Source organism: Grampus griseus, assembly GCF_964374135.1.
Source record: "Grampus griseus genome assembly, chromosome: 10".
In the NCBI taxonomy this organism is placed as follows: domain Eukaryota; kingdom Metazoa; phylum Chordata; class Mammalia; order Artiodactyla; family Delphinidae; genus Grampus; species Grampus griseus.
This window is the reverse complement of record NC_139004.1, coordinates 95,975,310-96,118,579: the sequence shown is the minus strand read 5'-3', so window position 1 is coordinate 96,118,579 and position 143,270 is coordinate 95,975,310. Positions and strand designations below refer to the sequence as shown.

The 143,270-nt window shown below is 48.7% G+C and overlaps 1 protein-coding gene across 1 annotated transcript; it reads right to left on the bottom strand.

Annotated features, from left to right (window-relative positions):
- Nucleotides 1-41,016: 41,016 nt before the first annotated feature.
- Nucleotides 41,017-98,835, bottom strand: LMCD1 (LIM and cysteine rich domains 1). The gene is made up of 6 exons (XM_082662847.1): nt 98,663-98,835; nt 69,934-70,022; nt 63,052-63,307; nt 56,353-56,682; nt 43,320-43,535; nt 41,017-41,679 (listed from the first exon to the last, which is right to left on the bottom strand). The coding sequence occupies exons 1-6, from the start codon at nt 98,702-98,704 to the stop codon at nt 41,521-41,523; spliced, it is 1,092 nt and encodes a 363-aa protein (XP_082518973.1). The 5' UTR covers nt 98,705-98,835; the 3' UTR covers nt 41,017-41,520.
- Between the last annotated feature and the right edge of the window lie 44,435 nt (nt 98,836-143,270).

Here is a 143,270-nt window from a genome sequence, read left to right as displayed (position 1 = left end):
CGCTCATGCGGGGCACAGGCGCATGCACTGGTCCCTGATTTGCCTTGTCTCGGCCTCCGCTGGACCGCCGGCTGGGTTTTTGCTTGTCACTGCCTTTCGTGAGAGTGGTGCGTGTCAGTGATGACCGCCAAGCATGACCCAAGGGCTAGGAGGAGGTGCCACACGTTGATTTAACACAAAAGATACCGGATTTTCATTCCAGTCTGGCCTCTGTCAGCTGTGTGGCCCTGGACGAGTCGTTCAGGCCCCTCTGGGGCTTCAGTTTTCATCGTGTACTTTGGAGAGTTGCATCTGATCCCAGTTTTCCTTTTAAAATGTCACCTTTTCTCCCGCAAATCTGTGGGACCCAGATACACAAACCCGGCTCACAGATCAAGTGGGGCTGCTTTGGTTGGTGAGGGGGGCCCAGCGGCCTCCCGGGAACCTGCCCCCTCCTCGCCTCCAACCTCCGGCGTCTGGGAGCCCACGGGACACGGCCAGGCAAGCCTCTCGCTCCTGTTCTGGGAGGTGGGCTGCATCTCTAACAGACCACAGGCCAATCCTGAGAAATTTCTCTGTCTTTTTTTTTTTTCCTTCAAAGAATTAAACCTTTGACCTGAGCTTATGTTCTGACTGTATATTCCTCAGAGTGAAACATGCGTAGAGGAAGGCACCATAGAATGTTCTGTCTAGCGGTGCTCTAAGCAGTTGATAATTTTCCTGTACTTTGGAGCAGAATGGCCCTGGGGCGTTCAGACTTGGGGTCCCCTCCCTCTAGCCTGGTCCCCAAGCTGTAGGAGTGTGTTGCTACTTGTCTTTATGTCTTCAAGTCTGGGGCATATCTTTGCTTTTTCCCCATCAGCTGATGGAATTGGGATTTCCTGCTAAAAGAAAGATGGGACCTGGACATGGGGAGCTCATCTTTGAGGCCAGAATAAGTCACTGTCATTTTAGTGACCATCTGTTTTTGTCCCACGATCAGAAAATCTGGCAGAACTTTAAGGGGGCTGGGACACAGGATGGGGCGATACAGGGTGGCACAAAGCCACACAGTGTGGTCTCCGTGGTCACGGCCTGGGGTTCACAGCTTGCAGCTCACTCGTGCTTGCCCAGAGGCCTCCATCTGTAAGACGGGAGTACTGACCATTAGGGCTGTGGGGAGACTAAGTGAATAGTGTGCAGGGTATGCATGGCACACGAGTTCTCAAGGGATTTGGGCTGTTAGTAGTATGAGGGGATCCAGGGAGAGGCGCATGTTGGGAGGAAGAGATTAGACCCTTAGCATTGGGGGTAGAGCACAAGGAGGGTGCTGTAAACTGAATGTTCCCCCCAAATTCATATGTTGAAATCCTAACCCCCTAATGTGATGGTATTTGGAGGTGGGGCCTTGGGGAGATGCTTAGGTCATGAGGGCAGAGCTGCCATTTATGGGATCAGTGCCCTTATCAAAGAGACCCCAGGGAGCTCCCTTGTCACGAGAGGTTAAAGCTAGAAGATGGCTGTTTCTGAACTAAGAAGCAGACCCTCACCACACGCCGACTTGCTGGCCCTTTGGTCTTGGACTTCCAGTCTTTAGAGCTGTGAGACATGCATTTCTTTTGTTTGTAAGCCACCCTGTCTATGATACTCTGTTCTAGCAACCCACACAAACTCAGAAGGTGTCTAAGCACAGAGTCTGAGGTGGTGTGATATCAGGCAGTGTTTTCCAAAAGCCATCTGCAGTCAGGTCCAAAAGTATCTGGACCTGACTGCACTTAGTGTCACCTAGAAAGTTTGTCGAAAATGCAGATTCCCAGTCCCTGCCCTAGGTATTTGGGGTTTTAGTGGCTGAGATTCTGTAGTTTTACCCAGTGTCCCAAGATGATTCTTACAAATGGCTAGAACAGGAAATTGACATTTGGAGTCAAAAAACAGCTTTGGAATCAGAACTTGGAGCCTGAAATTTCAGTTCTTAGCTCACCGTGGGTTGACCTTCTCTAAACCTGTTTCTTCATCTGTGAAGTGGGGAGAATCCCTGTCCTACTTCCCTTGCAGGGTTGTTTGAAGACTCATATAAGACAGGGAATGGGAAAGAGCTTTGCAGACTACAGCACTGCACACGTATGTTTCATGGTAGGAGTGGGAAAGACAACCTCCACGGTTTCCAAGGCTTCCTGCTGCCTTCGACTCTCTCCACCAGGGTGCCACAGGTGCACACACATGAAACCTCAGAGCGGTTCTCCTGCACGCGGGAGGAGCGCCTTATCCGGTAAAATCAGAACCCTGTGAGGGCCTCTCACTCTCAGCAGTCCTTGGGCTATCGGGTCATCTCAGGGGACTCAGGGTGGCTCCAGGAAGTTTCTTTAGAGGTGTATTTAGTATATCTTCCATTATTCATTGGTTGCAGTTAAAACTGCTTTATCCTTCCAAAAAGACACCATGGAAATCAATAGTGACGTTTAGGAAGGCAGACTTGAGATGCCGGACTGGAAGTTAGGACTTCAGGTCAACACATTAGCTCTCGAATCTAAGGGACAGGGCAAGCAGAGGTGGATCAGGCCCTGATCTCGCCTTGAGGACCCTCGGTGTTCAAAATGATGGTGAACGTTTCGGGAGTACCGCCCACGTGTCAGATGCTCTCTGGGCTCCTGACGTGTCGTCTGATGTCAGTACTGCAAGGGAAGTATGAACCGGACCTCCACTTGAGAGAGGAACGACTAAGGCCCAGAGGAGTTAAGTCAGAGTCCCACATCGAGGGGAGAAGCAGGGATTTGGACATTTGGACGGGGGCAGTCTGGCTCCAGAGCCCATGCTCTGTCTGGTTTGGTGGGGGAGGGAGATGTGACCGTGACTTAGCAATAAGCATGATGGGAGACTCATGCCTTTGTCACTCCTTGTCCCCAGGCCTGCTGCTGACGGCTTCCTGAGCTAGACAGTGGGGCTCTCATCTTGTGAAGGAAGGTAGCTCGGTGACTAGCTGCCCACCTTCACCCCCCTCTCTGGGTGCCGGGTAGCCCTTCAGTCTGATCCTTGCCCTCCCTGTGGCGCTGCGGGTTCCTGCAAGAGATCAGAAGGAGAGAGACGCTACTTCTTGCTTGTTGTTGTTTTTTTTTTGATGTGGACCATTTTTTAAAGTCTTTATGGAATTTGTTGCAATGTTGCTTCTGTTTTATGTTTTGGTGTTTTGGCCACGAGGCATGTGGGATCTTAGCTCCCTGATCAGCGATCGAACCCACACCCCCTGCATTGGAAGGTGAAGTCTTAACCACTGGACCACCAGAGAAGTCCCATTCGTTTTTTTTTTTTTTTCGGCAGCCCCCAGGTACCTGGTAGAAATCCAAGCCTCTCACCTTAGGGGCTTGTGGCCAGTCATCGCAGTTCCATGCAGGAGACCCAGCCCAGTGTCTCAACCTTGTTATACTGACAGAACTGTTGTCTCTTCCCACCTCAGTCATATTACAAAGCTCCGTGAGATTCGTCTAATCTAGCCTTGGGAGGTGCTGTGACCCCTCCCAGTTCCTGTTTCGCTTTTTTACTGATTGCAACCGGGAGTAATTATGGCAAATATAAGACTTTACTAAGCTTATCATGTGCTGCTGTAACCATTTTATACGTGTTAGACCCTAAATCTTCTCAACAGTTCTAGGAAGGAGGGAGCTTTTTTTTCTTTATCATGATTAATGTAATCCTCCAACACTTTCTATTGATTATTTAAGGTATTCCTAAACTGTACTGTTTGTTTAGGAAAACCAGTCCCCTTGTTCAAAGCCTTAACTCTAACTTTATTATTATTATTGTTGAAGTATAGTTGACTGACTTCAGAAATAAGTTGATTACTTATTGTTGAAGTATGGTTGTGTTAGTTTCAGGTGTATAGCAAAGTGATTCAGTTATACCTATATACATATATCTGTTCTTTGTCAGATTCTACTCTATTGTAGGATATTACAAGATGTTGAGTAGAGTTCCCTGTGCTATACAACAGGTCCTTGTTGTTTATTTTATGTACAGTAGTGTGTATCTGTTAACCCCAAACTCCTAGTTTATCCGTACCCCCCTTTCCCCTTTAGTAACCATAAGTTTGTTTTCCGTGTCTGAGTCTATTTCCGTTTTGTAAATAAGTTCATTTGCATCATTTTTTAAGATTCCACATATAAGTGATATTATATGATATTTATCTTTCTCCGTCTAATTTACTTCACGTAGTATGATCATCTCTAGGTCCATGCATGTTGCTGCAAATGGCATTATTTCGTTCTTTTTTATGGCTGACTAATATTCCATCGTATATATGTACCATGTCTTCTTTATCCATTCATCTGTTCATGGACATTTAGGTTGCTTCCATGTGTTGTTTAAGTGTAAACAGTGCTGCTGTGAACATTAGGGTGCATGTATATTTTCGAATTAGAGTTTTTGTCTTTTCTGGATATACACCCAGCAGTGGGATTGCTGGGTCATATGGTAGCTCTATTTTTAGTTTTTTAAGGAACTTCCGTACTATTCTCCATAGTGGCTGTACCAATTTACATTCCTACCAACAGTGTAGGACGGTTCCCTTTTCTCTACAAGGAGGGACTTTTTTTTTATCCCCATCTTACAGGTGAGCAGACTGAGGCACAGAGAGTTTAAATCACTCTCCCAAAGTCACAGAGCACGGGCGTAGAGCCAGGCTATCTTTTGATCCTGGGTACACATGCAGTGTGCCGGTGTAGCTGGTATGCTTCTGTGTGGGTGTGAGAAGGGGCGAGCCCCCGGCACTCCTGGGGATAAATGTGCAAAGCAGCCAATGCGACAGCAGGCTCCCCGTCTAGGGCCCGCCCTCGGCTGGGTGGGCAGAGCAGCCCGGGGGTGACTGGGGGCAGCTGCTGAGTGGAAGTGAGTTGTTCTTCTTGGGTAGAGGTTTGGGCCCCAAGTTTCTCCAGGTGGGTTGGTTCCAGGTCACCTCTTCAGCTACACAGGAACGGCTTCATTTTGGAACGCACATAAGGGTCCTGTCTGTGGCTTCCTGTTGGTGTCATTGTCCCGGGCGAGGTGGCTGACAGAGCCCCGTGTCATCCTTCTCTTGCCCATCATTCTCGGGACTAGAATTACTTAGGTATCAGACAGTATATGATAGCTGTAGCACACACGCTCACAATGTACATATGATACATTGGAGAACCAGCCCTGCATCTGAGTGAATCCCAGCTGTGCCGTGCTTGGCCCTGTGACCTTGGCTTATCAATGCCTGTGAACTCAGCCTGTCCAGCTACAGGATGGGGAGTTAATTAGTTCCTACTCCTCCTAGAGCCACTGGGGGAACTAGAGGTAGGAATTGCCTGGAAAGCCCTTAGAATGGGGCCTAGTGCATGGTGAGTGCTCAGTAACGAGTACTGTCATCAGTCCAGCATCAGCGATTGTCGTTATTACTACCGTTACATCTGGGAGCGTTGCTGTGGGCCGTAGGTGAGACAGTGCCTGGCCCAGAGCAAGTGCTTATTAAAGGGTAGGTACTACTCTTTTTCTGTTACTGTGTTTTACTGAATTCTTTTGTCTTCATTTGGTCCTCACTCTAGATCTGAGGGAAAGCTGGAATTCTTTTTCTCACTTGAAAAATGTTGAAACAGATGCAGAGAAACCCAAAATGTCTTGTTCCAGGTTTCCTAAAGAGTAAGGGTCACAGTCACATCTAAAATTCACAGTACTCAGACTCAGAATCCTTCGTCCCTCCTCCCAACCGCCATGCATTCCTACTTTGGGATAAAGCATTGACGGCTCCTTCAAGGGGCCCTCCTGTTAGGCGGGAAAGAACGTTTTAAATCATATGAGCTACCAACTGCCTATTTACAAAACGTTTTTCTTTCTGCCGTCTCAGTCTGATTCACTTTTTAGTCCTCTGAAGCCCATTTACTTTAAGACCCATTTCAAAAATGAGAAAACAGGTTCACAGAGGTTGAGCTTCCTGCCTGCAGTCATGTGGCAGGTCGGACTGGGGCCAGGTCTTCTGGTTTCTAGTTCCCTTGTGTGGATTTGAAGGGAGCTCCTTTAAGCCCAGAGGAGGCTTGGGACTTCCCTGGTGGTCCGGAGGTTAAGACTCCCCGCTTCCGCTGCAGGGGGCGCGGGTTCGATCCCTGGTCGGGGAACTAAGATCCCATATGCCGCACAGCACGGCCACAAAAACAAAAGGCTTGCGTGTTCCAAGAAGCTCCTGCCTCCGTGGAGCATGGTGCTTCCTTCCCCGTCTTTGCCTCCCTGGCCACCCTGGCCGCTCCAATTGCCCGTGAGGTCACTGCCTCTGATTCTAGCTCTGTCCCCTCTTGTAACTGATGACTCCTGGTGAGCCAGCCATGACCTAGAGCCCAGACTCGCCTCACTTCTCAGGGCACAGACCCCTTTGGACATCCCCAGCCTCGTTTCCTGGTGTCTGACCCCCGACCATCCCTGGGTCCAGCTTCCATGCTCTCGTCCCGGAGCCCCCAGCTTGCTGTCACCTGTCCACCGTGTGGCTGAGCTCAGACTCGTGCCCATCACGTCCCACTGCCTGTAGATCAAGGCAGGATACCCAGAGATGAAAGAGGACGGTGCGCAGAGGACAGCTGTCACTTAGAGACAGAATGAGGTCAAGCTGGGCTGCAGAGCCAGTGTGGCGTGGCGCTGGGCAGGTGGCTCCGGGGCTGTGTCTCCTGGTGGGTGCCAGGGAATCTAGATTCTTGCAGGGGGCAGACCAGATCTGATGATACCAGCATGAAACTCCTTTCAGCTCCAAGCACCTGCTTATTTTTCTCGTTCCTCCAGCTTGTCTCGGAGAGGACTTTCTCAAAGACAGATCCACTGAGCCTGCTTGGCGTTGCCCTGGGGTGTATAGCTGGAGACGCAGCAAATGATCCGTGAAGGGATGGGATCTGTATCGACAGACACATGTTTATCCAGATCAATTAGGGAAAATACGTTTTGCAACGCTCCCCAGATAAGGCTTTGCAGCGAATAAGGAGTTTGAGCTGTGCAGCGCGAATGACAGAAACGTGAAATGAGACGAGAAGATAGTTTGCCAGGTTGCCTCCTGAGGAGAGCGCTGTATGGTCGGGAAGACAGGCGTGGTGACCCCTTGGACCAGAGGGCAGGATGCTCTCTAAACTGCTCTGCATGATGAAGGAGGGAGGGGTTTGCAGCTGGGGAGGGAGTGACTGGTTTACAAAGCTGGCCACCAGGTGGAGGAAGGGCAGGAGAGAGGGAGAGAAATAGCGTTGCTGAGGTGAGAGGGGCCTAAGGAACGTAGACTGCCAGGTGGGGAACTTCCCAAGGGAAGCTCAGGGTGTGCTGGCTGACGTGAGCCTTCCCTGTGAACACACACGCTGCCGTTAGAAATCATTAAGAAATCTCCTAATGCTTGGTGGGCAGCATCTCTTCTCTTTGCTCCCCTCGCCCCGGGAGGCCAGCCTGCATGGGCTCCTTGCCCTCTGGCTTCCTTTGGGTTTGGCCAACAGGGAGGTTTGGGTTCGGCCAGTGGGGCGTCCCCAGTTACATCTGGTCAGGGCATCAGGGGGAAGGAGGAGAGCGATGAGGGGGGATATTTGTTTTCCTACATCCTCATCACCTTGGGTGGGCTGTTGCTAATGACAGAGAAGCACATGGTCCCTGGGGGTGTCTTTGCACCCTGCCCACACCGTTGTAAAATTTCCCTCAATTAAACATTCCCTAAATGATCCTAATTTGAGCATGCTGGCTGTTTCCTGCCGGGACTCTGGCCAACACACATGGGGTGAGTGCATTTCTCTTGGAGGTTTGTAAAGGGATGGCTTCTGCATCCCAGGCAAGAGGCTGACGCAGGAGTTCACTAGATGAAGGAAGAGCTGACTTGGGTTACAGCAAACACATTCAGAAGCTCTCCGGGGATCTGCTGGCATCCTGGCTGCCCCTCGCGGCCATGGTCACTTGGAAATGTGAGTCACAGAACATCAGAGTGGCTCCGGGAGGTCACGAGGCTGGGACCCCTTGGGCCATCATGGAGTGGTCCTCCTTTGACGAAGGCTGGGAACAGCCAGGATCTTAAGACACAGAGGGTGGGGAATTGAGATGAGCTGGGTGTAGTCATTTCACTGATGTGGAAACTGAGGCTCTAAGTGGTTCAAGGTTATATGTCAAGTAGAAGACAGCATTGAAGGCGCTGGAGTGAAAACGGGGCCTGGCCCAAGGTCAGAGGAGATGTCAGACGAAAATTCAGAATGGGGCCGCTGGGAGTTCCCTGGAGGTCCAGCGGTGAGAGCCCGGGTTTGATCCCTGGTCAGGAAACGAAGATCCCACAAGGTATGGCCAAAAGAACAAAACAAAAAAAACCAAAATAAAAAACCCACCCAGAATGGAGCCCCAGGTAAGGGAGGGGCAGAGCCAGGGCGTTTACAGGGCTTGCAGGGCAGAGCAGCTCAGAGGGCTCTGCGGTGCTGAGACTGAGAAGATGTTCCTCCCTTTTTCTGATTATAAAAGCAATTCAGATTCATTACAGGCCATTTGAAAAGCACAGCATAAAATAGAAACCATCCAGGATCTTACTCCTGGGCATACCGTAGTTACTATTTTATTTCCTTAGAGGCTTTTTTCTTCCACAGAGTAGTTGTTCTGTTCTTATAACTTTGCATTCTTCTTCTTTCTCCTGGTGTTATGAGCAAACATGATAGATAAACATGATTTTTTAAGCTTTCAAAAATTTTAAATGTCATATAAATTGACAAAATTTGTTTATGTAACTCTTCCTGTGACAGGAGGCATCTAATTTTTTTCTTTCCTAATTTTTATTTTCCTGTTATTGTAGATATATATATGATATCTATATATGCACATATATAATATATATTGTTCAATATATAATATATGTTGGATATAAAATATATATTGAATATATAATATATATTGAATATGTAGTATGTATTGTTCAGTACACATATATATGCGCGTGGCCTTTGATGCCGTAATTCCACTTTTAAATTCTGAATGAAGGAAATAATCAGATAAACACAAAGTTTGTGTGCAGCATTGTAGGTCGTTTCTGAAGTCTCCTGGTATGCTGATGTCATGCCTTGCAGAGGAGCTGTACTAGCCCCATTTCAACTGCCTGTCAGCCAGGAGGGTGCAGGTCTCAAGGTGACTTTGCCTATGGGGAATTTGGTACAACCTCTCCTCAGGGCCTGGCCCCGCCCCCAGGCCCCAGCCCCGCCTCCCCCAGGTCCCACCTCCATAGGTCTTGAAGGGGAGCCAAATGCCTGTCGTGAGGTGCGGTGGGTGAGAGCTGCTCTGCTTCCAAGAGTAATACGTATCCATTTTCTACTTTCCAGATGTTTCTTCTCTCTGGGGCCAATTCCATGGCTCCCTGGAAAGTGATATGATGACCTTGGGCTTGAGCCCAAAGAACACAGGAGATTTTTGGCAGGTTGAGAGTGGGTTGGTGCCAATCCACTTAGAACAAAAAACACTGTATGTTGTGCTCACGTGGCAGAACGTGTCTGCACCTGCCTCCCATGGGCTCGGGCATACCAGGAGACTGAGGGGGCAGCCAATCCCCATGGCGGAGAAGCAGCGGGATGTGTTGTAGAAAGAATTCATGGGTGGGAGTTTTATGAGAGAGCAGGCACGCACTGGCTGCGGAATCAGGACACCTGGGCTGTAGAGACCGTTGGTGCAAAATCAGTGGTCACGTCAAAAGCAGGTATTTGAGACTTTCTGAGTCTCGGTTTCCTCACCTGTGTGGGTTAGTGCTGGAAGGTTTTCTAGGGCCTTTTCCATCGAGTGCACATACACTCATGCACGCATGTGTGCGAGCACACACGCGTCCAAAATATATGTTCTAAAAAAAAAAAGAAAACATATGTTCTGTTGTATAATCCACTTGCTGGATAGTAGCTAGATCCCAGCTCACTCACCTGTAATTTTCAGCTTCCTCCTGCTGCCCTGGTGCTGTAGATGCACTTGGTGGATTCTTAGTAGCCGCTATGGAAACCTAGGGCCACCTTTCCCCTGAACAAAGCCCTCTTCCTGTGAGTGCCCGCCGTGGCCCCATCGTTTCTCTTGGCTGGGTAGAGTTCATTTTAATGAACTCTAGAGTTTATTTAATTTTAATCAAATGAGTTTATTTTACTATTTTAACAGTAACTCAAAATACAAGTGAGAAAGTTGATTCTCAGAGCTTGTGTTTGAATTTATCCAGGGTTTATGCAATTACACTCCATTACTTTTCCCTCTGAGCACCGGCAACTTGGAGTTGCTGGATGTGGCCATCTTACAGATGTGGAAACTGAGGCTGAGAGAGGGGACGTGTCTAGCCCAAGAATGCCCACCCAGTGAGTGGTGGAGCCAGGACTAACGTGTAAATCTCTAGGTTCCAGGCTGGCGCTTTACTTATCTTACCTGTGAATGTTTTCTGGGAGTCCTTACAACTCAGAAGCAGATGGGAGTAGTGAGGAGGGGGCTACGTGTGGTTCAGAGCCTCATCCACTAGGGGCTTTTGAAGCAATTCCAAATCGGGCTAAAAACCAATGATGTTCACCAAGCAGCCTGCCCTATTCATTCTCTTATTCTCTCATTCATTTATCCATCCAGCAAACGTGAGATGAGTGCTTATTTTCTCTTTGGCCCCGTGCTTAACAAGTGAGCTACCTCGTGTCTTTCTGATACATTCCCTGCCCTTGCCTTTCTTCCTTTCTTAAATTACCCAGAATCTTTGTATCACTTGCTATCAAGGAGCTGCAATAGGTGCAGGGGGTTTATACCATCTAGTGGTGAAACAGCTTTGGAAGGTTTTAGGCAGGGGAGTCTCTGGGGCAGATTTGAGTGTTATATAGGTCAGGCTGGTGCCCAACAGTGGATGGCTTGGTTCCTGTGGGGATAGGGGTGGGAGATAGGAGGCAGGTAGATTGGTTAGATAGTTTTGATGACCAGAAAAGAAATGCTAAAGGCCTAAGCTAGGTCAGTGGTTGATTGCATTAAAGGCAGGAATTTGTCACGGTTAAGAGCTTGGTCTCTGATGGCAAACCTGGGTTCAAATCCTGACTCCACCACTTACTTGGTGTGTAAACATGGGCGAGTCCCTTAACCTCTCCAAGTCTGTTTCATTATCTCTAAGATAGGCTGGATGCGATCATCTCTGCTTGTGGAGTGCTGGGAGGATTTACTGAGATAAGTGCCTGGCTCTTAGGAAGCATTCAGTAGATGCCATCCATTGCTGACGGTGATGCTAGTGAAGAGGTGATGGTGATAATGATGGTGATAACAGGAATGGGGATGGCAAGTGGGGTTTGAAAGAAAAGTCAGGGACGACTCCTGGAGTTGTAGGCCTGGCGACCGAGAAAATAAAACCCAAATAGAATATATTCAGATGGTTCTATGCTTTTGTAGAATTTGAAAAGTTGGCTGTGGGATATCTTAACCCCAGTCAGTGAAGATGCCTTCCCTGTCCTCTCTGATCTCTGCACACTGTCCCTTGTGTTGGATGGAGGTGGGGCAGCTGCTGGAGGGGCCCGTGCAAACTTCATTAGCTCCATGTTAATTCTGTCTGTTTCTTCACACTTTGCAGAACACCTGAATTATATTTGCTGAACATTTCTTTGCCTTGTCTTACGGTTGTGCATGGGACGCCAGCATCATTTCCATACATGGAAAGCGGCTGCAGAATTAGACATGATGAAAATCAAAGTTGTTCTATCTTAGCTAGATCTTGTTGTCTGCAAGGACCCCAAACCTGAGGTTTGCTCTCTGTTTGTTAAAAGGGAAATTAGCTATTCTTAGAATTAAAGGCTTACTGGCAGCAAAGTGAGACTTTTCCTTGCAGTAACCAGCATGATTTGGAGAGAACTGACGACGAGAACGGTAAATCTCCTGCTGTGTGAGCCAGTGTCATTTCATGCTGGGTCTGTGGACCACCCAGAGCCATCCCTGAGCTGCCAGTGGAATTCACCCTACACCAGGGACAGTCCTGTCCTGAAGTCAGGCTGTCCTATCACCACACCACACGGCTGCATGATTCAGGACCTCTGGAAATTGACATTGACAGGTGGATGCAGGTAAAAATAAGCTCAGGATTAATCAGCGTGGCCTGCCGGCCTGGCTTCCTCAAGCAGGCAAAGGGAGGCATCATCACACAAGCCTTCTATTTAGAGAAGGCATCTGAGCAACTGGGTTTGGGTGGGCCGGGCTCTGTGGAGGGGTTGCTGGAATCTCCATATCAGGCTTGCTGGTGACGTCGCTGGAGCCAGGGTACAATAGCCCTGCTCCGAGACCACCACGGAGCGATTAAAGGGACGGGAGACCCGCCACATCTTCTAGCAGCTTCCCCAGAGGTACTCCCTTCCCATGAAGGAGGCTGAAACCAGCACCTTGGTCTCCTGGAAAAGAGAAGTGAGGATGAACGACGCTTTGGCCGTGTCTTTAATGAGCGCTTTTCTCAATTCCCGTCCTGCTCAATCGGAATGTGCTCACATGCCTTCCAGAAAGACTAATAAGCGCTAACATAATCACGGACCCCAAAATTGACCTTTGCACAATATTTGCATCCTTTACAGATTCTCTTTCTAGGCTGTGACATTAGCGGTGATGCTCAAAATATTGGCAACATCTCCTTTCTAAATCTTTAATTAGAATAAATTCCAAACATATCCAAGAGTAGAGAGAATGGTAAGTATAATGAGCCCCTTGCACCCGACACCTGATCTCAGCAATTATTAACGCAGGGCCAGTCTCGTTTCTTCTCTTACCACCTCCCTCCTTCTGTTAATCCCACTGGGTTATTTGGAAGGAAATCCTAGAATTGTGTTATTTCATCCACAGATACTTCTGAATGTACAATATTAGACGGAACCATATGCAATCGCTAATCGGCAAACATATTTCTGTATAGTTGGTTTGCTTGAGTGAGGATTTGAACGTGGTCCTTCATGTTGCTTCTTCTCCTCCCACCACGTGTCGTGTCTCCATCCTTTTTCTCATGTCCCCCAGGTTTATAGTCATTCCAAGATGGGAATTTGGGAAGGAGGTAGATTTGTCTTTGGAACCCCCAAGCTCTTCTGGGGGTTATCTGCTCTGCGGGCTTCCCACCCACCTCCTTTACCTGCTTAGGAACTTTGATTCCCAGCAAATTCTGATCCCCTGAAAAAGAAGAGGATCCAGGGATGAGAGAGCCAGTGGATTGCTTGGTAGAAGGGCCTTCTTGGTACTTCTGGGCCTAGTGGGGCTGACAGTTCTGTTTAAGAATTGACTGAGGCCTCGGCACTGCTCTGTGACCCTCGCCAAGTTACTTAACCTCTCTGGACTTTAGTTGCCTCAAATGTGGCAAGAGAGAATATCTGTTCACTGGTTATTCCTTTCTTTTCCTACTGTTAGACTCGAGTCACTGTAGCAGAATGCCTAGCACGTAGGGAGTGCTCACTCATCCGCTGGGTGAGTGGGTCAGATGCCCAAGACGCGCCAGTCCTGCCCCGCTTCAGGATGTTTCTCATCCTACTCCTGGCTGTGGGGCATCTCCCATATCTGACTTTGCTTGGCTGATTGAGGAGAAAACAACTGCATACAACAGTGGAGGGAGAAGAGGTAGGCAGGGATGTTGGAGGCCACGTCCCCAGTGTCCTTGACTGGACGTCCCCTTCCTGGGTGACAGCCTGTATCCCAGCACTCAGCTCTATTTCGGTTGCTGTTTGGCATGGGTCGCCTTACAGGGTCCTGGGCTCTCGGGGACAAAAGGCCAAAATCCGCTACAAGAATGGTAATTTGAGGACCCTTGGCGCCTTGCCCCTGGGGCTTCGGTGTTCTTGGGACAAGTCAGTGCTGATATCATGGACTTAATTACTTTCTAGAGCACGTAGGGCCCTTGTCTCTGGTCTCCAGCCGGTGTGAGGCCCCAGGGAGCCTAATTTAGGAAAAGGAATCAGTGGGATGGCAGCTGTTGAAAGTGCTTGGCTCCTGCCTTTAGCCAGGGAATTTAAGGGAAAGGCCTTTGGAGACATGCCGCTCAAGAGAGAGGTCTTCCCTCCCGAGGTCTCCCAGGAAAGGCTCAACTCGGAGATGAAAGGTCCCACAGAGGTCATCTTGGCTGGCCAGTACCCTTCCCAACACCCCTAAGGAGGTGGTCATTCTTCTTGTACTTGATTACTTCCAATGACGGGCAACTCATTCTCTCTGGAGACAACTTGAAGTGCTAGACAGCACCAACCTGACTTCTGACAGGCCAGTTTGCCTTGATGCCACTTCCGTTGCCCTGGTTTCACCCTGTGGAGCCACAGGGAACCCACTAAAGTCCCTCTTCATTGTGACAGCCCTTCAGATACTGGAAAGCTGCTCTCCTGTCCCCTCTGAGCTGCTTCTCCAGGCTAAACATAGCTCTTGCTGCCATCGCTCGTATGACATGACTTCAGTCCACCCCACTGTCCTCATCATTTTCCTGTGGATGGGTACCAGCTCTTTGCTGTCCTTCTGAAAGCGTGAGGCCCTGGAGGCACTGCTCGGAGCAGAGAGAAGCCGGGCACTTCCTTTATTCCGACTCTCGCGTAGCTACGGCCACAGCCCTGCTTGGCAGACACCCCGGCTCTGGACACACAGCGCAACCCCCATGCCTTTCTCACACACGCTGCTGCTGTCAAGTGCTCCGCCCCCTGTGGGATTTGGGCAGCTGCATTTCGGGGCCCAAGTACAGGGCTCCCGAGCATCTGTCCCATTAAAGTTTCGCCTTGTTGGATTCATTCTCTTCAGGCTGTCTGGATATTTTTGGGTCCTAATTCTCTTGAGGTTGGCAGCCCCTCTCAGCTCTGTGCTGTCCATGCCGTGGATGAGCACGCGGCTGTGCTCGCCCGGTGGCTGAGAAACACGATCTGTGGGGCTGGGCACGTGCGTCCCTGTCAGACTCTGGTGAAGCCATCATTCAGCGCCCTTTTGCTGGGTGGTCATTCAGCACCTTACAGGCCGGACATCACGTAGCTCCCGTTTCTTCACTCACCCACGGGTGCTTGGGGAAGCCGGGCTGTGAACCAGGTAGTCTGTGTATGCATAACCCCCACCAAAGTGACTTGTCGTTGTGTTAAAGCAGGGAGGGGGTCGTCCTGTGCACGGTTAGCTGTGCTATTCCTGGTAGCCCTCGCCATCTGTCTGGAGGACCAGGTCTTCAGGTGGCCCTGGAACCCAGAGGGAGGCAAGCTCGACACAGCCGCCGCCTGCGTGGGTCCTGGGGCCTGAGGTCACCAGGAATGGCTGGGTCAGGGGTGACAGATGCAGGGAAAAGGGAGCCTCCTGCCTACAGGTCTGTTCACGTGTGGAACCTTTTCCAGGGGTTGGACTCAGTGGTTTTATAACTAGAGTGACTGTAGGTCTCACATTTCTCGGGTTTATTTTTTCTTGCTCCTTCCCTCCTTTTCCGCTTTCCCTGACTTCCTTTCCTTTTTCTCCTTTCTTTCAGTGCCCCCATCCCCAGCGCCCCCAGCACAGTTTGTCTCTGTACTCGCCATCACCCAAGATGCCTCTGTCCTCCAGGTTGCAGGCCATTGGGTGAGGCACATGTCAGTCACCAGCATCCATGACCCGGTGCGAGGCGGGCCCAAGGTGTCACAGGATGCTACGGGAACGCGGGGTTTCTGGGTAATCCCAGTGTCTGAAGTTCTGTCCCGTGGTCTTCGTAAACCGTTGAACTCTCCCTGGAAGCATCACACTTTGGTGTCCAAATGACACCCTCCTAGATTGACTTCACACTTGAAGGAGAATAAAATTCATCTGTTAGACTCTGAGCTTGTTTTTTGGTTTGGAAAATGTGTCCCTGTAATAGGTGACCTTAAAGTCAGCCCAGGTCATTTTGGGATTCAGAATGCTTTTGAATTTGGGAACAAAGCCTGATAAACTATAGGTCGCTGTGACAAATTGGAACCAGGACCTCCTAGGTTGCTAGGAGCCTGGGAGAGCCAGGAACTCTTAGGACCTTCTGGAAAGAATACAGATTCTCACATCAGTCTTGGGTTTGTATCGTGGCTCTTCCTTTCACTGTGTGACCTTGAGCCTCTTAACCTCTCTGAGCCTCAGTTTTCCACATCTGTAAAATGGGGGTAGTACTTTGCAGTATTAACTGTGAGGATTAATTGAGTTAGTGCAGTTTCTGGTATATAGCAGACATTGTATTTATAACTTCACTCTTATGCCTCTAATAACACTGTGAGCTCTTTCAGAAAATCTGACTCTTCTAAAAAGAAAACAAAATGTTGGAGAACATGAATAGTATAGATCCCATAGGGTGCTTGAATTACGGTTTCAAAGTGATTTCTGATTTGTGTTTTTTATGCAGGTAACTGTAAATTGGCCTTTCTTTGCTCTTAGGTTTTGTTAGAGTCTTTTCAGAGGGGAAAGTACAACTGCCTCTCAAAAGAAAAATGCAGGCCTTGCCTTTGTTTGGGACAGCTGGACACCACGGAGCAGAGGTCTGGGAGTTTGTCCTGATGACAGCGACAGGTGGGCCAGGGCTTGCCCTGACCTGTGCTATGAGATTGGGGGAAATCAGGGCGCCCCTGGGGTGCTGAGCTAGAAGAGCTTTTGCATGGCTAGGACAAGAGGACAGATCAGTGTCACGGAGTGCCACACAGGAGGGACTTGGGGTTTTGCCATTGACTTCTCCTGGGCTCCTGTCTAGGGTTTGGGGTGGAGGAGTATCAAAGTGGGGACTTCCTCGTGCTCCTCTGACCTTCACCTCCCTCCTCCGTTTTCAAGGCCAAGATCTGAGTTCCATGTTCTCCATCCCAGCCACCATCCCCACTTATCTCCTCCCAGGACTCAGCGCAGCCTGGCTGCCAGTTCGCCGGAGGTCAAACGGACCCTTGTCTGAGGGTCATTACTCTCCTGGAGTCACCTCCTTCCTTCCCCTTGCTCCTGGGTCCCGGCGTGCACCATTTTATTAGCATTTCCCAACTCCGAATTCCATGACACGGTCAGCCCATGCCATTCCTCACTGGGCCAAGGCAGCAGATTTCATCCTATTTATAGGATGAGGCACTTCAGACCTGGCAGCCACAATGGACTTTGTTTTCTTTCCTCTCTTTTCTTTATTCTCTGAGGTTTTAAAAGTAACTATTCTCACAAGTGATATGCAAATATATTCTCACCAGAAAAGATTTTAAAGATAGAGAGATGCAGAAAGAAAACAGAGTGAAATATTTAGGTTGCACTTCCTTCTATTCTGACTGTGCACAGTCTGTAAGTTTCCTTCCAGTCTTTCTTCTAGGCATTTATATACATATCTGTGTAAGTACAAGCAAATACATGTGTGTATATGTAGTCAGGAGTTTCGCCTTGCCCCAGGGGAGGTCTGACCTTTACCCTCGGCTCCTGGGAGGCGATCTTTGTTTGCCTGGGTCAGCCAGACAGTAACAGTGTGATTTAGGGTGGGGCTGGCCATTCCAGAAAGACCAACAAGGTGATTTAGGGTGGGTAGGTCGTTCTACCAGTTGACCTGAAGATTAGACCAACCACGGGGCAGTCAATCAATTAATCAATCAGGTCTAATGGCGCCACAGTGAGCGTCCTCAACTCTGAGGCTTGGGTGAGCTTCCCTTGCTGGTGACCCTCTGCATGTCGTCCCATGTCAACGTCGGGCGAATGAACTGCCCATGACCCCGTGCAAAGGGGGCAGTGGAAGCTCCACGTTTGGCATTTCTCATGGGCTCTGCCTTACGCACTTCCTCTCCTGGCTGATTTCAGTCTGTATTTTTCCTTGTAGGAAACCATACCTGTGAGTCTAAGAGCTTTCATGAGTTCTGTGGGTTCTAGCAAAGTGTTGAACCTGAGGGTTTCGGGAACCACTCCGAGTTGGCAGCTGGTGTCAGAAGTGAAGGTGGTCTTGGGGACAGTGCCCTCTAACTCTATATTTGACTTACACTCATCGCAGTGTGTGAATTTACATGTATGTGTGTGTGTTGAAAAGTGCATAATTGGGAATTCTCTTCATAGTTCTGGGACTTGAATCCTTTCATCTTTCATATGCTAGGAGACCTTCTTTAAGGCTCCTGTGTCTTACTTAATGTGTAAACTGGGGTTAATAGCAGCACAGGCATCCATAGGGCTGCTCTGATGAGCAGATGAATATTTGTAAAGCTCTTAGGACAGTGACTGCCGTGGAGTTAGAGCTACATAAGTGACGATGATGGTGATCATGATGATTTCCACATCAGATCATTGAAATCTAGCTTATTGCTTTTATCAACTGATGAAAGGATGTCACTTCTGTTAGTTCCCTCTGGGCTTCCCACAAAGAGAGTAGTAGGTTGGGGGCTGGACTGCTTTACGGGAAAGTAGTCGTTTTGCATGACAAGGTCGGGTGAATTAGCCAGCGGGTCTCGAACAAGTATTGATCAAACACTGATCATCTATTGAGCAAACATTAATTTGCCCACTCTATGTGCAGAGGCCCTGCCCTGATAACTGTGAGGTCATAAGAATAGTGTATTAGGGGAAGAACGAGGAGAAGAGAGTGACCCTCCATGGGAACTTTGACTAAGCGTCACACACTGTCAATCCCTGATTTCATTTTATCCTCACGACACCCTAGGAGGAAAATGTTATGACCCCCATTATCCAGTGAGAGTTTCAGATTAAGAAATGGACCCATGTTGACACAGCCAGAATATGGCAGGGATAGAACTGAAGCCCAGGTATGTCTTGTGTCAAAGCCTGTTCACTTTGAGCTGTGTTTCACTGCTAGATAAGCCATGGACCTGGCCCTGAAAGAGCTCATTGTTTCTTTGGAGGAGGGGTGGGAGAGGGGGGAGACATGAGACAGTTAAAGAATGCCCAAACTTGGGGAAGCAAGGTCCCACTTCTAAAGTTGCCTTGTCACTCAGCATGTCATTGGACTGCTTAGAACAACTCTGACCTAGGCAAGCATTATGATTCCCATTTACAGATGAGAAGACTGAGGCCCAAAGGGCTAAGCACCTTGCAGCTGAAACATTTCATAAGAACTTGCAGTTGAGTCTGCCTGCTGTGTCATGTGGGGGTAATAATATTGTGAATGACCATCTCTGTGACCGGGAAGGTCATGCTCCTTCAGGGAGGGGGCTCTTGTTCAGCCCCAGGACCTCTCCCGCTGTCCCTGGAAGGCGGTCTGCATCTTCTTTGACTCCCAGCTCCTTTCTCCTCTGGTCTAGCTGCTCAAGCCCTCAGGACCCTGAAAGTAGATTCCTCTGGGCTCTTGGTAATGGAGCATTCCAAAATTGAACCCAAATTAAAAATAAAAGCCTTAATTAGGTTCCTTTGCAGCTTTATCTGACGACAAATAAATAGCTGCCTCTGGAGGGTTTCCTTCGTTTTTTCCAGGCATGATTCATTGTCAGATATACACATCCTCAAGATACAGTAGAAAACTAATGAGAATTTAATCTCTGCTGAACAGAGTAGGAAAAACCCAAGTTGAAAGCAAGGATGGCCACAGGGCAGCCAGTGAGTGAGTTAGAATGCTTCTCTACATGACCTGAGTGTGGGCTTCGAAACAGGGGCTGAGCTCTGAACTGCTAAAATAAGGTCCTGAGTGACATTGGCGTTCAGTTTTCTATGTGAACTTCAGTTCATGAGACACCCCATAGACTCTCCCCGCCCTGTGGAGGGGGCCTCCGAGGGCAGGCGGGGTACAAGCGCCACGGCCTTTGCAAGGATACCAACCGTTCCTCCCTCTGGCACAGCTGCTGCCGGCAGAAAGGTGTCCTGATCTCTCCTGGATTTTTCCTCTTTGGAATCACAGGTAGACCTGGGACAGATGTGATCACCCTCTCAGGCTCTTGTCCTGAGAACCACAGGATTGCTGGGATTTGGGGAATTATTCAGGAAACTTCCGCTCTGAGCAAAACAATTAATTTGCCCATTCATCCAGCTTCTTTAAATTGGGTACCTGCTACGTCCCCATCCAAGGTGCCAGCAACTGGGAGCACAATCAGGAACACAACAGATGCAGACCTCCCAGGCAGCTTGCGTTCTCTTTCATCATGACAAAGGATTGCACAGCCACAGTCTCAGCAAGGACGCTGAGGATGCAGGGGTTGGTTACTCCCAGCTTCCAGATGAGGAAACAGGCTGGGGAGAAAGCAGAGTGACTTGCTGACAATCACAAACCAGTGTCGGAACCAGGTCCTCCAAGTCACAGCTTTTTCTAAACCCTGAACTTCTCAGCCAATAAACTGTGCAAACTTCGGGGAAGTTTATTTAATGTTTCAAAACCTGAGTTTTCCCTCCGATAAGGGGGATGAGAGAATATGTTCTGCAGAGTTGCTGAGATGGGTTTAATGAGGTAGCTGGATATTAATAGATAGACGTCTATCTGTAGAAAGAGAGACAGTAGACAACGATATGCTTAAAGCCCTTGACATACTGCTGAGAACGTAAGACTAACCACCAATGGGCTTCCCTGGTGGCGCAGTGGTTGAGAGTCCGCCTGCCGATGCAGGGGACACGGGTTCGTGCCCTGGTCCGGGAAGATCCCACATGCCGCAGAGCGGCTGGGCCCGTGAGCCATGGCCGCTGAGCCTGCGCGTCCAGAGCCTGTGCTCCGCAACAGGAGAGGCCACAACAGTGAGAGGCCCGCGTACCGCAAAAAAAAAAAAAAAAGAATAACCACCATTACAGTAATAATACTAGCTAATAGTTATTAAGTGTTTCCTATGTTTCGGTCAAGTTCCACTAGTATCTCCGTTTTACAGCTGAGAAAAACTAAGTGTAAGGAAGTGGGGTCACTTGCCTAAAGTTACACGGTTTATAAGGTGATAGAGCAAGGATTTAAGATTTATAATACAGGTATATTATATATGTATCTCCATCACCTCCTTCCCCTCTTATTTGTTCAATGGAAAGAAAAGGCAGGGCTTCCCTGGTGGCGCAGTGGTTGAGAGTCCGCCTGCCGATGCAGGGGACACGGGTTCGTGCCCCGGTCCGGGAAGATCCCACATGCCGCGGAGCGGCTGGACCCGTGAGCCATGGCCGCTGAGCCTGCACGTCCGGAGCCTGTGCTCCACAAGGGGAGCAACGGGAGAGGCCACAACAGTGAGAGGCCCGCGTACCGTAAAAAAAAAAAAAAAAAGAAAAGAAAAGGCAGTTATTTTGGAACCACCAGAGGAAAGGATACAAACTTTCCTCAAATAATTTTTAATACCCATAGACTTTCCAGGGCTCGTGTAGGCTCCCGAAGGAAGACTGAGGCCTGTTTTCTTATCTGTTCCATGGGGACTATTGTAATTCTCTCAAGGTGGTTTTGAATATGAAGTGAAAATGCCTTGCCCCGGAAGTGCTGTCCACGCTTTGTATGTCTTTGCATGTCCAGCTCCCAGGACCACGACGTTTTGTGTTCTAAGTGGGTAACGATACCATTTGACACAGAGAGAAATCATTCTTCTGAGTCTACAGCCCAAAAGATGATACCTTACTGGGGCAAAGGGACACCCAGCTGGCCACCCTGGGAAAGTTCAAGTAAACTATTTAAATTAAATAAAGTAGATCACCCGAGGTTATTGATGCCCCCACTAGTCAAACGGAAGACCTGGCTTTTTTTTTTTTTTTTTTTTTTGCGGTACGCGGGCCTCTCACTGTTGTGGCCTCTCCCGTTGCGGAGCACAGCCTCCGGACGCGCAGGCTCAGCGGCCATGGCTCACGGGCCCAGCCGCTCCGCAGCATGTGGGATCTTCCCGGACCAGGGCATGAACCCGTGTCCCCTGCATCGGCAGGCGGACTCTCAACCACTGCGCCACCAGGGAAGCCCATTTTAACCATTTTTAAGTGTACAATTCAGTGAATGTGCAACATTTACAGTGTTGTACAGCTATCGTGACTATCCATTTCCAGAACTTTTTCATCGTCTCAAACAAAATCTCTGTAACCGTTCCGTACTAACTCCCTATTCCCCCTGCCCTCAGCCCCCGTTAACCTCTATTCTACTTTCTGTCTCTATGAATTTGACTATTTTGGGTACCTCATATAAGCGAAATCACATAATATTTGTCCTTCTGTGTCTGGTTTATTAGTGTAATGTTTTCAAGGTTCATCCATGCTGCTGCATTGGTATCTCTCCTCCCCGCACCTGCTAAAATTCATAAGCTGAAGTCCTGACCCTCAGTACCTCAGAATATAACGACATTTGGAGAGTGGGTCTTTACAGAGGTACTTAAGTTGAAATGAGGTCATGTGGATGGGCCCTGATCCAGTATGACTGGTGTCCTGACCAGAAGAAGGAATTTGGACACAGACGTGGACAGACGGAAGACCATATAAAGACACAGGGAGAAGAGGACCACCAAAAAGCCAAGGAGACCCTTTCCTCACAGCCCTCAGCAAGAACAAACTCTACCAGCACCTTGATCTTGGACTTCTAGCCTCCAGCACGGAAGAAAATAAATTTCTGTTGTTTAAGCCACCCAGTCTGTGGTACTTCGTTACGACAGCTCTAGCAAACAGCATGTAATAGAAAGTCCTTCCCTTTTATGACTGAAAAATACTCCATTTGTGTATAGACCACGTTTTGTTTATCCATGTATCTGTTGATAGACACTGGGTCATTTCCATCCATTGGCTGTTGTGAATAATGCCACTTTCAATATTGGTGTACAGGTGTCTCCTTGAGTCTCAGCGTTTGATTCTTTTGGGTATATGCCCAGGAGGAGAATAGCTGGATTGTATGGTAATTCTATGCTTAGCTGTTTGAGAAACTGGCAAACTCTTTTTCTGCAGTGGCTGTGCTATTATACATTCCTGCCAGCAAAGCACAAGTTTTCTAATTTCTCTGCATCCTTGCCAACACTTGTTATTTTCCTTTTTTTTTTTTTTAAGATATGTTTCTTTTAAAATTCTTTGTTCCATCAGAGATGTTAAAATCAACAAGGACTTCCACTTCTGGGATGGCAGAGTAGGCTCCTAACAGGCTGATCCTCCCTCAGAGAACAACTATAAACTGAATAAAATACGTAACTATGGGCTTACCCGGTGGCGCAGTGGTTAAGAATCTGCCTGCCAATGCAGGGGACACAGGTTCGAACCCTGGTCCGGGAAGATCCCACATGCCACGGAGCAACTAAGCCCGTGTGCCACAACTACTGAACCTGTGCTCTAGAGCCCTCAAGCCACAACTCCTGAGGCCCACGTGCCTAGAGCCTGTGCTCCGCAACAAGAGAAGCCACCGCAGTGAGAGGCCCACGCACTGCAACGAGGAGTGGACCCCACTCGCCGCAGCTAGAGAAGGCCCGTGTGCAGCAACAAAGACCCAACGCAGCCAAAAATAAAATAAATAAAATAAATTTATTAAAAAGAAAAAGAAGAAAGGTCAGCCAGAGGAAAGCTGACTGTTTAAAAACAAAACAAAACATAACCAGGACCTCAAGCCTCTGGAAAGTGCACAAAGTAAGTAGATTTTGGAGAAAACTTGAAAGAAGGGACCCAACATTGAGTAGTTTCCAGTTTTTATGGCTTTAGCTTGAAGGTACGGTGCAGTCATGGTGAAATAAACAGTAGCTAAAACTCCAGTAGAAATCCTGCCATATCTCTGGGCTGGGAATCAGAGCTTGGTTCTGTGGGGCTACTGTGGCCACTGGAGAGTGACGGAGTCCTGGGCAGGAGAGAGCTGGAGGGGAGAACCCCTAAATTCTCCATATTCTCCAAAATGTCTCTGGCTGAACCTGAAAATACATGTGCAGGGCAGATGTAGGCAGCTTCCAGCTAAGGCTAAACAAGATCACCTGTGTTTTTATGTATTGGCAGTAAACAATTAGAAAATGAAATTTTTAGAAATTACAGTATCACCAACAATTTAGGAATAAATTTAACCAAAGATAGCCAAGACTTTTGTAATGGAAGACATCTGCAATAAGAGAATGAAGGAAGACCTGAATAGATGGAGTGGTATACCATATTCATGGATTGGGGTACTCAGTGTTGTTGAGATAATTTTTCCCAAATTGAGCAACATAGTCCCAATCAAAATCGCAGCAGGTACTTTTGTAGGAATTGATGAGCTGATTCTAAAGTTTATACGGAAATGCAAATGACCTAGCATCAACCAAAACAATTTTGGAAAAGAACAAAGTTGGGAAACTTCCTTTTCCTGGTCTGAAGACTTACTATATCAGAACAATCAAGACAGTGGTGTAGTATTGGTAAAGGGTAGACACATAGATCAGTGGAACAGAAGAGAGTCCAAAATAGACCTACATACATATGATAACTGATTTTCAACAAAGGTGCCTAAGCATTTGTGTTGGGAAAGAATGGTCTTTGCATTCTGTTGGCCAAAGCAGGTCCCAAGGCTAATCCAGGTTCAAGGAATAGGGAAACAGACTATATCTCTTGGTGGGAGGGCAGCACATGTGCATTGCAAGGAGTGTGGAGACAGGCAGACACAAAGGACTGGAATCCTTCATGATGAAGGATGGATGAAGATCCATCTTTAAGATTCATTGGGAGCACTCAGGAGATAACGCTGCCCATGCGAGTTTCAGGTCAAAGGCCACCTCCTCTGAGAAGCCTTCCCAGATGGCTCTACCTCAAGGTGACCCACAATTACCATTTATCACACTGCCTTGTTCAGCTCTTTCGTATCTCTTTTATAATCTTGTTCATTTGTTTCTTTGTTCATTGTCTGTCTTCCACATTAGGATACGATTATAGTTTAAGATGGCTTTGAAGAAAGCCAGAAGAATTGAGGCTGGAAAAGTAGCCAGAGGCTGGGCCACAGCGGGTTAGGATGCCCCAGTAAGGAGTTTAGATATGAAGTTGTAGAGAAACAGAGAATCAGAAGTTCACAGCAAGGGCGTGACCTGATACAATTGATATTTTCTAAAAGGTTCTTGTGACAAGGGCAATGGTGTAAAATTCTTCTTTGGGAGATGTCTCAAGGGAGGATTAGAGGGGGTGAAAACAGGGGCATCTGAGGCTGTGACAGTCTGAGTGAGGGTGGACAAAGGGTCAGTGGGAATGGGGAGGCGGGTCTCTGAGCTCTGATAAGACCAGACCTTCTGATTTTTCAACAGAATGTGGACATTTAAATGTTTTCTGTGGAATCTCACAAGTTTTCATTGTTGGCAGCTAAAAAATGCTTAAACTCTGTTGGTGGGGAGTGGGGCTGGGCTATGGCCTGAGTCCCATTGGACAGCCTCTCTGCCAAGCATAATATAGTCATGATTTCACAGGCGTAATTGTAGTTTAACTTGAACACCCGGAATCCAGGTCATTGCTCCGAATGGCTTGTGTGTGCAGCCCAAGATACGGCACTCAGGAGAGCAGGTCAGGAGGTGGGCGGGCGAGGAGCCAGAGGGGGCTGGGGGCCCTCAGGGGGGTGGAGGCCCAGCTCTTGGCCCTGACTGGAGGAACCTTGGATTCTAATACACGATGAATAGTCAAGGTACAGCTCTGCCACTTCTTCGCTTCAATGTCTTTCTCTGCAAAATGGGAATAGTAATCTGTCCTCAGAGCTGGTTGGTGGAGAAAACAAGGACATGTAATTACATATGTGGTGATGCCCACATGCCACACGCAGCTCTGTACCCCCTGCCTAAACAAATTCACTTAACAGTCACAGCGACTCTCTGAGGGCATTATTACCTATCCCTTTTCCCTATGAGGACGCACAGAGAAGTTAAGTAATTTGTCCGAGTCTACACAGCTAGAACGTGGCAGAACAGGATTCAACCCAGGCTTCGAGATCCATGCTCCCACCCACCGTACTATCCTCCCAGATGGGAATGTTCCTGGCACTTAGTCCGTCCTTATTATTCATTTATTCAACTGGTATTTCTCATGCGCCCGCTGTGGGGTGGGCAGTGCGCTAGGCTCTGGAGGTAGAGCGGTGGGCTGGGTGGGCATGGCTTCTGCCCTCGTGTGATCTTTGTGGCATGTTTGTTGAGTGCCAGGCTCTGTGTTTGGGGGTAGGAGACTGCATGAAAATGTAGGTTTCATTACTATTTTTGTAGGATGAGGCCAACAGATCAGGAGAGGATGGCCATTGAAAAGAGAGTTGGGGGACTTCCCTGGTGGTCCAGTGATAAAGAATCCGCCTTCCAATGCAGGGGACGCGGGTTCAATCCCTGGTTGGGGAGCTAAGATCCCGCACCCCGTGGGGCGACTAAGCCTGCACGCCACAACTACTGAGCTCGCACACCTCAACTGTAGAGCCTGCGCGCCACAAACTACAGAGCCCACGCACCGTGGAAACCCACGCGCCACAACTAGAGAGAAGCCTGTGCGCTGCAACGAAAGATCCCACATGCCTCAACGAAGATCCCATGTGCCACAACTAAGACCCGATGCAGCCAAAAATAAATAAATAAATAAATAAGTAAACAAATGATAAATCTTGAAAAAAAAAAGAAAATAGAGTTTGTTACTCATTCCCAAAAGGAGGGGGCACACCACGCCATGGGGGGCTAGGCAGGGGAGCGCCACATTCATCAGGAGGCGAAAGGAGAGAGGAGAAGGCGTGGGCAGGGTCCTTTACTGTGGTTTTCATGGGAAGGCACGGGAGGCAGGGTGAGTAAGCTCTGCTGCCGAGGGCTGGGTAGTTTGGATAATTTGGTAGGGCTCTGGGCTACAGGAGGGTTTTGTGAATAGCCAGCATCCTGAGTTGGACAAACAGGGTTTTCCTTTAGTTGGTGTAGAGGACTTTTTCCATCCCAGGGAGGGATACGGTGCAGAATGACCAGGGACGGGACTTCCCTGGTGGTCCAGTGGGTAAGACTGTGCTCCCGGGGCCTGGATTCGATTCCTGGTCAGGGAACTAGACTCTGCATGTATGCTGCAACTAAGAGTTCACATGCCGCAACTAAGAGTTCACATGCCACAACTAAGAGTTCACATGCCGCAACTAAGAGTCTGCATGCCGCCACTAAGAAGTCTGCATGTTGCAACTAAAAGATCCCGCATGCTGCAACGAAGATCCTGTGTGCCACAACTAAGACACGGAGCAGCCAAAATAAGAAAAAAAAAAAAAAAAAAGAATGACTGGGGATGGCCTCTCTGAAGAGCTGGCATCTGAGTCGATGCCCAATGGCAAGATGTGTGTGACGATCTGGGGAAGAAGGAGCATCCCCTTACACAGCAAGTGCAAAGGTCCTGAGGCTGTTACCTCTCAGTGCCATGGAGAGGCCTGTGTGGCTGGAGCGTAGTGAGTAAGGGAGGGAGTGGTGGGAGATGAGACTGGGGAGGTTGGCGGGCACCAGATCATCCAGGCCGTGACACGGGGACTGGACTTGATTCTACGGGAGACACCACAGGGCTGTGAGTAGGGAGGGACTTAGGCGTGTCAATCACCAGCTGTGGAGAATGGGTCATGGGGGGACAAGGGTACAGACCAGTTGGGAGGCGACAAGTGCCAGGTGCTACGCCGGACGATGAGGGTGCCCCAGGACAGGTCCTCCGGACTGAGTGGAGAACAGAGCACCAGGGAGCAGACCCGTACAAACCGGGGACAGAGACATCCCCCCACCCCGTGCTGGCTTGGTGAGCTTGTCTTTCTCACTGGGCCATGGGGTTCCCAAAGTGCTCAACTTTCTCTTCAACATTGCTCCCCTGCCGGGAAACCAGCAATGCTTCTTATAAAGTGGCCCCTTGCAGAGCCTTCTTGAGGGCTGGCAAAGCTGGGCTCTTCCCTGAGTGCCAGGGAAGAGCCCATGATGGAACGTCCTGGGCCCCAAGCTTCCCGCTCCACTGCCCTTGGAGTGAACTGTGAACAGAGTCCAGGAACCTGGGCCGGTGCCTTGATCTGGGCGGCTCAGCCGGGGTCGTGAGCCGTTTTTCTTGCCTCCTGTTAACACGTCCTCATTGGAGTACGAGGCTCAGAAGTGTTTGCCGGGCCAGCCAATATTTTAATGTGGATTCTGTGAGAATGGAGGTCATATTTGCCTCTCGGTTCATTGAACTGCAGTCAAAGTGGCTAACACAGGGTTTCTGTGAGCCCCTGGGGACCGGGCCAATGTGGATGAAACTAATTGGGGTGGTGGGATTTTGTTTACTTTTAAATTGAGAGCGGAGGACCAAATTGAACTGCAGGCAGAATATATGGGCAGAATTACAATAAAACAAGAAAAATGTGAGTGTGTTTAGGATCAATTCCTCCTTTGCTTGCCAACCTCAATTAAATTCTCTGACCTTTGGTCAAAAAATTACAAGGAAGACAACAAAAATAGTGGCAAACACATCCTTAATAATTGCTACTTGCTTCGCCGGTTATTAGCACTGCTTTTACAGAGGAGGTGAAAAATCTCAGGACCAGGAACCAGGAACACGGGCGTCCAGTCCCAGCTCTGCTACGTCCCAGTCGTGTGGTCCTGAGCGAGTCACAGTTGTCTTGGGGCTTCAGTTTCCTCATGTATAAAATCCCTACCACCCAAGTTATCACCTCTCCTGCTTTGCCAGCTCTCCACCAAGTGACCCTCGGCTTGTTCCATAACCTGTCTGAGCCAGAGTTTTATCATTTGCAAAAAGGAGATGAGTCACCCCTACTGCGGTGTAGGTAGAACATGTGTGAGGGTCGCCAGAAACAGTGTTTCTAGGCTGCGTTACGGTACAGTAACGCCTGCCTACTTGAACTGTCCTTACATTTTCCCCGGTGTAGTCTTCCTCAGCTCCACACTGGATATCTGGCAATGTTCAGTGACACAATCAAGGAAATAAACACAGTTGTTTCGAGCTTGCTTTTGCAAGAGCCACAGGGTGTGTCGGTTTGGGGGAAAACCGGGACTGAGCTAGTAGCCCTTGCTAACTATGTGAGGCCAGGAGCTGTGATCGTGTTTCACGTTTAGGACCCGTTGTCTCCTGATCGAGTCTGAGGTCGGTCAGACAGAAGGGGCGACCCCCAGGGTAGCTCCAGGTCCTTTTCGAGGCTAGCTCGCCTCCTGGCATGAGCATCGTGGGTGGGATGGGGCCCCAGTCCTCTACCTGCAAGACCCTGAAGCTGGCCGGGACCGGCTGCCCCAGGGCCAAAATGCTTCTCTACCTGCTTGGCTGGTTAAGAAAACCGAACACGTGGAAAGATCCCTCCGTTCCCCTCGTATCCATCACCACGCGGGCTGTCTGGACAGAGCTTGGGTGGTAGTTTTCGCTTGCAGCGTGTGACGAAAGGCTGAGCTTGACAGGACTTGAAGGGGAGTCGTGAACCTGACCTCTACAACCTGGGCCCAAGTTGCCAGCCTCGTTTCAGGCCATTGGACGTTTCGGAGTCCTCGCCCCCAGTGACACCCCTTTCCGCCCCTCTGATTTGAACCATGTGGTCAAATAAATGGTCTGTTCTGCCTTCTCTTCCCTCCCAACGTCCTTCCTTAAGGAACTTCCAGAAGGAGATGGATCTGGCTTCTGTTCCTGTCTCTCAGGGATGAGCCTTAGGGCACGATCTGGTCTAGAGCTCCCCCCCGCCCCCGCCCCCGGTTCCTGGGAGCCCTGGGGTCTGAGGGGAGGCCTCAGCTGTTGCCGTCAGTTTGATGCATAAGTGGATTGGGTGAGTCTCTGGCTGCCTGCCTGTAGCTCGTGCTACAGCCCTGCTTTAATTGATTTCATATACGAGGAAGCTGTATAAATATCACTGACATGAAGAGTTCGAAAAATGTTTGCACGTGCCTGAGTTAGCCCGTTAGGGGCTGCTGAGAGAATGTTCATCTCAAACCGGATCGGGAGAAAGCCAGTATTTCTTCTGAGAATGTCAGATAAGCAGACTGTGCGTGAATAGGGCTCTTTACGATTCACACACATCCTTCCTATCCTGTCTCCCATTTGGTCCACAGCAGTGCTGAGGCGTGGGCGTGAGGGACACTCAGCCCCACTTTGCAGGTGATACTGAGGTGAGAGAGCTCCCGTGACTTGCCAGGGCGCAGGAGAGCCCAGGGCTGAGCCCAGGCTTTCTGCTTTCTGGGCTGGTTCCCTGTTGTCCCCTATCTAAGAACCCCCAAGAAAGAGGGCCCTGGCTAGAAAAGGTCTAGGTTAAGGATGCTTGTGGGAATGCACCACCCCCAAATGAGCTGAAGGCCATGAAGAAGCAGCAGATGCAGGAAAAGCTGTGAAAACAGGGCGCAGAAGGACGTTTGGATTCACAAAGGAAACTTCTATTTGTAAAGGTAGCTCCCTGTCTCATCGTTTGAAGAGGAGGACTCTTAACAGCTGTGATTAATGGAGAACGCTTGGCCTTAAACCTGCCTAACAAACCCTCCTCAACAGCTCTAGTTCATTGGACTTGTCCTGGTTACCTTCCTGTAACTGCCCTGCCCCCATCCCCCAAAGCCCAAACCCCTCTGTTTTTGTTTTTGTTTTTGTTTTGCGGTACGCGCCGCTGTGGCCTCTCCCGCTGCGGAGCACAGTCTCCGGACGCGCAGGCTCAGCGGCCATGGCTCACGGACCCAGCCGCTCCGCGGCATGTGGGATCCTCCCGGACCGGGGCACGAACCCGCGTCCCCTGCATCGGCAGGCGGACTCCCAACCACTGCGCCACCAGGGAAGCCCCAAACCCCTCTGTTTTGTCTAAGATGCTCCATAAGCCTCATTCATCTGGCTGCCTTCTTGAGCCACAGTTTTCTTCGTGAACTCCTGGGCACAGGTATGAAATTAAAAGATTTTGTCCTCCTATTAATTTTTCTTTCATCAGTTTGATTGGTGGGCCCCAGCCAGTGAACCTAAGATGGGTAGAGGGGAAACGAATTCTTCCCTGCCCTACCCTAGTCTGCCAGCAGGGCCCAGATACCAGGCCAGCAGAGAGATGGGTGTAGAGTGGTGTCCTCGTCATCAGGAACCTCAGAAAGTTCCTCTCTGTATGTAGCAGCTGGGATTCACTCCTCCAATGGGTCATTTGGGGCTGGGGTAATAGTGTGAGTTCTGTTTCCTCTTCCTAAACCTTTTCCTGCAACACTGCAGCTAGAGTGTTTGCAGAAGGGAAGGAGAACCCAGATGTCTGGCCTCCAGATGTTATCTAATGCAAGTTCGTGTGCCTGACACACGTCGAGACCAAACCAACTGAAATGTCGGAGTTTGGAGCAGAGAAAGGTTTATTGCAGGGCCACGCAAGGGGTGGGGGGTGGCTCGTGCCCAGAAAAGCCCAAATCCCTGAAGGGTTTCAGCAAAGCGCTTTTAAAGGCAAGGTAAGGGAGGGGCGTGGTTGTTTGTTGCAGACTTCTTGGTGTTGGAATCCTTTGTTCTTGCAGCTGTCTACCTAGGTCGTAGGCCAGGTCGTGACGTTCCTGTAAATTTCCAATAAGACAAATGTTATCCTCTGTTCTGCAACTTTTTACCTCTATATGAATGGAAAAGTGTTATAACCTTAAAGGTCAGAGCCTTGAGCATGGGTTATCCTATATATTTCAGGCCATTTATATATATATATATATATATATATATAAAGGTTTTTCTATATATTTTATATATTTATATATATATTTTTCTATATATTTCAACATTCTTAACTGAAGCAAAAGCAATAGAGCACAAAGGTTAAAGTAAAAGAAACAGATGTAATAGGGAGTCAAATTTGTTCTTCCCTATTACAAAGTTACCAGGGAGGGGGGATGGCAACCCGTCTTCTACCCCGCCGACAGGAAGCCCGGCGCTGCACGCATTTCTAATAGGGTCCCTGGAATAATCATTCAGGTCACTGCACGGTTGCCCGCAGATGACTTAGCCTTTTGAATAAAAGCCATGTAATTTTAAAGAATTAGAGAAAATATCTGTGGTTCTTCATTATAAATGGAACAGATAAGGTTCACCTTTGCTCTCTTTCTAAAGACTATTCCTTTCCTCTTGGAAAGTTTCCTAGCACGGAGGATGTCACATGGTGTCATAAAACCTTTGGAAGTGGGTTTGCCTTTGGGATAGAAAGAAGTTTCCTAGAGTGAGCAGTGCCCCGACACCAGCGTGAGCTTCATCCCCAAGTCACTCTCCGTATGAAGCCGATGGCCGATTTTTAGGGCCAGGTGTGCATTCTCCTGCAGGATTCTCTCGCCAGACGTTAGAAGGCAGTCACAATTTGGGCAAAACCTGGAAGATCTCACCCTAACTGGCAGATGGACAGCGTCTCAACCACCGAACCGAAACAGACACGTTTACCCATCAGAAGGCACTTGACGCTCTGAATATGGAAGAAGCAATAAGAGTTAGAAGAAAAGCCGGCCTCCAAGGCCGTGGCGGGCTGCCAGGTACTTTCTGACTTCACACCAGTTCAGCGGACGCGTCTCTGGAGCCACGTAAACTGCTGTTCGTCCTTCCAACATGAGGTGTTTTCGCTTTAGGATGTGGGTGTTTCATCTAGAACATTTGGCATTTTCTTCCAGGTCCTTATTTTAACAATCTTTTGATTCTAAAAAATGCTTTCTTAAAAAAAATGTGAATATATAGATGCAATCATGGCCCATTCCCTCAGGCCCACACGCTCATTTGGAGCTTGTGATAATTCAGCCTGTACTGAACTGATTCCTTTTAGAGAAGTTACACCGGTCATATATGGTGGGAAAACCACTTTGGCGGAAGTGGGGCGTTGTGGTGGGTGGTGGCGGGGAGACGTGCAACTTCTGAAAGTGGACGACAATTTTCAGTCTCTGGTTCCACGTGAATCCCGTCCGGTTACCAAAGCCAGCCATGCGGTTTCTCCTAGATGGAAAAGCGCTGGTTGCCCTGACCTAGAACTCCGGCTTGTCACACTCTGTCGTGCTGTGACAGAAGCCAAAGAACACCATGTCTTAGAGCAGCGCCCTTGGAGGAAGATTTCCTTACGCGAGTTGTTTCCGGTTGATGTGATGTCACCTCACCTGTGGATTTCAGCTCACTGCACGTACCATTCACTCAAGTGACAACTTTGTAGGGGGCTGGAGGGCGAAACTCAACCACGGTGAACGTGCATCGTCCCTCCGAGATGAGTCCCCATTCTAGGAATGCCGTGTTTTCATTTCATGTGTACCTTGGAACCAAGGAAACAAGATAGTTAACCTCTACAGATTCACAGAGGACAGCACTTTACATTCACAACTCTGTGTGTGTGTGTATGTGGAGCAGGATGCTGAACTGTCTCTCTCCGCGGGTAGGTTTGTCATATTTGGGCATTCGCCAGGTCTCAGAGATGAGAAATAAGAAAAGGAAGTTTGCTGATGAACTTAAAATAAAAATACAAAATTAAAAACAACAGCAGAGAAAGCAAACCACTGTTTCCAAGAGTAGAGGAGATTCCAATTAAGCCATCTTCTTCCAAGGTCCGCTGTTGGGTAATAGAAGCCACAGCGATGATGAAAGCCAGTACTTACTGAGCACTTATTGTGTGCCAGGGGCTGTTCTAGGTCTTTTAACATGCATATGCCCACTTAATCCTCAGAACAGCCCTGTAAAGGAAATGATATTACTATCCCCATTTTATAAAGGAGAAACTTGGGAACAAAGCGAAATGACTTATCTAAGTGACACAATGGAGTTGGGTTTAGACTTGAGGTACCTAGCTCCCAAGCCCGTGCCGTCAGTGGCTGTGCTTGCGCTACCAGACGTGTAGGATCTATTTGGTGAGCAAGGGAGAAAGACCAGGCCCCCTACTGACCTATTTGCGAGGAGGCTGGGGAGACTTTGGGAAGGAACGGAAGCTGGGATTCTGCTGGGCTGCAGGCGTGTCTGAGTAGATGATGGTCTGTTACTGGTCGCTCTCCTCTGATAGATGTTGATGCCATGAGTGCAGAAACCGTGTCTCCTTTGTTCACTATTGTATTTCCCAGGCCTAGCACAGTGCCTGGGGCATAGGAGGCCCCGGGTAAAAGCATGGTGCATGAGTGAATCAAAGAATGAACCAGTGAATGAGTTTTGCCTGTTGTTTGGAAGACAAACGTGGAGTCTGACATAAGTACAGTCTGGTCAAGGGCCACATCAGGTACACAGTTGGTTGAGACTCTGAACATCTGGAGGAATCAGGAAGGGCTTCCTGGAAGAGGGAGCATTCCTGCTGAGCCTTGAAGTGGAGGTGGCTGAAGGGTGGCTTTTTGGGTAGGAACAAGCACTGAAAGCTCAGTGTTTACAAGCTCTGGCTTAAGATGTCACAGACACCTCCCCTGCAGAGGGGACCACACAGGCCACATATTGAACAAACACCTTCCTCCTTGGCCGGGGGCTCTGGCTGGAGCATATTCTTCTGTCCAGCTTTGGCACAGATGGTCTCTTTGCATTGGCCAAAGATGCCCGCCCACCCGCTGGCTCCTGCTTCCTCTCCCCTTATCAGCTGAAGATGAACTCCACAGAGCTCTCCTGTCAGACGATGCACAAACCATTCCCTTGTAGGGCAAAGGCTTGCAATTCCTTGCAACAATCTTGCATAATTTATATATTTGATTAAAACCCAGAACCTGTGCCAGCAGCCTGCATAATCTGGCATATTGGGATCATTAGCTGCTTGTGTCACTCTTCTATTTTAAAACTTGCCATATTTGAACTCCTGGAAGTACATCCTTCCCATTTATTAAACTTTTCCCATAAAGACCGTTTAGTAAGTCTCCATCATCTTTCATGTCATTAAAAAAAAAAGGTTCCAATAAAATCCTTTAGGGAATACCATTTTATGCAGACCTTTAAAAACATGTCTTTTCTTGCCAGTAATTTAAAAAAAATCAAGACAAACGAGAGTTTTAGTAGCATGATAATTAGTTCAAGATGAGTGTTGTGACTTGGCTTCCACCCTTGCTGTTTGCTGTGCTCCCCCGGGAGCCTGCATTCCCCAATCCCGGGATGGTCTTATCCTTAGATTCCTTGGCTTGGCTCTCTTCCAACTTCTCAAACTGCTCCTTCTCTGTGCTTTGCTCCTGTAGTTTTATCCATCCTGCCTCTCTTTGCCCAGAAGGATTTCCTTTGCCACCTGCAGTTCTAACAGGGACTCTCTTTTCTACAAGGGGCCTGATTTACGTGATTTGGGGGTGGCTGTCTATTCTTTTCTTTTTTTAATTAATTAATTTTTGGCTGCACTGGGTCTTCATTGCTGTGCGCAGGCTTTTCTCTAGTTGCGGTGTGCGGGCTTTTCCTTGCGGTGGCTTCTCTTGTTGAGGAGCACGGGCTCTAGGTGCGTGGGCTTCAATAGTTGTGGCACATGGGCTCAGTAGTTGTGGCTCGCGGGCTCTAGAGTGCAGGCTCAGTAGTTGGGGTGCACGGGCTTAGCTGCTCCATGGCATGTGGGATCTTCCCGGACCAGGGCTCAAACCTGTGTCCCCTGCAATGGCAGGTGGATTCTTAACCACTGCACCACCAGGGAAGCCCCAAGGGGTGACTGTCTTTTCAAATCCCTTCTCCTCCCCTCAGGGGTTGGCTGGTTGGCACGTGATCAAGGCACTGCCAGTCAGGGTACCCCGGCTGTCTGGGCACAATCATTGGTCGAGGGATAGGCACATGACCCATGTTGGGCCAATCAAAGTCGTTCCCAGAAAGCCCCAGAAAGAGACACTCCCCTTTCGTTGGGCTCACTGGCTCCGAGGGTGAATGTGACCTTTATTGGGTTCTGGGGGCTGCCATCTGCTACCATCTGGGCTGGTCTGCCTGAGGACGAAGCTGACATGGAGGAAAACAGAGGCGAGAGATGGAGAAAAGAAGCAGATTCTCAACGAGAACGTAGATTCTAGAATGTGGATTCCCTCCAGGTTCTTCTTTTCATTGTTGTTGTTTAAACTGGTTTGCATTGGACTTCCTTCCCTTGCAACAAGAGAGGCCTGGATAATATTTCTTCTGTCTGCAAGTCCAAATCCTTTCTGCTGTTTAAGAACCAAAGTTGTGGGACTTCCCTGGTGGTCCAGTGGTTGAGACTTCACCTTCCAATGCAGGGGGTGTGGGTTCGGGGAGCTAAGAACCCACATGCCTCGTGGCCAAAAAGCCAAAACATAAAACAGAAGCAACATTGTAACAAATTCAATAACGACTTTAAAAATGGTTCACAAAAAAAAATCTTAAAAAAAAGCACCAAAGTTGTCCCAAACTCAGACCAAAGAAACACGATATCTGATGCGTGCGGATTCTATTATCATAGGACCGAGGGAATTGGTCCAGGAGATCATTTTGCTTCAAACAAGTAGCATCTGAATGAACACAGATCATGGTTGAGAAGGAGCAAACACACTTCTTCCTTCAACATCGTCATCTCCAGGCTCAGCTCGTCAAAGGCATGGGTGGTCTGCACACATGCCGTGGCACCCTCTCCGCTTCCATGGAACTGTCTCATATGTGAAGCCAAACTTCTGGAGCCAAAGTCTCATAACCCAGTGAGTCAAGCCCTCATGTCACTATCGCCTGTGTCCTCCCCAGACAGATTTGTTGAAACATCCAGATGAAGCAGAGGGTGTAATGGCTTCAGAAATGTTTAATTCACTCGAGCTAAAATGTGAAACATCTTGGGTATTAGTCCCATCGTTTCTGGCTACAATGAATAAAACCTCACTAAAGGGAAACTATATGGTGAAGAAACGTATTACACAAGTAATAAATGTATAACGCAGCATAAAGAAGAAGGAAATTGTCTCAAGTAACAAGAAAGCCAGAACTAAGTTCACTGGCTTGAGGATATAACCAAGGATCTAGACACTGTTTGAGTCTCAGCTCCATCACTCTCAGCTTATTAGCTTGGTTCACTTGTGTCTTCAAGGTTCTAAGACGTACCAGCCTGACAGCACCCAGCTTAAGAAGACGAGACTCCTTGAGAAATGGCTGAATCCAAAACTGGGGCAGGAGAAGTATAAGATGAACTGAGAGTTCCTTGTGGTGTCACAATGTAAAATTATGTTCAAAGGATGGTGGGGACCTGTTAAAAGGACATAGCAGCCAGCTTGTAAAAGCTTTTCATTGGCCTAATTTGGGACAGTTTGAACATCAAAATAAATAATGGTGATAATAGATTATAAACAATTTAATAAAATAGAAATCCATCACTCCAAGCTGATGCAAAATATGAATTAATACATAAATAGGGAGAAAACAGAGCTTTTCCTTATAGTGGAAAGCGAAGCAATAAACATGGGGGGAGTGACTGAATTAGAGAAAACATCAACATTTGGCAGCTGTCATAGTAATAATTCAGCCAAGAAACCTCAGTGGATTCTGACAACCTATGGGTGGAATTTTGATGAGGAACCAGGATGTTAACATAGTCTCAAAGCACCTTCCCACAAAATGCTCATTAAACACCAAGGGAAAAGGAGTCACTTGACAATGGAAAAATTCGGTATCATCACGTGTTGAAAATTAATAGCAACACTAATGGAACAAATAAAAATCTTGTATTATCCGATAGCATCACTTGCATGGCCTTCCTGCCAAAAAAGCATAACCTGCATCTGATTATGAGGATATCAGACACAGCCAATTTGAGGGACATTCCACTTACTATGTGGCTTTTAATCTTTTAAGATGTTGAGATCATAACTGTCAAGGAAGGAACTAGAAACACTTCCCAATTGAAGAAAACTAAAGAGACAAGTTAACTAAACGCAGCGCATAATCCTGGAGTGGATCTTTTTTTTTTATAAAAGACCTTATTGGGACAACTGGTGAAATTATTATAAAAGACCTTATTGGGACAACTAGTGAAATTATTATAAAAGACCTTATTGGGACAACTGGTGAAATTATTATAAAAGACCTTATTGGGACAACTGGTGACGGGGATCTGAGGATCAGACTGGTAGAATGTTAGTCCCTGATTTTGATGGTGGTTTCATGGTTAGGTAGGAGAATGTCCTTGTTTGTAGGAATCACACACTGAAATATTGATGGGGTGATGGGGCATAGTGTCAGCAACACCCTCAAATGGTTCAAGAAGACAAGTTCTTTGTTGTGGCTTTTTTTCTAAGTTTGAAATAATATCAAAAGAAAAAGAAAGTAGGGCTGTTCCCTCCAGAGCAGCTCTTTTCATCAAGGAAGAGAATATTTCTAAGCAGCTCCCCAAAGGTGAAGCCCCGTTGGCCAGCCTTGAGTCACACGCTGTTTCCCCAGCTGCAGAAGAAGCTGGGAAAGTGAGTTTGTATCGCGGGAAGTGGGCTCTCCCCACAAAGAAGGAAATGGGGCGGAGGATGGCCGCACATAGGCAGCCAACGGCGTCTGCCTCATTCTGAAGTTTTCATAGTTGATTTAGGCCCTTTTGGAATCCAGTGCCATGAGCAACAGTGAATCCTCGAAGGGCCCCCGGCTGTTTATTCTATGATTTTGTTGCTAGGCATTATTCTAAGGATTGGAGACTAAAGATGAGAGTATTTTCTCAAGAAGTGCATGGGGGAGGCTTTCTCAAACTAATACTTATAGCACGGTAGAATCAGTGCCGTTATCGCCGTAAGCCTGGGGTATTTTGAGAGCACAGATGAAGGGCAAGGGCCCCTATGATACCCTTGTAGGGAGGGTGAGGCTGGAGAAGGGGAGTGGTGAGAATGGCAGCTGTGCTTCCTGCTGACATGGGGGATAAACCATGCGAGAATTAACGCCGTTACACTGTAGAGCGTATGTCTTTCCAGTTTTGGTGCGGCGTCCCGCTCAGTTATGGCAGCCCCATGGAAGAGGCAGTAATAGGGCACCGTGTGGGGAACTCCAGGCAAAGGGAACAGCCGGGGCGGCGGGCAGAGGTGGGGAAGGCTGGGTCCCATAGAGGAGCCTGCGTGCTATGCATTTGGCTTCTGGAAAGGGAGCAGTAAGCAAGGTGGGTTGGGGCCGGGAAAATTAAGAAACTTGATTGCAAACCTAAGAAGCTTTGACTTTCTCCCATGTGCGAACAGGGAGCCCCTGTTCTGTAGAGGAGAGTGCATGGCGAGGATGTGTTTCTGAAGGGTCCACCTGAGTAGTGTGTGGACAGGGTGAGTTCGTGGCAGGGAGACTCACCAGGAGATCGTTGTCAGTCTGGGCCGAAAATGTTCAAGGTGAAATACAACGTTGGGGATGGAAGGAAGAGGTGATGGGAGAGAAGACTGCACTGAGTGACCATCAGAGGGGAAGGGGGGTGTCAGAGAGGATTCGGTGTTCCAAGTGCAAGGTTGGTGTCATTAGTAGACACCAGGAAGGCAGGAGCACGTTCTGGGTGGCATCCACTGGGGTCTGTGGGGGACATTACTCCTGTCCACAGTGGTGTGGACAGAGGCACCAGGACAAAATCGATCAGGCATCACGCTGGGGTTTCAACAGAGGAGAGATCATGTATCCCGTAATCTCTCTGTCCCGCCATTACCAACCCCTGCTGAAAACTCTCGGAAGGCTCCCCGTTGCTCGTAGGACAGAAGCAGGTCTTTTCTGTTGCCCACAAAGCTGGAGACCCTCTTGTACCTCAGCATCCATCCTCCGTCTGTGGACCTGCCACACCCATCTTCCTTCAGTCCCATTCATGGTCACCACTGTATCTCCAACAGCAATAAGTAGATATTGAATAAACTGGTGCTGCTTCAGCCACAGGGTCTTTGCACATGCCATCCATGCATCCATCTTTAACCATCTTCCTTTCCCTCTTTGGCTACTCGGCGTCTACTGCCCTTTAGATCTCAGTTCAAGTGTCACTTTCCCAGGAGCACCTTTCCTGACATCCCTGATTAGGTCCAATCTCTTTCATTTGCTTTATAGAGACCCAATTCCCCACCCCCACCCCACCTTCATACCATCCATAGAAGCGGTAATTTTACATCAACTTGTGGGAATATTTGCCCGAGGTCCATCTCCTGCACAGACTGTAAAGTCCAGGGGCACTGTTCTTTCTGTGAGCACTGTACCCCCTGTACTCAGCATGCGCATTGGAATTCTGTAGTGCTCAGTGAATACTTGTGAATGAGTGCATGAGGGAATGAACAGGTACCTGTTCCATTGGCGCTTCAGGGAGGGCTGCTGAGAAGCAGGTTATGTTTCAGAAGCTCCTTCTAGGACAGGTAGAATTTCTGTAGAAGGAATGGGTCTTCAAGAACCGAGCACAGACCAGGGCAGTGGTGGCAGGGGAGAGAGTCTTGATCAAAAGGAGTTTCTGAATGTTTACGTGAAACAGGGAAGTCGAAATCTAGAGAAAGAAAGGGTTTTAAGACCAGAAGGACAGCTAAGCCAAGTGTTGGAAGGACTCACATGTCAGGATGAGGACTTGGTTGTTAAGTTGAGGGGCAACAGGGATCCTGGAAGGATGGGTCCGAAAGCTCCTCTTTGAGAAGGTGGACATGGCAGAGAAACACGGGGGCTGGAGAGATGAGCTGGAAGCAGAAAAACACCTGCGAATAGGGCAATGGCTTTCGTCCAGCTTGCAAACCACATGAATGGAGGTATTGTAGACGAGTTAGTGCGAGCAAAATGTGGGTGGTGAAATGAAAGAAACTGGGCAATAGATGGGCAGTTTAATAAAGAGAGGCCAGGACTTCCCTGGCGGTCCAGCGGTTAAGACTCCGCACTTCCAATGCAGAGGACGCGGGTTTGATCCCTGGTCGGGGAACTCATGGCATGACTAAAAAAAAAAAAAAAGGAAAGAGAGGCCGTGGTGATGAGACTGTGAGCTCCTAAGCCTCAGGTCTTTTTCACCTTTATATCCACAGTAGAAAAAGAAAGGTCTTTTTTTCTGAAATTGTGGGGAGGAAACGAATTTGGAGACTGTAAGTGCACAGAGAGGCCATAAAAGAGAGACAGCCTCACCTGAAGAGCTATTCTGTTCGGCTCATTCAGTGTTCCGTTGGCAACGTTTAAAAAAGGGAGCGATTTCTCTTAAAAGCCATATTTCTTCAGGTTGGCCTGCACTGGCCACCGTGTCCCATGTGGCGCCCATTGGTTGAGCTTAGGTGGCCCTGTTTGGTTGCTTTGAGTCCCCTGCCTGGTCTTCCACCCAAAGGGGCTCACTCGTCACCTGCCGGGACTTGGAGAACACCTGAGTTTCTGCTCCCTGGTTTTCAAGAGGCTGCTCTTAGGTGTCCCATGAAACACGACACGCTCGTTTCCATCAGTGCTCTGGGGGTACCCAGAACTGGGGGGATGGGAGTTCTGCCCCGAGACCCTTCAGTCCCCAAAGGAGTCTGATGAGACACAGTTGATGAAGAGGCACACCTACATTTCCAGTGCCTTCCGCTAGCACCGGCACTCAGGATCTTGGCGCAAAACGGATGCCGTGAAATGACTGCCAGGTGTAAATAATGAGATCAGGGCATGTGCGAACTTCGTAAAACTTTTATTGATATATTTATCATGCCAACATTTTTTTATTTAAGATTCAAATTCCATTTGAAAGGGAGGCAACAAACGAGCATCGGGATCCCAGGCTGCTCCTGGAGGAGCCCCCAGCTTCACGAGAAAGCACGCACATCCTCCAGCTGTGTGATTTGATCACTCAGAGTTGCATTCTGGGAAACTCCTCCTAGAGAGCCCGGGCAGGATGTGTTTCGTTGGTAGCTGGGAAACAACAACAGCAGCAAAAACAAAATAACTGCATCCTAAGACTTCTCAGAACATCTCCGGCTTTGAAGCTATTGACCCTCAAGGATCCCTCCCCACCCGATCTAGAATATGTGTGTGTATGTATATATCTCCACTGAAGAAAGATCACTGTTTTTGTTGCTTGCTGGCTGTCTCGCCAGACCCTTAGGATGGCCTTGGCACACATGGCTGTGCTTCTCGGTGGGATCCTGTGGATTCCAGCCGTGGGTGCACAGCCCTTCAGGAGCGTTTGGACTTGCTGCACGCTGGGCACAGAAGCTGAGCCCTGGAGATGATGTACGCCCGGCCGCCCAGCTGCTGCTCGCAGCCCTCGCAGACAAAGTGCTCCCGGTGCCAGGCCAGGTCTTCCACGCACTGGTAGTCCTCTGAGAATATTATCTGGGGAGGGGAGCAGAAGAATCGTTCAGCTCAGGTTTTGTCCCTAGTAGACAGGGCGTGGGAGACAAGCCGTAAGATGGTGGTCCCTCGTCCCCCATGCTTGTTTTGACCTTTCAGTGCCTCAGTGGAGAAATCTGACATAAATCTATGACAGTAAGTACAGTATTTGGCGAAGGTCATGGTTGCATCTTAGCTTCCGGGATCAAAAAAAAAAAAAAATCCTCCGCTATTGACAGGTTTTATGTATCTGACATCTATGATGCTGTCTGGGCCAAATCCAAAGCCCAGTTGCTTGGGCTTGGAATAAAGGAACATCTGTACAATCTGGTGAGGAACCAGAGAGCAGAACGGCATACTGGTTAAATGTGCTTTCTGATTTTGGGGTCAAACGGACCAGGTACGTGTTTTCACTTAACTACCAGCTGCATGACTTTGGGCAAATTACTCAACCTCCCTGTGCCTCAGTTTCCACATCTGTAGGATGGGGATATACATACTACCCGTCCCATGGGGTTTTATGAGGGCCGCGTGTGTTGCTACAGATGGAGTACTCGGAATGGCAACAGAGACAAAGTCAATGCTTTCTGATTATCGCTGACCTCTCTGAGCTGAACTTTTCTCAAATGTCAAATGGAGATAATGATTCTCTGTCCCTGAAAGACTGTTGTGAGATGTAACGGCACATCACATACAACGTCTGTAGCACGTTAGGATGAGGTGTTGTTACCGCGAGCGTACTGTTGATCTCACAGAAATGAGGTGGGTGGGACCAGGCCTGCTGACAGCCCTTTTCCTTCTGTAACATACTTGCCCACACAGGTATGAGGTAGGACGATTACAGGGTCTTAACTTCACACGGAGACCAACACGTGAAAAGTGGGAGGAGGCAGATGTTGGCTTAAAGTGAGGAAGACACTTCTAACCCTTGTATGTGCCACAGATGAAGGTAGTGAGTTTCTCGTCACCAAAGGCATGCAGGCGGTAGTTATTACTGTCATAGCCATTATTGTCACTCTTCATACACCTTAGAGTTTCTCTAGTCTAAACCCATGTTGGAGAGCTGAACCCCTTTCACAGCATCTCGTAACTGTCCGATTGTGTTATGTTACTGCTCCATGATTTTATTGTATCAGCTTGTATTACATGACCCTAAGACTCACAGCGGCTTCCACTTCTTAGTTACTCGGGCCCCATGCCAAGCATTTTCAGGCACGATCTCATTTATCCTCACAGCAATTCCATGGGATGGGCACTGTTACCCTCCCATGTAGTAAGTTATAAAACGGAAGCACAGGGGTTAGGGACACACACGCCTCACAGATGCGGAGCCCAGTTTGAATGTGGGTCATCTGCCTCCTGGCGGCAGCCCATAGTGTTCTTCTGAGCCCTTACTTAGTGCCAAGCCTTGTGCCAAGGATGAGACTTGACAGGTGCTTTGTGTCTGACCCATCCCAACAGGCCCGGGGGTGGGAACTAATTTCTGCCCCACTCTGCAGATGGGAAAACAGAGGCTGAGAGTGTGAAGGGGGATCTGAGCCTCAGTTTTCCTATCTGTGGATCACATCATCACGAAGCTACACTCCCCTGGGCCTCTGGGTCCCCTCCTGCAGTCTGGGGGTGCCCATCCCACTGGTCCTCACCTCGTCGCAGCCGGAGCACCGGGGCCGCAGGCTCTCGCAGTAATGACGACCACACCAGGGCGCCCCGTCCTTCCAGAAGTAGATGAGGTCCACCAGCGGCTCGGAGCACTTGGTGCACACGAAGCAGGCAGGATGCCACTGCTTGCTGTAGCCTGCCCTGTCCGAGTAGACCACAGGGCTGTCGGCGGGGGCCACCCCCTTGCAGAGCTCACAGACCTGGAAGGGTGGGGGAGGAGCCCCAGGACACAAGGTAGTCAGGAGTGCATCGTGACCTGGGTTCGAGTTTCAACTCCAGTCTCTTTACTTCCTGGGTGACCTTGAGCAGTTACTGTACCTCTCTGTTCCTCAGTTTTCTCATCTGCAAAGTGGGATAATAATAATACTGCCTACCTAGTAGGTAGTTGTGAGGACTCAGTAAAGTATCGGTTTGGCCATAAAGTTCATTTGGCTTTTTCTGTAAGATCTTATGGGCAAACCTGAATGAACTTTTTGGCCAACCCAGTATTTGTTTAGCACAGTCATTCTCACACTTTTTGCTCTCAAGACCCTTTAGACTCTTAAAAATTTTTGAGAAGCCCAAAGAGTTTTTGTTCATGTGGGTAATAGCTATTGATATTTACCATACAAGAAATTAGAACTGAGGAAAAAAATTAAATAACTATTAATTCATTAAAAAATAGTAAACCAACAGCATGTTAACATAAATATTTGTAATTAAAAATAACTAGATTTTCCAAAACAGAAAAATTGAGTCAGAGTGTGGCATTGGTTACATTTTTGCAAATCTCTCATGACTGGCTCAGTAGAGGATTTCTCGATTCTTATAACTGTTTTAGCTTTTTATCTTTTGCATCATGTGGTTTTCTCTGAAATAGATGAAAAAAAATCTGACCTTACACTGATTAGAAATTGAAAAAGGGAGGCAGGCATTTTAAATAGCCTTTCTAGATAAGTGTGGAGTATTTTTCTTTGCTATTCCATCAAAATTAGACAAGTGTTAGTTTCTCAAAGGTTAGTTAGTGTAGAGTATCAACCAACCTTTCATCCCGGTTACATTAAAACCCACCGGTCCACCTGGCACTTTGAATGGCTCTTTTACCTATGGAGGATTCATTTTTAATAAACTTAAAATTTTAGAACAGTTTTCGACGTACAGAAAAATTGTCGTCATAGTACAGAGAATTCTCGTATACCCCGCACCTGCTTTCCTCTGTTCTTAGCACCTTACGTTAATATGGTGTACTTGTCACAATCAGTTAACCAGTATTGATATGTTGTTATTAACCGAAGTCCAAACTTTATCCAGATGTGCTTAGATTCTACCTACTGTCCTTTTCCTCTTGTAGGACTGGATCCAGGATCCCACATTACAGGTAGCGATCATGTCTCCTTAGGCTCCTCTGGGCTGTGACAGTTTCTGAGACTTGCCTTGTTTTTCATAACCTTGGAGGAGTACCAGTCAGATATTTGGTAGACCGTCCCTCAGTTGGGATTTGCCTGATGTTATTATCATGACTGCACTGGGAGGAAGACCACAGAGCTAAACGGCCGTTCTCATCACGTCCTATCCAGACGACATCCTCCATCTGTAAAATCCAGTCGTTTTGGAGTTCTCACCTCCTCAGAACTCTGATGACGAGGATGATGCTGGCTGGCATCTCCCTGGAGCAGTTGTGTGTCCAGCTCAGGTGTCTTCCCTCCCGACTGACACCCTTACGGAAACCCGAGAGAGTTACTTGCCCTTCTAGACTTATCTCCCTTTTAAGGAGACCTATATTTCCCCCCAGACATGGCCAAAGCCAGGTTCACAGAGATTCAGTGATTGCTGGGTAGCAATAGCTGACGAAAGGCAAAGCTGGGATTTGAACACAGGCCAAGCCTGACCCCAAAGCCAAGGTTCTTTCTGCGCCACCGTGCGGCCGTTACATCAGAGTCAGCAAACTACCTGCCTCTGCCTGTTCTTGTAGGAACCATCAGCGTCGAATGGGTTTTACATCTGAACTCTAATTTAGTGAAATGTTTTCTCCCAAAAAAGAATTCCATTCTTCTCATAGTAGACCGGGGTTTTGGACTGAATGGTGCCCCTCCCCCAGTTAACATGTTGAAGCCCTGACCCCCAATGTGACTGTATTTGGAGATGGGGCCTTTAAGGAGTTAACTGAGGTTAAATGAGGTCATTAGGGTGGGGCCCTAATCAAATAGGACTGGCGTCCTTATAAGAAGAGAGACCAGAGATGGATGGCTGTCTCTTTCTCTTTCTGGGTGTACACACAGGGGAGGCCATGTCAGGGTACAGTGAGAAGGTGGCCCTCTGCAAGCTAGAAAGAGGGGTCTCACCAGAACCCAACCCTGCCAGCACCTTGATCTTGGACTTCTAGTCTCCAGAACTGGGAAAAAAATACATTTCTGTTGTTTAAGCCACCTGGCCTGCGATATTCTGTTATGGCAGCCTGAGCTAGCTAATACGGCCTGTATTGCAGAAACCTGTCTTAATTATACTACTGTATTTTGAATTTCAAAAAAAATTTGTGGATATTTATTTTCTCTCTTGTTACATAAAGTACCTACGTGATATCATCAACGCCAGCTCTTGGTCCACAACACCTGAGAGATAGATCACCTGGCCCTCTACAGAAAATATTTACTGATCCCTGGCTTGAGATGAACCCTCTGTCTTACTAAGCACAAATTATGTGTCAGCCAAATAGAGATATTTATTGTTTTGCTGTGTAAAGATGAATAGGCCTATATTCAGAGCCTAAACACTTAGAATTCTTTACATACTTTAACTGCATACTTAATACACTCTTGTGTACGAAGAGGAAATAAAAATTAAAATGGTGGCAATTGGGGAAAGAAAACCAAATGACAGAATATGTCCACGTACTGAGTGTGGTCCCTAAGCACGGTCGTGGCTGAGCTCGTGTTCAGGTGAGGAGTGTGTCTGGTTAGCTGCTCCTGGCTGCCTGGTGATGATGTTCCTTAGAACATGCTGGATTTTTGGTTTCGGTTATGCCCACAAGAATGACGGGTGTGAGTCCTTCACCAAAGTGAACCCTGTCCTTCTGTATGTGACTGAGCCCCAGCTCACCTGGAACTCATCAGAGGGTCTGAACCAAAAATAGGTGATGGGGAATTCCCTGGTGGTCCAGTGGTTAGGACTCCACGCTTCCACACCAGGGGGCACGGGTTCGATCCCTGGTGGGGGAACCAAGATACCGCAAGCCTCACCATGTGGCAAAAAATTAAAAACAAACAAACAAAACAAACCAAAAATAGGTGATGGATCCGCGTGCATTGACTGTCACATCTCCAGAAGTGTAAACTGTCTGGTGAGGGCTGTTTGAGAAGCAAGTGAATTTTCTGTCTGTTGGTCTTTCTAAATTTCACAGAATGAAATTTCCGGCCCCTTTCCTCCCACACAGAAGGGGCTTACTGTCCATCCACCACACCTGGTCGAGTATCACCAGGATACATCAGTGGGGCGCCTGCCTCCAAGTTTCCAGATGTGCCTAACACAGAAGTGGGGAAAGGGAGGGATATAAATGCACCTGGATGTGTCTGGTGGGTACCAGCAGGCGCCCGCGACCCACAGAAGGAAATAGAGGGATGTGAGGTCAGGAAGCGGTTTGGGGGTGATCACGGGTGACTCTGAACTGTGGGTTGGGACTTCACTTTGGAGATAGTGGGAAGCCACTGCTGGTTCTGGAGTGCTGGGGTGTGGTTTGCACGGTGAGGGGATAACTCTGGGAGCACTGTCTGAATGGGCTTTGTCAGGAGCCTCTCTGAGGAGTGTCTCTTCCCTCCTTGGCCCCCAGCATCCCTGGCTGTGCACCCTGTTACCACCAGTAGCCAGTCCTTTTTTAAGCAAACAGTGTCATTGACATTTTATGGAAACATGCTGTCAGAGTAATGAGTCCTGTCAACATGCATCAGGAAGCAATTTCTTCTTCTGGCCTCTGAGCTATTTTCCATGCCCCCTTCCCTGTGGTCTCAAAGGACAAGAGATCTGACAGTGTCTCGGCTCTGTCAGCTGGTGGCCCCTCAGCCACTAGGGGCAGCCTCACAACCAAGAGTCCGACTGCCCAGCCTGCCTGGGGTCCTGTGATCCTGGTCCTGCCCTTCTCTGCACAAACTTATTCTCCTACCATCCTTGGAAGGGAGGTTTACAGTTTCTAAATTGCAGTGGGTGGTTGAGAGGGGGGCTAGCTGTGTGACCTTGGGCAAGTTACCCAACCTCTCTGCACCTTAGTTTTTTCACCTGCCAAATAATACTCGGAACATCACAGGTCTGTTGCATGGATTAAATGAGATAATAGAATTAATGAACTTGACAAGGGTTCAGTAATAATTAGCGAAAATCTCCTGTTATCCCTACGAAGCCCTCCTTATAGAAAGTTGAGGAGCTAAATCCATTTCCTAAGATGACAAAGACGTCGAAGGCAGCATCTGCTTCTGGTTTGGAGGCCTGGGTTCCTTTCAGTAGCACCATGAGCACGTAGCTTGGCAAGAGGTCATTCCTCCCACCCATGAGCTCTGTGTTTTTCCATCTCTGTTCTTTCCCTCTGTGCAAGGCCAGAGAATCACATCATGTGAGTTTCATCTTCTGTCACTACCCCAGACTCAGCTACAATCAGTGCCCGCCTTGGTGGGCCTGCTTTTCTCCCTCTCCCATCCCACCCCCTCCAAGACAGCGTTCTCAGCCTCGAGTCTGCCCCAGCATCCCTAGAGGGCCGCTCAGAGTGCTGCATCTCCCCACCCCGAGTGTCTGATTAGTAGGTCTGGGAGGGGGCAGGGGAATTTTCAGACTCCCAGGGGATGCTGGTATGGTCAGGGGACCGCACTTCGAGACCCACTGTCATAGAGCGTTTGAACATGACCTTATATAAGAACTCAGCAAAAATGACATGACCAATTAGGTTCCATGACAGCAAAAGCCAATTTGAATTCCTGGTATGCTTAAATTCTAGACCATTTTGAAGAAAGCCCAATGTGGTCATTCCCAGGTGACTTCCCCTCTAGAGAAGCCACTTTTGGTCGAGTAGAAGTCCTTTGGAACTAGGCTAAAAGGCACAGAGAAGACCATTGATCATTAGCATGTCAGTGGGTTCTCATTCAGACTCCCAACTGTCTAAAACTAGAGCCTTCTCATGGGAATCTGTCCAGCCTTTGCCTCGTGACCTAGTTTGCAGACTGTGGTCCCTCCGGGGGAAGGAGCGGTAGCACAGACCTGTCGTAGGTGGAACACATGTGACGTTTCTCCTGGTGCCACTGAAGTTCTGTCTTGCCCCGTTCAAGTGGTGAGAGATTCTTCATCACAAGCGTCTAAATGAAAGAGTTCGTATATTCTGTACTTCGGGATTTTGTAAACACTTGCACTGAGAAAGCTGAGGAGCATTCTAGATTCAGCTGCCTGCAAAGCTCAGACCCTGCAGGGCTGGGGTTCCCTCCGCCGTGAGGTGTGGAAATGATGCCGGCAACTTCTTGGACCCTCCTCCAACCAATACCCGTATTCCCTTTCTTTGCATATGGTCCCGCCGTAGTAACTCGCTTCTGTAGAACAGAATGTGGTGGAAGGGATGCTGTAGATCCCGGAGGCAGGTCATAAAGGCAACACAGCTTCCACGGGCTCTTTCTTGGGAGTCCTGAGACCCGCATCCGAGGGCAGCCACACGGAGAAAACACAGAGATAGAGGGAGAGGCCGGGGCCCCTGCTGGTCCAGCCCTAGCCGTATCTGTATTCCAAGCATCAAGGCCAGATGTCAGGGACAGAGACAAGCTCTCCCGCTGAGCCCTGCCCAGGTTGCTGATCTGCGAGAAAACAGACGACTTGGAACAGGTGCTCTAAGCCGCAGCATCTCAGGATGGTTTGCTGTGCGGCCCCAGGTAACAGGAGCAGCACACATGGGCACGCAGAGTTATTCAGGCTTCTGAAATGGAAGTAACCAAGACACAAAGTGTTTCAGGAAGCAGCAGATTCAGGACGGTGGCCCCAGCTTCCACGGCCAAAGAGCTGTCTCCAGGGATGAGCCGAGCTGGCCTCCAGGGACAGATCTGCAGATGCTGAGAGACCGGTAAACCAGCCGTAATCCGTCTGCCGCGGCTGCCAGCAGTTCTGTTCCAATCATGCGGTTCTTTTCTGGAAGGCCCTTATCCAAAGGCCTCCCCAGTCTAAACCCAGATTGCCTCGTGAAAAGCGCACCATTACAATACAGTAAATATTGACTCAGGGGCCTTGAATTCAGGCACTGGGTTCTTTCCAACACAAATACTCAACAATTTATTTATAAAGAGCATCTCTCCATTTCCTCTTATGGCGATTATTCACCATCTTTGCTTTGCAGCCTCGTCTATCGGCAGTTTTTTGGGTTTTTTTTCCTCTTTTCTGGCCCAGTGTCACGGCTGGCATCTTTAGCCTCTTGCGTTCTCTTGCCCCACATGGGCACCTTCCCGAGGTTCCTTGTGGTGCAGAATAGGTGGGTGGCCGCAGGCGCTGCGGTTAGGGTCCCGGCCTTTGCACGAGGTCCCGCCGTAGCTTCATCTGGGGGGATCTGCGAGCCTCAGTTTCTGCATCTGTGACACACGGTGGGCCCTGATCTTGGGGATTGCTTTGCACGTGGGGTCAGTGCTGTGGGCCCACCAGTGCTTTGTCTCCCGCATCTTCTAGGGGCAGGTCCTTGAGGAGGGGGCCCTCTCCCAAGCAAGGCAGAATGCAGGCGTTTCTAACCGCATCTCCCTCACTGCTTATCTGGTGAAGGGGGAGGATGGGGCCAGGAAGGCTTCCCAAATGCGACACTTGGAAGAGAGAACGTCAGCCTGGGGTGTTCCCGAATCTGGCTTTGACAAGTGTATCCCTACAGCGGGCTGCTGCTGAGTAGGGACGAGGCTTACGTGCGGTCATCTCTGTTGCAGAGGCCTCGCCAGGTGTCTGGGCCACACGGGGGCTCTGGAAGCGGGAGCTGCCGTCCTTTGGAGTCTGTGCGGGGTTTGAGGTGAGGCAGGCCTGAGTTCCAGTTCTGGCTTCACGGCTCACCAGCTAGACAGCTAGAGAGGGGGATGATATATCTTGCCGGGTAGTTCTTGGGATTGAATGGAACCACCGTGTGAAGCCTCTGGCGTGCTGCGTGGCACGATGTAGGTCGTCAACGAATGGCAGATGACACTATCCTCAGAATTATCAGCGTCCCCAAGTAACCTCCAGTAGCAAAATAAAACGGAACAAAGCCCAGGTCATTCATAAATGGTGAAAACCATTTTTTATGGTTCTTCTAGTGCCAGGGTCAGCAAAGTACATCCCTGGGGCCAGATCCAGCCTGCTGCCTGGTTTTGCAAATAAAGTTTTATTGGGACACAGCCCTGGTCATCTGTTGAGGTATTGTCTTTGGCTGCGTCAGCGCCACAAGGACAGAGGCCAGTGGTTATGACTGAGACCTTGTGGCTCGTAAAGCCTGAAATATTCACGATCTGCCCTTTATAGGAAAAGTTCGCCAACCCCTGTTTTAGTCAATGGACTATTACGTAGCCCACTTTGCGGGGGGGCGGGAAAGATAGTTGTGAAGCCTTATGAGGCAACACGGCAAAGTATTTACAGTATGGAAAGCAGGATAAAAGGAATTTTCTGTGGCAAATCAAATCTCCTTTAATGTCATTAAAATATCTCCCCTGTGAACAAGGTGGTAGGCAGATGCTGAGAAGCCTGGTAACCATGGCAATTTGCGGGGCGGGGGGGGCTTCCTTTGATCCTCTGTCCTCCAGCTCAGGCATGGCTTGCAGGCCTGGGGGCGCACAGTGGTTTCAAATTCGCAGAGAGGGGCTGGCAGGAAAGCCAGCCTGCCGGCCCACAAGCCAAACATCTGCTCGGACCAAGCTTTGGAAGTCCCTTGCCCACAAGTATGTCCCTTGTCGGGGCTGGAGTTGGGCTGAGCCGCCAGCGGCTGTTAAGTTTCCATCTGAGAGGCCCACCTCGTGGGAGGGAGGGGACCCACACCTCCGGTCCCTCCTTTGTGCATTCTTGTGGGGAAAGGGGGCAGGGGCGTTACACTGTAATTTGGGACCAAATTAACACATCTTTACGACTTCCAGCAATGTCTTCACTTCTTTCAGTCTGTTCTCCTCTTAGTCACTTTCTCTGGGGCCACAGCTTGGCCCATGAGGCAGGAGCTGGGGTCTCCCGGCAGGGATGAAAACTACGAAGGGGCGGAGATGACATTAAATGCTACGTCCTGGCTTTCTTTCGTCTTTCTTCGGTTACAAGTTTGGGGTGTAGGGAAGGGCGGAAATTCCTGGGCAGGATGACCATGCCCAGGAAATTGGTATATTTAATTTCGGAGAAAACATCCAGTAAACTTTCTAAACGCAGGGAAATGGTCTGGTAGAGCTGTTCACCGTCTGAGCATTGAGGTCCAGTGTCCGTAGGATCCATCCAGGTGGGAGAGGTCGGGAGTGGGGGCCTGGAAAGCAGATATGGAGCCCCACCGTGCTGCTGTGGAATGGTCTGGGCTGCTGGGGTGGGCAGCTCCACGGCCGCGGAACACTTCGAAGCCCCCAAGACCCCCGAGAACCCGTGGTGGATGGGACTGGGGCGGGGCAGGCACGTCCTTCCCTTGTTCTTGGCTCACAGACGAGAGGCCCTCAAGTTCTTCACCAGGCTGGGCTGGGAGTAACTCTGCACACTGCCATCCACGCCGACAAACATAAATGCACGTGCCCTTGCTTTGTCCCCACCCTGCTGGGACCCCGCAGGGCTGGTGACGCAGAAGGACCTGGGCTGGAACCTCGCCGGCAAACCAGTTAACCTCTCTGTGCCTCAGGCTCCACGTCTGTGAAATGGGCATAACGACCCCAAGCCGTCTTGCCAGTCGTTGGGAGGATTCAAAGAGATGAATGAGCCTGCTGTGAAGTAACAATTCCCCACCACCCTCGCCGCTACACGCACACACAGGGGGGCAGATCAGGGAAAGAGGCTAAATAGTGGGGTGTTTTTACTTGGCCTCACTGATTTAAAGGGCCTGCTTTGGGAGTGACAGCGGTTGGTTAGTATCTGGGATTTTTGTGCCGTGGCGTTTCCTCATGAAGTGGGATGACTCTCAGGGCATTTGCCATGCCACGGCCTCTCCTGAGCTCAGGGTCAGGATGACACTTGCAGGGACCTGCCCTGAGGTCGGCATGGGCGGCCGCAGCTTTGGGGTTCATTCCCAGACGTGCCACGGCTGATTTCAGGCCTCCCGTCCTGTCACGGGGCCCGTGGGAAGGCCTGGCGGAGGGCCTTACTCAGATCCGAGTAAGTGAAGAGTCCCGGCCATGAGGACGGGTCGGCTCAGAGGGCGCTGCTCCCATCACCCAGCTGGCCCACCGCCCTCCGGCTTCACCCAGCGCTCAGCCCGTGGTTGGGGATTCCACACAGGCGACTTGGAGAAGCCTTCTGGCGATAATGCTCCTCTGGTCTGGACAGTCTGGTGGAGGGGCCTGGGGTTGCGGGGAGGACTTGGCAGCCAGGGTCTCCGAGGAAGGGCACGACTGCAACAGGCCGCCCAGCAGCAGGACAGAGCCGAGCGAGCTCCTGGGAGAACCGCCGTGGGGTGTAGGCTACCGGCAGCTCAGAGAAAGCAGGGCGCGTGGCCTCCGGCTGCCAAGTGTGGAGTGTAGTGCGCTCTGGGATGGGGCATTCGGGGCGGGTATAGATCAGGGGGCTGCGTTCTGTGCCTGTGTTTCCACCACTCCCTGTGGAGAGTTCAAGGAATTCAAGAGTGCTGTGCAGTGTTCTCAAAGCCGTACACCCTAAGCCCGGGGGCCACATAAATCTAGAAAATGCCCCCATTAGCATCTCTCGGACCCTCCTGTATACCAGATCGGCAGTATCATTTTGACTGAGCTTAAATGTAAGATCATTTTTAACCCTCTTTAGCGGCGGTTCTCAAAGTGTGGCCCCCAGCGTTGGCATCAACCTGGAGACTCGCCAGGATTTCAGGTTCTCAGACTCCACCTGCACCAACAAGTCTGGGGTGGGACCCAGGCCTCTGGATTTTAGCCAGCTTCCAGGTGACTTTAGTTCGAGAACCACGGCCGTGGCCTCCTAAAGGCTCTGAGAAGTCCAGCCCTAAAGAAACCCATTTCGTTTTGTTTAGTCTGATGTCCCCTTTACATGGCCCGTTTACAGCTTCATAGCCATGAGCTTTCTAGGAATAAGCTTTGGGAAACAGGAAAGAGGGCTGAGTTGGTTCGAATCCTATAGCCTCCCTTGGGCGGTTGGGAGCTTTACATCAGATACCCTCCTGCTTAGCTCTGTCCTCGGTCCAGAGAAAGCCCGCTAAACGGTAGCCACTAACAACAGTAATAACGTCGCCGTTAGGATGATAAAGTGTGATACGTTACCATCGTAGCTCCAGTGTAATACATTTCACATGGCCTTCTTTTTGCCACCTTTTCTTTCATAAATCACTGTTGGATTTGGGGTGTCAGTCCTATGCTTCCTCCCTGTACCTGGGTTCTCAAGTTGAATGCCCTGACTGCTTCTAGCAAAGTCTGTGGCCCTCGTCAGGGGAGCAAAAGTCAGGCTTCGTGCCTGATGCCTGTCTGTGGTAACTGTCCTACCTGCCCTTTTATGAGAACAAGAGGAGCCCAGCACATAGGACAGCCAGCACCCATGTCCCCTAGATATGCCGCCCCCTGGGGTAGAGCAGAGCAGTTCAGGCAGCGAGCCCACAGCCAGGCCCCAATGGCAGGGCTGCTGGGGACAAGCCATCTATGGCCTGGCAGGTTACTTAGCTACCTTAATAGAATTTGCTCCCCGGCTTCAAGGAGATAAACAGGGAGTTAAATACAGATAACAAGCAGGGTTTTTATAACTCAGCATCACGCAGTAGAAAGAGTATGATGATCCAGCTTCTGCCCTTTAGAAATGATGGGGCCTCTGACAAGCCACCATTCTTCTCTGAATCTCTGACTGCTCACCTGTAAAATGGGGCTGGTGAAATCCACCTACCAGGTAACAGTTCGAATTAATCCAAGACCTGGAAGTACTGAGCACAGCACGTGGCACGTAGCAGGTGCTTCAGGCATGTGAACTTGAAATCTCATCGTCCTTTCAGGCAAAATGGCCACCCTAGTGGTCCCCATCTTTCGAGGATCAATTTAGTTCGAACATGGGACTTCCCTGGTGGTCCAGTGGCTGAGAATCCGTCTTGCACTGCAGGGGACGCCGGTTTGATCCCTGGTTGGGGAACTAAGATCCCACATGCTGCGGGGTAACTAAGCCTGCGTGCCGCAACTACAGAGCCCACGCGCCACAACTAAAGAGAAGCCTGCACGCCACAACGAAGGCTCCTGCGTGCTGCAACTGAGACCGGACGCAGACAAAAACGAAAACAAAATTTAGTTTGAACATTCATTCATTCATTCCCTTGTTCAGTCATTCATGGATCGCGTATTTATCAAGCACCTATTCTCTATATTATATAGATGACTGCTGCTGCGGATACAGAGATGGACAAGACAGGACTCAGCATTTAGAGAGGGTGATGGACGTGAGTCTACTAATGACATAATTTGTTATCTAATTAAGATTGGGGTTAGGGTCAGGAAGGAAAAGTCTGTTTTCCCAGCCAGCCCGACCCACCAATATCGGCTTCCTTCGCATTCCCTATTTACTGCCTGGTCTTGTTTAAATGCTTCCAAAGTGTCACAGCCATTTCCTAAAGTTGACTGTTGCCAAGGCCCTGGGATCTCAGGCCGCCTCTGCCCCACTTCCACACTGTCCAAACCCGTGGGCTGAGTCCAGGATAAAATACGTTCTCAGACCAGCATTTCTCTCTTGGGAATGGCAACTGGGAAACGTCACAGACTTAAAGACGTTGCGTTCCAGCTTGGAATTACACAGTACTAATGTGTTAAAGATCGATGGCTGCTGGAGGGTGGATAGAAGGCAGGGCTGGGGACAAGGCTAGTTTATGAAACGTGGTAACTGGATCTAATGTTTTCAGAAGTTCCTGGCATGTGAATTCTTCCTGAGAAATGGTCTTTTCAAGACCATCACCAATTTGTGCTAGTGAAAATCCATTTCATTCTTTTGTCTTTTTGTCTCCTTGTTCTTTGTGTTGGATGGCAATCCCAAATGAACGGGCCCAGGGGGCGGGGGTGGGAGATGCAGGACGCAGGTTTTGGATAACAAGTGTGAGTCCCTACAGAGAAGAAAGACCCGCCCCTTCCGGATGTACTGACGGCATCGTTCCGGCTGGCATTTCCCAGGGGTGTCTGGCTCACGCGGGTGACGGCTAGCCTGTTCCCAGCAAGGCAGGTGGTTTGCCTGAGGACCCTATATATTGGGACTTTTATCTCCAAATGTCACGTAGAAGCATGAAGCCTCTTGGCTGACAGGGGTTGGGGGCCCATGAACGTTAGCAAACAGCCCCACGTGGCCCGAATCTCAAGCCCGCCAGCTCTCCCTACGGCCCTTGCAGTAAAGTCCTAAATCTATGGCATCCCAATACGGGGACAGTGTCCTCTGCCTCTTTGATTTCCCGGGGCTCGGAGGACAGTACAGGCCAATCAATGCTTGAGTGATGGATGGACGGAGGGCATGACCCTTCCGGAAGCGTGCCCCTGCTGACCTCGCCAGCCTTGGGGCCCCCTGCACCCTGGTACCACACTTCCAGCCACCTGGGACTTCATTCAGTCCTCTGACTGTGCTGTGCTGTCTGAGACTTTCACCTTTTTTTGCACGTGATCACCTCTTTAAGGCAACACAGGTCTTCCCCGAAGAGCCCGAAGGCCTGGGGCACTCTTAATTATTCTTCCAAGGCCAGCATGGGCCTCACCTCCTCCCCCAAGCCTACCCTCACCCCCAAGCCAGGACAGATGCCCTTTCTCCGCACTGCGACGGTTTGCTTGCCTGTGACCTCTCCTGGATCGTGACCACGAATGAAGGCAGGAATGAGGGAACAGAGCCTGGGGCTGGGGCCCTGACCCTGCAGCCCTGGCCTGGGCGGTTTCAGCCAGACCCGATGGATGGATGGATGGATGGATGGGAGAGACTTACGTGTTCCTTGGACGGGTCGCTGATGCTGCCGTTGGTAGTCGGGGCGGCTGTCTCTGCGCCCTCGGGCTTCTCCTGCTGCTTCCCCTCCTCCTTGGGCAAGCCGCCCTGCCCCGGGAGGGCCACTTCGCCCACACCCAGGGCCTCGCTCTTATACTGCTTCACAAACTCCTCCATCACTTTCAGCTCGTTCTCCAAAAGTCCGCGGCAGCGAGAGGGGTCCTGGTCGTAGATAGGGAGCTGACGCAAGAGCTGGCGCCGGCGGTAGTAGGCGCCCTCGGTGCCCGTCACTGGCTGCTTCTCCTTGGGGATGAGCTCCATGTACTGCAGGCCCTGGGGAAGAGGAGACCCAGCACCATGATTCCCAAGCACTGGGCAGAGATCTGAGCCCTGGCGAGACCTGGGCTTCTGCAGGTCTCTGCAGAACCCAAGGATTATCCTCAAGGAAGAAGCGGGGTGAATTTGGGGAACACTGGAAAGAGACCTAAATAAGCTTCCGCTCTCCCCTGAGTCACACTCACAGATTCACAGTCTCGATGAGAATCGGGTAATTTCAGTAGACGTTCCTTTTAGATTTGCTGGCTTTGCAACAAGGATTTTTGTTTCCTTCAAAACTGAATATTTTTACCTCATTTACCTCGTGGCCATGCTTCTCATTTAAAAAAAAAAAAGTCGATCTAGTTTAAAATCGCTTTTCTTGGCAAAGTATAATTAAATCACTATAGGCAGAAGGTATTTCATAGTTTATTAATTTAAAAATATGCAAAGGCACCTTCTAATAGTAGATCGACAAGGTCTCAGGTCAGTCCCATTTCCACACCAACAGGGCTGGCACAGATGCTAGACCACCTGAATATTCATATGTCCGTGGATGACTGTCCAATGGCCTTCTGTTGGCTGGCTTGCTTGCTTTTGTGAGATAAGCAGAAATCTTACACTTGGGTGGGTCCCAGGGACGGGGAGATTAGGGGAAGGTGAAGGTCGAGGCCACACAGCATGAGAAAGTGTGAAGGGCCAGTTGTTGGTCCTGGACTACTGTTCTCCACCACTGTGCCCGACCTAACCCTGACCCATACCTGCCTCGCCCACCAGACAGCCTCATTCCCACGCCCCCGTGGCTGCTGCCGTATTTACCCTCTTAGAATCTGCCTGCCCCATATCTCGTCTTTGAGGCTGGCCTCACCCTGGAGTTGTGTTAACCAACATGGAAAATGCGATTCATAATGGACAGTCCCAGCTGCGGCCTGTCTGTACGGAACAGGGTATGAGAACCTGGGGGAGGGGGTGCTACTCCAGAGCCTGGTTTGCTGAGTTTCATAATAAATGAATTCCGGGTAAGAGCCTTTTGAGAACAGGGAGAGGCAGGTGTGGGAATGCAGTTGAGGGGGGCTGTGAGCACCCCACCCTCGGCGGCTCAGCCCTGCATCCCGGGGGGCCCGGCTGAGACCTCCCGGCCCTGCGGGCTCACGCATACCCTCTTCGTCCCTGTTCCTCTGCACAGCCCCTCATACTCTCAGGGCACCTTCTAGACGCAGGAAATGGCCTGGGTGGTGCACGGAATCCTGGGGTGCCAGGAAATGTGGGTTTCTAGCTCCGGCCCTGCTGCTGCTCTCCGTGTAAGATCAAGAAAGCACCCAGCCTCTCTGGGCCTCCGTTTCCTCATCTGCAAAGTTCAGGGTAGAAAGCATGCTCGTTAGGGTCTGGGCCATTGTGAGGAGTCAGTGGCCACCTCACTTGATCTGCCTCACAAGTAAGAGGAGAGCAGTGTCACTCAGCCGAGTCCGCAGCCCCGAAAAGGGGCCAGAGTAGGCTGGCTGGCCAGAGTCCCAGGCCCTTCACCCAACACTCAGAAGAACCAGAAGCCCCGGGGGGGCCCCCCAGCTGACGACACGTCTGGCAGGGGCTGATCCCTGCTGTGTCTTGGGAAGCCCGTGGCTTTTCTCTTGATCAGCGTGAAACTGCAGGTGGCCTCCGACGAGAACAGGCCAGACGGGTAGATCTGAAGACCCTTGTCTCAAACTTTGCGGTGCATAGGACTCGCTTGGCGCCCTTGTGGGAGAGCTTCCCAGGCCCACTCTGTTTTAGGAGCCTGCAGGGGCCTGGAAGTGAGTGCTTGTATAGGTCCTCCTGGGGGAGTCTGAAGTAGGACATCCGAGGGCAGTGGGTGGGGGAAGGGATGGGACCAACAGAGGACGGGAAGCAGCAGCCCAACAGCCAGCAGGCTGGGGTGGGGCACAGGGCCCTGAGGAGATGGATGAGGGTACGGTAGGGCACAGGACCCTGGGGAGATGCAGCAGGGGCGGGGCAGGGGAAATACCCCCGCCAGCCCTTCCTATTTCTTGCCTGGGGCCTGCCCGGCTCCTAGAATCTCAGGAAGGATTTTGCAGCAGTGGAAACAAGAGCTTTGCTCATGCTGCCAGAATGGGCGTCCAGACCTGGCCAGTATCTCACTGACTCCGAGTGCTGAAGCAGCCCCAGTTGCACGGAGGATTCGGCTGATGGGAGAGCAGCCTCTTCTAGGAAGCCTGCTTTCTTCCCCCACTGGAGTGGTATGAGGAACGGTAGGGACAGCTAACACCTACGTGCTGCTCGCTGCGTTCCAGACCTTCTTCTAAGTGTCTGACCTATGTTAACCCATTTAATTCTCACAACACCCCTAGGAGAAAGGTACTAATATTATCCCTTGGGAAACTGAGGCACAGAGAAGTTACGTAACCTCCCGAAGGTCACACAGCTAGTATGCGGCAGAGACAGCTTTGAACTCAGCAGCTTGGGTCTCAACTTCTTCTATACTGACTGTCTACAAGTTGGATGATTTGCAAAGATAAAAGAAATGTCCCCCAGTCTCTGGGGGAGTTTCCTTTTGTCATCATTTCAGGGTGAGGGGGCTGTGGAAGCATTGCCTGGTGCCAGGAGGCTGTAGTCCCTGGATCTGTGTGTGGCTCTGGTCTTCTAGGGCCTGCACCCCTCCCTGCCCGACTTTGTAAGTCAGCCCTGCGGTCGAGGTTGCGCCTGCACTCACAGGGTCCTCAAAGCCCCAGCCGGGTACCAGCTCTCTGCCTTTGCTCTGGCAAGGCCCCAGCATCTGGCTACCACGGGCATGTGTTTCGTGATGGCTGGCCTTGCCTGGCTGGCCTGAGGCCCCTCCCACACTCCCGAGCCACACGCTGATGGCAGACATTGCTAATCAACCCTGATGAGGGTCTCAGAACCCACCTCAAGGCAGCCCTCAGGCAATCACTATCAGTTGGCATGGACTCGGGAAGGGGAAGACGGGGAGGGAGGCCAGGTCAGAGTGAGCTGCCGGTGGTGCTCAGAGCCTGCAAGAGAAGCTCTCAGGTGTTTCTCCACGAAGCCGACTACGGTCATGTTCCCAAAACCTTTAGCAAGATGCCTTTTCTAGGATCAGTTGGAAAGATTGGTTTAGGTTTTAAGTTTTTCGTGAGAAACTCTCTGAACCATTTGGTGCTCTGCTGTCTGGCACAGCCATACTGGGTGAAGAGGTTCCTGGAACCAGGCTTTTTCAGGACAGAAATCAAAAGAGCAGAGAGAAAAGTGGAGGAGAAGGATGCTCTTTTCCCAGGGTTGGGCAGTGGGACACACACAGACTCTGGAATCAGAAAACCCAGTCCTGATTCTGTGCTTTCTGATTCTTCTCCAGCTGTCAGACAAAGAGAGCAAATGGGCTTCACGTTACACGTTAATCCTGGTCAATCATGGCAGCCTGGAGTGCTGTGTTGAGTAGGATTCTGAGGCCCAAGGAGGGCTCAGTGGGAGACAGTGCGCTGACTGCCACGGGTAAGGGAGCAGAGGATGGGGTATGAGTGAATGCCAGCCCTGCATGCGCTCCTCAACAGTTTCTGTTTGCTCTCCTGTAAAATGGGGGCAGTAATGCACCCAGCGCACAGGGAGTGGTGAGGTGTTGATATCCTTCATATACAAATACTCCATGGATGCTGGTTCCCTTCATCTTCTCCATCTTGCCTCCCCACAAATTCCCGGCTAGCTTTCAAAGACCCATTCACCTCCCTGAGCCTCGGTTTCTTCTTCTGTAGCTGAGGGTAATAACAGTACAGCCCTAACAGTGTTGGAAAATCAGATGCGATTGTGCATGTGTGGCTCTTAGCGTAGTGCCTGGCTCATAGTAAGTACTCAGTACATACTAGCAATTAGGTTTCTTGTGACTTTAGTCTTTGAAGACTTTAGTCTTTGAAGCATTTCTCTGGCTTTTATTCTGGTTGGGAAGGGTGACAGAGAGCAAGATTCAGTTCCACTTCCAAAATGTAATCAGTCCTGATCACTTGGTAATTAAAAAAAAAGTCGGAAGGGTGAGTGGGAAGAAAGTCGTCCAATCTCAGAAATGTGATTTGCTCGGGCAGGCCAGACGCAGGGCAGACAGAGCGGCCTTTATCCCATGTGGTTTTATGAGCCGGCATTAATCACGGCCCGACGATGCCTTCCTCTGATTAGTCTGGGGCTGAAGCGTTTGGGGTTTTCACCAGTCAGTTCCTGACGCCCACAGCTGGCTCTTTTATGAGCTGCTTGCTTTAGTTTCCGCTCACATCTTGGAGACCCACTGATGGCTCACCCAGGCCCGGGTGCCGGAGGGCAGACCCGCGTTCGGAACCGCCCGGCACTGCCGCTATTCCGTGCCGCCCCCCGTGGCCCCCGACCTGCCCCTGCCTACCCACTGGAGCTGTCGAAGTCCAGCTCAGCATTCTGTGTTTCCTCACACCTAAACTAACCCTCACTTCACAGGGTGGCTGAGCTCATGCAGGCTGACCTGTTCTTTTAAAATACGCTTCTCAAAAAGCAAAGCTTTAAAAAAAAACCCAAGAAAACTTTGCCTCTCTTCGCTTTGTCTAGAAGGGATGTTTTTCCCCCTCTTAAGCTCCAGCTTAGCACTGTGCTGCTCGAACCGTCTATGGTGAAGGATCGAGATTTGTTTGGTGTTTTTTCCACGGATTGCAGGATGATTTGTGGGCTCAGTGCACGTGATGAGAACGTAGCTCAGGCCACATGAGATTTTCACGTGAGGCTGACCACGCGGGAGCTCTGATCAGCCATCACGCACTTGGATGTCAAGTGCCACAACATTTTCCCAACATTTATTCTCAATTTCTGTGCTTCCGATCGGGGGCCAGTCACAAGGATTTTGTGGAGCAGTGCCAGTCCCCAGACCACACGTGGAATGTCCTTGGCTGGGAGGCGACGTGGCACAAATACGCCTCAAGCCTGCTGCATGCCCTGTGCAGTGGAAGGCGAGGAGTGAGACGGTACACAGGACAGGCATGCGTGTGCTCTCGTGGGCCTGGCTTCACTCCAGTGTAGGGGAGAGGTGATGACGAAGCACAGACACGCATGAGACAATGGCAGCTCGAAATAAGAGCTTCTAAAGAAACCATGGAGAACTGGGAGAGAGAAGAAATGTAGCAGAGGGATGGGTGACATCTTCCACAGGTTGGGTAGTGAGGGACGGCCTGTCTGAGATAGGACTGGCAGAAGGAGCCAGCCATGCAGAGAACCGGGAAAGGATGTTTCAAGGAGAGGGAACAGCATGTGCAAAGTCCCTGAGGAGGGCAAGAGCCTAGGGAGCCCAGGCCTGCCGTAGAGTGGTACAGGGCAGGAAGGTGGAAGGTCATTGCCATGCAAGGTACTCAGTGAGGGGGCGTAGCAGGAGCTGTGGGGGGAGTCCGCAGGGACAGGGACACACGGGTCTCAAAAGGCTCTCCTTTTCTCCCGGGAGAGATGGAATTCAGCGTCAGGCTTGCATCTCTAACACTGTAGGGTTTTCTTAATCTCACTAACCTGTAGAAACCATCTGGGTCCTTGCTACTCCAGGTGTGCTCTGGGAGCCGGCAGCATCGGCATGACCTGGGAGCTTGGCGGGACTGCAGATTCTCAGAACGGCCCTGAGCCTACTCGATGTGTTTCTGCAAGCTCTCCAGATGGCTTTTACGCTTGTGGAAATTTGAGGGGTGCTGGTCCACTGCTCTGCTTCTTGAAGGGGGCCCACGTGGGGTATCACTTGGGGCTTCGTTTAAATACTCGTGACTGATAATTCTGATCCTGCAATCTGCAGCTTCCGATTTAATGGTCTGGGGTGAGGCCAGTGCATGGGGACTTTTCTTGGGTCCTTTTCGTGGGCAGCCACGGGGTGACCTTGTGCAAGTCACCTGCTCTCTCTGGGCCTTGTCCTTCTCTGGGTGCCTCTTCCCTAGGGTTGTGTAAAGCCAATTTACTTCTCTCTTTTAAGCCCAGGAGTTAGGGAGAAGAGAGAAGTGTTCCTGTGCTCTCCCCGAGACTTGCAAAGGGCACATCCCAGGCCACTTTGAGGGAAAATGAGGAACTTACGGATGAACACGAGCACTCTGAGAGTTCTGAACAATAAACCATCCTCTGTTCGGAAGTGGGGAACCTAAAGGGAACCATGAGCAACCCTGTACTAGAGCTGAAAGGGCCCCTTAGAATTCACGTGAACACCTCTACCCATTTCATGGATGAGGAAAACTGAGGCCCAGACAGTTTTCACTTCAAGATCACAGAGCGAGGCAGGAGCAGGTTCGAAACCAAAGCGATGTTCCTACCATTTTTGCAAACTTGCCCACTTCTTACCTCGCCTTGGACATCCAGGAACCTGTGGCACGGCTCCTATTTACAAGGGCAGGGAAACAACCACTTGGTTGCAGGAAGCTCTCTTACCAGTTTCTGGGTGACTCCAGGGGGAGCCCACTCATAGGTGATGGTGTCAAAGGTGGGATCTTTCCCGGTGGCAATGGGGTTGGTCATGATCATTCGGTTCCTCTTGTAAATCCGGATGCCGTCCCCGCCTTTCACTCGGGCCGTGAGGGTGGAATACTTGGAGTCCATCAGCAAGCGGCCAATTTTCCGATCGTCTTCCAGGTCCGAGCTCAGGCAGTGGTCCTCCTGACTGCATTTGCATGACTTGCACATTTTCCTGGGGGGTGGGATGGGGACAAGTGAGATCAACCTCCAGAAAAGAGAGGCAGAATCTCCCGCTGGCAGCGCCTACGCTTTGGAAAGCAAGCTCAAAGTTTAACTTTAGTAACTTGAAAAGGTTAGCAGCAGACAAATGGTAACCGGAGCCCAAAAGGCCTTTGATGTCAGAAACTCACGTCTTCCTATCTATCTGTGGGGAATGTGGGTATGACTTTCGTGGGTAAAAAGAGCAGCACGTTTTTCCTCTTGGTCACTGGGGTGGCAAAGGCTGGTTCATCACTGGAGATGTTCTACAGCAGGAGTCTTCGCAGCCTGTGGGCTAAACCAGGCCCACAACTTGCTTCTGTAAATAAAGTTTTATTGGAACACAGCTATGCCCATCATTTACATATTGTCTTTGGGCGGCAACAGCAGATAAGTAATTGCAGCAGAGATCACGTGGCCCACCGAGCCTAAAATATCTACTCTCTGGCCCTTTATTAAAAAAAAGCCCACTGATCCGTGCTCGAAAGCATTATTGAAATTGCCTCCCGAGACTCAGGGGCCTCAGAGCTTCAACAACTTGTAAGCTCTTTAGCACTCATCCTGAATTTAAAATACAGCTGGAAATTTTCTTCAGGAAACTGGTGGACAGGACCTGGGGGGAAGGGAATGAGTTTAGGAAACCCCTCGGGCTGGAGAGATGGATGTCCCTTGCCAAGGCTTTGTCCTGGGGCTGGGAAAAGAAAAAGCATCCTGGGGAAGCTTCACAGTGACTTGAGGCCTGACACTTCCCTCCGACAATTAAAAACAGAAGCAGTTGGCTGCTTTGTGTCCTGCTGTTAAGGTTTAGATACCCAGGGGGTTCCCAGTGTGAGAGGAGAACCGCTCCCCTCCCTTCCTGGCCGTGTCCCCTCAGGCGTGCTGTGTCTCAGATGCTGGAACACACGCGATTTAGAGCTTGTCAGGTCAAGTGAGCTACATCAAGACCTACCGCGGGATGGGGCAGGCCTAAGCCAGAGACGTGTCAGGGCAGTTGCATGGGTGCTTCACAGCCAGGCCTGCCTGGAGGAACCCTTCTTTTCTCTTCTAAACTCAGGAGACTGACGCATTTAATCAGTTAGCACAAATTTTGACTGTGGGGCTACCAGACGCATGCCTTGATGGTCTACATCAGTGGTTCCCAGCCAAGGTCAGATCTGTCCCCAGGGGGCATTTGACAATGTCTGGAGACACTTTTTTTTTTTTTTTTGCGGTACGCGGGCCTCTCACTGCTGTGGCCTCACCCCTTGCAGAGCACAGGCTCCAGACGCTCAGGCTCAGCGGCCATGGCTCACGGGCCCAGCCGCTCTGCGGCATGTGGGATCTTCCCGGGCCGGGGCACGAACCCGCGTCCCCCGCACCGGCAGGAGGACTCTCAACCACTGCGCCACCAGGGAAGCCCGAGACACTTTTTTTAAAAAAACTTTTTATTGGAGCATAGTTGATTTACAATGTTGTGTTAGTTTCTTTTTTTTTTTTTTAGATTCTTTTCCCATATAGGCCATTACAGAGTATTGAGTAGAGTTCCCTGTGCTATACAGCAGGTTCTTATTAGTGATCTATTTTATATATAGTAGTGTGTATATGTCAATCCCAGCCGCCCGATTTATCCCTCCACCCCCCATACCCTGGTAACCATAAGATTGTTTTCTACATCCATGACTCTACTTCTGTTTTGTAAGTAAGTTCATTTGTACCCTTTTTTTAGATTCCACATATAAGCAATATCATATAATATTTGTCTTTCTGGGTCTGACTTACTTCACTCAGTGTGACAATCTCGAGGTCCATCCATGTTGCTGCAAATGGCATTATTTTGTTCTTTTTTAAGGCTGAGCGTGGAGACACTTTCGATAGTCCCAATGGGGTGCTATGACGTCTATAGTGTAGGGGCCAGGATGCTGGTAAACATCCTGCGATGCACAGGACAGCTCCCTCCACAGCAAAGAATTATCTGGTCCCAAATGTCAGTAGTGCTGAGGTTGAGAAATCCTAGTCTAATGTGAAAAGAAGGAGGCCCTATCACAACCTTCAAGGAGACTGCAGTTGGGGTGGGAGAGGCAGAGAAAATCAGCTGGAAACCATAACATAAGGTAGAATCAGGTTGGGCCACGTGGGAGTCGCAGATGCTCTGGGTGGGGGGCGGGCGGTTCTGCTGTCTTGACCAGTTCACGTGGGAGTCGCAGATGCTCTGGGTGGGGGGGCGGTTCTGCTGCCTGGACCCGTTCCCCCAGGAGGTCAGGATGTGGCCCAGGGAAAGGGCTCAGCGGTGATGGAGGTCAGCACGCTACAGAAGGTTAAACACATTTCTTCAGTGCAAGGCTGCTTCTTGTTTTTAACGCACGGGTGTGCAGTGTGACGTTAAGGGGAAGAGAAGGCAGCATTTCCAGCGTTATTTGAGGAGAAGCTTCCAGTTCAAGTTCACATTCAGTGGGCTGCCATTTGAGACATGTTAAAATCGCAGATCTCAATGATAATTCCAGAGAAATTATCTCTCAAGATGAATAGGACCCTAAAGACGGTACAGGGCAAATGCAAGAAGGCTTTTCTTTTCGTGCTCATGAGAACGGGTGGCTTGTTTTATGGAACTGGGGCATTTTACTCATGACCCAATAATATTCTTTATGAGCCAGTCATGGAGGAAACTGACTCTTTAAGAAGACAGGTGAGGGCACTTTTGGTTTATGGGGGTGGGTGAGGGAGGCAGCAGCAGAGCAGGAAGCGGAGAGAGGAAGACGAGGAAGGAAGTGAAGGAAAGCCCAGTGTCCCACCGGGTCCTCTGACGTCCCCAAACCTTCCATACGTGGAAGTTGGGGAGGAAGCTGCCCTTTGCTCTGTTGGTTCATGTAGACGCTCAGGATGCTGTGCGAGGCGTTGGGAACGCAGAACGCTTTGAAATGCAAAATGCTGACAAATAGATGTTCTTTGAGATTGTGTCCACATTATTTTTCCTTTCTTCATGCTCTTCATGTCACCAGACACGTTTCTGAGACTTTACCGATGAGGCGGACACCCCCTTGGTCCCACCCCGCTCTTTCCAGGCACCCAGATTGCAGGGGACACAGACACATCTGGAAAGATCCTCAATGGTGTCACAACGGCCATTTCTGCAACCTGTCATAGGCAACCTGGAATTATGGAAATGGCATGGCCTTGGGCTCTAATCCCAGCCTGAACACTAGCCCACCACAGACCCCTGGCAGGTTTCTTATCTGTAAAATGAGAGGGTTGGTCTATATCAGGGGCTGGCAAACTACAGCCCACTGGCAGAATCCAGTCCATCACCTCTTTTTATATGGCCTATGAACTCTTTTGGGACACATGAAAATGATGAGAAATTTGAATTTCAGTGTCCCTAAATAAAGATTTATTACAACACAGTCACATTCATTCATTTACCTACTGTCTATGGATGATTTCCTGCGACAAGGGCCAAGCTGAATAGGTGTGACAGAGGCCATGTGGCTTGTGAAGCCGAAAACGATTACTATCTGGCTCTTTATTTATTTTTATTTTTTGCGGTACGCGGGCCTCTCACTGCTGTGGCCTCTCCCGTTGCGCAGCACAGCCTCCGGACGCGCAGGTTCAGCGGCCATGGCTCACGGGCCCAGCCGCTCCGCGGCACGTGGGATCTTCCCGGACCGGGGCACGAACCCGTGTCCCCTGCATCGGCAGGCAGACTCTCAACCACTGCGCCACCAGGGAAGCCCTATCTGGCTCTTTAAAGAAAGTTTGCTGACCCCTGATCTAGTTGATGAATTTTCAAGCTTTGCTGCACACCCAGATCACCTGGGGAGCTGTGTTAACTTGGGGATGCCCCGCTCGGCCCCCGCCAGTTAGATACACGCGTCTGGAGTGCGATCTGGGCCCGGGCACTCGCGACCCTGTTCCAGAGGGGATTCTCACGCACCCCAAAGCGCGAGAGGCATGAGTATGTCCCTTTCAGGAACTTAGGCACCTCAGGCGCACTTTCTATAGGTTGTCACTCCAAGAGCACAGGAAGCCCAGCTATTGTATTACTGCGCCGCCATCTATGAAGATCCTGACCCGGTGAGAGGAGCAGAATTAACATCAAAGGGGTGCCGCGATGAGGAGATTGGGGGAATCTATCCAGAGAGACCCCCAAAGGGTGTAAAAATTTTGTAATTTGCAGAGCCAGTGGTCTCCCTTCCATTTTTCATAGTATGTCCCCTGCTTCCCTCAGATCAGGGTTTTTCCCTCTGCTCACTGAAACTGGTGTGCCTTTAAAACATAAAGCTATTAGAATGATGACGGTGATGATGATGGTAAGTCTCTGCATGCGAGGAAGAAGCCGTGCCCTGGGCTGTCTCTGAAAAGCTTGGCCTTCCGGAGGCCCGCTTCCCTCCGCCGTGTGTGGTAGCTCAGCATCCTGTGAGGTTGGCCCTTGCGGGCAGGGACTCCGGCATGGCCATTTGGAAAGCGGGTTGCTGAAGGCTGCTGGGGGGACCTCCCCTTCCATCTCCACGATACGTTTGTTCTGAAAGTCTGCTTTTGCCTTCACTCTGTACCCTCCTCTCTAAGTAATTCTTATTCTGTGCTGCAAATATGAAGACCATTCTAATTCTACCAACCATGTGAATCCGTAAGTGGATTCCAGACAGTTTGCCTGAAGCTATGGAATCGTAAAGCTGGAAGGGGATCCTAGGGCCCACCAGCTCCAAGCTTCCCATTTTTCAGATGGGAAATCTGAGGCTTAGAGAAGGGAAGTGTCTTATTCAAGCAGAGTCAGCACATGAATTCTGTCCTGTGATTATTAGTTAGGAAACTTTCCCATGAAGCCAGACTGGCTGCCACTCTGACCCTTTAAATATCTTTCAAACTATTGAGAACATGAGAACTGAAGCATAAAAACGGTTTGACACGGTTTCCCTGCTAAGGCTCTGCGACCTCACTGCTCCACGAAGCCTGAAATTTAGGTCCCTATTAAGGTTGTTCCAAGGTGACACTGGATGGGCAGGACCTAAAAGCTGCAGTCTGTGTTTCTCAAGGACGAGTTCGCTTGACGTTCAAAGAACTTGTAGGATGATGAGGAAGTGGGATGAAAACAATGCTGAGAGGCTTCTGCTCCTAGCCGAGAGGAACAGTGTCCAGAACTGCCCTCCTGCCATAAACAGCTAGGAAACCAGACAAAATATATCAAACACCCATTTTCAGATGCCAGATAGCAGCGCGGGACTGTGGTCCTTGAGAGAATGGAAACATTACTGCACTGACGCCACGTGTGCATTTAGGGAACGTTATCCCTCGGCTCCAAGAACTCTTGAGGGAGGCATCCTTGCTTGTCTTCAGAGAGCTGATGAGGGGCCAGCCTTGTTCTCTGACACCCTGGTGGCAGATTCAGGACCAACGGGGTGAAATGATAGGGAGGCAGCCTCTTTTCAAGGCCAGAAAGAGCTCAAGTGGCCAAAATAGATGCGTGGGGAGCTCTTCGTCCTGGAAGGACATCCTAGCTGTGGGAGGAATTTGTGCAGGGGACGGATGTTGGGATTGGATGACCTTGACGGTCCCTGGCGTCCAGAAGACCATATGAGCTCCTCCGAAGTGGGGACTGCCTGGGCATAACGTCAAGGAACAATCTTGTGCTTGGACCGCAGTACTGCATGCAGAATGGTTGACAGTGTGGGATGGGGCTTCATACAGACCTGAGTCCAAATTCTGCCCCCATTACCCACCCTCAGTTTCCTCATCTGTAAAGTGGACATACTAGTACCTCCTGCTTAGGGTTATTTTAGCATTTAAGTAGAAAAGACTTAGCTCAGCTCAATAAGTATTTTTGGTAACTGCTATCTCACAGCGGAAATCAACTTCTCTGAGACAAACATCTCCCCAATTTTGTTCTTCCACTGAGTGCCCAAGGCAACCCTCTGGCAGTGGAGACAAAAGCTCCTTTTTAGCTCTCGTGCCCTACAGGGCTTAGCCTCTCTCCCAGGGCTGCAGGGACGGTCCCGCAGGCTGTGCCCTGCACACCTCCAGGGCATACGGTCCACACAGATGCTGATGTGAATAGTGCCCGGGGACTGTGCAGAGCGGCAGCCCTACCTCTTGTTTTCAGAGTCCTCAATGAAAAAAAAAAGAACAGCGCCGTGAGTCCAAGTCCAGCTGGATCTCACAGCCCTCCTGCCTTGGATGTGAATACCAGGTCCTGGTTTTTACGTACTGTGGACACAGTGATTTTTATTTCTGTCCCAGGGGCACTCTTTGGTCAGAACCCCAGGGGGATGATGGTGCAGGAGGGGGAGATGAAGCCCATACCCCAAACCCCAGGACAGACAGGTCTACCCAGCGTGGACCAGGCACCAGCTAACGACTGTCCACCGCTTCCCAGAGCATCCTCACCGGGCTGAGCTTGGCAGCCTCCACCTGGAAATGGTTTATGAAGCCCTGAACTCCTCCTTCATCTTGGCCCCTCAAGGGCTTTTCTGTCATTTCTGAATTAAGCCAAGCAAGAAGGCATTCACCCCGGAGCCAGTCCACCAGCAACACATGCATCCTAAGCAGTCCCATCAGAGAATGACCAGGGTTCCCAGAAAGGACAGCCAAGAAATGAAGGCAGGCAGAGCCTCTCCTGACAAGATCCGTTACCTCCATGAATGTGGCTCGAAGCCCGAACACGTCCCCTTGCATCTCAGACAAGGCACACCTCTTGCTGACTGCTGCTGGCCCAGGGACATCTGGAAAAGGAGACAGAAAAGAGGGTGTTTTCCTTCCAAACGTCTTGGACCAGGGATGCTTGACCTCTAAAGACTTGGCATGCCAGCAAAGCGATTGTGTGGGGTTCAAAGGTCTCGAGATGAATAAGCCATCACTTTACTGTTTACCAGGAATGGAGGAGACCAGTCGGGAAAGTGGCCATGGGTTAGGCAAGTGTGGAAGGGTGGAACTTTCCCAGCAGAAATGCCCTGGGGCTCATCGCGCCTTCCCCAACCCTCACCCGCTCCCCTGATCCACTCGTCACTGGAATGGAATCTTCCAGTGAGTGCCTCCTGTCTCTCATTTATTGATAGGGTGTGATTATACCAAAGCTACAGGCACAAACAAAGGTTCATGCTGCCAGATGTTTACAGCTCAAAGCATAGCTTAAATATTTTGCTAAATCACGGAAAATCAGGAGCATTTGAAACCCGGTCGTCTTTTGGGAGAGCGCAACGCACGAGACAGGTTTTATTGTTCATTACCAGCCCCAGGTAACCAAAGTGCACGGCTGCTGCTTGCTGATGTATTTAGACCCGGCTGGCTCTCAGATGGGGTCTTCGAACCAGCAGCATCACCAGAAGCCTGCAGGAAACGCCCCACCCAGGAGGGTCTCAGCCCTTTCGAATTCGAACCTGCACTTTAACACAATTCCCAGGAGATTCATAGGACATGAAACTTGGAGAAGCGGTGGGAATTAGTATATGGTCTGCCAGCTGAGAAACTGACCTGACTCTCCACTGTGGGGTGGGTGCTGACTTGGGATGGGAACCACATGTACTAGGATTTTATCAGAAGCAGTGTTCCATCAACTTGTGGGATAAAGGGATAAGCTTCTCATTCAACAAACTATTGATTCATTTAACCATTTATTTAGCATCTGCTATGTGCCAGGCACAGGGATACATGGTAAGACTCGCGGTGCCCTAGAGGAATACACAATCTAGGGGGAGATGGAGAAACACATACTTATCCCCTTTCCTGGGAAGGGATTAGTTTGAGGCAAGGATGGCTGCCTGTTGTGTAGTAGAAAGACATGGACTTCGTAGCCTGAGAGACCTGGATTCCACACCCAGCTTCGTGACTTAACAGCCGTGTGGCCTTGGACAAACTGGGCCTCAGTTTCTTTACCTGTCAAATGGGTACAGAGCTAACGCATGCAATGTGCCCAGCCACCTTAGCCACTACAAATGGTAGCTGCTATTATCTTGCACACAGACCTTAGGAGCGCAGAGGAAGGTGTTAACCCGAATGGGAATTCCAGAGAGGCTTCTCAGAGGCGGTGACTCGGGATTGGGGCTGTGCATGGTGAGCGGGCAGAAAAGGAGGAGAAGGAGGTCCTAGCAGAAGGAGGAGGTATGCAAGGGCAGAAGGGTACAAAAGGGCTGGGTGGGTAGGGTGTCACGATCTGAGCATGCTCTGTGGGGCATGACACCTCTACTCTCTCTGCTTGTAAGTGGGGAGAAGACAAGGCGTGAGGCCGTCCTCATTGCTAGTGTCAGAACTCAAAGAAGGACGTAGGAAGCAACAGTTATCCTTCACAGTATTTCTCTTCTCCCGCCCAAGTCTTCCCGCGATAATACCCAGCTCCACGCCTCCTGCGTGGTGACTGCTGTTGATACCACGTCCTCAGGCACTTCACTGTTCTGTCTAATACACCTTCACAGCCTTGGGAGTAAGAGCCATGTGGCACGTATTTGAAGGGATGCATGTTTATATTTGTGCCTATTCCGTGCTAGAGTCATGTTAAAATGGAAAACCAAGACGATGCTCACCACCGTCTCGTTGTCTGAGCTGGGGAACTTTCATTCGTGGGTGCAACTTTGCTCCCTAAAGCTGTTGGCGTAGAAAACCTTGCCTGTTGTTCCTGACGCGTTGGATTCTACTAGCTGAAATACAACGATCCCATAACACTTCATGTTTAAATGATTTGAAGTTTTGCGGGGAGGTGTATGATGTATGAATCAGGCTTCATCACTGGATGGTTTTAGGTTTACCCGGAGGCAGCAAAGCCCGAAACAGAAGAGCTACGCGGGAGAATTTCCTAAGTGGCAAATCACCCCGCCCACTGGAGCACTGTTCTAACGACTGTCGGATTTAACAGCCAGCCTACAAGGGGATTAGTCCTGATGCTTGGCCGGGAGAGCTGAACTGCTGGCTCAGGGTTTGGTTTAGATGCAAGGCGGCCCAGTACAGCCGAGCTCGGGCCTGTGGGTCGGGGGGCTGGCTCTATGGTGTCAACGCTGACATTTATTAGCTGTGCAGCTAGAGGCGAGTCGTTTCCCTGCCCAGCCCAAGGTGGTCCTCTGGGAAATGAGAAAACTGGCCTGGATCGGGGTGGCCCATATCCTGTTGCGTGGAATCCTCGTTCTGTGGGCTCTTACAAAGTGGCTTATGGCGGAGATGGGAAGGATTATATGATCAAATAAAAATGGTGAACGCTGGATGGACCGGGGCGTCCAGCGCCGTTCAAGAGCTAGCTTACGACAGAGGCAAGAGAGATAGGAGAAGGCAGCTGTTTCAAGTCAAGAGGTCCGGGCTTCGGGGTCAGAGGTGTGCATTTTCGTCCCAGTTCTGTCCCTTTCTTCTGTTGGACTTGGGCCAGTGAGTGATTCGTGGAGTCTGTTTCTTCATCTGTGTCATGGGGCCAGTAACAACCACCCTGCCCCCTGGAGTCGCTGAGAGGGTTCAATGGGCTGCCGCACGGAAAGGGCTTAGCATGCACTTATTATGCACTGAGTGTTTGCTGTTGTCAGTCTACCTCCTATAAACATACTCTGAATCAGATGTTCTCAAAAAAATTTTTTTTCCCAGCTTCAGAGTTCTAGGCGACTTCAGAGGAAATACTTTCCTAACCGCACACCCCATATACTTTCTTACTGTCTACTTTGTTTCATGATTATAAATGTTGCCTCTCTCACTGGATGCAGGAAGCAGGGTCGGGCTGAGTCTCTATCCTGCTAGTGGGACAGTTTCCATGACAGCAGAAGTCCGTGGGTGAGAAAACTAAATGGCCTTGCGAGGAAGAAACGGAAGAAACCGATTTGGGCCCTCAGGCCACACTTGCTGCCGGTCTCCTGGCTGACAGTTTAACACAATAAACACACATCTGTCCCCTACGTGCCATTCACCAAGGAGGCAGACAGACCCAGCTCTTCCTGACACAGAAAATGACCATCCTGTTTATCGACGAAGGGAAGACGTCAACCAGAACAGGTGTTTCCAATGAGATATTCCGGTTTGTAAACAGTGGGTCTCTCTGATGTGGATGCCGTCTCAGATGAACGATGGCAAAGTGGCTCACAGCAGCTGAGAAGACAAGCGCTCCTTTTTCCCGAGGGGAGGATAAAGTGTTTGGACAACTTTCTTTGGCTCGGGGTAGTAGGATGTGTGGTTCCTCTAATGCTGTGGAACTGAATGGTGTCGGGGACTTAAAAGGACGTGGATGAGACCAGAAGCCCCTGGGATACAAAGGGTGGGGAGTGGCAGGGTCTCCTCCCTCCTCGAGCATTTACCTTCAGTGAACCCCAAGGGAAGTCTGAAAGGGGAACAGTGCCACCGAGAGCAATGGGGGGCTGAAACGAAGGGGAGCAGAGAAGGGCAAGGGTGAGATGGAGTTTCAGGACGAGCATGAGACTTGGAATTAGAAAACGGGATTCTCCTCCAAGCCCAGCTTCTCTCTCTCCTCGTGTAACTCAGTTTTCTCCTCTGGAAATGAGTTTTCTCTGCCCTTTTTGCCTCAACAGGGCTGTTGTAAGCATCATGTAAGAGAAAGGTTGTTTGTAAAGTGAGGTAAGTATTTACCATTGTTTTAAAAAAAAAAAAAGTCCAAAACTCGGATGGAAGGCAGAAAGGTGGGTGGCACGCCCTTCAATGTCATATGGTGGCAATATGACATTTTCTCCACCCCACCCCATCCCTGCAGGGATTATCTAGAGAAATTTACTTCTTGCTATCCTTAGACTCGGTGAAGTTCCACGTTAACATGTAGATTTTTGTCCAGTGGAGATACCAATACGAACAGTTTCTGTCCTTTTGAAAAAGACGACCCCAAGGGTTACGGTTGATGGTCCTGTGGGACATTAACTAGTTATATACCTAACCTATCAATCTTGTCCTAACATTAGATTGCCTAGGAACCCCTAACTCTTCAAATGCTGTTTGAACTGCTCTAAATAGCTTACTGGTTCCTTCCTTATACAATGAGTTGAATATAATCTTTGCCAAGTTTCATTTTATAGTTGCACAAGAATCATGCTTTTACCTCTTGAAAACTGTATCTTAACACCATCACATGCCCTCCTGACTACCCATGGGTTTGCTTTTTGAGCTGGGGCGTTCTGAACTGACACTAAATTCTCTTCCAAGCCAAGTATTCTGACTTGTCTTTTACAGGTAAACTCTATAAGCATACCTGTGTTACTGGTCAATGTGCTTTGTTACTTAAAAACGTCCCTTTTCCCCCGGGGTCCCAGGAGAGAAGGTGTAGAGACCTCTTCCTTAACAGTGATGGCACCCCTGTGAGGTATAGTCATTATTCCCAGTCAGCAGGTGACGTAGGCCCGTGAGTCTGAGGGAGGAGAAGCACCTTGCCTCTTCAGAATGGCCTGGACTGGAGCCCCTCTGGGGAAGGGCGGGCTCCTTAGTCTGTCCTTATTTGTATTATAACTTTAAGCAAAACTGTTTTGTCTTTCCTAAGGGTCATGATTGTAGCTAACATTGATTGAGTACATCTTATGTGCGGGGCGTACACCAAGCATTTTCATAATATTTAATTTAAGCTTCTTGATGAACCCACCAGAGAGGCACTCTTAGTAACCTCATTTTCAGGCGAGGAAACAGGCCCAGCGAGGTTATGCCTCCGCTTCGAGATCCAATAGCCAGTAAGTGATGGAGCCAGGAAGTGAAACCATGCAGGTGTTACTTCCTTGCTATGCTCTCATCTCCTGTGCTGTGGCACCTTCCACCACAGGTACAGCACTTCAGAGTTTACAGAGTGTATTCACATCCCTTATCTCACTTGGTTTTCACAACAACCCTAGGATGTCAGTATCTTGCATTTGCCTCAGGAGGAAAACAAGCTCACAGAACTGATAGGGTACAATGCTCAGGCCATGATTCACACTCATGCCTTTGGAATCTAGGTCCTGTGACTTATTACCACGCTGGGCGTCTCCAGACCCCAGACAGCCTCCCACGAGCCTAGCCTTGACTCGGGCCTCGGGCCACTTGGGTCCAAGGGGATGGGCAGTGCTTCTGGAGGGATGGGAGGTCCTGGAAGGGTTAGGGGCAAGGGCAGTAGGACAAGGTCATGCTCACCTTGGTTCCAGGATTTCTACCAATTAACCCTGTTCTGCTAAATAAAGTGCAGATGTTCAAGGCAACAGACAGGCTTCAGTGGGAGAGGTGGCAGCCAGAGGAGAAGGAGAATCAGAACCACGGGCAGTGCCTATGGGAGAGAAAGCCAGGCCCTGGCTTCACCTAGTTTATCTGCCCTGCACTGGAGGCCTGAAATGACTGCTGGTCACGAATGCATAGGACCAGGCCAGGGAGCTGGCACTCACTGAAACTCTGAAGTTTACATTTTAATTTAACCCATGCACTATAGGCAATGTTAAGAAACCTTTTCTAGATATTTTGGGGCCCGTACACTGACTTCTGTAATAACTCACATAGATATACAATTACAAATGCAATCCACGCCAGGAAGGAGAAGGATCTGACCTAGTCTGTGTGTGTGTGTGTGTGTGTGTGTGTGTGAAGCAGCGCTTCGCAAGTGAATCAGACACTCTGATTAGCATACAGATCACCTGGCATCTGGCTAGTGTGCAGATTCTAGTCTAGCAAGTCCGGGGGGAGCCTGATATTCCGTAGTACTCCTGACCTCCCAGAAGAAGCCAATGCTGCTGGTCTGGGGACCACACTTTGAGTAGCCAGAGACTCCATCAGTGGTTCCCAGACTCGTCTGCCCATTAGAATCACCTGGGGATCTTTTCGCACTTCCCAAGCCTAGGCTGAATCCCAGAGCAGTTTAGCTGCAATCTCTGGGGATGGACCACGGGCTGTAGGCGTTTTTGGAAGTTCCCCAGGGGATTTTAAAGTGAAGACAAGTTTGGGAACATCCAGGCCTCACCACTGGGCCCTCAGCTGTCCAGCGTGGACTTGAAGGCTCTCAGATCCTTAGCTTAATGTCTCCCCCTCCCAGACTCCACTCGCAGACCACCACCCCCTCCAATGTGAGTTTTTACAGGCCGCCTGAATTTTATTGTTGTCCTTTCATTTTGGTCCCATCTGCCCTGGCACAGGCCTGCCTCCCAGGCTTCCTTGCCAAATGCAGTAACTTTCTTAACAGCCACGCAGAAAGGAAACCACACCCTTCCTCTTCCTTTAAATTTCACTGGCTGCCTGAAGCCCCTCGGGGGCTCTCACGGATCCTGAGACCCTCTACCAGGCTTGAGGTCAGGGGTGGTCCTCCCCCTGCCCACCCGGGGCCAAAGCAGGGGCTGAGGGGTCGTGCCAGATGGAGGAGCGCAACCTGGCCATGGCTTCAGGTCTTGGCCAAGAGAACCCTGTTTCCCCAAATAAGAGAGGAGAGACTGGGATGTGTAGCCCAGACCCTGGCGGGTTCTGTCTTTTATTCCCTCCGCCTTAAGAGGACTGGCTCAGAACATGGTAGCCACAGACAAGAGTGTGCACAACCGAATGCTGGCAGTCTCTCCCCTTTTCCAAATTTCCATCCTGCGCCGTCTGACCCACGCTCTCTAGGATGACGTGTAAGTCACCACGGAGACAGGTTTGGATAAAGTGCCCCCTAAAACCACAGTGAGTCCCAGAAGCAGAAGCAACATCCTCGTCTACATTAGAGGTCATATCTGGGGGCAGAGTGTGTGTGTGTGTGTGTGTGTGTGTGTGTGTGTGTCCAAATCTACTGTTTCTCCCCATGTTTGCTGCTTGGGAACTTCTCTTCCTCTGTCTGGACAAGCACGGATGTGAAGAAATCTCTCCAATTAGGAAAAGAGACTCTCTTTTCCTAAGTTGTGCAATGAGGATAAAAATGCATAGACTAAACAAATTCAGATGAGCCCTACTGATCTAGTGCTTAGAATTCTGTGCATGGAAAACTTTTTCTTTTTTCTTTCTGGTTTTAAAGACCAATCCTGTTTAAAGTGACAGAAAAGGAAAACATTGGGTGGGTGACGAACTAATTGCAGAAGTGGCTGAGTTGCTAGTATTTTAGGGTAAAGACTCAATTATTTTTCCTATTACATGTGTGTGTTGAAATTTATCCCATGGACTGGCTGTGGTTGGAAGAGTTAGTCTGATGGATTTAGCTCAGGGTGTTAGGAGTGTCTGGTGTCCCAAAGAAAGTTGTTAACAAATGCCCAACAAGAGTACTTTTCACTTTTCACTCCTGTGAGAAATGGTGTTTCATCTGGGTTTTGTTTTGTCCATCAAGATACTTTGTACAGGTTCAGCTCTAGGAGAATTTGGGTTTGGGGTAAGATATACCATGTTCTCCTTTGCTGTCCTTTTTTTTTTTTTTTAAGTTGAATATAGTTCCCTGTGCTATACAGTAGGACCTTGTTGTTTATCTACTTTATATACAGTAGTTTGTACCTGCTAATCCCAAACTCCTAATTTATCCCCCCCACCCCCTTCCCCTTTGGTAATCCCAAGTTTGTTTTCTATATCTGTGACTCTATTTCTGTTTTGTAAATAAGTTCATTTGCATCATTCTTTTTTAGATTCTACACGTAAGTGATATCATATGATTTGTCTTTCTCTTTTGGACTTGCTTCATTTCATATGATAATCTCTAAGTCCATTCATGTTGCCGCACATGGCATTATTTCATTCTTTTTTATGGCTGAGTAGTATTCCATTGTATATATGTACCACGTCTTCTTTATACATTCTTCTGTCGGTGGACACCTAGGTTGCTTCCGTGTCTCGGCTATTGTAAATAGTGCTGTTATAAACATTGGGCTGCATTAATTTTTTGAATTAGAGTTTTCTCTGGATATGTCCCCAGGAACTGTCCCCTTTCTCTCAATACATCCATGTTTAACAGGTACAATTAAGTTAAAATCAGGGTGGCCAGGAAGGAGCATTGAATTCACGGATGCTCTAGAGCACGTGAAGGGTAAACAGGAAGCATGGTGGGCCCAGACCCTTTGTGGGGTGAGAAGCCTGCTGCTTCTGTATCTCCCACATCAGCTGTCCCTGAAGTGGGTCCCAATCATCTACTCAGGCTCCCCGATGAGCATGTCCCAGGAAAGTCCTAGAAACCACCATCCAGTTCCTCTTCCTGCTTCCTTGATTTTCCTAGACTAGGTCCCCTCCCCCCTCCCCCCTTAAGTTCCTGACCACCATATACGACCATTTACAGAATATTTCTGATAGTTGTAATCACTTATTTGGTTCTGTTCCCCTCCGGGGGAGGAAATGATCGGAGATCCCCACGGTTCGCATCATGTGTGAACAAAAAGGGTTAATCTGGCTATGAAAACCAAGTAGGAAAACAAATCCATATGTGGACAGGGAGATATAAAATGAAAGCCTCCTCTGTGTAAGACCCTGCTTCAGCCTCCCCTCCCCGAACCCTTGTCAGACAAGCCTCACTGATTTGAGGCTGGTTCCAGAAAGGCACGAATGCCCAGACCCCCTGCCTTTGGGGTGGCTGGTTCTCAAACCGCACTGCACCCCCAGAGCTGACCCCACGCTCAACCGGCTGCCTCCTGGAAGGTTCCCCCCGATGAAAAGCGAATGATTGCCGCCGTGATCGCCTCAGCTATCTGGCCTGCTTGGCTCAGTCTGTTAGTGATGTCTGCCTCGTACCACATCATCACTTGGCAGGACGGTGCGGACACCGAATGCTCAGGCAGCCGCGATAGGGGATTATCTAGCCCTTTTTTCTTTGCCTTCTTTCTGTCTGCCTTTTCGATAACTTGACTCTTCTGTGTTTTTAGCACTTTCATCAAAAAATAATCCAAGAGGCGACCAAGACTCAAATCAGGACATTTTTCAAGGGTTGGCAGCTCATGGAAAGGCCTGACAGGAAGGCTGTTTGGACTGAATCGCTGTAGCAATTCTGTGAACCAATTGAAGTGGCAGGGCTGGCACCGCCAGAGCCCTTGCAAGGGAGCAGCCTTGAAATATTCGCAGAGGATCTTTTATTTCCTTTCACAGGTGATGGGGCTGGGGTCGCTTCGAAAGAGAGCAGTACTGAGGGGGGCAAAAAAGTCCCATATCCTAAATTCAGTCGCTGACGGCTGGGGGCTGGATCTGTGTGACAGCTATGGAAAATCTAGGGAGTTGTCAGCCCCGGCCCAGGACTCTGACTCCTTTGTTTAACATTCTATTGGCAGGGCGGAAAGCAACCCAGCCTCTTGGGCTGCCAGCTTCTCGCTGATAGCTGATGTTTACGTGTGGTTGTATCCAAAGCGGGTCCACAAATCCTCTGTGTGAGGGACCCTGCTGGACTCAGGTGATAGGATTTTTAGGACTGAACTTTTATTTCCCTTTGACTCTAGCTCCCTTTCAACCAACTGCAGACGCTGCCCGGGGTACCGTGCATAGCGCATCGCCAAGCACAGACAGATCAAACCAGCCCAGAAGGGGGCAAAACCCTTCTCTCCCGTTTTTTGAGAATCGCTCGTTTCTAGAAAAGCCCGCCCATGATCTGAACATGTCTCTGGCTGCTTACTTAGTCAATGTGAGGAGAGGTCCTCCTGCCTCGCGCCCCGCCCAACCCCCCAGACTTTTTATGGACCTTTTGAGACACTCAGCTTCCCAGAGCATGCGCACTGTTTCTTCAGCTGTGAAAGGGATTTCCACAGGGCAGGAGCTGACCTGGCATTTCTTGCCTAACTTAAGTGTTTCCAGAGGCTCCGACACGATCTTTTTTTTTCCTTGGAGTTGTCTTTTTTCTTTCTTAGATAGGCCCTGCCAGCTTTGGGGGAGATGGAAGTAAAGCCCCTTGCTCAGAGCCAGAAGTTATCCGGTCCTCCTGGGAATCTTATTTACAGGTTTACGAAGTAGCTCGGGGGAGTTGAGATAAAAGAAAATAAAGTCCTTGCAGGGAGTCTTTACCGCCCCCCCCCCGCCCCTTTCCCAAACGAGAGCAAGCTTGGTGCCCCCAGGTTACCCTCGGAAGTGAAAACCTCACTGGCTGCGTGGTTCTTAGGTTTGGACCCCTAGTAGACTCTTCCTCAAGTGTAAAACTATGAGCTTGAGGCTGGCAATATTTACTCATTATCTCTCTCCAGTTTTCCTACGACTCTCCTGATTCTAGAGGCCTGATGTCTCAAGAACGGCTTCCTGTAAGGATGTAATTTGGGGTGTGTGCATCTGAATTCTGAACTTGCAGCATCACTGAGCTTTCCAAGGATAACACACTGTTATTGGGGTTAATTTTGGAAACGGGGGCGGGCACTTAGCAAACCAAGTTGGAGGATTTTTTATCTTGCCTATCTGAATCTTAAAATCTTAAAAGGAAATGTGCGTGTAACTGTACAACACTGTTATTAAATGTCTGAAGGCTTTGCTTATATAAATGATTCCTGCTGGGAGTCTCACGGTTAACGTATAGGACAAGGGAAGCATTGAGACGAACGTTTCCTTCAGCCAACACTGGTGCCTTGATGGAAAGAAAGCACTTGTGTTTTTCATGAGACATTTTCTTGGTTTAAATCAAGTATCCTTCTTATAAATGACTTCTCTCTTCTCTCTTTATTGCTATTAAAACTAACATTAAATACACTTTCAAATATTTCATCCTTTCCTTGATTTTCCCCCTACATAAAGCACTAGTTGTCCATACTCTATAGAGTTGAATTCAGCGTTTATAAAAACCTGACACAAGAAAAGCACTGATTCTTAGAAAGGGAAACACCTTAGAGAGGGTTTAGGCCAAGTTTTTCACTTTTATGAAGCAAAAATTAGCAGATGGTCATTCACTTTGCCACTTTTCAAGGTCCCACCTTTGAAGGTCATGGAACACAATGAATATGTAAAATCAGAGACACTGAAGCTAAGTTCCTTTCCAGAAAATTATCTCTGGAGTAAATTTAGAATTATTCATTTAACCATATGCCCTAGAAAAGATGCCAAATTCCTCTATACCTCTAAGCCAGCCCATATGCAGTTCCCTCTGCTTGGACCATCTTCCTCATCTCTCTCCCTTCACCTAACACACTCCTGTTCGTCCTTTAGCTACCCCTATCACAGGGTCTTAGAAAAGGCTGTATCTTGTACTCCTTTGTGGTACCCATCATGATTGTAATTATTTAATCATGGATATAACTCTTTAATGTCATTCTTTCCTGCTGGGCCGTAAGTTCTATGGGGGCAGGGTCCCTGTGTGTCTAGTTCATTTCTCTATCACCAGTGCCTTTGGCAGTGCCTTGCACGTAGCAGCTCCTCAATAAACATGGGTTTCAATAGCTTCCTCGGTAACGCTTTCAGTTTTGCCTTCGAGCAATGCTTCTTGGTGCCGTAAGAGCTAACACATGATAGAGCTCTTCCATTTGAGGCGGCTGTCTGCAGGACAAGTTGGAAGAAGGTCCACCCTGGTTTCCTGTGGTTTCCAGAATTCTAGCCTTCCCTGGTCACCCAACCCGCCTGGGCAGCCCTTCTCCGCCCCCCTCACTTGCTCCCCTCCCTCCTCCAAGGTTCCAGCACTGGCTCTGGTCTCCCCTTGGTTCTCAGGATGCTTCTCTCTTATGCATCAATCTGCTCAAACGGCTTCAACTCTTCCCTCTGGCTCTTGGCATCATTTCCAGGAGTGTGTTCAGCTCCTGCAAACTCTCTGTGGATAGACTGATGGAACTGCCAACTCACCTCCTTTGCCACCCAAACCCACTGGTTCTCCCACGTTTATGGAATCCCTGCTCATCCAGTCACCTGGACCTGTGGTCTGAACCTTAGTCAACTGCTGGAAGAAATGCTCTTCTTACCGGGCGGAGGCTGGCTTTTCCTCCTTGAGGGGCCCATTTCTAGTTTGTGTCACCCCTTCTGTAGTGGGCCCCAGAAGGTAGGAGATGTTGCCCTGATGGGAGGACCAGTTTCTGAACCTTCTGGAAGGGGACTCACTAGAAGGAGAGTCAGACTTCTCTAGAGAAACCCAGAATGGAGCAAACGCAGGCTTGTCCATGAAATAGAATATATACAAGCACGGGGAACTTGTGAAAACTCAGGCCAATCGGGAGAGTCATCAAGTTCTGCAGACTTTCCTTGGCATTTCTGGCCTTGGCCCGTTGCTTCGCAACAGCCCTTCATCTGCTCTTGCCCTTGACGTGATGCGCCGGCGGAGTGCTGGCGGAGCATCGTACATGCTGGAGTTGAACCTGAACTCCGGCTGCTTTCTTCACTGCCTGTGTGACCACGGTGAGCAGTTCCTGCTCTCTGAACCTCAAGTTTTTCAATGCATCATCTTTAAAACGGATAATTCCTACCAGCTTCATGGGGTTGTTGTGAGAATCCAGTGTGGTAATTTATATAAGAGATACTGAAAATTGGAAGGTGCTGCAGAGATCAGGTATTATGAAGTACTAGGTGTTTATGAAGCCCTATTTCCTTCTTCCTAAATCCTATCCTCAGTATACCATCTGTGTGATTGTTTATTTATAATTTTTCTTCATCACTTTTAAAAAACCTATTTCCTAAAAAAAACCTTTATCCCTAAACTGTATAAAAATAGGAATTAAGCCACAGACATAGAAAACAAATTTATGGTTACCAAAGGGGAAGGGCGGGGGGGAGGGATAAATTAGGAGTTTGGGATTAACAGATATATACTATCGTATATAAAAGAGGTAAACAACAAGGGCGTACTGTATAGCACTGAAAACTATATTCAATATCTTATAATAACCTATAATAGAAAAGAATCTGAAAAAGAATATATATCTACACACACGTGTGTGTGTGTGTGTATAACTGAATCACTTTGCTGTACACCTGAAACTAATACATTACAAATCAACTATGCTTCAATAAAAAGTTGTTTGTTTTGAAAGAATAGGAGGTAGCCATAAAAAATACAATAAATATGAAACAACAACATTCAATTCTAGCTAATACTCTTGCCATTTTAAAGCTCTGAACCTGAGGACCACTCTCCATCTGTTCAAAGTGACACTGGGCAGGTGATCCAGGTGTTAAAGCCATTTTAGCACCAGGTGCAGACTTCCTCCTGGATATAATCCAAAGGATGAAAGAACTGAAAAGGGAGACAAATTCTGACTACTGTGATTCAGCATTGTTAATGCATGTCTGGGTACCAACTCAATTCATCTGTGACCAACAGGTTCATGGCCCATAGTCCTGGAACCCTGTAAACATGTTCGGTATAGATGAGAAATGGTTTAGAGGGAAGACGGGGACCTGAACATTTAATTCATGTTCATCACATTAGCTATGTCACTGTGGCAATTTACCTCATCCCTCTGAACCTTAGTTTACTCATCTGTAAAATAGGACTTGCGTAAAGATTAGGAAGAAACTATGTAGCACGATGCCTGGCACGTAGCCTGTGCTTGATAAGTGCAGTTAATATGCCAAGCGCAAGGGCAAGGCTTCTGTTTTTGCCCCGCATACCAAGAGCAGGACTGGTTCAAGTTTCTGGTGATTTGGTCCGGAGGAGTATGGAATGACTAATAAAAGTGAGGAGAAAATGTGGGGCCATTTTTCCACTCGCAGAGTAAAGAGGAGAATTAAAGTGATTAACTAGACCATTCAGATTTTCAAAAGATGGGAAGAAATAGCAACCAGCAAAGCAATTTCGCCCAGCGGAGCTTTGAATAGGCTTATCTACTCTTTCAAAAAAGCGCTCACGGTCAGCACAGTGTCAAAGGCTGGGCTGAAGCTGTAAAGTACCGAGAGGTGTTGATACTAAGCATTTTTAAAGAAGGGAATGCCGACTCTGAGCCTTCAGGATGAGAAGAAATATGATGGGTCCAGGGCCCTTCTCAGAATTTCTTGCACTTCAAAGAGCATGTGCTTGGCAGGAATCCTGCCACTTTCCTGAGTTTGTTAACGTGGCTGAGGGAAGGCAAAACTCTTAAAATCCACACAGATGGAACTTTTCCACTGGCTCTATTTTGGTATAAATATTCATTAAGGACTAGAAACTTAAAGTAGATATCGGCCTGAGCTATGAGTGGTTTGGACTAAATTTCAGCCAGTTTTCAGTCGTCCCTCTGGATCTTATCTCTCAGAAGGGCCAACCCTTCTGAGATGCGGCTGGCGTTGTTGAGAGGTCCCAGCCAACTTCCTCCCCAGATCAGAGAAATCACTGGATTTTGGTCTCAAGAGACTTCCAGCCAGAAACAGGGGGCCTCAAGGTTCAGACGAAGGTTTCAGTTTGTTGTCTGAAGGAAGGAAACAAATGAAAGCTTGGCTCATCTGCCATCTTAAAGTCCATCCTTTTATAGATGAGTCTGAAGGAGGATAATAAAACTTGGGACCAGACTTCAAAAGTTCCGAGTCTGCTTTGGAACGGTGTCTTCCCCATCCCCCTCAAGAAGGTTTTAGATTAAGCAACGTGTATGGGGCTGTGGAAGAGGTTAATAGTCTCACCTAGTCTATTCCATGTCTGTCTGTGTCCTCCGACCCCATCTTCTCTCTCCCCCTTTCTATCCTCTCAGGATTCCTTGTCTCTGTCAGGAAGGAGAACCAACCTGCTCTCACTTCTTTTGATACCTTTCCTTCTCTCTCCTGTATCCTGATTCCATCCCATTTCCTTTTCTGTCCATAATATTACTGAGCCCTTACTGTATGCCAGCCTTTCCGAGGTGACACAAAGGAGAATTAAGGCACAATCCCTGCCCTCAAGGAGCTTACTAATGGAGGATGTAGGGACAAAAAAGATGTTACGGGACAGGAGTTAGGCGGGTGGGACAGTGATAACACGTGTTCCAGGACCATTTGGGAAACTAAACGTCCATTCAGTAGGAGAGCAAAATCCATGCTGGGAGAGAGAACTTTGTCTGCACTGCAGGCTTCATGGAGGAAGGAACGGATGGGACTTTGGCCCATGGAGAAGAAGTCCTTTTAGTATGCGAGTGAGGAAGAACAAGTGTTTTCAGGGAAAAATTGACAGATCAGGTTGGGTAAGCAGAATGTTGTAGTGATGGATAAGGCTGAACAGGGCCCCATCACGCAGAAACTTTAATGCCAGACTAAAGTCACTGGAGAGATTCTAAAGTGTCCTAGTGGCAGCTCCCTGGAACAAAGCTGTCTGTTACAGTGGTACCTCCCCGGGGCTGAAGCAAGAACTCAGCCCTCAACCTCTTTGTGCCCACATCCTTCTGCTTGAATGTGCAGCCCTTTCCAGTTATTTGTCAGATATTGTCTTGATTATTTTCTAACAGTGCTTCAAGGTAAAATTTACATGCAGTAAAAATTCAGAAATCCCACGTATTCACTTGAGTACTTTATATGTATATCCCCTGGGACCACCATCCAGATAAAGAACACTTCCTGTGCTCCAGAAAGTTCCCTCATGCCCCTTTCTAGTCAGTAACAACCTCTTCTTAACCACTATTCTGACTTCCGTCACTGTAGATGGGTTGTGCCTGTTTTTGAATCTCACACAAATGGAATTAGACGGTAGGTCGTCTTTTGAGTATGAGTTCTTCTGTCCAACTTATTTAAGATTACCCATGTGGATGCATATATTAGTAGTTTTTTTAATACTAAGTAGTTTTCTGTTGTGTAGATGTAAAATAATGTATTTATTCATTCTCCTGTTGATGAAAGTTTGAATTATTTCCGGAGTTTGGCTATTATGAATAAAACTTCTCCAGCTACTCTTGTCCAGGTTTTTTGGTAGGCATCTGTGCTCCTGTCTCATGGATATAGACCCTGCTGGGTCACAGGGTAGGTGTATGTTCAATCTTATTAGAGGTCACCGAACAGTTTTCCCAAGTGGGTGTGTCCGTACGTTCTCCCTGTATGTGAGTTCAGCTGCTCCACGTCCTTATAACACTCGCTCTTAAATTTATTTTGTTTATTTATCTTTGGCTGCGTTGGGTCTTTGTTGCTGCGCACGGGTCTTCTCTAGTTGTGGCGAGCGGGGGCTACTCTTCATCGCGGTGCACGGGCTTCTCATTGTGGTGGCTTCTCTTGCTGCAGAGCACGGGCTCTAGGCGCGCAGGCTCAGTAGTCGTGGCGCATGGGCTTAATTGCTCCGTGGCATGTGGGATCTTCCTGGACCAGGGCTCGAACCCGTGTCCCCTGCACTGGCAGGCGGATTCTTAACCACTGCGCCAGCAGGGAAGTCCCTCAACACTTGCTCTTGTCACTGTTTAATTTCAATCATTCTGTAGGGTGTATAATGCTATCTCATTGTGCCTTTAATTTGTATTTCTCTGATGAGTCATGAGGTTGAGCACCTTTTCCTAGACTTATTAGCCATTTAGACATCTTTTTTTGTGACATGCCTGTTGAAGTCTTCACCTATTAAGAAAAATGGATTGCTTTTTCAAAACTATTGATTTATAGAGGTTATTTATCTATTTTGGGTTACAGTCCTTTGTCAGATATATGTACTATGAATATTTTCTCTCTCTGGGTTGTCTTTCGATTCTTAGTGGTATCTTTTAATGAAATCGAGTTAATTTTGATGGCCAGCTTTCATGTTTATTTACTAAGCATTCTCTCCAGACGCAAGAGTCAGAAGGATATAAAGCTTAGACTACTTTCTTACTGTTCTAGCGTTCCATAGAGTAATAAGCTATGACAACGTTGCAAATCATCTTTAAAAGCTTTTCAGAAAGATATTACCCTATTTACCAAGGTTTTCTTCTTTTCCTTCATAGCTGCCTCTGATTTCCTGTTACCCACCCCCCCTTATTTTTGATCAATCAGGTACTGTGCATGTGGAACAGTGTTGATTTTTCATGAGTGTTTATGATATGGGTTTGGAGTTCTTCCCTTAGTGATTTAAAATTTCCTATTTCCTTTCACTTGACATGTCTTCCCACTTAAAAAAAAAAAACCCTCTTCCAAGGAACAGGGTAGTTTGGTGGCACAGAAGTGGCCTTCCCTACTGGGTGAGGATGGAAGTACCTACCTGGAGGAGGTGACACACGTCCCAAAACTGATGCCAAAACAAAAAGTGGGGGCTGTCTGTGGGCCATGTCACTCCGTTAAAAGCATATTCTAGGCTTCCCAGCGGGTAGGAAGCCAGGAAATAGATGCTCTGACCTCAGTCTTGACCAATGTGTAGGACTTGGTCGGTGAACCAGAACCAGAATGTTAGAAAAACGTGGCCATTGCATCCTTGAACTAAGGAACTGAGAAAACAGAGAGGACCAATGGAGAGAGGTGGGAAGTTGCAGAGAGAGAGAGATTTTAGCTCAACATAAGAAAGAGCTGTCTAATAATTAAAGGGGTTCAAAAAACCAGATCTCTTGACGAAGTTTCAGTGCTTGCCAGTGGTTCTTACAGCATCTGGCGCTCTGGTTCATCTCCCATTTAAGGTTTTGGACAGGCTACTTGGACAAAATAGTTTTTTTTGTTGTTGTTGTTTTTTGCAATACACGGGCCTCTCACTGTTGTGGCCTCTCCTGTTGCGGAGCACAGGCTCTGGACGCGCAGGCTCAGTGGCCATGGCTCACGGGCCCAGCCACTCCGCAGCATGTGGGATCTTCCTGGGCCGGGGCACGAACCCGCGTCCCCTGCATCGGCAGGCGGATTCTCAACCACTGTGCCACCAGGGAAGCCCAGACAAAATAGATTTTAAGTCTTTCTGAACCTGAGATGCTAAGACACCCTGAATTCTAATCCTAGCTCTACTACTAATTACCTCTGTGACTTTGAGCACATGACCTAACCTGCTGGATCTCTCTCCTTTGTTAACAAGGAAGTTGACCCAGGGAACCTGTAAGGCCCGTTCTACCTCTTAAAAATTAATTCTAATTGCTGAAATATACAGTATAACAATTATTCAAATAAGGATATGATGATTTCCTTTGTGATGGTCTCAGCCCTGGGCTGGGTCCAAGGAAAGGTACAGGGTGGTGACAAGAGCCGTTCTAATTAGTGTGAATCTTAGTGTAAGGTGTGTTTTCTCCACAGGCTGTTTGGGCCTGTTGGCTGTGAATGAGGACAGACTCGAGGAAACACTTTTCCATCAAACCTCACCTCTTTGTCAGATCCTTGCAAACACAGGGATGATCCCCAGAATTTCATTTTCCAGATAACTGGCAGGGAATCATCTGGGATTTTTATCCCTCCTCTGTTTAACGTACCACAAGCAACTGAAAAAAATCAACTGACAACACTCATCCCAGTGGCGTTTTGATATCCAGACCATATGGTTTTCATTTTGAGGCATCACCTGCTCAAAAACATGGCAAGAAGAGACCCACAGTCTCAGACCAAGTCAGAAATCTGAAAAACGGAGCAAAAGGAGTTGTTTTGATGCAAGAGTCTGGATCTCGTTACTCAAGTCTCCGTATTTCGAAAGGCTGATTTTCCTCCTCGCAGTTTATCAAGGAATCCTCTGTAGGATTTCTTTTCCTCTAATTACCATTTAAATGACTTGAGGATTGGAAGGTGAATAAAACTTGGGGTGGACACACCATCCTACGGTCCTCTGAATTGTGTTTTCACATTCTGCTCACAAGGACCGCGTGCTGAATTTTGCAGAGTGTGCTGTGTGTGTGTGTGTGTCTCTGTGTGTTCCTTTCTTTCCATATATGTTGCATACCCTCAGTTAACTTTTTTTTCCTTTGATCACAACACAAATCTACATCTTCCTGCAAAAATTCAAACGGACTGGGGGCGAGCTTGCTGGAACTCCTTTGCTGAGCTTAGGAGTCTCAAGCATGCCAGCTGGCAGGCTCTGCTATCCTATCACCCCCAAGGGTTTTGGTTGAGAGGCGAGAGGAACAAGTTCTCATACGAGAAAGTTACAAGACATGCCTGATGGATGGATGGATACGTAGGAATGTATTTCTCTGTAGTTCAAGATGGGTGATATTCCCCAAATTAGAAATCAGATCAGATGGAGAATATGCGTCTCAGACTTGGAACGCATAAAACTGGCCTGTGACCCGATCCCATTACTCATTCATCCTTGTCTTTCAACACGCAGCTCAGATGCCGTCTCCTCGGTAAGCGTTCCCTGACCTCCCCAGGTGAGGTTAAGTACTTCCTCTTCTGATCTCCCTCACTCCCTCGATTGTACCTCTGATCAAGGCCTTTGGCACTGCTTTGGTTCTCTGATGGCCAGACTGGCTGTTCTGTCTCTCAAACCATCAGCCTCTGGGATTTCTTTCCTTTTTACTTCTCCGCTTCCCAGCTCAGTCCCTGGCTTATAATAATTACATGGAATACGTGTTTGCGCAGAATAAATTCTTAAAGTCAGCCAAATCAGAGGTGGGTAATAAGTGTCATCAAAATAATGTTTTCATTCTCTTTACCATTTCACTCTTATTGGCTGTTTCAATAGTGATGATAATTCTTGTGTAACACACATTCATTAGTTGTCAAATACTGTGTTAAGAACTTAATAGATTATTGTTGTGACGACAATTTTTAGGCCCACTTTATAGATGAAGAAACTGAGGCTTAGAGGTAATGTGATTTATCCAAATAGGAAACACGTGGCAGAGCTGGGATTTGAACCCAGTTTGTCCATTCTAAGGACCTCAGATCTCAATCCACTATGATTGTGTGTGTACATGTGTGTTTATATATGCATACATGTGTATATTTGCGCACGCATGTGTGTAGAATACTGTTAAAGCTTTATGTCGACAGAAGTCTTAATCTATTTGAGCCCTTTTGACTGTCTGATGTGGAAGTGTCCCTTCTCAGAACCATGTTTTAAATGCACAAATTAAAATATGTAGGATTACAAAGGAAATGAATATTACTGAAATAAGACCAATATATAAAAACAAATCTGTAATTTAGTAACATACGGGCCTTTGTTAAATTAATTAACAAGACCAGCCGTGGATTTAATTACTGTTATTTCAGAATAAGGACAAGCATGAGCGGTATGCTCGGCATTTCTCTTGGCTGTAACAGGATTATGAAAACATCAGATTTCCATCGGTATGAAGGGAACGGGGTCTATTTCCAGTTATCATTTTCTAACTTAAATGTCATACACAGAAACAAAACAAAAAAAGGCATAGGGGATGCTGAACGGCCAGGGCTTTTGTCTTCATTTATAATGGAAGGAAACGCTATATTTCAGTTAGAGGTTGGGTATACAAGGATGCAACAGTTTTCTTAATTTACGTCCCTCAATTCTATCCACGGATCCCCGGTTAAAAACCTCTCCTCTATCTACTAACAAGATTAAAAACAAAATCTCCCTCCCAGACTTCCTCTAAAATAAGCCTCAAATGCTGACCCCTCCCCCCATCAGAGCCAGCCCCCTTAACAAGGACACTGGTGGCCACAGGGCCAAAGCTGGGGTGGGGAGCACAGGTGTGCCTTGGCAGGTGGGTGGCTCTCTTCCAGGATGAGGGCAGGGCTGGGCTCCACGTTCCCTCCACCTCTTCCAGTCAGAGGATTAGCCAGGTCAGTCACCTTGGTGGGCAGCCTCGTGAATCAGTACGTGGAAATGCCTCTTAGTCATATAGCCCAAATAGACGCTACCTTCTTAAGGCAGGTTTCTTATGGGGCATTAGTCAGCTCAGAGCTCTCACCCCATGCTCCTGCCCTTTGGTGCCTCTGACACCAGCACCAGGAAGGAGAGAGCCTGGGGTGTTGAGCTGCCTGAGAACATGGGCTGAGCACAGACAACCGGTCTACCGCCAGTGGCGAGGGGGCTGATGGGGCCGCTGCTTACCAGTGGTACGTGAGAGCTGCCACTAGCCCCCTTGCCTCAGACTTCTCTTCACTCAGTGCCCTGTTTAAAATGCAACAGCTGGGGGCAGAATTGTCGTACTTATTTCACTGTTACACTGTAGAGATGACTGAGGTTGGGAGTGGCTCAGATGTGTGCAGTGCTGAAATCTGAGGGTAGACAGCAAAAGAGGAGGAAGAGGGGTGTGTGTGTGTGATGGGGGAGGTCAAGGAACACACAGAGTGAAAAAACACTGCCATTATTTGGTTCTTCTCTTACTGTCATGTAAAACACATTGCACTGGACTCAAGTTAACATGGCAGGAACCAAAACTTTCTTATTCATTGCCCTGTACTGAGTGCTCAGCCCATAATAGGTACTAAATAAATATCTGCTAAATGAAGAAATGGGTGACTGTTACCCTGTCTTATAAGCAAGACATCCGAGGCCTTGGCGAGGGTAAGTGCCTGGGTCAGATCACCCAGCTGGGGCCAACGAGTGGTCTCAGCAAAGGCGAGGGCTGCTTTTTGCAAGTGTGGCAACCACACTCCCAAGGCAAATTGTTGCCATTGTCATGATTTTTGCAGACGATGTGACCAGAGTCTATTTATGGCCAGGTCTAAGTTTAGCTACAAAGAGAAGCTCCTGCAGTCTGATACCTTAGAAGCCACCTGTGACGTCAGTGAGCTGAACTTGGTCTTCCATGTTCTAGCACTTAACTACCTATGGGATTTCTGCACTGGGCTGATGAGAGGGCATACCAATAGCAGGAGGCAGGATTATTTTCAGAACGTACTACGCATCCAGGCCCTTTACCTGCTTTATCTCATTAGACTCCTGCTTAAATATAGCACTGTTATTAATTCTCTTTCTCAAATGAGGAACTAGAGGTCCAGAGAGGACAAGCAACTTGGTTGCAGACCTAGGAAATGTCAGAACTACGTGTCACGTCTAGATCTCCACGCTTGCAAAGGCTGCATGTTTAGCCACTTCTCCAAATGGCCTCTGAACCATGTGGCCAAAGCTACGTTCACAGCCAGAATGTTCACCTGACCTTCTGAGCTTTGAAGGTGTGAGGGTGACACGAAGTCAGGGTACCATGGCCATGGAAGTGACGGAAGAGAGAAGATACCCTTTTCTCCTTCATTCTTAAAAGATGCTGTGAGTCAGTGCATCTCTGCTGTGTCCCATGTAAATTTTGGATGTGACATTTTCCCCGCATGTCCCGTCTGCCACGTGAAGGGATTGACCAAGCAGACCACTAGATCTGTCTCAGCTCTTTTATATAAGGATTCCTTCACATTTTCTCCAAAGATTAATTTTAAGGACCCCATGTTTTAAAATAGGAGGAAAAAAAAAATCAGTCCATGCACATATCATGTGGATTTGAAACAGCCGCCATGGGCTGGACCGTGGCACTAACTTTGTCCTTCAGAAGAGTGACTTGCCAAATACAGCCTTTGGTTTCTTCTCCCTCGGCAATCTTATTTCCTTTTAAAGCATGTCCTGGTGGGGGCTTGGGCTGTTTTGCTTGGTCCTGAGTCCCGTGTTATTGGGTAGACCGTGAGTCAGGCTGACCAGGCACGTAGAGATATACATTCCAGAGGCCAAGCTTATCCCCAGGATAGAATTTCCTGGAAGCTCTGGAACTTGGATCTCTAGGATTTTTTTTTGTCAAGTATCATTGCTTCTTCAGTAATTTCTGGATAATATTGTATGATTCTTTAGATTGTCTCTCTACCAGCTTTCTCTCTAGACAGTTCTAGAAACTGTTCAGACTTCTAGAAACCCAGGAAGGGAGAAATCTAGAAAGTCCTTCTTCTCTATCTGGGAAGTAGCTTTGCCTTGGCGTGGGTGATGGTATACACCTGGCCGTGGCCGAGAACTAGCAGAGAGGCGCAGATGCCTGGTAACCTTTGGCAAATGCTGGGCCATTCCTGAATCACACTGTCAATGTGTAGGAAGACCTTGATCTCTGTGTGAAGCCTGTAGTAATAATCCTAGTCCTTCACCAGACTTCGGCTTCTGATGAAAGCCTCTGGTTTCCTCCTGTAGTGGAAAGAGCTTCAGTTTTGGAATCAGAGAAGACCGGGTACGAGTTCTTAACTTGTCATCATATGATCTTAGGCAAGTCATTTAAACCCTTAGCGTTCATTTACTCATGTGTAAAAAGGATATTAATATTTTTGCACAGTAGTCCTAAAGGCGAAGAGAGATAGGATGTGAGAAGACGTCAAGCATCCTGAGTGTACTCAAAAGACATCTTTCCTTCCTTTGTTGTGCCCTTCCCCAAACTTGTCCACCCTAACAGAGAACAGATGAGTCTTCCTGCAGATCCTTAGGGGACAAGAGCCCAAATAGATGATGAAAGTAAGACCAGCACATCCTTTCTGAGAAAACACGTAAACACGTCTCATATAAAAGAGCAGACAGTGAGCAACTGGATTTCCACATTAAATATTTAGGCTTGATACGAAATACAAGTTTCTGCCACTAAGAGAGTCTTGGCCCACATAGAAGACCTGACTTCTTGTTTTACTCTTTCTAGAAAAGCTATCTAGACAGCATTTCTGGAGCATCTGCAGATCTGTGCCATGGATATGTGCTCAGCTCCCACAATGGGTTCAGGATAGCCCCAATGTTGCGTTAAGGAAACGGTTCGATCTTGAGGGTCTCCTGTACAAGTAGCTGGTGGCCCTGCATCTGGTGGGGTCACGGCAGCTGCCAGCCAAATCCTCTTCTATTAGCAAATGAAAGGGAAGAGGGGGATACTTCCAAACAAAGCCACTTAGAGAGCAGCAGCTGTCTCTTCTTTCTGGAGGTCCCGAAAAGCTGTTCCCCAATTCTGCTTTCAGTGAAACTGAGTTTTAGCCCTGTTTTCCCATAATCATGTGTTATTTGGGAGACAGTGTGGTATCCAGGAGAGGTCAGCGGACTGCAGGGGGAACGAAGCCCAGTTCTCATTCAAGGTCGGCCACTTCCTAGGGAAAGTGACCTACCCAAAGTCACCGGTAAGTGCTTGCGGTTACTGTAATGACTCGACCCCTGGCTCAGCCAGAAAACTTTTCTTATGATACATATTTAAATGGCGTCGGATAAACACTGGGGAGATAAGAACTCCCAGGGTCTGTGCTTATCAGGACAGATTTCCACTTTATTATACAGACACTATTTTGAATGTGCAAGTTGGAAGGAAAGATTCTCCTTGCCACAGTCAAATGGAATACCTCTTGTGGAGCCCAGTTGACCCTAGCGGGGGGGTTACAGGAGGAACTATTCCCTGACTTCTCTGCTCCTGACTTACCCTCACCGGAAGTAGCAGGAGCGGGGGTGGGAAAGGAAGATGCCCATGTGAGTCTGTGCACCTGTCCCTCCTTCCTGGTCCCCAGGCCTTTGCTGAATCTAGCCCATTCTTTTTCTCCCTCGTCACCTTTAGTCAGTTAACATGGAGAGAAGATCAAACTACGGGAAGATCCGTAAGGGATACCATGGGATCCAGAGGGGAATACCAGAGTCATTTTTCCCCTGTCCTGCCTGTAGAACTGTTGGTAAGCCCTGGGCCGGGAGAAGGCCTTGGAGCTGAGATGGCTTAGAATAAAGCCGAGAGATGACCTGCGAGGTACCTTTCCCTGCCTTCCACCACCTCCGGGGGTGGACGCATTGGTGCAAGTCAGCTGTCAACTGCAACCCCATATATTCGGACGTGTCTGCACATGACAAGCATCTGCAACTTACAAGCAGTGGCTTCAGCATCTGTTTGGGGAGATCTTTAAGAAGGACTTGGATAATTTCTTTCTTTCTTTTTCTTTCTTTCTTTTCTTTCTTTCTTTCCTTCTTTCTTTCCTTCCTTCCTTCCTTCTTTCTTTCCTTCTTTCTTTCTCTCTCTCTTTTTCTTTCTCTCTCTTTCTTTCTCTCTCTCATTCTTTCTCTCTCTCTCTCTTTCTTTGTTTCTCTTTCTTTCTCTTTCTTTTTTTTAATATGGCTCTCTTTGGGCCAAGTTGTTTATACACCTATGGGCATGTATCCAATGGCTTGGCTATTAAAGTCTTTAAGTGACAGCTTAATATATTTCTAAGATGGAGGAAGCCAAGGACAATTCTCGAGGAGCCGTGTTGATGTTGGATTGGCTGGCCCAGGCAGTGTGCCAGCAGTTTTGCACGCGGCAGGAACTGGAGGTGAAAGCAGGAAGGGCTTGAATTATGGAGGGGAGGGCAGAGCTGGAGGACAGGAAAGCCAGGAGGGACGTGACGTGGAGAAGCGTGGAGGGGGACGCCCAGCTGAACCTGGCAATGCACTAGGACGAACCAGTCTTTCATGCTCCTCTGACATGGTGCTGAGGGGTGAGAAATAGAACCCTCCGGAGCCGGTCCACTGGCACACTCACAGTCAGCAGTGAACGTGCTCTCTGATCTTTTTGTTCTAGTCCTTTCCAAACTCCTGCAAATGGCTCTTTGGCAGCCAAGGGGCCTGTATTCTTACAGAGCCTAATGGGCCCTGGCCCACCTTCTTAGCAATCTCAGAGAAGGGGCTTGACCTGTATGGGTCTCAGTTTCCTAATCTATAAAGTGAAAAGAGCTCTGTGTCTGCTTCCAGGCCTACCATTCCAGCACTCCAGAGTGAAATGCTCAGTGACTGATGACCTCTGTTGTGTAAGCAGATTTTGTATCTGTTGGGCTAGGATGAAGACAAGGTCATCGGTCATTGCTGTAGGTTATCAAAGCTGAGCAGCTGGCTTTCGCTCAGCCGAATGAAAATTAGTTACCCGTCAGATGGGCCAGTCAGCTGAAGAAAAAAGAGCATGTCCTTCATTCCCCAAAAGACTCCTTTCAGCAATCACACACCCACTGAAATACACAACCACCACTGACAATAACAATGGCTACATCTATTTGCGCTCATGTGCTGAGCTCTTTGTAAGCATCAGCTCATTTCATGATCATGGGCCCCTTGGGAGGGAGACGCTTTTAGTGTCTCCCAATTTTCAGATGAGGACGCAGACTCAGAAGCTTACCCAAGAGCACACAGCTAGTAAGTGGTGGAGCTGGGATTTGAACCCAGATCTGGTTACAAGAATACTAACTGCTTAATAAACAAGAGAAGAACACATCCACAGTGGTGGTTGATTCCACCAAGAGAAATGGCATTTGGCCTTCCAGGCTTTTTGTTACCAGGGCATGGTGGCTAGTTCCTGATTCTCAGGGAAACTCTCCATGCTAGGAAACCTCTTTCCCAGTTGAAAAACAAATCATGACTCAAGAGCCGCCAACGGGAGCGTTCGACTCAGCACAGATGAGAGGACGTAGGGAACTATTTCTACGCCCTGCCACGAACTATGGATGTGACCCACGGCCAGTCCCCCTGTCTGCCTGGAATTGGATAGATGGTCTCAAAGCCTACTCCAGGTTTGGGATTTTATATTCTCTCTCTTGAAGACTTTTTTTCTGACTTTCCAGCTGCTAGGGATTCCCTGCAGCGCCCATCCCTTTGGGGGCAGGGCAGTGGAGTCAGCTTGTAGCCCATTTGAAATCATTTCTCATTTTGTAAACAGGTCCCTTGAAGCTCTAAGGGGCTATGAAATTGTTTCAGAATGCCTAAGTGTGATTATGCCTCCTGAAGCCAGATGTTAGAAAACCCCCACTGTTGCAGATTTTGAAAGTAAATTATGCAATAAAAGTTGTGCAGCGTGCTGTTGACGTGACCCAGTGTTTAATCACCGCTGTACAGCTCAGGAAGCACAAGCTTATACAAAAGCAAGTGGCGCTTTCCCCCCGTTCCCTTCCCTTTTCTTGACTTTCTGAGTTGATGACATGGGTTAATCAACCAAGTGGTCATCCTCCTCTGTCACAGTCCCAAAGGGTAAAAAATACCCGCCCTTTCATCTCTACCCACCACATTCTTCCGCTAAGCCTGTAATTGGATCTAAATGGAAAATAAACGCTTTGCAGGCCAAGGAAGTTGGCACTAGAGGGTGACAGGTCGGAGGCTGTGTTCCACCTCTAATCCAGATAATCACACGCTCCCATGCAAAGGAAAGTAAAAGCAAGCCTTCCTCCGAGCGGTGGCCAGGGCTGGTGCTGAGGAGGGGTGTTCCGTGTATCCTGTTTCCCTTCACCCACTAACCGTCCACTAGCTTGTAGTGAAAGCACCCCGAACCATCTGATTTTCCAGTGGACAGTGAGACGCTGCCCCTTTAGCTCTGAACTCTTTTACGTTGGCTGAATTTGGGGAGGCAGTTCAGACACACAAATATCCCGGTTGCCGCCACAAGTTAGAAAACAGTAATGCACGAATTGTACTGTCCGAGAACACCACGGTCTTAGCCCGTTCACTTGTAGTTGATTGAGTCCTGCTGTGCGTGGCGTGCTGCATCAGGACAGAGATGAGAGAGAAAGGTTTGTCCTCCAGGAGTTTAGAAAGGTGGGTAGAGAAGTGAGAGCAGTGTGTGCCTGGCTCACTGGTGGTAGAAATTACCGGGTATCTTACCAAGGTCTAACATGCGGTGAGAATTCCAAAGGAGGAGAGGTGACTGGTTCTGCACACAGTCTGGCAAAAGCAATGGGGGCAGGTACATTCCAGAGAGATGCCCTGATGAAGTCTGCCCTGGTGTACACATTCAGAAGGGTCTCATGCACTCTCTGTATGCGAGTCTGGGGCAGGCCAGCCATGCAGTGGCGTAGCTGGAAATCAGATGCGTGAATCCTGCACCTCTAAGTGGCTGGCTTGCATCTTGATTCTGACATAGGTTTTTTTTTTTTCCCCCTTCTCATTCTACTCCTGCACGCCCCCCTCCACCCCCCCACCCCCCACGCCTCTGGTAATGGCAAATGTCTAAAGAGGAATTTGCCCTGTAAGACCAAGTTTTCTTTGGGAGATGACCCTACAGGGTACCATCGCTGTTACTGCTTCTGTGAGGGAGGTGGGACCTATCATCCCCCCATAGGAAACAAGGGAACTGAGGCTCAGAAAAGGGACTCGGTCATTGTGATGCAGCTAAAAGGTGGCAGGGCTGGGGTTTCGATGCCAAAGGTTTTCCTGAGGCTCTGCTGCCTGCTGGGAGCAACTCTCTGTGACGCTCGGCTTCCTTCCAGCTCACAGGTCCTCTAAGCCTCCGGCCTGTGCCCCCTCCCAACTGCCTGCAGGTACGTAACTGGCGGTGGTTGGAGCTAGGGCACAGCTGCAGGCCCCTCAGGCAGTAATTCACCCGTGACCTTCTGGGCTCCCGGCCAGCCCTTCTTGAAAGGGAAACGTGCAGACCCTGGGGACAGAAATTAGTTCCCGTGTGCTGGAGTTGCTGCCAGTGCCAATATCGGCAACTAAAGAAACTCTGTGTGTGTGTGTGTGCGTGCGTGCGTGCGTGCGTGCGTGCGTGCGTGTGTGTGTGTGTGTGTGTGTCTGAAAAACACAAAACGCTAGGATGACAGCAAAAAGGGAGATTCCTTGTGAGTAAATATAACCCCCTCCCCAAACCTTCACCTCAATCACAGGAGGGGGAAGGTAGGGTCTTCCCCCCACTACAGACCAGAGAATTACCATTTCAGAAAAAGTTTTACCTTATTTAAATTTTAATTAGCATCATCAGAGAACTAAGATCCTTGGCAAAAACTTTACACGACGACCTTTAAGAGTAAAATTTGGGGGGTGTGCCTGTTAGCTCAAACATGTATTCCCAGCTTTCCTATTTTCTGTTAAGTCTCGGAATTTAATGAATTTCCTTCTCCTTACTTCTAGGTAAGCCGCCTCAAACACAGAGGAGAGGGAAACGGGCAAAGAAAGAATCTGGGTAAGTACAGACAGATCGCAGCTCACCTTCTGAACTCCTGGGTTGAGGTCCATGGCCACCTTTGCCATCCTCTTCTGGGGTGGACAAACAGCGCCTGGCTTCTCAGGCAGAGGCGCGAGGGCGCGCAGCGGGGACAGTGGTGGCTGAATGGCCAGGATCGCTGGCCCAGGGCGAGCTCTGCTCGCAGCCCGGCGCGGCGGGGCCCTTTAATTGGAGAGCGGGACTCCCTCTAAAACCTCGCCAGCCAATCGGCGCGGGCGCTCGCGCTTGGCCAGCCAATCCCAGCGCACGGCTCCCCCCTCCCTTCGGTTGGTCTGGGTCCGGCAGGGAGGCTGCAGCTGAGTGAGCGCTGCCCTTACGTCAGTGCGGCCGCGGCCCCTGCCTGCCCGGGCGGCGCACATCTGTCCCTGAGCGGCAGGAATCCGTCCCCACGCCCTTCTCCTTTAAAGGACAATGGGCAGAGGGTGGGGCGGGCCGCCGGCCCCGCGATCCATTCAGGTCAAAAGGGAGAGTGATCAAACAGGAAGGCTCGGGTATTTTTAGTGAGCTGGGTCCAAAAATAAATGCTGAGCTGTGTTCCCCTGCCCACCCTTTCTGCCTTGTGGTAGAGGGGTGGGCAGGTGGCGTGCAGCAGCTTTGACTAAGCTGGCTAGCTTTTCCCAAACCTGGGCAAGTTTTCCAATCATCGGAGAGGAGGTGAGATTGCAGTGAGTTGTGATTTGTGTTTTAAACTTAATGTTTGTAAAGTATTATTCTGCCTTTTATAACTTGCTTTCGTGTCAGTCCTCCCCGTTCAGGGAGGAAGAGAACACTGTCCTGATTTTATAAGTGGCAGCATGTACATCTTCACTCCTGTAGTCATATTTTCTCATTGTTGTCTAGTAATCATCTCAGGTATTGCTATTGCTACCATGATAATGAGATGATTGTCACTCCCATTTAACAGAGGAGGGAATAGGATCAGAGAGGGTCACTGGGACAAAGGCGAAGTCTTCAGGAAGGCTTTAACCTGAGAGAGGGAGCCTGAGAGCTCATCTGGGGAGAAGGAACACAGGATAACAAGCCATAAACTAGGAAATTCCTATTTTTTTAGATTAATTGAGTCATGCAGGTCTGGACAAGCAAGATTCCATCTGTGGATTTCTCACATCCTTGGGAGGAAGTCTCTTGCAACATCTAACATCACAAGTCCTAGAAGACAAAATCGGCCAGGTCTCACTGTGTCATGCTGTCTGCCTATAACCCACATCTGTTAAGCCAGTTCCACAGACCTGGGTTCCCAGAGCCATTTTCCCAGCCTAGACAGAGGATTAAACACAGCCCCTTTTCACCTTTTTCCCAGACAAGAGAGTACTCTGTCATGAGGTTTCCGTCCTGTAACCCACATTGGCAGTGCCCCCCTGCTGGAAACCAGGGCTCAAGTGGGCTAAAATAAAACCCGGCTGCAAGAATGCAGGGTGGTTTCAAAGTACGTCGTGTGGGACTGATGTGAGGGGACAGGGAAGCTGCAGGTCACTTTCTAGGGCTTTTTCTCTTATTGGAGATGCTTTCCTTCTTAAAGCCTCCTCCAGTTTGGTTCTTAACACATCATCATCCTCAGCAATCCCGAATCTTGACCCGTGATCCCAAGTTGTGGTTCTTTTTCACATTCCTGGAAAGGGCTTTCTATCTGTGACTCCTGTTTTCCGAGACACGGGATGATCTTTTTCTCCTTTCATGGATTTCCGCTCTGATTAGTGTTTGTCTCGCTTGCTCCCACCTGTAGCCCCGACACCTAGCCCATGACTGATGCTCAGAACACATCTGGGGAATGAATGGAGGTTGCGTTCTGGCTTTGAACCAGCAGTGAGCTGGCAAGGTGGGACTGGGAGAGATGGCTCAGTGCCACCCCTAGTCTGGTTTGTCCAAATTTCCTAGGTGGGCTGCATGATTAAACCAGAGTGTAAATTAACCGTGGCTGACGGACGGAAGCCTGGACTGGGAGAGGTTTCCACATGAATAGCCCTTTCAGTAGCAAATCCTAGAAACAATGGTGTTGAACTGGGATGTCCTGCCAGAAGCCTTTAGACTTCAGAGCTGTGGGAACAGAAGCCAGGAGAATAACAAAGGCGGGCTTTATCCCTTGCAAACTAGGCAGAAGCCTACCCAGTGAAGTCATTTCCCACTCTCTTCCCAGCCACCCTCCCTGCCCCATTTTGAGAAATTATTGTTCCATGGAATAATTTGACTTTTATGAACTGTAACACTGTTTAGCTCCAAAAAAGACAGTCTTCCCCTCTTCTTATTTTTACCCTTGGCTACAGTTTCAATTAAGGAAGCAGGTATTGTGGCTCTTTCTCAGAATATGAGTATCAGAAGCTACTGCTTGGGGGCCTCCCTGGTGGCGCAGTGGTTATGAATCTGCCTGCCAATGCAGGGGACACGGGTCCAAGCCCTGGTCCGGGAAGATCCCACGTGCCACGGAGCACCTGAGCCCTCGTGCCACAACTGCTGAGCCTGTGCTCTGGAGCCCGCGAGCCACAACACTGAAGCCCGCGCGCCTAGAGCCCGTGCTCCACAAGAGAGGCCACCGCAGTGAGAGGCATGTACACCGCAGCGAAGAGTGGCCCCTGCTCACCACAACTAGAGAAAGCCTGCACGTGGCAACGAAGACCCAACACAGCCAAAAATAAATTAATTAATTAAAAAAAGAAAAGAAAAAGAAGCTACTGCTTGGATGGCCTTGTCTCTCCTTTCTGGAAAAGAACCTGTCGCAGGCAGAGAGCTGCTCCCTGCTTCCTGTAGTGCTTAGTCTGTTCTCAGTTGAAGATGCTGACTCTGACTCTTTAAATCCTACTCTCAAGCCAAAGGTTCCAGGGGACCTATAGTCAGAGTTTTGACTGGACACCTGGACAGAGTCTTATAGTCCAGACTGTTCTGGAAAATGGAGGCAATAGGGCCCATTATATCTCAGCCTCACTCCATCTCTGGGGTCCTTTTGCTTCTCTTTGGGAGAAAATGGGGTATCTTTCCAGGTTGGAACAGCAAAGAGATCTGATTTCCCCAAGGTTCATTGCTTGGTGGTGCTGGGGCTTATCAGAACCTTCGTTCATCCATCAAGTAGTTTTGGGGGTGCCTACCTCAAGCCAAGCCCTGTTTTAAGTGCTGGGGACACCCAGGTAAATAAAAGAATTCTTCCCCTTCAGGAATGTCTTGGTCTGATCAATTTCACTGGGGCTTTTTGATTCACAAAGCTCTTATCTTACTTGACCTTCAAGACAACCGTGGTACAATTCTAATTATTCCATAATAATTCTAATTATATCTCTGGGAGAAAATGGAGATTTGGGACAGTCACGGGTTCCATCCAAGGTCATACTCCAGCAGGTGGCAGAGGTGAAATTCAAACTCAGGGCTTTTAGCTCCAGACTGTGTCCTCTGAGTTATCACGCTGCCTCCCATAGTGACTGTCAAGGATTGATTACAGGACAAGAGTCAGCATTCAGAGCAAGGTGATGGTGTCGTTATCCTTGTCATTGGGTTTGTCCTAAGTGGGACTTTTTGACTCTGGGTTTCATGCTCTTTTCACTGTTCATTCATGCATTCAACAAACATTGAGCTGAGAACTCTAATGGTGAGGCCCTGAGCTGTAGATATGACATAGACTGAATAAGACCGGAAAGGTTCCTGCCCTCATACAGCTTCTATTCTGGTTGGGGGAGACTGGCGTGGAACAGGTGAACAGATCATTAGATGAGGGAACTAAGAATGGCAATGAGGGCCTCAGAGGAAATAAATGGAGGAGTGAGTCACTGGATGTGTGGTCCCTTGAGATCAGGTGGTCCAGGAAGGCCTGACTGAGGAGGTGATGTGTGAGATGAAACCTAAAGAGGGAGTTCGAGTCAGCATGGCGATGAGCAGAGTTGCCACAGAAAGAACATTCCAGAAGGATGGAGTCATGAGTGCTAGGACCCTAAGGTGGGCATGGGCTTGATGTGTCTGAGGGATCATAGGGTCATTACAGTTGGAGAGTAATGAGGGACAAGGAGAATTTGTGAGGAGACCTTGTGGGAACTGGATCACCTTGGATGCTGTTAAGGAGTTTTAAATTTTTTTTTAAATTTATTTTATTTATTTATTTTTGGCTGCACTGGGTCTTCGTTGCTGCATGCGGGCTTTGTCTACTTGCAGCGAGCGGGGGCTACTCTTCGTTGTGGTGTACGGGCTTCTCATGGCGGTGGCTTCTCTTGTTGTGGAGCACGGGCTCTAGGCACGAGGGCTTCAGTAGTTGTGGCACGAGGGCTCAGTAGTTGTGGCTTGCAGGCTCTAGAGTGCAGGCTCAGTAGTTGAGGCGCACGGGCTTAGTTGCTCCGTGGCATGTGAGATCCTCCCGGACCAGGGCTTGAACCTGAGTTCCCTGGGTTGGCAGGTGGATTCTTAACCACTGCACCAGCAGCAAAGTCCCAAGGAATTTAAATTCTTTTCTGAGGACAGTAGGAAACTATAGATCAGTGCTTTCCCACTGAGATATAATATGAGCCTCATATATCATTAAAAATTTTCTAATAGCCGCATTAAAAAAGAGTTATAAAAAGGTAAACTATATTTAACCCCATGTATCTGAAATGGTGTCATATCCACTTGTGAATGATGTAAAACATTATTGAGATGTTGTATATTCTTTTTCTGTGCTACATCTTTGAAACCTGGTACGTATTTTATACTTACAGGGCGTCCCAGCTAAGGTCAGCTACTTTGCAAACGCTTAATAGCCGTGCGTGGCCAGTGGCTACCATACTGGACAGGGTGTTATAGAGCTTTAAGTAGGGGAGTGGCACTATCTGATTTGCTAGTTAACTCACAGCAAGGACACCCAGGAGTTTCTAATAGAAACTCAGTTGGTAACTAACAACCTCTGATTATCAGAGTGTGAGGCTGAGAGGCTGGGAACCCACAACTGAGTTTCTGGCCTTCTATGTGTGTTTCAAGCATTGAGCTGGGAGGGAAAAGTGATTTCCTCAAAGTAAGAGAGCTAGAAAGAGGCCAAGCAAAACCTGGAACCCAGATCTTTTAGTTCCATGCCAATTTAGAAAATCCCCAATCATCATGGCTCACAAAGATGATGTTTTTACTGTTATAATGTAGCAAATGTGGCTTAGTTGTTTTAATATGCAAACATGCACGGTGGCTTCTATTTGGTTATGATTTTCGTTAACATATTGTTTTCATTAAAAACACCGAACACTTAAGAGTAGGTAGATATCAATAATCCGTGAACCACATAGTATATTTTAATGTGTATTAATTGATATAAATATACCATGAACTGCATCATATATTTTAATGTGTATCAGCTTGGACCATCATTTGTACCATATATATGTGAATTGTTCACGACTTGAATTTTTTGGTTTCTTTCCTGCCATGCTTACAGTAACTTTAATTTTAGAATAACTATGTAATCTTCTCCAGATTTTTGGATGGACTGACTCCTAGATCAAGAAAGGCTTTGCCTGTAAGGCCAAAGCATCTGGATGAAAACAAAACATGATTCTGGGACCCAGCTATCCTCCTGCCTTAGAGCCTGTCTTTGACAGGGACAGTGAAACGCACAAGAAGATCTGTCCATTGCAAAGGAGCACTGGGTCACGAGTCCAGAGCCCCGCATTTGATTCTAGCTCTGCTGAAAGCGGTGTAGCTGCTGTCATCCACAAGGCCACTTGCAACTCAAATTTGTCATTAGTTACTGGGAGCACGTGATCAATTTCCTCTGAACATCAGATATGTATTGCGCCTGATGGTGCGATGGAGCCATTCCCTTCTTTGCCAGGTTGACGAGGGAGTGGAAGGAGCACGAGATTGAGACCCAGAAAATCTCCGTGTGTGTTTCAGCTTCATCACGGGGGTGAGCTCAGTGATTTGGGCAATATATTTAAGAGTGTCTGAGTCCTTGAAAAAAATGAGGATAACAATATTTATTCCTCTTGCCGTACAAGGCATATCCGTACGTTCATCTATAACCATCTGTAGTATCAGAATTCTAAGATGCTGTCCAATGACCCAGGCCCTTATATAATCCCTTCCCCGTGAGTGTGGGTGGTACCTCTTAACTTGCTTCTAACGAACAGAATGTGGCAAAGGTGATGGGATTCCACTCCTGTGATGATGTTGAGTCTTATGGCCAAAGTGAAGGGATTTTGCATATGTAATTAAGGTCCCTAATAGGGAGACTGTCCTGTGTGGGCCTGACCTAATCAGGTGAGCTGTTCACAGGAGGAGCCAGAAGTCAGAGACAGAGGAAATCTCTACCTCTGTCCTGCTGGCCTTAAAGAAATGCGCTGCCACGAGTTCCACGTCTGTAAGGAGGTGAATTCTGCCAACAACCACGCGGCAGGATGATAAACGAGTACCGTTGTAAGTTGCTAAGTTCGTGGTGTATTGAAAACCAACATACTATCACCCTCTTCGCTCTTGGATATGGTTAAAAGATTTACTTCTCTGCTACTTCCTGGGGAGAAGATGTTTGGTACCTATTTTTAAAAGAAATACATCTGCTCCCCTCAATTCTTTTTTTTTTTTTTTTTTTTTGTGGTACGCAAGCCTCTCACTGTCGCGGCCTCTCGCGTTGAGGAGCACAGGCTCTGGACGCGCAGGCTCAGCGGCCATGGCTCACAGGCCCAGCCGCTTCGCGGCATGTGGGATCTTCCCGGACCGGGGCACGGGCCCGCGTCCCCTGCATCGGCAGGCGGACTCACAACCACTGCGCCACCAGGGAAGCCCACCTCAATTCTTAACGCTTCCTGGGGCAGTAAGTTACATGAGTGTGGCCTTTGGAAAGCAGCATTTACTCTTACCAACGAGAACTTTCTAGTTATGGTCCTGGCGGACTGAACCTTTTCCACATATAATTTCCATAGGTGTAGTATTTACTGCTACCTTCCGTCTATCCATCCTCGCTGTGTGCGCGCGTGCGTGTGCGTGCGCGTGTGCGTGCGCATGCGTACGTTTGTGTGCTCGCACGCGTATTTGCGTGCGCGCGCATGCGTTTATGTGCGCAGGTGCGTTTGCGTGCGCACGCACGCATGTGTCTGTGTGGTAGGAAGGAAGTGAACAGGTGCTCGGTGTTTTTTCTGTGCCCGTCAGCGTTTTATGTGGTTAAGCTTTAAGACCACCCCAGGTGGTAGCTATTGTTAATCCCGTTTACAAATGAGAAAATGAAGCTCTGCTGTGTTATGTGAGCTGCTCAAGCCTCAGGGCTAGTTGGGATCCACACCCAACACGGGTCATTCAGGAGATGCCTGGCTTCGGGGTAAGGGCTCGGCCTGGACGATGGCGTAGAGATAGGACTCCTGACAGCTGGGGATCATTTTGGATGTTCCCTGTGACCCCTCCAGAGCCCCTTTTCCTGTCGCCTCCAGCTCTGGGCCTGGGAGGCCGACCCGCGTTCTTCATGCACAGCTCAGCCAGCGCAGGAGGCCCCGGTTCGAGATTAGAGGTGGGTGTCTTAAATCTCCCCGCTTCTTCCCTATTGGCCTGGGTTTTGGAGGTGGTCGTGTTACTCCACCTGCAACCACAGCTCCTGTCAGCCTGGGGACAGCTCTCTCCCTCTGCCCCTTCAGGCTGGGCGTGGTCCCTGCCTCCTGTGGTCGCTGGCCCCGGGATGCTTGCTTCTCCCAAGTGGGTTCATGGAACGGTGCTATTTTCTCCCTCGTTGATTTGCCCTTTCGTTAAACCCCCTTCAGTTCCCCCTTCGAGTGTTTCCAGCTAGCCCCCTGACCCAGAAGCTAAAGTGGGCTTTAGAGAGGACCCCTTCCCTAGGTTGTGGCGATACGGGCTGCCCTGTGGTCTCCCACGTTGTCGTTTTGGCTCTTGGCATGTGAGTTAGTTAAAAGAATCTGAGGCTTAGCGATTAATTAGAATAGGAAAACCAGATAGAGATGCTAGGAAAGGCAAGACAGAAACTTGGCAGCCTTCTCTTGGGCAGCTCTGCCGGCTGCTTGTGAGTCTCGAGGAGAAGACTGACCGTGGAGTGTCTTCGGCTAGTGATGGTGACTTGAGGTCTCTCCCTCCCTTGTGCCTCGGTCCCCTGGTTTCTGAAAATGGCTTGAGGAGTGAATGCGGGGCTGTGTGCAGCAGCTGGGTCTGGGCCCCGATGGCCCTTCCAAACGTGAAGCATTCCCGTGCCAGGCCCCAGCGAACAGGGTGCTCGTCTTGAGTATTTGAGGATGAGGCTTGCGCGTGAGACACTGGGGAACCTGGAGCAATTTGCCGAGTTGGACCCTCTTCCTAAACTGGAATCACTGGAATTTGCTGACCTGCGTGGAGTTTGCAACTAAGCGGTAGGTAGCAAAATATTGATGCTTGTGTGTGGCCTGGCACACTGGCCCAGGGTGTTGATATGACTCACTAAGGATTAAGGGGCAAACGTGCAGCTCTGAGTTCCTAGCCTGAGAATGATTGTGATCTTGGGGGTAGGGGGGTCCTGGGACGGGTGGACGAGCTTGCAGGGGGTGGGGTGGAGGATTTACAGTGGCCTATCCAAGGGGGAATTCCCAGCTTCGAGGGATGTGCGCAAGATAATTGGTCCAAGTGCCCTTTCTGAGCTCGCATCAGCACAGCTCTGCCAGGCTCTGTCCCTGAGCGATTTCACTGCATCCTCCCAACACCTTCCTGAGGCGGTGATCTTGTCCCCCTTTTACAGTAGAGCAAACTGAGCCCTAGGGACGTTACATAATTTTCCTGAGGTCACGTAGCTGGTTGCAGAGCCTGAAATTGGACCCACATGTGTCAAACTCCAAAGATGGTATGAATAAAAACTACAAAACAACAGCTAAAGCAACAGCAACCATTTCTTGGGCTGTTCTCCATGTGTCAGGCTGAGTTCATCACATTTAATTCCTACGGTGTAGGGTCTGAATCCCTAGCATAGACATAAAAAGCATTTCAGCCCTCTGTGCCCACAACACACACTTAAAACCTGTGGTCCAGTTGTAGGTAACCCTCAACAAGCTAATTATCGCAACTGTTTAGAATAAAATCTATTTGAGAATAACTTTAACGCCCCAGATAATGGGGAAAATCAGGCCTGTTCGACCCATCGTGAAATCTCTAATGAGCGAGAGGTCGGGGGGAGCCTTGTAGCACCGCGGTTTCCCAGGAGAACTTAAGGAACAGAGAGGAGATAAAAATCAGTATAGTTAAAGTAGTCATTAACATCCTTTCTCATCATCGTGTTTTCCATTCTGTCTGCCATGTTGGCATTTTAATTTTCCAAAGCCTTGTGAACCTGTGTTACCTGGTAACATCTCCTCATGGGATGTTGAAATCATTCTGTACTCTGGAAAAAAATGGTGACGGTGCTTTTATATGTTACCTTTGAGGGCAAAGTTGACACATGTGGGTTTCGTTCAGATTGAAATGCCTGACGTCCTGTCTATGAACCTGCATTATTGGCAATTTGGAACCAGTTTTGTAGCTTGGGCTGTAGGCCAAAATTAGACTGAATTGTGAAGGAGGTGATTTCTGGTTTGATCCATTTCGTGTTTCTTGTCTTTCCTCAGTGATTATAAATTAACTTGTCTGAGCAGCCCGTTCTGACCTGCTCCCTGTGTCTTATTCTACGCTGCAGACTTATCATTCCTTTTCTGCCCTTCACAGCCTACCTGTCCTCAGTGCCATGCTCTCAGGGCTCTGCTCAGTCATCCCCTCCCTGGGTTCAGCATGTACTTTGGAGAAAAGAGGGATGGTTTTGAAATCAGGCATATCTGAGTTTGAACCAATTATTAGCGATGCAGCGTGGGCAAATGAACTTCTCTCTTAGATTGTTCTAGCTGTAAGATGGAAATGAGGAGCCCCACTTCAAGAGGGTGGTACCCAGCTTTAGTAAGGGAATGTACCCAATCCATTGCAAACAGTACAATGTACTGTTGTACAATGTACAATCCCAAGATTCCTGTCTCTTCTAACATCCACCCAATTCTTCCTTGTTTATCACAAGTAGGGTCAGCATAATGGTTCCCCATGATTGCTTCCTCTGTCCTGAGAGAGATGAAACTACTGCTATGGACCGGTTCTGCAAAGATTGTTTTACTTGCATGTCTGCGGCAGATGGTGGTCGGGCGCACACAAGGGTGACATTGTCAGATGCTTAGTGAGCATTTCCCCAGAGCCAACAGAGGGACTGGGAGTTGGACAGGACCTCCAAGGTACCCCGTCCCCACTTCTGTGGCACCCACGAGGGTGTTTCCTGCTGTGTGCTTGAATGCTTTCCGTGTCCAAGAGGTCATTTGCTGACCAGAGAGTTCCAGCAGTTTTGGACAGCGCTCACTGTTAGGAGGGGCTTGGTTACCTTGGGCTGACATCTGCCCTCCAGGATGTCACCCATCTGTTCTTTCCAGCCTTTGGAATCTCTTTGGAGGGCTCTCCTTTTCTCACGTGTTGACGGTTGATCTATTAGAAAACTGTGGTCCTGTGTTCAGTTCTTCCCCTTCTCCCCTCCAGATTGTAGGTACCACTTTATCCTGCCTGAGTTTCATCCCACCCTTCTATTCCACTTTGTCGGCGGTCACCCTTCCCTCCTATCTCGGTGGGCTGTGGTGCAGCCTCTAGAGGGGTAGGTGCACCAGCTTTGATATTAGACAGATTCGGGTCAAATCCCTGCTTGGGCACCTACTGGGAGCCTCAGTTTACCTATCTGTAAAATGGAAACAATAATACCAATCTTATAGTACTGCCACGCAGGTTAAATGTGCTGATGTCTAGAAAGCATGCTGTCTAGCGCCTGGCATGGAGAAGGTGTTTGATACCTGGTGGCTATGTAATTATTATGCAGTTACTGTTTGCTTAGTTTCAGGTAGGTAGTCATCATGCTTCATTCACTTAAAATCTTCCCAGGGCCCCTTAAGGTTTTGCTCAGCCTGGATGTGGGGGTCCTTTCCTTCATCACAGCAGGAAAATGGCCTTAAGTAAGTGTTTCAGTTATTTCGTTACAATCACAGATTCTCAGGAGGATAGGATAGTCAAAGTACCATCCAATGGTCATTTTCAGTCTGTTAGTTTGAGGCAGGTTATCATTTAAAAACAATTTGCATCTTCTCTGGCTAACTGTGTATGTCCTGAGAGGCCCTCTGGGAATGCAGCACAACGTCCAGACGTCCGTGGGCAGAACTCCAGAGCTTCTGAAAGATGAGCGTGTCCTGTGGCTGATGAACAAGGTATGAAGACACCAAACCCCCCCGATGGAGTCCAGCAAGGCCTTGCCCCTGAGCTGCCTTTCTGGAAAGACTGGATGAGTTCACCCAGAAGAAGGGGTGGGCGATTTCAGGGAAGATGCTTCGTTTTCAGAAATTAGTCACTGAAAGATCTGGGGCCTGCTTCCTCTTGATTCTCCCAGTTGTTCTCACAGCCCAAGACAACATCGTTTGGCCATGATGTCATCTGACACAGATAGACACGCCGAGGCCAGACGCTGTCAAGCAGATCCCGGGTTATGATGGAGTGGGGGAGGGATGTGCAGTTTGAGGGCCACATGAGTGTGGAGTGAGTAATGTTTTCCAGTAGGGTATTATCACCCGTCCCATCACTGATAGCGGGGAGGAAGAATTGGACTCCTTGAGATACTGAAAACCAACTATTTTATATCCCCCCAAAGATCCTACTTGTCCAAGTTAAAATCCTGTATTTAGTAGTCTTGTGTTTTGTCATGCTAGGAAGTATTTTCAGATCATCCGTTGAATGTAGATGATTAATTTCAGTCATTCATCTGTTCATTCATTCAGTCAGTCACTCAGTGGGTCATTCAGTCTTTTGGTCTGCGGTTCATTTGGTCACGTGGTCTCATTCCATGGGTCCATTGATTTTGCAGTCTTTCAGTCATGCGACAAACAGCCACTGCACATCTCTTTCTGTACCGAAAGCTCTGCTGGGTGTGGGGCATGCAGCAGTGATAAAAAAAATTCACAGGATCTACTCTCCTGGGGAAGACAGATGTTAAACAAGCAATTACAGCAAAAGGTGATGAATGGGGATCATGGCGATAGGAAAGACATGGGCCCCGAGGGGAAAGAAGATCAGTTTGGCTGGATATTACAGTTCTCTGTTACCTAAAACATCAGACTCCAGTGGCCTAACTTCCAGGGTGTCTAAATAAATGACTCCAGACAGTCCTCCGTTAGAAAGAATTAGAGCTCACATTTATGAAACTCTTGGTATGTGGCCAGGTACTGAGCGAAGTCCTTTACAAAGATGGTCATACTTAATCCTCCCAATAACTCTGAGTTAGGGACTCTAATTATCCCCATTTCACAGATGAGGAAGCTGAGGCTCAAAGAGGATTAGCAACTTGTCTGTAGTTGCACAGAGTGAAGTGACAGAGCCAGGATTGAACCTTGTTCTGTCTGCTCCCAGAGCTCATGGTGATAACCATAGATGCTTTTTTCCTCCCTGTGCCCAGGAACTGGGAAACCTGTAACAAAGGCACAGAGAACTCAAGGCAAAGAGAGCCTCTGGACCTTCCTAGCTTACTTCCAAAGAGCCAAGCGGTCTGCAATGAGGCTGGCAGCCCACGGGAACAAGAGCAAGAACTTGGGGTGACCAGGTCAGAGGGCATCTTGGTGTGAGCTGTGTTCCTGCCTCCCAGAAGGCATGAGAACGCTTTGAGGGAAGCTACATGTAAGAGTAGAAAGACCTTAGGCAGTGCACCCCAGAAATAACTCAATGTTATGCTCATACGTGCATTTTAAGTGTAGCTAGAGTAATACAAACTGAGTTAAGAACCTACTGCCCACATGACATCTTTATTTGGTTGTAAAGCACTCCGTTATACGCACTCGCTTTCCTTTTCGATGATCAGAAAAAGAAAATGAGTCAGTCATTTTTGCATAAATAGGTCGTCTATTTCAAAAGAAAATAGTTTTCTTAGAGAACATAGCCTTCCTTCTATTTTTTCTCTCTCCTTATGTCCCCTCGTCCAGTTCAGTAATAAATATCTCCCGTCCAGATGTGAGATGGCTGTGAGCTAATTTGGAAATCTTCATGCTTAACTTAGAAGTGATTCATCTGCACATCGAGTAGTACCTAAGTTTGGCCCGGGATGGCGATAGTTGTAGCAGTGGTGGTGATTCAGGCTTGCCAGTGAGCGGTCAGCCTTCTATCACTCGAGATGTGACTGAACTGCTGTGATGACTCAGCTTGAGTCTGTACAGTTGTGAATATGATGGTGAGCGCGCTCAGCAGCTTCTCTTGGTGTCCCCCACGTGGTCTGAGCTGACTCTGTGCTCACAGGGGCATATTCTCAATGGAGGCATGAGTGAGTCATGTTTCCTCGTGTCTCCCTGTCCTTTCTGTTCGGTGTCTGCAGTTACCACAGGCTTAGTTCATCCATCATCCCTTCCCCAAAGGGATTCTTTTACCCGATGTCTCATTATCATGAAAGATGGTCCATCATTAGAGAGGGATAAATTTGGAGTCTGAGATTAACAGATACACACTACTGTATATGAAAGAGATAAACAACAAGGACCTACTGTATAGCACAGGGAACTCTATGTAATGTCTTGTAATAACCTATAATGCAAAAGAATCAGAAAATGAATATATTCTTTTAGGTATGTGTTCAGTTATTATATATTTAACTGACTCACTAATATATATATATATAAACGTGTATATATAAACTGAATCATGTTGCTGTACACCTGAAACTAACACAGCATTTTAAATGAACTATACGTCAATAAAAAAAAGACGCCTCCCAGATTCACAAACAGTGAGACTCAGAATCCAACTAGTCTGCCTAAATCCCATATAATTATAGTGGTACTGTCTCTTCTTGACAACTAGTCCTGCAGTACTGCAACTATCACCAGCACTCCTCTTAGTGCCAGCAGGTGATATTTTGTAACACTGTGTTACAGCCACTGGTTGTGTTACAGCCACTGGTTGAGTTCTTTATATGCTGTGTCTAATTTCATCTTTGTACCGATCACATATGGTAGGTGCTATTTGGATCCCTCTTTTGCTGAAGAAGCAAAACCAAGGCTCAGATAAGCAAAGTTACCCACTTGAGGTCTCATCGCGAGTAAATGGAATTATCTGAAGCCAACTTGTTTGGCACTGTCCTTTAAGCACCACAGCAGTGCCTTCCACCTTCATGGTCTGTCTCACCACCTCGTGTCAAGTCACCTCTGTGCTGTTGCTTATGTACCAGTGGTGGCCTGGCACTCGGCACTCTCAGGAACAAGGCTGCAGAAGCAGCAGTCATTTCCAGAGTGCATTGCTTTCAATACACTGGTACTTGGACTGCAGTCTGCATCACCCATCGAAGTAAAGCCCATGAAGGAAAACAGAAACCTGGATTAGCGGGGACGCTGCAGGAGGAGCTTGGCAAGTTCCCAGTGTCCTCTCTGTCACCGATACTTTTCTTATCTATCTGCAGGCAAGAGAGCCTTTCTCTAAGAACTTCCTTTTTGCCTCATGACTTTTCCCCTTCATCACACTATAATTTTGTTTCCTGTAGAGAGGACCTTAGTTCCTTCTCTCTAGGAATCATCTAAGGGCATCCAGAAGGTTTTGTGTAAGCTTTATTTCCCGGGGTTGGTCAACTCTGACCTCTGCCCGGGAGGACCTGGTGTGTTTGGACATTGGAAAGTATTCTGTGGTTTCAATTTCAACGGACCTCCAGGGAGGGATGAGTCCCAAGGGCAAGAGTGGCTCCTGTCCTGGGGACCCCACCCTGGCCCTCTGGTCACCCACTCCTTCCAGGCCAGGCTTAGGTTCCTCAGACCCCAGAATTTCCTGCTTGAAAGACTCTAATGCCGCTTCCAGAGCAGAGCGGTCCTCTCCTCTGGGACCATTCTCCTCCGAGGATGGACCTTGGCACAGTTTACCAGTAGGCCTGATGGCGAACCAAGAGGTGGCCCTTCACGGCACGTGGATAACGTTTGAGAATCTGCGTATGTGTAAGCAAGATCCCTTAGAGTGTGGGACAGCTCTCGGGGAGGATAAAGAAGGTGGAAACAGAAGTCACAGGAAAATCCAAGAGCTTGGGATTCAAACCTAGCCTTCCAGGTAGTTTTAAAGACATTTGTCACGGCCGGAAGATAGACCGTATTTTTATTGAGCAGCGTGTCAGCTTGATTTATAAATTCTGTATATTTGGACATACCGTATATAGGCCTCTGCCTGTACCCTTTTCTCCTGGGTTCCTCAAGTATTAGGGATAGGCCTTCAGCTACCACTAGGGCGACCAGTTTGTCCTGGTTTATCTGGGACTAAGGGGTTTCCCAGGATGCAGGATTGACCCTGCTAATGGAGAAAGACCCAGGCAGATTAGAACAAGGTGAGTTGATACCTTGAGACCACCCACTATCTGTAATATACTGATTGCTGTTGATTTGTATAACTTCACAGAACTCCTTTTTGGGGCAAGGAAAAGCTATTTACATTTTCATCATAATAGCACACTAGAAATTCCATTTAATGAGAGATCTGTTTCTCAGAGTCAGGAGAAAATTAAAGGTCATTTTACCACGGGCAGGCCTCCCGTCTCCAGAGCAGGATGCTACCCTTAGCTGTGGCCTTTGCAGAATTCCCACAAAATCAGCAGTGAGTGTTTATTGACCACTAAAAGAAGTTGCGTCATAAAAAGGAAATCAAAAAAGTTTTCTATATCTTGGATGGTCTTTCTCCCAGAACATGGAGCCTGGGCTGGTGCCCCTGGCGTTATCCCTCTCCCAGTTCTGACCTTGCTGTCCACAGTGACTCCGTTCCAGACGGAGTCTACAGGTAACCAAGGGCTGTGGATGTTTTGGGGCATTTGGACCCTGAAGGAAGACTAGGTGGGAGCACCTTTAACCAGGCAATATCGGGAGGTAGGCAACGTTTGTCTCTCCTCATGCTGCTGTTTATCTACTTTTCCTGAGTTCTTGGGAAGAAGACATTCATTCATCCATCAGCTGAGGCCAGGAGTAGTAGTTTTCCAAGCAAAAGGGACTGCGAGAGCCAAGGCCCTTTGGCAGGGACATGCTTACCTGAAAATCTAAAAGCAGACAGAGGGGTGTGCTGGGAGAGGGGGAATATGGAACAAGATGGGGTCTGAGGGTCTGAGAGGTGGGTAGGGGCCAGATCACAAGGGACCGCAGAGCCATGGTAAGGAGTTCGGATTTTAGCAAAAGGGCAGTGGAAACGTAGTGTGGTAGGCTAAGTAGTGATCCTCCCACAGATATCCACACCCTCGTCCCTAGAATCTGTAAATGTCATCTGATAGGACAAAAACAGACTTTGCAGGTGTGATGAAGTTAACGATCTTTCGGTGGAGAGATTAATCCAGGATTATCTGGGTGGGCCCTGAGTGCCACCGCATGTATCCCTGTGAAGAAAGAGCCAGAGGGACCATTGTCACAGAAGAAGAGAAGGCAGTGTGACCGGGGAGGGGGAGATTGGGGTGATGCGGCCACAAGCTGAGGAAAGCCAGCAGCCCCGAAACGCTGGAAGAGGCGAGGAACAGATTGTCTTCTAGAGTCTCCAGAGGGAGCGTGGCCCTGCCAACACGCTAATTTCAACCCAATGACACTGATGTGGACTTGTGTTCCCCAGGACTGTGGGACAGGGCATTTTTATCATAAGCCACCATGTTTATGGTAATTTGTTACAGCAGCCAAAGGAAATGGATACAGGCAGTTCTTAACTTTAGGCTGGGATGTGACGTGATGGGACTTGCATCTTTCAGGGACCACCTTGAGTGCTTAGTGGAGCAGAGGCAGGCAGAAGTGGGAGCGGAGAGACCAGCTGGGAAGTTCTTGGCAGGCACACGTGAGCTGTGACGCAGCAGTGGACGTGGAGAGAAGTGGAGCTTTCAAGGTTCTCTCTGGAGGTAGGTCGAACGACAAGACTTGCTAACAGATGGCCGTGGGGAGAAGCAGGCTCTGAAAAGGCTCATCACCGACTGGGTCTGAATGTAGATGTGCTTTTTCTTCTGGGGAAAGCTTATAATTTTAAAAAGAAGCACAAAGAGACCACAGTGATGGGCTTTTAGGCTCTTTAATAGCCCATGTGTGGAGAAAGGCACTGAGTGGGTTGTGGGCTTGGGGAATTGCCCCACAGTCCATGGTGTCATGTTGCTTAGCTGGCCTGCTCTGTTTATAAGCTATCACCAGTCCTTTTCCAGAAGTAGGTGGGCTACAAATCAACTGATGATACCTTTCTTGCCATCTCAAAGGAAATTTTTGTGTTGCTCCTGGGTGCAGGAGGTATCTGAAAGATGTGGTTTGAATGCCACAGTGATGGTGTCCTTAGGACATTTCAAAGCTCTCCTGTCCTGGTTTTCAGCCTTCAGCACGTATCTGATTCACCTGGGGAGTTTGTACATCAAGCAGATTCGAAAAGTATAGCTTCAGAGGTTCTGATCCTAGGTTGTGGCACCGTGTAAGGCAGGGCTTCTCAGGCTTTAAAGATGCTGATTCAGCAGATGTGGGTACAGCCTGAGGTTCTGCATCTCTGACGAGTTCCCAGGTGATGCTGTTGTTGCTGGGCTCTGGACCACACTTGGAGTAGCACGATACAGGGATCATTTTCAGATTGTTAAGCCCTGTGTGCCAAGGATGAGCCGAACCCTTAATTTGGGTGCGACGCTACACGTATCAGAAACAAAGGTAGCCGGACACACTGCCACGCCCTCCCCGTGTGAGGGCCCGGCTGTGATGGGGACGCAGCAGATCCTTTCCTTCTCTAAACCAGGAACACTCGGCATTCTCTCCTGCTTAGCTCATAGATGCCTCCTTGCCAGACCCAACAGGGGCCGGCTTCCCAGACTGGGTTACGAGGCTGAAGTCTACCAGGCTCACCCCTTCCGGGAGAACCGTGGGCCAGACGACTTCCTCGTCCCAGCGGCGTCCATCTTGCTTGGGGCCTCCTGAGGGCTGGCTCGCCATCATCAGCTTGCTGTTTCTAGCACACAGTCCTGGCCACACTCCTTCCCCAATTCAAACCCTGCCCTGGCCCGGATTTGGGTCAGGGCAGGGTCAGGCTCACTGGTCTCCCCACCAAGCTCCACTCCCATCTCCAGCCTCTACAACTCACCCATGTATTAGTTCCTCATTTCATATGGTCGCTTTCTCTTCTCTCTAGGCCTGAGGAGTCACAATTTAACTCAGAAACCATCCTTCATATCCCATAGAAGGGTATCTGTAGTCATGAGAGGGGCAGGATTTGGGCATAAAGAGACAGTGCAAACTGGTGGTTAAGAGTGCAGGTTTATCTCAGTATACATCCCAGCTTGGTTGTACCTCAACTGTGTGACCTTGGGCAAGTGTTGAGACCTCAGTTATCCCATCAATAAAATGGGGAAAGTGAGACCTTTTTCTCAGGGTTGTTGAAAAGAGTCACTGAGCCATTGCACAGTTAAAATTAAAAGGCTTTATTTTGCAAGGGGCACATTTTAAGGGTGGAAATGAGCCGTTCAGATTAGCTGCCGCCGATTGTCCTTCTCTCTTCTCTGCTAACCTTGCTGTCTTCTCCCCTCCTCTCCTGGCTCTTAGGCTCTTAGGCTCTTGGGGCCTTCATTGAGGTGCAGTCCTCGTCATTTCCTCCAGGTGAAATTCCACAGAGGTGGGAAGAATTGATTGTATTTCAGAGACTGTTTTTGAAAATTGCCCGTAGGCATGGTTTGGGGCTGTCCACTCGGCTGGGCTAAACACAGCCCTTTAAAAGGAAATGAAGGGAAATGCTCACGATTCCGGCTGTTCGTCCAAACTTGGAGCACACAGGAATCTCTAGGTCCAAACATTTCCCCTGTAAAGCTTTGTTTACCTTGGAGACCAACATCAACACAATTAGGTTTCAATATCAGCTACGTGGAGGTCAAGGGCAGCGGAAGCCTTTTATAAATCTGGTGTCGGGGCCACAGTTAACGCCTTCCTTTCTAGATGGGAAGGAGGAGACATTTCAGGGTTGCCCATCAGATTAAATAGTCAGGAGCCGACATAAGTTCCAGACGTGGTCATCCCTAGACATTTAGAGGTGACTCTTCGAATCCGTGCAGATAAGGTCCCAGGAGGAGCCCTGGCTGGGGCCCTGCCTCCTCCACGGCCGTCCAGATGAGACATCGTGGTCCATGGGTCACCTTAGGAGAAGAAATAGAGGCTTTGGCTGGCGTTCATTCACCTACATTCATCAGCAGATGTTCCCCAAGTACCTAGCGCGTGTCAGTCACAGGTGGAGATGCCACAGCCGTGCAGGAAAGGCAGAAATCCTTGGCTTCCTGGAGCCCACATTCTACTTAGGGTAGTTGTTTGAGTCTAAGAAAATATCTGCTTGCTTCAGCCTGAATTCAGAGACATAAAGGATTCCAGGACCTGGGGCCTGGTTGGGGGAGGTACCTTAAAGATTATCTGGTCTGTTGGTTCATCATCTTTCTTAGGGTCTCTTGGGCTGCACCCCACAGGCATACAAGCCCTGTACTTGCTCAGCTTTAAGACCAGAAGAGCGAGCCCGGAGTCAGCAACAGAGACATCCATGGTTTAATGAATGGGGGAGCTTGTATGTCTGAAGCAGGGTCCTGGGGCAACACCTCACTGTGTGAGACGGACAGAGGGCAGGACATGGCGGCAGTCTTTGCTCTGGGGTGGGGGAGGGGAAGATTACCAGTTACAGGGGAATTGATGTCTGGTTGGCTCATCAGTTACCAAGGAAACCAGCAGAGGGGCACACTCCTCACTGCCCCTTTGATAAGCTATGATGGTGGCTAAAGTTAGGCCAGTCATTATATGGTGCCTGGGACAAGTATGTAGGAAGGTCGGTCAGGTGAGTAGGGTGTAGGTGAAGCAGGCCCTGGTCCAGCAGGGGATGTACAGAGAGCAAGAGAACAGCCATCTTGGTCACACGCTTCTTTGAGAATATTGTAGAAGCTGTGAACCTGCATTCCAGCTCTGCAAACTTCTGCCTTTAGTTTCAGAGGGTTTGATTTCATCCTGTCTACCTCTAGCTTCCAGCTTCTGATCTGGTTCTACCAGAACATTCCGCATTCCTCAGCATCCTTGCTAAGAGGGGCTTATCACAAGGTATGGATTTTTTTTTTTAAGAGATGGGAACTTGCTACGTCTCCAGGCAGCCCATTCCATTCTAGAACTCTGCGGACCGCAGAACAGTTTCTTCTTCGACCCTGTTCCCTGCCTCTAAGCCCTGAGACTGGGCTCTGGTACAAATACGTCTGCCACCCTATTCACGGGTGTCCTGATTTTTTTCTTGAAGGGGCGGAAAGAAATGCCTGCTTCAGCTACACTCCGGGGCTTGGGGCTTGTTGTGGGCTTGGCTGCCATCCTTTTCCCTGAAAGGGAGAGACTCCAGTAACATTTCTCCTCCTGGTCTCTCGGTAAAGATACTGGCCTAAGGTGGGTCTCCTTCATCTCCTCCACCCCTCTGTTTGCCTTCTTAGCTGAAAATATGACTGGATTTGCAAGTTAGCCACAGGAAACAGAGACATGTTTTTAAGGCTGGCGACTTGCTTTTTGAACCTGCCAGTATGTATAAAGCTTAAGTGACTTCTCTGTCCCTTGTGTTACGTGGGACGAAAAACTCTTTACCTGCAGCTGCTGGGAGAGCGGTGTCAACAAGCACCCCGACACACACACACCCCTTTCCTGCTGAAAGCCAGCTTTCTTTTAACCCGAAGTCCAGACCGGGTGAAATCCTTCAAAGGGCAGGGCCAGAGGCTCGCCTGTGAGAGTTCTTTCTGTAGGGAAAGCGCGGGCACATCACGAGCTTTGAAGAGGTTGCTATCCAAAAAAATGTCAGCTGACGATTTTGGAAGTAACCGGGTCTTGTCATCTACTGGACAAGAGCTGGGTGATATTTAAAAGCACGAGGCCCAGGAGAGCAGAAAGGTTGTAATGATTCACAGGATCGGTGGAGCCCTGAGGCCGAGGGAGTCAGAGCGAAAGGAATTTTATTTTCTTTAGCTCACTTGAAGCTGTCTTCCAGCCACATGCAGATTATGGGCGTGTGCCAACCGCCAGCCCGCAGCTGGTGCCTGGGAGCCGGAGCCTCACAGCATCCCGGCCAGAAGGAGTCACTGTTGTCGTTGTCACTGGTCCTCAGCTTCGCAGGATTAAATTAATAACGACTCTAAGTTCACGACATGTGAAAACTTACATATTTTAATAATGCAGTGAGCACTCATGGCCTGGCCTTCAAGTGCAGACACTAACTACATCTCAGTATATTGGGGTCCCTCCCCCATTTCATCCCTGCCACCGGCTCCGAGGTGGCCATTGTCCTGAACCCCATTCCCACCAGCCTCTGGCTTTTCCTCTTGATACAATTGTATCTCATGTGTGTACATTCATACTACATGTGTATATTTCATTTTAGTTTTTTTAACTTTGTATCAAGGGACTCATAATTAGAGGGCCGTGGCCGAGATCATCTGTATTGTGCCCTTCTCCTGGTATATCTGTAGAGATGGCCTTAGAAGATTCCACTGGGGAATAGCCCACAGTTGATGCAGTCACTGTTCTGCTCCGGGGTTTTGGGTGGTTGCCAGACTTTTGCTCTTGTCAACACTGTGGCCTCAGTTTTCCAAAGCGGCTGCACCAGTTTACACACTTACCAGCAACTTATAAGAGAGCCTTCAGATTACATCCAGTTCAGTGCGTGGAATCGTCACATTTAAATGTGTTTTCCAGGCTAATAGACATAAAAAAGTTGGTCTCCTGTTGTGGTACTGATTTGCATTTCTCGATCGCTAGTGACGTGGAAGATCAATTTATTTATTTTGGGCCTTATGTTTCCTTTCCTGTGAACTGTCTGTTTCTTTTCCCTGCTTTTTCTATTGCATTGGTTGTGTTTTACTTACTGATTTTTGGGGGGTTTCGTTACTAATCCAAACGGAAGAATATCTGCACTTCATCAGTGGAGAAACCGAGTGTCCTAGCGGTGAAGTGACTTGCTTGAGGTCACGTAGCGATCCATGGAGGACCTGTCTGACCCAGTGTATATCCAGGATCTCAGGGCCACACCGTCTTCCTACTACAAAGTCCGTGGGCCTGAAACGCGAGGTCTGGCTCCAGCCCCTGTGGCCCCACCCGTGGGCTGGAGGTCGTTGGATGGGTCCCTCCATCTTTGGGCTTCAGTTTCTCCTCGGAACCACGACAGCTTTTCTTCCAGCAAAGCTCCGGGACCTACCTCAAGCTTCTTTGATTCTTCTGCTTGTAGTACCTGTGTGGCGGATGCGTTGGGAGGGACCATCCCCCGCCAGCCCGCACTCCGGCTTGTCTGGTCCACAGCGTGGGGTGGGTCGTCTTGGAAAATGGTGTCTGGATTGGCAACACCAAGGAATTTCCTTGCTTTGGGGTTTGGGGGTCCCGGGGTGAACAAAGATAGTGCTAACGTCTTTCTTACTCTTCCTTGATTTCATTTGCTGTCTCTCTGTTTTCAGGAAGCCATTGACTACACCTAGCAGAGGGAAAATTAAGGCTAATCATCAGGATAGCTTTCGCTTGTCTTGTGCATCCAAGAGATAACTTATTAAGCACCGAAAATGGCACTGACGATGGACCAGGCACACTGGGCGCGTAGTATACTTAGGGTGACAGAGACTTGAATTGAATACCTTTTGCTAGTTGTGGGAACCTAGACCAAGTTCTCCCATATTTTGGGTGGCTTCCGTAGTTTGGCTACGGTGAATAATGCTGCCATGAACAATGGTGAGTACTTTTTATAAATAAGAAAATCGGGAGGTAAACTGAGATACGATATGCTCTGGCACATGAGAACTCAGTAAATGGTAGTGGTGATGAAGGTGGATCTTACCAAGGGGAGGCAGTGTCAGTGAGAAAGTTCCAGAACACTGCCTGAGGGACGAGCTGGAGTCCTGGAGGTCACCCAGGTACACGCACACTTGAAATCACACAGATTGAGAGAAATGCATCCCCACCTAGTCAGAACTTTTTATTTAGGGCTAGACACTGGAGAGAGAGACTAATGGTAGCAGTAAAGATTTGTACGTGTGCCAGACCCTGTTCTGTGTGCTTTAATATATCAACTCATTTAACGCTCACAAGAACCTGATGAGACAGGAGACAAATCCCATTTTACAGATGAGGAAACTGAGGCACAGAGAGTTCACTTAACTTGTCCCGGGTCACAAACTATAGTCAGTGTTTGGGCCAGGGTGGAATCCAGGCTGAGTGGCACCATGGTATCATTACAAAACGTAGGAAGCCAAATCCCTGTCCTCGGAATGTCGCATGTCCTAGGACATTTCAACGTAGTGCGATTGAAAGCACCTGGATGGATTCACACTGAGTGTTGATGATGTTTGCCTCTGGGGAGAGACACTGGGTTGAAAGAGAATTTATCTTGCTTTTTATCTCGTTCCCTCGTGTACTGTTAGGATTTTTATTTATTTTTACATTGAATATTTTTACACTGCTAATAAAAAACATCGCCACAGGGGCAGATATGAAACAAGTATGACAGAGGTGACAACAGAGATGTGGACCCATGCTGTGGGAGCCTGGAGGGGGTGGTGGAGGGTTTTGCAGGATGAGTAGGAGTGCACTGGATGGAGATGAGCAGAGATTATTCCAGGAAGGACCACTTGAGTAGGAGCAAGTATAGTTGCCCTCAAAGTAAGAAGAGCATTGGCCTAGGGTGTGGGACATAGGACATACCCAGTTAATACTGGATCGCCAGTCCAGCGCCCCAGGATATAGGCTGTTTGTGTCTCTCTCCTGGATTCTACTCATTATTATTCTGTGAGCTAGGATTTTGGGTAGCTGTTGACAAAGAACCAAGCTGTGCATTTCTCACGTTCAAATCTGGCCGTGCAGGGAGAATGTGAGGTTACCCCTCATTTGGCAAAATGAGTCAGTCTCCCCCCATCTCACAGGTTCCCTTCCAGGCAGGGTCCCCCTGACAGTCTCCCCCTGTACCATCCCCTCCTGCAGCTGCCGGCACTGGCAGGGGAGGAGGGGTGCTCTTCCGGGAGCTTCCCCACAAGCCTCGGACTCCCTCTGAGTAGCCCAGACTGAGCTGCCAGCAGGTCCTGCACCAATCCTTGTAGCCGGGACCATGGAATATGCCAACTGGCGAGACCTGGTTACATCAGGCGCCCTTGGGACGGACAGTGGAGTTCTCCCCTCCTGAAACCCGGGAACCCGAGTGGGAGATGGTAGTTCCCCTCCAGGAAAATGAGGGTGATGCTCCCGGAAGAGAGGAGAGATGGTAGGCAGGCAAGGCCCAACCAAACCGCAAAGGCAGCTTTTGAGAGAGAAAAATGGTTCCATCTACTATGGTATGAGCTCAGGTATGGAGCCTCTGATGTGTCCATGTGGAAACCCTACGCGTCTCTTTCCAAGCTCATGGAGACGGGGGTTAACGAGGGGAAAACCATCTTAGAACGTGGCTCTTTCTGTTTCTTCCAATTTATCTCTCTTATCTCCATTTTTGGATATTTTCAGGCTGGGGAACTGTGACCCTTTGGAATACATTTTTAATATTGTTTCTCATCCAAGAAGGGCCTTGCTTTTATAGCCACTCGTTCAGACCTACTGCTCTCATTGTTTTCATTCTTGCTGTTTCCAAAGGTGAGTTCCAAAGGCTGGGTCAGGGCATTTGCGTGAGGGGGTAGAGTTCATTCCCAAAATATTTTTGAAGCTTCAAGGTTGCCATAGATGCAGAAGTTAGCGAGGTCACATGTCTCTAAGAGGTCTGGGGTGTGTCTTGTGGCTTTGAGAAACCTACATTCTTCAGACAGTTCTTTTCCTGACTCATAAGCGCTTCTCAACAGGCCGGATTGGGTGGTAATGCACAGACATCCACAACCTAAGGAAAGGGCACCTGATTAGGGATTCAGACTCTGGAATCAGTCTTGTGTTCAAATCCTGACTCTACCACTTACTAGCTGTGTGGTCTTAGGCAAGTTGCTTAAACCTCTCTGGGCTTTACTTTTTTCATCTGTAAAATGAGGATAACACTAGCCTTGAGAACACTAGATGAGACAGTTTGTGTAGAACCTAGCCCAGGGAGAGAAGAGGCCCAGTCTTTGTCCTCAGGAAGTTAATAGTAAAATGATTATTAATATAGTAGACAAGCGCCTATAGTGTATTACGGCAAGAATGCCAATGGTGGCTTCTAGCTCAGTCTGGATTCCAACCCTGGCTGTCCACTTAACAGCTATGTGACCTTACCTCCCTGAGTTTTAGCCTTCTCGTCTGTAAAATGGGGGTGAGGATACCACCTTGCAGAGTGAAGACGGGAATGAAAGCAATTTATGAAAACCACTTGGCGTGGTGCGTGGCACAAAGCGCGTGCTCAGCCGGCAGTGCTGCCCTTAACCTCCCTTTCTTTCTGAGAAGCTGGGTCAGCTCGCGTCCCTGTGCTGGGGGTCGGGGCGGGGGGGCGTCGGCTGATGTTGTCACGGCACGAACCAGCTGAATTCACTGGGGTAGAGAAGAGAGAGTATTCACAGCCTGTCTCAGACATTGGCAACCCAGTGTGGAAAACCGCCAAGTCCCCGCCTCTGGGTATCCAGGGAGTACTTGTTAAACTGTTTCCCCTTTTGACAGAGTTTGACTTACGGGACAGATGCCGCTGCTGTGCGCAGAGCACGCATCATTCGCCCTGTGGGGAAGTGTGTGCCAATGACCGGGAGGAACCTCAGCTTCTCCCACGTGGCCAGTGGTTGTCCTGTGGCAGCTAGCATGTTATACGTGCTGCCTCTCTCACCATCTCAGTTCCCAGGCAGCTCTGAGAGCCCATGTGGCGTTTTACTGCTGTGACCCCACCTAAGAGAGAACACTTTAGGAACAATTAATTGCGGTCTAAGAATCTGGGTGGGAGTACTTGGCTTCCAGAGTGAATAATTCTCTCAATACAAACAGTGCGCGGCCGCCTCCCACCTAGAGGATGCTGCTTCCCAACCGGGCACTGCTGCAACAGGGCGTCCTAAGCAAGAGCCAGGTGACAGGGCAGGGTCAGAAGCAGGAATAAATGAAGATGGGTTTGCCTGGAGCTGAGAGACTTACAGATTCCCTTTGGGAGCCCTCAGCAGTGGGACATAGTGAGCATATGAAATGACGCTTGTTGCTGGTCACCTTCTTCTCCCTCTAACCTGCTGTCTCTTTTTCTGTTCAAACTCTTTCCTGTCTTTCCTTCCAGTCTTGTTTCCCATTCTGCCTTATGTATCTGCCTTATGTATCTGCCTTATGTATCTCATCGTCTGACCCAGGAGTGTCTTGCAGGGCAGCCCTGCTCACAGTCTGCTTGAGAGAAGTGGAGAGCTGCCATCGACCAAACGGGTCCTCTTAAAATTTATTCCCTACTGTCCCCTTTCAAGGGCCTGAAAGTCCTACTCTGCCGTAAGACACTGGGATTTCAGGAGGCTCGTGTCGTAGGTGAAATAGATCAACCAGGTGACGAGCACCAAAATCCACTGATGCGCAATGTACTGGTCAGCTATTGCTGGGTAAGAAATAAACCCAGAATCTTAGGACAAGAAGTATTTTGCTCATCGGTCTGTGCATTGGCTTCGGTTGTGCTGGGTTGGCTGTGCTCCACATGGCTTCATTCTGGGATCAGGCTGAGGGGGTCACGTGTCCCTGGGGGAGCCCATCTCATGGGGATGGCAGAGGTGTCAGAGGGTAAGCTCAACTGCACAGGCACATTTCAAGCCCCTAATTGTATCACATCTGCTGACGTCTTGTTGGCCAAAGCAAGTCACATGACAAAGCTCAAAGAAAAGGGAAAGGGTTGTATAACGTGCCTTTGGTGGAGGAATGGCATGGCTTCGTCGCAAATGGCGCCAAGTGCAGGGAGGGGTGAAGACCTGGGGCTGATAATTCAATCTGTGACAACCATTGACACCTGAGTATGAATTAGGTGGCTTATTTCCAGGGGGAGTAGTGATGGGAAGGCCTGGCAGACAGGGCTCATACAATTACGTGAGGGAAGGTGAGAACATAAAGCCCATTTATCCTCTAGATGTGGCATAGATTTGGAACCTGAAGACGACCTGAGGGCACTGGATAACTAAGAGCCGTGGTTCTCAAACTTCATTTATCAGGATCAGCTGGAGAGCTTGTTAACACAGACTGCTGCACTCTACTCCCGGAATTTCTGGTAGTAGAGAATTTGTCCTTTCAACACATCTCCAGGTATGCTGTTCATGCAGGAACTACACTGTGAGGACCACTTCCCAAGGGACCTGGTTATGACCGAAGGCGAGTGATATTCATTAGAGATGGTCATTGCTCTCCCCTTTGATTTCATGCCAGTCCTATTCCAGCACCTGTGTCCTTCATTCCCGTTCATCTCCCTCTTGATTCTGTGCCCCCTTTTCTTCCCAGAGAGCCCCTCAGTCCTTCTCCCTAACACCTTGACATGTGTTCCCCTTCTCTTTGCCCCTAGAGGATGCTAGGACCCGGGGTGCCTGTGTGGCTGGAGTGTGCCCACCACACACACTAGTCACTGCCTGGCAGCTGAGTCGCGACCTCCTGGAGGGAAACACTCCATGTTTTCGATGCAGATCACTAGTCAGTGTGAAGACAGTGTCCCAGGAAGGTCCCTTGGTTCTAGTTTTGATGGTTTGGTTGTTTTTTTGCATTGGGGCTCCGCCATGTATTTGTATTTTCTCTTCAAAACTATGTTTGGTGCCTGGTGTCAGCCATCTCAAGGTGCTGACCGTCATGACTTCTGAGGGATGACGACGATCCCCATGGGACTGTAACACGTGTGTCGTGAAATTTACCCAGGAGTTGGGGAAGTGGTTGGACCTAAAACCCAACTCGTGCTCAGCAGCAGCCCAGCGCCAGTGCTGACCAGCACCATCACTGAACTCCCAGTGAGCCCAGGTCTGCCTCCTGGGCTGGAGTGCGCGGTGACCAGGAGGATGGGTGCCCCAGCATGTCCTTGAGCTCCTCCCTAAGCAAGTCAGTGATCTGAAGATGCTTCTAGCCGGTTCCCAGAGAGACAGAGAGCTGAAAGAGGGGGCAGCTTCTACCCTGGGGCCCACCAGCGGCTCCCTTATGGCGAAGCACCCCAGTATAATTGGGGCCCATGTTGTGCACAACAAGATGTTTTCTTTCTTCTTTTTCCTGTAGACCGCAGAGTCTCAGTCGGCTATGTTCTTGGCCACAACGTACATCCTCCTTTGGGACTTTCTTGCCCCCAGCCCTGGCTGGGGGGTGTAACAAGTCTCTCTTCTCCCTTCTGCTCCAGAACAGAAGCATAGGGGCATTTTTCTTAGTTTAACGCTAACTACCAGAGGACATCACCACCATATTGGCTACTAGTTTACCAGCTTTGTCTCTGAAGTAGTGAATAAGAGCATCATAGTCTTCATGTTCTTGATCGCAGGCTCTGTAAATGCTAATTGCTTCTGATTTGGCCTGAGTGCAGAAGGCACCTTTAGTGAAGGCACCTTTGTTTCTGTAAATGACTGAATGACTTTAATCTCCTTTGTATTAGTTTTCTGTTGGCGTGAAACCATCTACCACAAATTTAGTGACTTAGAACAAGACAAATGTTAATTACCTCAAAGCTTCTGTGGGTTTGGAATCCAGGCACAGCTTAGCTGGGTCCCCCACTCGGTCTTATCAACCAGCACCCCAGGTGCCAGCCAGGGCTGTGGTCTCATAAGAGGCTCAGCTGAGGAAGGAATCACCTCTGAGCTCCCTTGGCTGGCCACTTTGGTTGTAGGACTGAGGTCCCCGTTTCCTCTCTGGCTTTTTTCTGGGGACCCCTCTCAGCTCCTGGAGGGCCCCTTGCCACATGACTCTCCCTGTCTGTTTCACAGCATTGCAGCCAACAACAGAGAGGGAGCTTCAGTCACGCTGGTCGGCTGAGGTGGACACTTCCTCTTTTTAAAAATTAATTAATTAATTTATTTCTGGCTGCGTTGGGTCTTCGTTGCTGCGCACGGGCTTTCTCTAGTTCCGTCGAACGGGGGCTGCTCTTTGTTGCGGTGCACGGGCTTCTCATTGTGGTGGCTTCTCTTGTTGTGGAGCACGGCCTGTAGGCGTGTGGGCTTCAGTAGTTGTGGCACGCGGGCTCTAGAGCGCAGACTCAGTAGCTGTGGCACACGGGCTTAGTTGCTCTGCGGCATGTGGGATCTTCCTGGACCAGGGCTCGAACCCGTGTCCCCTGCATTGGCAGGCGGATTCTTAACCACTGTGCCACCAGAGAAGCCCTGAGGTGGAGCCTTATATGATGCTGTGTAATCGTAGGAGTGGGAGACCATCACCCTTGCATATTTCATTTTCGTCATGTATTGTTAGTTTATTCAACAAATATTGATCACACACCTCTTGGGCACTGTTCCAGGCACTGGGGAGACAGTTGTGAACTTGACAAAGTCTCTGCTCTCATGCAGTTTGCATTCCAGCTAGCGGAGAGAACCAATAAACAATTAAACAAGAAATGCATAAGCAAGTTGACTAGAACATGCCAGAGGAGTGCTTTAAATGGGGGTGATCAAGCAAGGTGCTCTGAGGAAGTGGTGTTTGAGTTGAGCCTTGAACGATGACAAGGAACCAGCCATATCACCATTTGGAGAAAAATTTAAGGTAGGGAAAGAGCAAGTGCAAAGGTCGGTGTTGTGGTTCCTGGAACCAAAAACCTATTATTATTTCCTAAGGAACCAAAACCCTGTGTTGTGGTTCCAAGGAACTTGTCCTGTTTGAGGAACTGAAAGAAAGCCCATTGGCTGGAGCTGGTGGGAGATGAGGTGGAGGATATCGGCTGCGGGCTGATCTCGTGGGGTCTTACGGGCCGTGGCAAAAGTTTGGATTTGATTCTTGTATGATGGGCAGGCACTGGAGGGCTTCAGTAGGGATGTTATGTAACGTAATTTATACTTTATGAAGCTCACTGTGGTTGCTTTCAAGGGAGCAGAGTTTAGGGCAGCAGGCATGGGAGACTGTAGACCTGTTAGGACTCTGCCTCAGTTTTCCAGGCAGTGAGACCTTCAGCTTGGGCTGAGGTCACAGCAGTGGACCTGGGGAGAAACGATGGGAATTGGAATATATTTGGACTTGCCTCATTTACCTTTGAAATACGTGAGTCGAACATGCTCTGGTTTTTCAGTCGGTAGAGAAATCAGTCTTCGAATTGAAAATGATCCATTTCTTTAGCTTTGTGAATGTTTGAAAAAAATTTTTAATTTTTTTAATTTAATTTTTATATTATAGTTGATTTACAATGTTGTGTTAGTTTCAGGTGTACAGCAAAGTGGTTCAGTTATACATATACATATATCCATTCTTTTTTAGATTCCTTTCCATTATAGATTATTATAGATTATTGAGTTCCCTGTGCTATACAGTAGGTCCTTGTTGATTATCTATTTTATATATAGTAGTGCGTATGTGTTAATCCCAAGCTCCTAATTTAGCCCTCCCTCCACCTTTCCCCTTTGTTTGAAAATTTCTATAATAAAAAGTTAAGGATGGACTTCCCTGGTGGTGCAGTGGTTAAGACTCCATGCTCCCAACGCAGGGGGCCTGGGTTTGATCCCTGGTCAGGGAACTAGATCCCGCACACCAATCCTGCAAGTGGCAGCGGAGATCCCGCATGCTGCAGCTAAGACCCGGCGCAGCCAGATAAATTAAGTAAGTAAGTAAGTTTAGGAGGTGATGGAGATCGTCCCCACGCACTACCTCCGGCTGCCCGCTCAGAGGCTCCAGCCATCTGCTCTCACCAGCATGAGGGCTTGCTCCAAAGTGGAGCTCAAGAAATAACTAGAACTTCACTGACTGAAGAGTTCCACATGCTAGGCCCTTGTGTAGACTGACTTCTGCCCCCGTGGTGTGGCTGTGGGACATCCATAAATATTTCCTCTCTGCTTCAAGGAGGAAAAAAGAAAGGGCCGCTCAGTTCCCAGGGCAAAGGATTGGAACAGATTTTGTGCTGCAGCTCGAAGCCAATGCGTCTTGTTAACACAGAAGCATAGTCTCCATCACGGCTAAGGGGACAGATTCTGGAGTTAGAGTATCTGGGTTGAATCCCTGTTCTGCTACATCACTCTGAACAAGTTGCTTAGCTTCTCTCTGCCTCGGTTATCTCATCTGTAAAGTGGGACAATAATAAAACCAACCTCATTGAATTTAATGAATTCACACTGTGAAGCACCGTTGCAGAATAAAAGTAAATGCTATAAAGGTGTTTGCTACATTAAAAATAATAAGTCAGTTGTTGTAATTGTCTTGAAGACCCTCAGGATGTATAAGGAACCAGTTAAAAATGCAAGTTGATTCGTCTGCCTTTGCTTTAAATGTTAGCACATTTATTATGGGGGAAAAATGTGAGATTTGGTGTCAAGTGGAATTGATTTAATCCCCAACTCTTCCATTTACTGGCTGTGTGACCTTGGGTAAGTCACTTAAATTCCCCAGAAGCATTGTTTTCTTTACTGGTAAACAGAAAGCATAATTCGAGTGGGGTGCTGGTAAATGGTTGATGACGAGCTCTCTGAAAATAAAGAGCCCTTATTTGTAGTTTGCTGATTTCTTTGGAGTAAATACACCCACTGTCGCTGACTTCAAGCTATCTATGTGAGGGCACTAAGCACACAGTTGGGAAGAACTGTACACAGTCTGCTCTTGGAGCAGCGTGTTGGCTGCTGTGTGTTTCCTAAGGAAAGCAGCGTCTGCCATTTACCGAATGCTTAACATGCATACACGTATAAGCTGACCTAAGCACAAGAGAATATTTCACTTTAACTTCAAAGCAACCTTAGGAGGAAGGTATCGCTATGATCTTTATTCTACAGTAGAGGCCATCGAGGCACAGATGGGTAATTCACCCAAAGTCACACCTCCCGCAGGGATGCCAGTCACTCCGTTCAGTGTCTGACCCCTGGGAGACACTCAAGAAGAGACAGACATTGATGTTATTGTTTCTGTGACGGAAGGAGAGGTCCTCCTTAATATGCACGCATTTCTACAATGTTCCAGTGGTTTTCATTAAGTCACCCCCAATTGTCATACTTCTAAAGGAACTAAAAATTTTCGTTCTTTCCGTGAAAGAGGAGAGTATGAGGTTCAAAGAATTGACCTCTTAATTATTTAGATAACAGCTGAAGATTCGACTTTGCTACACGCTTGGCAGAAGGGTTAGGGATGGAGAGAAGATGTGGATGTTCATTGAGTACCTCCTACCTGCTAGGTGCTTCCTGTGCATTTAGTTGTCCCAGCGGTAGAAGGAATCATCCTTGCTGTGCTTCCCATTCAACAGATGAGGATACTAAGGCTGAGAGCAATGCAGTGAGCTGTGCGGTTTTTACATCATGATAAGTAGCGATGCTGGGATTTGAACCCAAGAACGTGGGCAAAACTTGCTTCTTTTCACCGTAGCATACTGCTCGTGCTTGGGCTCCCCCGTTGTGCGAACTTCAACACAACTGTTGAAGGCCGTTTTCTAGGACTCAGATGGGAACTCTCTGAAATAAATAGTCTGGCCAGCTCCAGAGCATCTTCTGGCAGCTGGCCCATCCCTCCTCCCTCTGACTGCCATCAGTAAGAGCAGTAGCTCAGCCAGTGTCACCATCGGTGGCTAGAAAAATACAGGGGCTCCGCTGTGGCCCTCTGGTACTGTTTATATGAAACTGCTCAGTCTATGCCCCTGGGATGCCCCGAGCTCTGGCTTACGGTTGAGGGAAAATATTAGCAAGTGCTCCATTTCTGGTCACCATCTGTAACCCATTCCCAAAACAGGCGGTCCGTTTTAGCTTATGACCAAGTTAACTTCGAGACTGCAGAGAGACAGCCCTACTTGTCCCTACTCACGTTCATCTATTTGCTTTAGGTCCCGAGCCAGTGTCCAGAGCAAGCCTGAATTTAACTTCTTATCTTCATGGCCGGAGGGCTAAGTGGATGAGATTACACGAGAAAGTACCATTGGAAACACGGACAAAAATACTACTACTGTGGTATCTGGGATTTCCTGACCCAACAAATTGAATGGAAAGGGTTGTTTTTTTCCAGCTTAAGAGGGAAAGCAAGCCCGTGTATTTTTTCAAGCGCTACAAGGAACCCTAGAATATCCACATGGAGAGGGTCTCCACTTCCCGTATTTATTCATTCCTTCACTCATCAGATGTCATTTGAGCATCTTCCATGTTTCAGAAATTGTCGGGTGTCCAGGTTACAAGGTGAATTTGGCATGATTCTCATTAACATGGTCTAGTTGGGGAGGCAGCTTCAGAAAACAATCCTGTAAATACATCTAAAATTGCAACTGTGAAAAATAGTAGGTAAGGGAAGTATATGGTCCAGTGAAAACGCTTAATAAAGGTCTATTTGCCAAACGATGGGGGCCATGGGAGGCTTCCCCAAGGAAGTGACATTTGAGTAGCAAGGGGGAGCATGATGGCTGAAGTGGAGCGAGAACCCCAGGTAGAAGGAACAGCGTACGCGAGGCCTGAAGGTTGAAGACAGCAGGCTTGTCTAAGAGTGGAAAGAAGGGCAGAGTGGCTGGACCAGTGAGATTAAGTAGGAGGGAGGGATAAGCTGAGACTGGGGAGGGGTAAGGAGCCAGGTCATGGAGGGACTTGTCTCCAGGTTCAGGATTTTGCTCTGTCTCCTGAGAATAAGGGGGAGGCGTTGTAGGTTTCCAAGCACCATGGTGACGTGATTGATGCTGTCCTTATAGGATAGCGTGGAAGGAGGGACAGGTGGGTGGAGCGTGGGGCTGGGGAGTTCAGATACATCTTTTCAACAGCCAAGGGGAGAGAATGATGGTGACCTGACCTGAGATGGTGGCATTGCAGATGAAGGGGGACATTGAAGACATTCCATCCCAGGGAGATTTAGGAAGCGTGTTGGCAGGACTTGAAAGGTTTTTTTTGTCGGGGGGGTTGGGGGGAGGGGAGAAGAGGTAGCAGAGATAAATTCCAGGTTTATAGTTTATGTCGCTAGGTGGATGTTAGTCTCTTCTACTGACATGGGAACATGGAAACTTTTTTCCAGGTTTGTGGAGTTCATTAGTCAGTTTAGGCTAAGTTATGCCGAGGTGACAAATGACCCCCAAATCTTCGTGGCTTACAAAAAACGGACTTGCTTGTCCTATTTGGCCACAGTGGTCAGCTGCATCTCTGTTTCACATCCTCTTCACTCTGGGACCCAGAGTGACAGGAGGCAGGCTATTCATAGGACCGAGGGAAAAGAGGGGAAACCATGTGCTGGTCCTTAAAGCTTTTGAGATGACACACCTCACGTCTTAGTTTTCACAGGACAAAGCAGGTCACATACCCCTGCATGAGTGTATAATCCTCTTATATAGGATTATATAAGGGGTGGACAACAGGTATTTTGAACACTATTAAAAATCTGCAATAGGGAAATTTAAAATTTTATCTTTATCATCTGTAAAATGTGGATGATGATAACATTTACTTCATAGGATCATTGTGATGATTGAATGAATTAATGCAGGGAGAGTACTTAGGGAATGCATTCAGCATACCCCGTGGCTCAGAAAGGAGAAAGAATCTGCCTGGGATTCTTGTTTTTATACACATCCACTCCACCTAACTCCCAGCTGTGTGGTGAAAGTAAAATTCCACCTGACACACGTTTACTGAGCACATACTAAGTGCCAGGCACTGTGCTGAGCTGACATTCAGACAGGAAGACTTCTTTTTGAAGGAATTGGTGGCATAATAGGGCAAAAGAGTGTGCCAACAAGTGCAGAACCCAAGGATTGTGTAACGGTGCTAAGTCAGAGTGGTCAGCTCTGGACTTGCGTTTTCTTTCCTTTGGCTGAGGAAGCAAGTCTGAAATCCCCAAGGTGTCTCAGAAGTGGTGATTCTTGTCCTGGGTCTTGAAGCCTTGAATGGTTCATCAGATAGGCAACGTGGGAAGGGCATGCCAGGAAGAGGGAGTGGCATGTGCACTCACAGAGCCAGAGCTGGCTGGTACGTTTGTAAACTTCACACGGTGAGTGAATGGAGCGTTAGCACGCATGTCTCCACAGCCTGGGACTCACCAGGAATGCTGGGTCGTCGAGGTGCGCCTAATGATCTGTTTTCAACCTCTCAGCCCCTTTTTGTTCCATGGATATTTGAGCTGAGGGCGGAATGAGGAGAAAGAGTTAACTTCAGTTGGAGAGCGGTTTCTGCATCAAGAGAGGAGAGAGACAGTTGACAGTTGTCTTAGGGAAAGGAATTTTGAGAAAATATTTTAGAAGGAATCATTAAAGGACATCGGGCAAATGATGCAGTCTAATCCCCTTCTTCAGTCTTCTCTCCACAGACCGGCAGTAAAATTACGCTTTATGGTCTGAATGCTCTAGGGCGTGGATTTGTGTGTCTCTGTATTTGTGTGTATGTGTGTGTAAGCATGTGTATGCGCGGGAGAAGGTGATATGTTGAACTTGACTGTAGTGCAGTGGTGAGCTGGCCGTGAAAGTCCAGGTACGTTTGGGTCCCAGATAAGCAACTTGGCATGGTTAGCATGTACTGTAAAATGCAGGCACTGTCAGGATATGAAAATACACAAGCAGGCAGGGCCAGTTGTAAATGGTCTTGAATATCAAGCTAAGATCTTGAACTCTAGCACTCAAAATTGAAACCTACTTACAGGTACACAGGATTAATGTTGTACGGGGGACTAGAGAAAGAACTGCAGTCCCTTGGTCAAGATGTGTCCTCACACGCTCTCAGGAGTCTGCCAAGACTGGTGTGATTGTGGAGTGAGAAAAAAAGGGGGAGAATTCAGTTCAGTTTCAAGATAAACAGTATTGCTTAACAGAAACCCAAACCTACCATATCTCTATGCAGTGTTACCATGGAAAGAGCTATTTTCATCAGATGTGCGAGCAGGAAGCCACATAAAACAGAGGAATGGCCAGAATGGAGGCTTGAAATATCCCTGGGCTGCCCTAACTTAGGAGCGTTTTTAGACAAGGCAGTTTCTTCATGTTTATATGACAGGAATGAGAAAAATGAAAGGTCTCGACCTGTTCCTTCCATTTTCCTATTGAATGAGAAAACATGCCTTAAATCCACGGAACAGATCTTCCAAATAAATGACGACTTGCTGAATGAAGAATGGTTTCCGGATGGCACGTCAGCGATCTCACATCCATCACCACGTTCCCCTCCCAACAGCAGTACCATCTTGGGATGATGTAGCGTATCTCGTTGCTTCCCTGTTAAGTGTACACATTGCAGATGTCAATCCGTGGTGGGTGACTTTTTCAGGGGCATATTATGCTCCGGTGAAATCTGAAAGACTGTAATGAGGACATACAGATCTTTCCAAGAAAAATATGTTTTAAAAAAGCAGCACATCCATAACGTTGGAGAAAAAGAGGGTGGGGTCAGAACCTGGAATGGGATGCCGGGGCCACCTTAGGGGTCTGAAAAAATGACTGGTGCCCAGGTGAGTGGTGAAGTTAGGGGCTGGGACAGGGATTTTCAGAGTCTTGGGTCTCTGGGGATTGAAGGCTCCTGTCGAATGCACCAAAAACCAGGGAAGCAAATAATATTTTGTTAGCGTGTCTGGCTCCTCTGTGGCCCTGTAGTCAGGATCTTAAAGTTGACACAACCCTTGAGGCTGGAGAACAGAAGCGTTTGCCATTTGAGGCAGCAAAAGCCTAGGGCATTAGGTCTTGTGTTTTCTGGGCAGTTTTGGTGGGTGGGGGGGAGCAGACCTCTGCTTGAGAAGTGGATGTGAAGATGCATCCATTTCAGAGAGAGATGAGAGGCCCAGATACCAGCCAGACGTTATTTCCTGCTCGTTCTGTGCGATCACCCTAATAAACATGGGTTTGGAAGGCAGAGTGCACAGACTAGACGTTTGACTGCAAACAATTCTGTTTGATGTGGGGAATGCAGGGCAAGCTTACTTTCTCATGGCTGGCAGCCTTTCTTCTTAAAGTTTTGCTACAGACGTGAGCTGTATGTGTTTGCCTTCTCTGGAGAGCTGAAGGTCAAGGAGTACAGAAGCCACTAGAACGCCTGGGCCGTGTTGGAATGGCACCCAGTTTAATTCGAAAAACGTTTACTGAGCACCTACTGTGTTTGAGGCAAAATGCAAGACTTGAGAATACAAAGAGAAACTGCATGTCCTTCCCTCCCTGAAGAATTCACAGCCTGTCGGTACACACATGGACAGATAGCTGTGGTTAATGCTAGAATCCCAAAACAGTGGCGTGAGGTGCTAGGGCTGGACCTTTCATCTTCTGTGTACTTGACCCCGTTCAGCCCTCCCAGAAATTCTGTTAGCTGATGCTATTCTGACCACCATTGTTCAGATGAGGAAACTGAGGCCCAGAAAAATGAACCCTTTTCCTGAGTACCCATAGCTAGTAAAGCATGGGAGCCAAGATTCATGAGGTTGTCCAAGGACGTGAGAGTGGGCAGGACGTGCCCACCCCGTAGGGAACAGCATAGGCGAGGGTGAAAAGGCAGAGGGGACAGAGGAGCAATGAGTCAGCCATAGCCTCTGTCTGGGCTAAGTGTCAGGGGGACAGGGCCAGAGATAATTCATTCATCTTCTCAACACATATTTGGAGTGCCAGTCGCTGGTTGGGATACTGGCCACGTAATGCTGACCGAGACTGGACAGGGCTCTGCCTGTATGGGACCATCCTTCAGCCAGGACGTACACAAGTCTGTGAACATGCCAGTAGACCACATACATATCAGCTGCTGGGATGCTGGGGATTCACGTAGCACCATGGGAAACTGGTCCTGTGGTCAGGCCTCCACGACAACGTGATGTTTAAGTTGAGATCTGAAGACCAAGTATGAGCCAGCCATGCCGAGATCACGGGGAAGGGCACCTGGGGAGGAGGTCAGCGAGGGCAAAGACCTCTCGGTGGGAAAATTGGGGCAAAGAATGTGTCCCAACCAAACCTACGTTGCCGTGTGCGCTTATGTTTGTCACGTGATCACCGTGATGCTTGATGCCTCTTACAGGCTCGTGCAGGACGGCCTCATTTTGGAAATTCTCCTGAAATTAGTGCACTGATTGTGGGTTCTGAGTTGCATAAAACCCACTGACATGTTAACCTGTTCAGTCCAACTCCTCTTCCAAGACAGGCAGCTTGGATTATTCCTTAGGCCGTGCACTGTTCAGATGTGCCTGCTGAGTTTGTTCTGCTCTGGCCCTGTCCCCACCCTTTCCCCTCTGAACAACTCTGCCAGCAATTCAATTGCCACATTTTGACCAAATGGCATCAATTATACTTCCCCCTCTGTTTTCACTGGGGCCATGAAAAACAAGCTTCATTAATAATCTCCCAAGTGTTCCCTTTCTAAACCTAGGCTAAATGAGGTTTTAACCACTGAGATCATTTGAAGACTGTCAGTTTCTATTAATTAAACATGAACTTCTTTTCCCAACCACCTACCCGGCTCTTGGTTTGGAATGATTCTTGGAAGTAGTTTTTGTTGTTCAGCTTGGAGAGGAGACTATTGAAATGCACAGACTGGTCACTTGTTTCCTACCTGCCAGAGAAAACTTAGGTGGAAGCTGTGAGGAACGTTGGAAAATGCCAAAGAGAGCCAGTCACCTGACCCAGATCTGACGGCCATGTGACTGGAGCTGACCGGTCAGCCCCCTCTGGCCACAGGGTTTGGGTCAGGGTTGACGCATGGCCTGAGCCAGGCCATTGAGTGTCAGATCAGGGACTTGGGCTGGAAGATTAGGGAAGACGGTCCCCTTTCTCTTGGGGTTGTTGAACGAGGGGTACTTGGGCCTGAAGCTGCATGTGGTGAAAAGCAGAGTCCAGAGACGAGGTGAGACAGCTTCCTAAAAATATTATTTGAATACCTGGAGCCAGCGATGTCTTGAAGCCAGTACAGTCTCAGACTTCTCAATTATGAGCACCAATACATATAATTAATGTTCTCTGAGACTTCTTTGGAGTGGGTTCCTGTCGCTTTCAACTCACAGGGTTGTGTTGAAGACGCGTCCGCAGCTGCTCTGTTGCTCCCCCTCTGGTAACCATGTCGATTTGCTTGTTCCTTGCCCTCATTCAGGAGACATTTGTGGAGCTCCTGCTGGATGCCAGGGGCATGGCCACTGCAGCAGACTGTGACCCTTATCCGTTTCTCACCCACCCCCACCTTTCCTGGCTGGCAGGGTCCCTAATAATTCACTCTTGCCCTTCTCCATAGAGCTGCGTGCCAGGCATGGTGACACGTTCTCCATTCCCTGTTACGGATGTAGTCCAAGCAAATCTTTCCATTTTTTTTTTTTAACCAACTTTTGCCGAATTATAAGGGGCACGTGACCAATTTCTGGTCAGTGAAATATGAAGGGAAATCATCTGGGGAGGGGGCACTTTGGGGAGTAACAGTAGGGCAGGAAAAGTCCCTTTTCTTCTGATGAATATTATTTCCATGTCAGACAGTAAGAGCTATAGTGAGACAATGGCAGAGCAAAAATAGGGGGTTGAAAATCTGCCACGGAATGACATCACCGCGCTACTGAATTAAGTCTGGGTCCTCTGAACTTCCCGATAGGTGAAATAATAAGTGGCCTTATTGTTGAAGACGTTGGATTGGGTTTTCTGTTGCTCACAATCAAAAGGATTCTAGGGGCTTGCCTGGTGGCGCAGTGGTTGAGAGTCCGCCTGCCGATGCAGGGGACGCGGGTTCGTGCCCCGGTCTGCGAAGGTCCCACATGCCACAGAGCGGCTGGGCCCGTGAGCCATGGCCGCTGAACCTGCGCGTCCGGAGCCTGTGCTCCGCGACGGGAGAGGCCACAGCAGAGAGAGGCCCGCGTGCCGCAAAAAAAAAAAAAAAAAAGGATTCTAACAGGTGCAGATGCTCCATAAACAGTGATGCAGAATTGACAGCAGTGTGCCCAACCAGGAGGGCCCGTGGAGAGTGAGGGCGCCATGTTCTTTTTTAAAAAAAAATTTTATTGAAATATAGTTGATTTACAATGTTGTGTTAGTTTCAGGTCTCTAGCCAACTAACTCAGTTATACGTGTATATATGTATATATCCTTTTTTTGTATGTTTGTTTGTTTTTTGCGGTATGCGGGCCTCTCACCGCCGCGGCCTCTCCCGTCGCGGAGCACAGGCTCCGGACGCGCAGGCTCAGCGGCCATGGCTCACGGGCCCAGCCGCTCCGCGGCACGTGGGATCCTCCCGGACCGGGGCACGAACCTGCGTCCCCTGCATCAGCAGGCGGACTCTCAACCACTGCGCCACCAGGGAAGCCCTGTATATATCCTTTTTAAAAGTCCTTTCTATTACGGGTTATCACAAGACTGAGTATCGTTCCCAGCACTATACAGTAGGTCCTTATTGGTTATCTATTCCATATGTAGTTGTGTGTATATTTTAATGCCAAACTCCCAGTTTATCCCTGCCCCGCTTTCCCCTTTGGTAACCATAAGTTTGTTTTGTATGTCTGTGAGTCTATTTCTGTTTTGTATTTCACTTGTATCATTTTTGTTTAGATTCCACGTATAAGTGATATCATATATTTGTCTTTGGCTTACTTCACATAGAATGATAATCTCTAGGTCCATCCATGTTGCTGCAAATGGAATTATTTCGTTCTTTTTTATGGCTAATATTTCATTGTATGTATATATACCACATCTTCTTAATCCATTCCTCTGTCAGTGGACACTTAGGTTGTCTCCATGTCTTGGCTGTTGTAAATAGTGCTGCTGTGAACATAGGGGTGCATGTATCTTTTTGAATTATAGTTTCCTCCAGATATACGCTCAGGAGTGGGATTGCTGGGTCATACGGTAATTCTATTTTTCGTTTTTTAAGGACCCTCCATACTGCTCTCCATAGTGGCTGCATCAATTTACATTCACACCAACAGTGTAGGAGGGTTCCTTTTAGTCCACACCCTCTCCAGTGTTTATTGTTTGAAGACTTTTTGGTGATGGCCATTCTGACCAGTGTGAGGTAATATCTCATTGTGATTTTGATTTACATTTCCCTAATGATTAGTGATGTTGAGCATCTTTACATGTGCCTGTTTACCATCTGTATGTCTTTTTTGGAGAAATGTCTATTTAGGTCTTCTGGAGGGCACCATGTTCTACGTCTGGGTTTTCACTATGTGATCTTGGACACTCGGGAGACTGGGCCCGGGGGACTGACTTCCTGGTGATAACCAGATTTGCTTGAGACCCATAAGTAAGAATTGCAGAGTCAGTTTATCAGTTTGCATTTGAAATGTAGCTCCTGTTTGGACATTCTCTCTCTACAGACAAACCTACATGGGAAGCCAATGATAACAAGAGAGTAGCTGGCTGAGCTTGGATTTGGAACCACAACTAGGAGACTTAGTTCTCTGTTTCGTGATTTTACTGGCTCTTATCACCCAGCCCCCAAGACCAAGGCCTCTGTTGCCACCGTCCATCCACCCGGTCTGCAGTTCCCCATTCTCGCCTCCCTCTCTGTTTCCTCCAGGCTTGCCATCCTCTCTGCCTAGGACACAGTTTCCATAGCCAGCCTCACTCACCTGGCGGCCTTCTGTTTGTCCTTCAAATAGCAGTTTGGTGTCACCTCCTCCAGGAAGCCTTCCTTGACTGTACCCTCCCTCCTGTAGTCTGTGTCAGGTCCCCTCCCAGATTGCTATAGTCCCTTTGTGTTAACCTAAGTGTTTCATTTCTGCTGTTGAGCTGTAATTGATTTGTGTCTCCCACTGAACTGCGTTCCCCCATATCCCTAGTTCCTAGGGCTTTGCTTGGGCAAAAGGTGATCAGTACATGTTTGTTGAATAAACAATGAATGAGTGAATAATTGTGAAGATATTCCCAGAGCCAGCCCCATCCCCAGTCTTACTTTGTAGGTACTGGCAGTGGCCTCTGATGACTGTTTTTTGGTGGGTTAGGCCTCCTGTAGTTACTTAAATTCCCTTAGCTGGTTAATTTCAGCTACTCCCAGTCAGTCTGGGAGTCCTGCTTTGGATTCAAACAGACCTGTGCCCTCCTCTATCACTTACTTGTGATCTTGGGAGATGTTCTTAATGCTTGAGAACTTTAGTTTCACCATCTGTAAAATGGGGCTGATGGCAATACTCTATCTCTTAAGTTATGGTGAAAATTAAATTTAAAAAAGCATATGAAATGTTTTCCACAGCATCTGAATTACACTAAATGCTCAATTTACATTCTCTGTTATTATTATGAAGCTTTGTTTCCTTCCTTCAAACCGGGGCTGGAGAGGGAGTGTTCCTCCTAGGATTATTGACGGCTGACATTCTCTGCCCTTCATCACAGAGGAAGAGAGAACTCGGGGCTTCCACCTAGCGTTTCCAACTATTATGTTTGTCCATAAATAGTTAAAGAAAAAAACCCAACACACCAGAATGTAAGAATGTTTGAGTCCAGCCCAAGAATGTATGTTATGTTCTTTAAAAAGGAAATGTCAACAGAGTGTTGGGTGACAACCAGTCTCATGCAGATCCTTCCAACAACACGAAGAGGGCATTCCATGGAAAATAGCTCTAAAGGGCCTTCTCTGAGGGAAGTTAGTTCTGAGTTTCCCTCTAATTCAGAGGGCAAGGGGGCCAGATCATGAGACAGAGCAAAACTTTTGGAATGAGCATCTTAACAGCCGAAGGGACCCAGCCACTCCCTCTGGAGCACTGTGTGTGGGGGGGGGCCTTAGGGAGGGAGCCTGGCCTGGCGGGGGCGCTTGGGTGATGGGAGACACATCAGACTGAACAGCCCAAACTCTACCACCTCCTTGCACAGGCTGACGTCTCCAAATCTCAGTTTTCCCGTCTGTAAAATGGGCATAAGGATAGGTAGCTACCTAAGGAGAGATGTTAGGAGTGAGTGTCCGAGACACACAGTGCCTGGTGCAGAGGAGGTTGCCAGTCAGTGTCGGTAGGTTTACTTCTTTTATTACTACTGTTACTTCTGTCGCTACTGTTACTTCTTTCATTACTACTACTACTATGACTTCTTCTCTTACTACCACTATTCCTTTTACTACTGATCTGTCACCACTACTACTACAACCTCTGTTGCTATGACTGCTACTGTTACGATTTCTTCCATCAGTACTACTTCCTTTATCACTACTATTTATCTTTTTCTTGTCCTCCTCCTTCATCTGTTACTGCCATAACTTCTACTACCACTTCTATTACCACTACGTATTTTTACTAATTATACTACTGCTTCTCTCAGTAGTACTTCTAGTACTATTGTGTTTACTGTTCCCTCTTCTGTTACTGCACCTACTGCTTCTACTACGATGTACTTAAAAAAATTGATGCATAGTTGATTTACAGTGTTGTGTCACTACTGTGTACTTTTAATGTTACTACTAGTTATACTTGTACTACTTCTTCTATTACTATTACCACAATAGCTCATCATTGAAGTCAATCCTTTCATTTTATAAATGGGGACACATAGGCTGAGAGAGAGGAAGGAACCTGCCCGAGATGCGAATTTGCTAGGGGCAGAAATGGGACGGAAACCAGACCTCCTGACACGCAGGGCTGTGTTCCTTTCATCCCTCCGTGGGTCAGCAATGCTGGACTCCGTGCTACATGGAGGTTCAGTCATGAACACTGAAGATAGTTAACTAATTAGAGATGAGACTCAAGGGAACACTTACTGGCTCTGTGACTGTCGGGGAATCAGTTAACCCTTCTATGCCTCACTTTCTCACCTGCGAAATGGGGATTATAAAGCGTCTATGTCGTGGGGCTGTTGTCGGGGTCGGGTGAGTCACTATAAGTCTGAAGTGCATATACCAGGGCCTAGCGCCCTCCTAACCGTCGGGAAACTCATGTGTCCTTGTCCTCCAGTCCCAGCCCTCTGCCCGCCATCTCTCTCTTCAGTTCTCTCCCTTCTCTGCAAAAGTAGCGGATAACTCAGCCATTGCCTGGGCAGGTGTCAGAGTGGAGAAGCAGCTGGTGTAGCTCCTTCCTGTGGGCACCGCTGGCTGACAGGTCCAGCCATCTGTCTGTCTCTCCCTCCCTGTCTCCTTCCTTTTCCCCTCTCCCTCTCCCCGCTTCCCTCCTTCTCTCTCCTTTAACCCCCCCCCCCTTAGTCTCCTGCTTCTTTGCAGGAGTCCGGGTGTGTCTGGGGCTGGGGTGCGGTTTGGGGATGGCATCTTTCCTTTGAATAAACACCACTGGGGGTCCTGAGACCTCTGCCTCAGCAGAGACCAAAAGCATTGGTGCCGGACGCTGCTTGGGTGTAAATCCTCCATCTGACCCTTGCCCGCTCTGTGCCCTTGGGAAAGTGACTTCCCCTCTCTGAGCCGCCGTTTCCACCTCTGTAAAGACCTGAACAGATGAAAAGCTAGTAGTATAGTGCCTGGCGCATCTTAGGTGCTGAGTTGGAGAAAGTCCCGCTTCACGTTGCGTGCGTGCGTGTATGTGAGAGAGGGGAAGAGAGAGACCCCGACACAGCAGACTTTCCCTACCCGTTTACCTGTTCTACCTTGCGATGCTGGGAGAGGAGATGTGGCACGTGGGCGGGCTGGGGTTTCTGGAGCAGCTTCTCATGCCCTGAAGGAGCAGGGAGCAGGGTCAGAGCCCTTCTCCTGGCCTCCTCTAGCTCGCTTTCTCTGGAGGCAGACCAGAGAGGCGCCAAGAGCGTCAGGGTGGAGGCAGCAGTGGCCTTTGGGTGCCGGGCCCGACTCCGCGTCTGGCCTTGGGTGACTTTGGACACGGTGAGAAGGGGACCCAGCACCAGGAGCTCATCGTG

What these genes read in the sequence shown, in the direction of transcription:
- LMCD1 (XM_082662847.1), bottom strand. Translation starts at nt 98,704, where the DNA reads ATGGCAAAGGTGGCCATGGACCTCAACCCAGGAGTTCAGAAG. An exon ending in CTGGAGTCACCCAGAAACTG is followed by an intron (nt 56,683 to 63,051) that starts GTAAGAGAGCTT and finishes CCTCTTCCCCAG; the next exon opens with GGCCTGCAGTACATGGAGCT. An exon ending in GCGACCCGTCCAAGGAACAC is followed by an intron (nt 43,536 to 56,352) that starts GTAAGTCTCTCC and finishes CCACCCTTCCAG; the next exon opens with GTCTGTGAGCTCTGCAAGGG.